Below are 126,087 nucleotides of genomic sequence, written 5' to 3' on the forward strand. Positions count from 1 at the left end.
AAGCCTGGACCTGTGAAAAACTTGAGTTGGCACAAAAATAACTAATATTTATACAGTGCTCACAATGTGTCAAGCACTCTTTTGAGTATTCTGACAATATAAGCTGATCTAGTATCATGACCACACTGTGAAATAGGTATTATTATGATTTTCATTTCATAGAAGAGGAAACTGAGACACAGAGAGACCAATAATGTGCTCTAGGTTCACAGTTAGTGGGAATCTAATCTCTTTAAATACCGTGTTTCAGCCCTTTGGAAATCAAGCTACCAGATTAGAGCTACTAGTGTGATTTGCTTTTCTCAGGTAATGTGACTTTGCACATGGCGCATACACACTCACTCGAACGCACATACCTCATACGCCTGCTCAGAGGTGATATTCGTTATCTGTCCCCCTCCCACTGATGTCCATTCTGTCTCTCAGTGCTCAGTGCCTTACTGGTTGTGAACATCACCCTGTCCCTATCCAGTTTAGATGAAATCACACAATGTGATCCCAATCGAACACATTCATAACGTCAGAAGCTGTAAATCAAGAAGCTAAGCTGGTGTTCCACTGCTTTTGGGGGGAATGTTTCTGGCTGCAGAGTGCTTTATTCTTCCCCCCTTTTGTTCAGGCCAGCACTCAAAAAAAAAAAAGAGAGCCAAGAGCCTACCACCTGGTGTAGCCCAAGTTGCCTACAGCCTCCTCAGTCTCTGAAGCCACCGTTGACAGTATTAAGTCAGATTCCAATGTCCTTCAGCTCACTCTGAGCCCCAGCAGGTGACACAGAGCCTTAACTCCGTGGATTAGGGGTTGTCCAGGGGTAAGCATGCATGCACACGGACCACCTGCATCCCCGACACACCATATGCTGCCCACTCTCACTGCAGGGAGCCCTGAAATGCCAAGGAGCAGTGTCTGAATCAAAGTGGAACATGATACTGCCCCCCAGAGCCATTTTCAATACTGCAGGGGTCATAGGCCTGTCTGTAGCCCAGTGTTTGTAGAGATTTAGGTGAGCAATTCTTTCTGATTTTCCCAACATCACAGCCTTTCTCCTGAACTCTGGCCGGAGTCCACGAGGCTGGGCTGCAACAGGCTTAGGTGGCAGGATCCAGCCTGTTCCATCATCTCTATTTCCTTCGAACACCCAAGGCTTGGTGCCTCCTTCCAGCGCTTGAGTTCTCTCCCTGTAGTCTACTCCAACCCTCCCTCCCTCCCCACAGTTCACCAAATGTGCTGCTCTGACTCCCTGTTCAGACTGTTGCTCCTTTCTGGACTGGCTCTGTGTTTCCAGAGTGCATCTGTAGTTCATTGGTTTCTATATATATGCCCCTGGGTAACCTCCAGTTCAGATTTAGTTGTGTGTTTTATAATTTTTCTAGTCATAGGGCTGCAGCTCAGGCAGGCCTCTGGGCTGTGTGGATCCATGGGGCTATGCTGTTCCTTAGCCTTCCCTTCAGCATGCATTTACTGAGCACCTAAAATTAGCCACACATAGAGAAGGCACCAGAGCCAATACACAGATAAAGCACACTTGTTCTCTGCCCTCGAAATCTTAGCTTCTCCTGCAGAGACAAAGTTGTTGCAATACAGCATAATACACATTGCATCTTAGGAAGACAACGAAGCACCTACACCGGGGGGGGGGGGGGCATTTGAACTAGGTCTTGAGAAACAAATAGGAGTGCGTTAGTTCCCCAGGGCTGCATACAAAGTACTGCAAACTGTGTGACTTAAACAACAGAAATTTCCGTTCTGGAGGCCAGAAGTACAAAATCAAGGTGTCAGCAGTGTTGGTTTCTTCAGAGGGTTATGAGAGTAAATCAGTCCAGGCCTTGCTCCCAGCTTCTGGTGGTTTGCTGGCTGGTTTTTGCATTCTGTGGCTTGTAGAAGCATCGCCTTGATCTCTGCCTCCGTGTTCACATTTTCCCTGTGTGGTCTGTGTCCCAATTTCCCCTTTTGATAAGGACACTAGTCATATTGGATTAGGAGCTCACTCTCCTCCAGTGTGACCTCATCTTAACTAATTACATTGTAATGACCCTGTAAGGTCACATTCAGAGATACTGGGGACTGGGACTGCAATATATGAATTTGAGGGTCAAGGGAACACAATTCAGCCCATTAAAAGGAGTTTACTAACAGAAAAAGGGAAGAAGGCATTCTGATTCTAAACAGAAGAGCACGTGAGAACACAAGAGGGGTGGACAAGTGGACATAGTTGGGGAAAGGCAAATGGCCAGCAGGGAAGTGGGTGCTGGGGTGGGGTGGATGTGGGATGGAGATGGTAGGCTCCACTCTGATTACAAAAGACTTTTCCCATCAGACTCTGGGTATGAAAACTTCACTGGGACAGAGAGAAACTCACCTCTCAGCCCACTCTAGGGGTAGAGGCAGGAGACAGGAGGATCTGAGAACAGGACATTTCTTTCTCTCTTTCTTTTTTTAAAAATTGACCTTAGAGAGAGGAAGGGAGGGATGAAGAGAGAAAGGACAAGAAGGAGAAAGATACATATATAGAGAAACATCAGTGCGAGAAAGAAACATTGATCAGCTGCCTCCTGCACGTGCCCCAACAGGGAATTGAACCCGAAACCTAGGTATGTGCCCTGACCAGGAATCGAACCTGCCAACTTCTGGTGTACAGGATGATGCTCCCACCAACCGAGCCACACCAGCCAGGGCAGAGAGGACATTTCAAAGAGTCTGGTCAACACCCCTCCCCACCTGGTGTTGAAAGTATAGAGGTCAAGAGGGCTCCACCCTGTACCCTTGGGCAAGTCACTTAAACTCTTCAGGCCTAGTTTCTTCCCCTAGAAATTGACCATGAAACCACCTGGCACAGCACAAACATTCAACACAAGGTGCTAGTAGTATTCCTCTGATAAGCCAGCCCAGGGAACTTTGATTTAGAAAAAAAAAGTAAAAAAGTTGCATTCAAACCATAGTGAAGGATATCTGACTCCAAGTTAGGATTCATAGTGAGCTGATGGAGGAAAGATTAACAGTAGAACATATCTATTTAAGTATCCATTTCCTTTTAAATGCTCACTCTAAAAGAAATACCTACTTTACTAATTCAGGTCATTTGAGGGTAGCAATTTGAACACTGAGTTATACATTTTGTAATAGGAAGGAGATCTGTAAGAACTGGTTCACCATGGGCCTTGGTCCCCCACAGTAGATGATTCAGATCCATGGTGGGCACGTGACTGTCCCTCAGGTGAGAGGCAGCTGGTGCTGGGCAGGAACCAAGGGACATCACCGGCCAGCCTTGGGGCAGAGCTCCCCACTCCTCCTGCTGGAATGCCACAAGGGTCACTGGCAGGATAAGCCACAGAGCCTGGAATTATTTTACCATCTCATTTCAACCTGATAACAGGCAATGAGCAGGGGCTTGCCGGTGTGTATGTGGAGAGAGAGAGAGAACATAAAAGTAACACAGGGCACAAGGCTGAGTGTGGAGTGAGAGGCAGAGGAGCCCCAGGCAGTGTGCAGCTCAGAGACCCAGAGACAGAGAGAGACAGTGACAGAGAGACAGAGAGACAAAAATCCAGAGCAGAGACAAGTCCTGGCTTAGATTAGAGGGTATATCACAGGCTATAATTCTCAAACATATACTATATAATAGAAACAAAAGCATAATTACTATAAAGGGAATTATGAATAACCTTACATTTGTACAGGACCAAGAGTATCACAAAGTCCTTCCCAAATACTGGCCCATGAGATGGAAAACTAATGACTTATTCTGTCCCTGGTACTTGAAGACATGTGACCTTGGTTAAAAGTCATCTAGGTTCTCTCTGCCTCAGTTTCTCTTTAGAATGGGGCAGGTTTTGTGTGCCTGGCTACCGCTCTCGAGGGGTGATGGTGAGGCTTCCCATCCATCTCTTTGCTTGTATCTTGATGCTGTATACTCCAGTTTAAGAACTGAATTTGGCTTTTTTTCTGCTCCCACAGAGATTTTAATATATTGTTTTAATTAATTGAGAGCATTTGAAATTCAAGAACTGCTACATATAAATCTGGACATTGGATTTCTTTTGAAAAATGGGCAGAATGGGCAATGCTGGGCCTCTGTCCCACTGTGGCAGCTTCGCCTCACGCTGGTGCCAGCGATGCCCTTTAGCTCACTACAGTCCCCACCACTCCCCATTGTCTCCTTGACATTCATTGATGTTTTTCTTTTTCTGTTTTTTTTTAAAATCCTCACTCGAGGATATTTTTTCCATTGCTTTTCAGAGAGAGTGGAAGGGAGAGAGGGAAAGAGAGAGGGAAATATCGATGTGAGAGAGACACATCAATTGGTTGCTTCCCACACAAGGGCCCGGGATCAAGCCTGCAATCGAGGTACCTGCCCTTGGCCGGAATTGAACTCAGGACCCTTCAGTCCTCGGGTGACACTCTGACCACTGAGCAAAAACAGTTAGGGCCAAGAGAGCTCTTTAGAGTTTTGAAGTTTTTCATTTTCTTAAGACTTGGAATATGCAAATGAACCTAAGGCAATCCTAAAACTTAAAAATACTCTGCAGGTACCTAGGGAAAAGGAGAAGCAGTTTGATAGATGCTAAAAGCTTGTTTGCTTCAAAATAATATTTTGAGGTTTCAACTGGATTTACATCTGTCTTTGAATTTTTAATTAAGCAATTTGATCAAACGCATCAGATATTTAGCACTGCCTGTGAGCTAGAAATCAGAAAAGAATATAAGACAAGGGAGACAGTCTACTGGTTGAGAAAATGGGCTTTTGGAATAAAGCAGATCTGGGCTTGAGTCTTGTCTCCCATTTGCTGCCAGTGAACTCTGTGCCTCAGTCTCCCTAACTATCAAATGAGAGTACTAATCTATCTACCCCATAGAGACCTGTGAAGGTTAAACAACATTCTCTATGTAAAACATGCATAAGAGTAAACATGATAAATGTTATTTATCATTATTAGCTACTTTCTGAAGCAAAGCAAATAATGCACGCACACTAAACAAATTTTAGATCATTTGAGTCATTGCTTACAGAAAATTCATGAAAATTTGTCCAAACTTATTTTAAAAGGATCCCAGGGGCCCTTTTTCCCCCTTAGTAGAGAGAAGACTGTTGAGCTCCCTAATACTGAAGGTGACATCTGAGTAAAGACCTGAAGGCAGTGGGGATGTGAGTCCCATGACTCTCCTGGGAAGAGCATTTCAAGCAGAGGGAACAGCCAGTGCAAAATTCTGAGATGACAGCTAGACTGTGCCTGAGGTTCAGCCAAGAGGTCCATGTGGCTGGAGGGAACTAAGCAGGGCAGATGAGGTCAGAGATATAAGGGGGTAGAGGTAGGTCTTATAGGATCTGGTAGGTCATTGTGAGGAGACTGGATTTTGCTAAATGGTTTGGGAAGCTGTTAAGGAGACTTGAGCCACGGAGTGACATGGCCTGGTTTCTGTATGAAAAGGATCCCCTGGCTACTGCATTAGGCATGGAGTGGAGGTGGGCAAGGCAGAAGAAGTGGGGACACCGCCACTGGGGGGCTGCTGCAGTATCCCCAGCTGACAACAATGTTTAGATCGGGGCAGTCACAGTGGGCATGGAGCATGGTCAGCACCAGCTATATTTTGAATCCTGTACTGACAGGACTTGGTAATTAGAGTCAAGGATAACTCTCAGTCTTTTTGTCCTAAAGGAGGAAACTTCCTTTAACTAAGAAGAGGAAGGTGTAGAGGAAGGCAGGGTGGGGAAGGAATGGGAGGTGTTCATGTTGGGACCCCTTAAGTATGAAATAGCTCTTAAGCATCCAAATGAAAATATTGAAGTGGAAGTGAGAAGAGTCTGGAGTTACCTAGCAGTCTGGGCTACAAATATAAATTTAGGAGTCATTGGGCTATCGTTGGTGTTTCAAACTATAAGACGGGATGAAATCACTGAGAAAGTGAGGAGAGAAAGAAACAGGAGCTAAGAGGACAGAACTTGGAGGCATTCCATGTTCAGTGGTCAGAGAGGTAACAAGAAACAGCCAAGGAGCCTGAGAAGGAGCAGCCGATGAAGGACAGGGAAAACCAGGAGAGTCTGGAAACCAGGTGATGGCATGTGAGCAGGGCTTTGATGGTTGAACAGGAGTTTGTTAGGTAAGTGGTCCTCCAAGTGTGATTGCAGACGAGCAGCAGCAGTATCGGCATCTGGAAATTTGTTGGGAATGTGCAGAACCTCGGGCCCCACCCCTGGCCTACTGGATCAGAAACTCTGATGATGGGGCCCTCCAGGAGATTCTGATGCACCCTCAAGTGTGAGAACCACTATCCTAGGCAGAAAATTGCCTGCAGGACATTAAAATGAGGACTGAGAAGAAAAAAACCCCACAATTTTCTCTACTGGAAGAGAACACTTTTAAAGACCCACTTAGTACTCAAAGCAAATTTGTAGCCCATGGGTACCTATAAACCCCTCCCCAACATCATACCACCTTCATGGCCCGCATCCCAATTTAGAAAGCTTCCGTTAATTTCTCATGGCTCTCTGGAGAGGAGGAATGCCCCCAATTCACTGGACAGAGGGAAGGCTGAGCACCAGGCATGCCAGACATTCCACTGCTAAAACGGGGGTGGGGGTGAGGGTGGGGGTGGAGGTGGGGGGTGGCATTTCAAGGTTAGCATTACTGGGCCACGAATGCTGTAACTCATGAGATGTGAAGCTTATTCCGCCCTCCAGTTTCCAAAATTCCCTCTAGATTTTCCCAGGAGGATTCCACCGTCTCCATTCTGGAGAGAAGAAGTTAAAATTAAGGCCAGCCCCGCAGGACTGGCATGCCAGATGCAGGGAGGCTGTCCCCAGAAATAAGCTGGCTCCCACGGCGGATGGGCGGGGCGAGGGCCCCTGTCCCCACCAAGCCGAGTGGCTCCTGGAAGGCCGGCCCCTCCAAGGGTTTGCAAGGGGTCTGGTCCCCAGCTTTAAAACGCTGCGCGGAGGCGCTGCATCCCGACCTCTCCTTTCCCCACCCCTCCTGGCCAGCCTTTCAAAAAAAAAAAAAAAAAAGTGTGCAGTTGTCTTCTCCCCGCCCAGCCCCATCCTTGCCCAGGACCAGCTGGGCGGCGGGCCAGCCCCCTTAGGGACGCGGTCAGACCCGCGGCTGCAGCAGAGCCCGCGGCGCTCTCCATTTGGGTACCTTCAGCTTTGCGCCCAGCCCCGGAGCCGCTTTGCAAAGTTGAGCCGCTTTAAGTGCACGGTTTGCCTCTCGACTCCTCGCTCCCCGGGTCCCCGGCGCCCCTGCCTCCAACGCTCCCTTCCATCGGGAGAAGCCCGCGCCAGCCGGCTGGCAGCTTGCACCCCTTTCCAGCCCTCCGCAACCATGCTGCTGTGGGGCATCCTCCTGGCGGTGCAAGGTAAGGCCTGGACCCGGGTGTGTGTTTGTGGGGACCCTGTGCCTCTCCTGCAGCTCCGGTGGCCAGGGCGCCTTCCCTGGCTGAGCCATCCGAGGGCGCCTCCGCACCCCAAGCCAAGCCTGGGGTGGCGATGGGGTGCGCGGCCGGATAGTGCAATGGAAGCGCCGGCGGGGGGAGGGGGCTGTAACGCACCCCTCGGCTGCGGGTCCTGCACGCCTTCCCCGCGCTGTCGCCAGGTAGCGTCCCCGGGGCGCCCTGAGTTGGTGCAAACGCTCCCTGTCCCGAGCCCGAACTGAAACTCGCTTTGTGCCCGCAGCCCTGCAGCCTGGCCGTGCCTTGGACCTGCCCGCTGGGTCCTGCGCCTTTGAAGAGAACACCTGCGGGTTTGACTCTGTGTTTGCGTTCAGGCCGTGGATTTTAAACGAGGAAGGTAAGGAGGCTCCGTGCACTGGGGCTCGAGGTGAACTTCCCTGCTGCTTGGCACTTTCACGTGGGAAATGCGATCTTGGAGTTAAATCCCTTTGGGAGGAAAAGTGTGCGTCATGGGTCCTCCTTCCTAACCTCAGCTCTGCTGCAGGGATGGCCAAGGAGGAGATGGGGGTGGGGCGAAAGGGGTGCCATGCTGATGACTGTCTCCCACCGTCCCTGTGCCCCTGGCAGGTCATCATCCTCTCTGGTCCTCAGTAGACACCTCTGTGAGCTGGGAAAGTTGGATGAGGCATTCCCTTCCCAGCCTGTGGGAGTGGTTCCACAATTCTGTGCCGGGACCTCAGTGTTTTGTTGCATGACGTCATGGCCACACTGCTGTTGTTATTTATAATCCAGCACTTGGCAAAAGAGGAAACCAAGTCCATGACCTTGTGCCTGAGGTCGCCCAGCTGCTGGGTGTTGGTTATGGTCTCACCACTACATACCATTTGGGTTCTAGTGACAAAGTTTAAATATGGGGTCTTCAGATGTCTCTTCTTACCCTCATTTAGTAAAAATAAGTAGCTCTCCAGTTCCCAACAGCAGGCACTGGGTGTCCCTTCTCCTTCCCTCTCTCGCTCACTTGTGTCACCCCTTTCAGCAGACTGATGCCCCAGGCCATTTAGACCAGGAAAGAGCTTCCTTGAAAAAATACTGCAGCATAAAGGAGACCAGCAAACCACCTTCCCCTTTTCAATTGACCTCAGGCCTGGAATTATCCAAGCTGGCTCCCTGGAGAAGGGTGGAGCCCAGACGCCCCGGTTAGGATGTAGGAACTGTCATCATAAGTTACTCTGCCCAGGCTTCTGTTTGGGGCTTTGTGTACATTGGCTTCTCTGACCCTCACAGGTGGGTGAAGTCAGCCCCATTTTTCAAAGGAGGGAATCTCAGTCTTCGAATATCAAAATGGATTGTCCATGTCACATGGCATCTTTGAGTGACCAGCTCCGAGCTGTCTAGTTAGGAGAAGAAAGAGGAGGGAACTCGCTCAGTAGTAGTCTGGAACTAGGGTAAAAGAGTCACTTGCATGACCCTGAGAATGAAAACCTTAAATATTGTGCCCCAGATACCTCTCTAGTCCTGGCCCTGAGGAAAGGAGAGGAGCATCACCCCTTAATCCAGGAGCCCCAGTCCCTGAGCCCCCCGCCCAGCCTGCTGCCGCCTGGGTCACTCAGCTGCCTCCCCGACCACAGGAAGCGCTCTCCGCTGAGCTGGCACCTCCGCACAGCGGCAGTTAAACGGTGCCCCTTCAGGGAAAACAGGAAGGTGCTTAGAGGAAAAGGTGATTATGGTTTAATAGTATAATGAAGGCACTGTTGCTTTCCCATTTCCTTTCTTTCTAACTTCCAACGGCCACTGCTTTCTGGCTCAGGACTAGGACTACTGGTTTGGCTGGGGGAAGTGAATTCGTTCCCCTGCGAGCACTCCAGGCAGAGCGGGCAGGTTAGGCTTCAGCCGTTACAGATCGAGCTTTTCAAAGGCCAGAACTTGGACATAACAGTCCACTCCAGAGGGGCCTCGAGCTCATTGTGTGCCAGCGGCTGTGGTTGCCTGCGGAGAAGCTATCGCTAAGAATTTCTGTTCTGAACCTATTTCTAGGCTGGTAAATAAAAGATAATAAAATTGTCCTGGGCTGAAACTTGGCAAGCTGTTCCCAAGTTTCTCTGCATATTTTTTTCATCTTGCGGCAAAAACCCTTTGAAACTGGTTCCATCTACCTCCGTGCGTTGTATCCACCATAGGAAGTTGTAGGTTTCAGTGACTTCTGCCCGCAGTGTTTGGAACACATGTGTCCTTGGTCAGGAGATTAATTTACAGTGGCGAGAACAATACTAAAGCCCAGTGAAGGAAGTAATTAGAATTTCATCACAGGAGATTCAAATCTGGGGTAATTGTCTTAAAATATCTCCCCAGCTGCCCAAAATTATATTTGAGGTCCAACCCTTCAGTTTATTTCAAGTATTAGTTCCCTAAGTGTCTCTCGTTACAATTCCAATGTCTCCAGTTCCTGGCCATTTTGAAACATGCTTGATCTCCATTGGGCACAGAATGGGTGAGTTTGGGCAGAGCAATATGTTAGCTTGGGTTGTGTATCACAGGGACAGGGTGTGACGCCAGTGCAGGTGACCAGCCCCTGCAATCTAGCCTCCTCTACTTTCTAGTTTTGCCAATGGTGATCTTGTTTTTCATATTTTCCTCTGTTTTTGTGTAGAATTTTTTTGTCTTCCCTAACTTGTCAAGGCAAGTGAGATTATGTCAGACTCAAATTTGAACTCGCTTCTACACTTCAGTTTTGAATTAAATCCAGGACAGAAGAGATCTGTTTTATCCCATAAAAATCTTTTTTATTCATTCACTCCTTTGAACACTGGTCCTCCGCTGAAATCCAGACTATTGGTTCCATTTCCCTACTAGCAGCTGTGGGGACAGAAGGCAGTTGGACTGAGGATTCTTAGAGAACAGAAAGTTGGCCTTGCATCTGAAGAGTCTCAATTCAAATTAGTAATCAGGTGGATGTTGGCTTCACTCGGATTTTTGGATATTTTGGTTTAGTACCTTTAACCTAACTCCCTCAGAGGAACTGGGGAGGGGGGGTAAACTCCAAATCCAGGTACTGCTCTTTAACTGGAAGTTTCAAACACTCAGCCATGCAGTAGGGGAAGGCAGATACTGACATGTGTCAGGTTAAAAGAAGGTAAGAGATTAAATTCAAAGCACTTTTTGTAGGGTAAGCATTTTTTTTCTATAGCAGTGGGGGTCAGGGTTTAAGAAATTGCCTAATACATGAAGAGTTTGGGTGGTATTTGTACCCCAGAGCAAGTGCTGGTATCTGAGGCAGGACCTGGCTAGAGGTTTGGCATAACCAAGGGGCAGGGGTGGGGCCATGGTAGAGTGTGCCGAAATCACATTATAAGCACATATATGTGCCTCTTTCAGACCTCCTTTCTTCACCCAAACCCCTTCCTTCTTTCTCTCTTTTTTTAACTTTATCTTTATTGTTGAAAGCATTACAGATGTCCCCTTTTTCCCCATTGACCCCTTCTACCCTGCACCCACTCCCCGCCCCAGGCCTTCACCACTCTATTGTCTATGTCCCTGAGTTGTGCATATGTGCATATAAATTCTTTGGTTAATCTCTCCCCACCCACCCACCCCCACCTTCCCTCCGAGATTGGTCAGTCTGTTCCATGCTTCTATGTCACTGAATCTATTTTGTTCATCAGTTTATTATGTTCTTTAGATTCCACATATAAGTGAGATCATGTGATGTTTGTCTTTCTCTGCCTGGCTTATTTCACTTAGCATAATATTCTCCAGGTCCATCCATGCTGTCCCAAAGGGTACGAGATCTTTCTTCTTTACAGCTGCATAGGGACATTTACACTCTTCCTTCTTTTTTAAGGTCTCTTTCAGTCACTTGGCCATCTGAGTTTCAGTTCTGCACTCAGTCATGTGCCAGTTATTATAAATAGTGATAAATCCCGCCTGATATTTCTTGAGGCTCAACTAGAGCCAAAAGTCTGGCAAGGGTCCCAAGGGGCCTTCCTGGGACAGGAGGAGCAGTCCTCCTTTCCTGTAGATTACAGCTCTTTTCTTGGCCCTGGGGTTCCCACTCAACATCCCACCCTAAAATCAGGGGTTCATAAGGCAATTCCCATACCCTGGGCCTGCTTGAGCCTGCATGTCCTCTGCTTGTGGCTCTCCTGGTGCCCTCTAAGCAGAAATACAACCCCCACGTTGTATAGAGGCTGGAGAGCAGCTCAAATAGGGAGTGTTCCTTGGTTGTTTCTTGGAGAGACAGTCAATGCCAGGAGTTGATAAATTATTCCTGCAGCAGTATCATGTGGCATTTCCCGGGCCGCCCTGGCTACTGCTGCCGTCAGGTTGAATGTGATTGTCATGTGCTGTGCCTGAGCACAGCACTGATTCTGCTCTGTACTTCACAGGTAATTCCTGTTCATGAGAAACAACTGAAGTCTAGTAGTTAGTACAAACTCTAAGCTAGACAGCTTGGATTAGAATACATGCTGTGTGGCCTTGGGCAAGTTCTGTATCCTCTCTGTGTCTCAGTTTCCTCGGCTGTAAATGAAGATTATAAAAGTACCTATCTCATAAGATTGTTGTAAAGATTGAATACATTAATACATGTAACAAGAATGAGCACTTTAGACATGTAACCTGATATTATCCTTGCTCTCACTATTACTAGATTTCTATTTTACCAATCATGATTTCTTCTAGTTCAAACAGCTTTCCAACACAGCTTCTGGGGAGCTGAGAGTCTCATTTTCTTTTGATTGTAGATTTGCCATTTGCTCTTCATTCCAAATAGAGGAAGAACATTCTTTTTTGTATTATTTGCCTCTATTTTTAGCACCCACGAGCCTCTCAGGCCATCTAACTTTGGTGCGGCCTGAGGTAAAGTAACAAGGTACAGAGGTAAAGTAACAAGACCAAGTTCACATTTGGCTTATAGTTTCCCTCAATGACTTACACTTTTTCTCTATCAATTCTTGGTTTGGGTCAGGAGTGCTTTGCACCCTGTCCCCTCACTCTCCCACACTCGCCTGCTCTTCCCTACATATCCATCCACAGAGCTGATGCCTCAGCATCAATCAGGCTCCATGACTGATGGTGCTGGTGCCTTCTATGAGGTGCCTAGCCAAACTCGTCTCTCATCTCCTAAGCTCTTGGGTAGGTCCCTAACCATTGGCATCCCTTCCAGTCAGTCTAGGCTCTTGAGTTCTCTGCCTGACCCTCCGCTTGGGATTTAACCTGCCTGGACTGGTCATACCTGCCTGATCCTCCCTGCCTTGACTGACTTCTCCGGATGTAGGCTCAGTTGACCTTGTCTGGCCAAATTCCCTCCTATCAAGGCCAACACCCAGTCTGGGTTCCTCCATTCTCAAATTAGAGGTACTCAATGGGAAGCCCAGCTCCTCACCTCATCTCCAACAAGGTGTTTGGGGGGTTTCTAGGATGTTTCCTTTCTCATAATTGCAGAAGTCAGCTGTGGTCACAACGTATGGGAAAGAAAAAGTAATTTCTTGTCATGGGACTTTCTGCCTTCATTGCCATCTTTAATCTCTTAGCCTACAGTTGCCATGTTTTGTGAGTTGCACCTTGGGATACAACATTCATAAAAGATCCCGGTTCTTAAAATAGCAGAATCTCTTTGGTAGGTCACTCCAGAGTAGCCCTACTTTTCTTACTAAACAGTATTTAATTTTTAAGAATTTAAGTGAAACCCATTTGTTTCATAGAGGTGATGTGTATCTCAATAAATAGGGCCAGCAGGTAGGTGAACATCTTTTGGGCATTGAGGCTGGTCAGCTTTGATTTTCATATCTGCCAATTATCCCACTGCAGAAAGAAGGTAGTGCTTAACACAGAAAAACACATTACTAGTGATAAGTGAGAAAGTTATTTAAGGGCAAGAAACTTTCACAGCATATCAGAAATTTCCATTATATCCATTAGGCCATACCCAATTAAGCAAAGCATAATGTCATACCTGATGTCAGCAAAGCATTCCTGACCAAAACTAAAAATTTATAAATAAATTCTTGTACCTATGCATTAGTAGACCAGTGGTTCTTAACCTTGAATGGACATTAAAAATGCCTAAAAGTTTCTTTAAAATTAGTCATGTCCAGGCTCTACCCCAAGAGATTCTGATTTATTTGGCCTGAAATGGGGCCAGACTTGGCATTGTTCGCAAAAAAACAACAACAAACACTACAAATAAACTCTCTAGGTTTTTCCAATGTGCAGCCAGGGTTGAGGACAGTGCCTTAGATGACTTCCACCTCCCCAACCCCTCCAGAAGTAAGAAAGAGTAGTAAGAAAGAAGTAACAAAGAAATTGTTAAGAATCCCTTGATGATTATCAGTTGTTCACAGGATAAAGCTCAAAATGCCGAGCTTGGCACTCAAGACCCTGAGTTTCCCAGGTAAATGATTTGCCCCAAATTATATTTCTACTCTGCCCTCTCATTAATTCCTAATGTGCTATTCATTCAACACACCCTTGACTTTATGTGCCCAGACCGGGAATCGAACTGTGACCGCCTGGTCCCTAGGTCAATGCTCAACCACTGAGCAACACTGGCCAGCCCTCTTCACTTTCTTCATCTCACTTCCAACCTTGTAAATCTTGTTGGCATCTCCTTATCGGAGTCCTCACCCCTTCACCTCATCAGAGAGTTACATCTTTCTGAACAGGGATCACATCCTCCCCACTACACCTGACAGATAATATGTGGTATCGACAAACACTGAATTCAATCAATCTCTAAAGCTCTTGAAAAGCCTTGACATTATTCCCTGCAGTGAAAGAGGTTTTGTTTAACAATCCTTCCTAACAAAGGACTTCAAAGAGTTTGGAGGCTTATGTTGTAATTGCCAAATATAACGGTGAGGCAGTATTTCAGCTTGCCTCACCAATATGTGGTCTGTGTCATCGCTGACATAGCACGGACACACAGCCCTTGGGTTATTTAGCTGTCAAGGCTGCCTGAGTCCCTTGATCTTCTGCCATCCCAAACAATCACAAAGCCACCTCGAGAGTGACACTGCTTGATCAGAAAAGCATTTTTGGCAAAAGATTATCAGACTTTGAACTAGCTTTTGAGAGCTGTTGTTTCCAAGAACTCAAGTATGAAACATCAATAGTACCCACCTTGATGGGTAAAAGTGAGTAGAGACATTTGTTCCTAAAAGAATCTCTTGCACACTGATATGACTAATGGAGAAACCAATGGATTAGGTTTATGATTGAGCGAGATCTGCCAGAAGAATTGCTTTCTCTACTTTGTGAAAAAGTTATTTGTGTTTTTGGGGATTCTGAGGCTAAGAATAAGATGATAAAATGAAACAAAGTGGTACTAAACCATAACTTCATGGTTTCCTGAATGAATCATGTTTTATAGAAAGAGCTTCTGCTATCATTTGATCAAAAAACATTTGAGTGCTTGCTAACCATCAGGCCCTATATTAGTAGTTGAAGTGCATAGAGAACAGGAAGTACATACATGGTCATGGTCCCTGCCCTTGGTGGCACCAGAAGACCAACAGGAGGAGACACAAATCTGTAATTATGGTAGGAGCTCATGGAACTGTATACTACTCATAGACCTTCCCTGCAAACAGCATGAGTTGGCTGTTTCAGCAGAGGAGTTTATAGGAAGGGTATCAGTTAGCTTTCAGAATCAACAAGAAGTCTAGAGAGCTATATAATGGGTAATAATAAAGAGATGCAAAGTGTGGACAAGATCCTACTAGAACAATTTGTGTGACTTTGCCGTGGACATTTGTCACTGCACGGCCGGACCTGCCCGTTCATTATCCTGCAGACAATGAGTAGTATGTGGCCTGCTATCCAGTTCAGCAGCTGCAAGGAGGGTCGATGTGAGGGGGATAAGGTTGGCACTGGGGAGGCTGGTTGGCAGCCCATCCGGTGGTCCAGCTGAGAGATGATGCAGGTTTGAAACAGGGTGGGTGAAACAGTAGGGATGAAGGGAAGAAGTAAATGAAATACCCAAAGGAGACTCAGTTGGCAGGACTTGACGACTGATTGGGTGGGAGCAAGGAGTCAGTGAGTGGAGAGTGACTCCCAAATTTTTAGTCTGGGTACCTATTTGTTTAGTGGCACCAACAGTTGAGAAAATTTCAAATTTTTAATTTTATTTCCGTTATAGGAGCAGTTCCCAACGAGAAGTGTGAAGTGAAACCTAATGAAATAGTTGCACAATAGCTCTCTATGCGGCCAGGGTCGGTGATTCAGAGGCAGCGTTATAGGGCGCCTGCCGCGTGCATTTCTTATCATCATGTCTCACCTTCGCAGGGATCCTGGGGGTGGTTAGCCTCAGCCTTTTACAGAGGAGAAAGGACCAGACACGGAGACATGAAGATAACATGCTCGAGGCAACACACAGTCAGGGTTTCCACCCATGCCCACCTGGCTCCAAAGACTTGAACTTCACTTGGCCGTAGGCTCCCTCCCCTCAGCGAGTAGGACGGCCCCTTTGCACTTCCAGAGGTCAACACCAAGACAGACAGACCTGCAGGATTTATGCTTCTCTAGAGTTAGTGGGAACCCTCTGCCAAATATGCGATGTCCCAACATTCCAGCTCCCTCCCTGAGCTCTAGGCCTCGGCTGCAACCAGTGCGCCTGCCACGTGGTGCTGGGCCTTTGGAATCAAGCTGGCGTCAGGCACAGGCAGGGAAACGTAATTTCACTTATTTTTTCCATAACAGATTAAAGTTTACTCTTGGAAACATTTGAAGGATTCTCTTCTTAGCACTCAGCATAATTTTGGCAGAGAACTTCAGGGAAAATTTACAGTTTGACTTAGAATACTTTGGCAGCCCTAAGGAATACTCCTAAACTTCGAGTTCATCCGTTCCTACTGTGAACGCTTTGAAAGGGTGCTGAGATAAATGGGTTTGTTGCAAGCTGGTTGCCCTACTAGACAAGCATTGTGGTCCTTATTTATTGTTACTCTTAACAGAATGGCAATATTGCTATACAGCAAAGAGATATATAACTTAGCTTGATGCTGGGAGGAATTTCCATTCCTTATTTGAAAAACTTTTGCCTCACTGCCAAGGAGACTGAAGTGTTATTTGGGGCCATGCTTATAACGAAGATGACTTTAATATGCTTCAGCTTCGCCGCGAAGCTGCCTTCTTTGCTTACCAATATTTTATGACTAAGATTATTTAGTTTGAAATCGTAACTTAGAACGGTTCCTTTTCTAAGCTTCTACAGATTTCTTCTAGTTGATGACTTTATTAAAAATGGGTAATAGACTGTTGGAGAATTTTCATGTTTAAGTCTGTATTGATCCTGCATTAGCCAATTTAAAAATATAAGCTTTTTGGAAACTCTGGTTTTCCATTACAGATTTTGAAAATCCGGAATTAGCCTCTGAATCATATTGTTGTTTCTGGAAACTTTTTCCCTTTTCTTCAGATCCTGATGAGGAAAATGTGAGTTGAACTTGGGTATCCTTTTGCTGTTTTTTTTTTTTTAAAGAATCAACACAGAAGAGCAGATCCTTTTGAACTCATGTTTGATACTTAGGAATAACTGAAAAAATAAAATATACCCGAGATTGCATAGTATTAGCCCTACAGATTTCCATCTTTGTTGTCAACATAAATACTCAACAAACTACCTACACATGGTCCTCTATTAAATATTGTCTAATAAAAAAGAACTGATGTCAGAGATGACACATCTAAAGATGCAGAGTATTGGCAAGAGGCACAATTCATTTTTAATCTTGGGCTTGTGGGCTGGGACTTATTTGCTTTCCATACACATATGCTTTAAAGAGTGTTGAATTCAAAAGGAAATGCTGTTAAATGTAGAACATTAAAATCTCAAGTTTTTAGATAAGCCCCCATTTAAAGAACATATCAATAATTACCAACAATGTCATGTTCAAGTTCGATCCAAGTGGCCTTCCAGTCTGTCAAATAGGCTATTTAGCAACTTTTGAGAGAGGATGAGGGTGGCCTTTTGTGTAACAATTGTAACAGCTGAATTGCTGAGAAAGTTTCTCTGTCCCTCAGCATATCCCTCAGGCCTCTTGCCTCTCCACAATTCAGCTACTCACAACAAAAACTGCTGGAAGATGTGAAGGGTGCAAAATGGTTTATATTTTTAATTAACTCCATTTCTTTCTCATTTTGATTATCAGAAAGCCATTCATAATTTTTTCTCTACATTCCTGTCATAAAATAAGTTTGGAGACATTTATGAGTGATCTCTTGCTGAGCATAATATTAGCCTAGTAGTCTAAGAATTCTTAGAAAATGTAATGGGTCTTGGAAAAATAGATAATATTCACCATCCAAATGGGCAGTGAGTCACAGTCATGCACCAAAGACTCTGCATTTGAGACTCGTGATTTAAGAACTTTATTTTTGGAAATGTTTGATAAAGGAGAAAAGGCTGAAGAGAGAACTGCAGGGAGTCAGTTTCAATCTCCTTTTAGTCCCGATCACTAGCAACCAGCGGCATTACAGAATGGCATGCCATCCAGGCACCCCCAGCGGGGAGCTGAGGCTGATGCCTGGCATGTTTTATTTAAGTATTTCGAGAATAGACACATAGATGATCATTTTTATGTTTATCCTTTGTTGTTGTTGTTGTTTTAAAAGAATCAAGATCTCATTTCAGATCTTGATTTTAAAGAGCTCATTTGAAAGATCTCATTTCAGAGTTGCTAAACAAACTCAAAGACCACAGTGGCATTTGCAAGCATTTATTGAGCGCTGGGTGATTATGTTGGCACTGAGCCAGAAAACCTAGCAGAAAAAGGAACAGTAACAATTATTTTATGTAACATTTATTAAGCAATTAGTATATACTGAGTACTGTGCTAGATGCCTTGCATGTATAATCTCACTGGATTCTTACAGTGACCCAATGGGGAAGACACTCATTACAGATGAAGAAACTGAGGTTTAGAGATTTTTTTTTAACATTCCCAAAATAATGGAGCAAGTAATTAATGGAGCCTGGATTTTAACCTACAGTTGTCTCCAAAGACTAAGAAAATAACCATTGTGTGATTTTACCTCTTTTTTCCTACTCTCCCTTAACGCAGGGTCTCAAAGCATCTTTGTGATAGAAATAATAACAGCAGCTATAACCCTAGCTAAATCGTAGGGAGAGACTTCTCTCATCTGTACCCTGTTCTGTGTGTCTGATGTTATTAACTAATTTAACCCTCCCAACAGCCTAATGAGTTGGGTCCCCTTTTCACCCTCATTTGGGGGTTAAGGAAGGTGGGGCATAGAGTTAGGTCACAGGGACACTCGGTGGCAGGACTGTATTTAACGACAGGCTTTCTGTGAGCATGTGCAGCAGTGCTGCTCCTAGGCCCGGAGCCCCCTCCCTTCCCTGACCCTGACCCTGACCCTCACCGAGCTGACTCTCTCACCCTTCCAGCCGCAGCCGAAACCTTCCCTCCTTCCCTCAACAGTCTGCCCTCCTCATGGTCATTACCACTTCGATTTTAATTCTCTCCAGAGCACATTAGCTCTCTGGTATTTTTCTTTTTTATTTAATTGTGTGTTTATTGTCTGTCAACTCTGTTAAACTGTGAGCTTTATGAGAGCAAGGGACCTGTCTCACTCGTGTCCCTGTGGGTTCTCCCATGTCCAGCACAGTGTCTGCCACCTGAAAGACACTCGATACGTGTTTAAAGAACAGATGAATAAATCTTACTCGCTGTGGTGATGCTCCCCTCAAAATGTCTGAGGCCAACACGTTGTCAGGGTTTGTTAAATGAAAACAAATACCAGAGGAGCTTGAGCGTGGCAGAGAGGACCTGTGTACACGGTGCGTTTCCCCCAGGGTGTGTCGGGGCGGAAGCATCAGGTAAGAAGGTGAATTTTTCAGTCGTGCTTTTGTCCTGCTGTTTCGGTGCCGCCAGTTGCTCTGTGCGCTGGGCTGAGCGAGAGTTCGGCTGGGAGAGCAGAGGCCTGTGCCCGGGCGCAGGATAGGGTTTCCTTCTTCTGGCAAATGCAGACAGCCGTGCCTGCAGCAAAGAAAAGATATCTCACCTTCAGAACCTAAATTCTAAGACACTTCCCAACACTGAATAAGAAAGTGTGTGTGTGTGTACATGCGTGTGTGTGCTGTGTGTGTGAAGGGTAAATTTGTGGTCAGAGAGCATTTTTTCAGAAAACTCGCTAGCTCCTCCCAGCCCCGATGGTGTGTGAATTATTCAAACAATCGTCTTAATTTTCTTCTCTCTGCCTAAGATAAGCCAAGCTGATTCCTGAAATCCATCACAGTCATCAAACCCCGGGTCACGTGGAAAACATTCTCCCTCAGATCACATGAAAACAGTCTGCCTTGTTATCACAGATTTTTAAGATCCCAATGACACAGAGCTCACTGTGGAGCCCTTGAAGCAGTTTGAAAAGAAATTGTCAAATAATAGACATCTGGCCATATTCCTCATGCATTCTTGTAAAAATGCTCTCAGCGTGTTGCATTTCTGCACCCCTGGCTCTATGGAGGTATTGATACCAGTGTCATGACTGAGATTGTAGATCTGTGTTTCCCAGGCCTACTTAGAACCACAACTCCTATTCACTGCCCTTGGTCACGGGCCCCGGCATGCTTTATATACTTTGCCTTTTTCATCTACCAGCCACCCTCCAAAGTGGGTGACATTCGCTCGAGTTCACAAATGAGAAAATGAAAGTCACTGGTGGTTAAGTGGTCTGCCTGATGTCACACAGCTAGAAGTGGCCAAGCTGGGGCTTGAAGGCTTGTCATGGTATCTATCCTGCCTCATCTCTCCCAAAGCACTGTCATTATTTTGGAACCTCTCTTAAGACACTTATCATTCTTTCATTTTATTGGCCTTATTTAAGAACATATCTTTTCCCTCCTGTTATGCTATTATGATTCTAGAAGTTAGCATCCATATCTCTTCCTTCTCTTAATCCCTTATATACCATAGTGAAATGCCTGCTCATAATAAACCAGGGCTGGGACTGGGGTGGGGCAAGAGAGGCACTCATCTCTGGTGGAAAATTTAAGGGGGCACCAAAAAAACACACAAACCCTTAGTAACCAAGATACATAATATTTTAATGCACTGTTTAAAAATGTAAAACTAATGCAAATATTCCATGATGTCAGAATATCAAAATTTTAAATAAAGACAGGCTCCACCCTGCCCTTGGCCTCCCTGGCCTAGTCCTCACCCTGTAAGAGACTTAGAGGATGTTGAATGAATAAGCTGTAGAATTGGTGTTTGGCCCAACATGAGCTAAATGTGTCATTAGTGATCCAGTGAGATGTTACCCTTCAGACCTCACTGATGCATCAGGTGGGCTAATGCTCTTGGCCTGTTTTTTTGCTGTCAATCTGTCCATGACGATGTTGACTCAGCTGTACTGGTCACTCCCACCCAAGGCTAAACAGGCCACCAGAGTCCAGCTTCCCTACCTGCCTTAGCAGCAGTCTACCCAATAGGGAGCAATTTCTTAGCAGAAGTTCATCTCCAAATTGGAAAGTGCTCTTTAGTTGTCTAAGATTCTGAAGTTCCTGGAACTGCTCTTTCATTTTGTTATTTTTCCTGTCTTTATTCTTGTTATTTTAAGAAATCAGAATAGTTGTTTAGAAGGAGAGAACTGTGAGATATTTATATATGTATCTCAATCTCTCCCCCATTGATATATATCAGTCTCCACCCCTCCACCAGGGCTAGCTAGATAACAAGCTCAGTAAATATTTGTGAATATATTAATTGGATTGTAGGAGATGGACTGTAGGAACAAGAATAGTTGATTTTTGAGCATATTAAATTTTATCTGAAGTCACCATTATGTTTTATAGCCAATAAAAAGCTTTACAGCAAACAAAAAGATCAGAGGGTTTAATTTAAGTTAAGCTTTACTTAAATCAAGCCTATTTTTTCCATGCTGCTTTTGCTGTTTGTATATGGAACACTAAAGAGAGCCAGATGAGGAATCTGTAAGTGGAATGTTATTGCACCATTGTTCATGGTAACAAGACAGACATCTGGGGTCTAAGTGTACATTGGGCATAATCTACCTAGACAGGCCCAATCTAAAAAGATTTAGCAGCTTTCAGTACTACCAGATTAGTCATTCATTCACCAGATATCTACTGAGGATCTACATATGCTGGGTGCTAGGCATTCAACAGTGAATGAAATAATAGTCCATCTCACGTGGAGCATGTGGGTGGGAGGAGTTTAAGACAAATGATGCAGCAAACAACAGCATGGCGTGACAGGGGGTGTAAGTTTTATGGAGAGAGATGGAACAGGTTGGGGGGCTGTTTGGGCTCAGGCGGGCAGGAAAAGAATGTTCGGAGAGGGAACGTTTGACCAGAGGCTGGTATGAGAGAGACAGTGAGTGTGGCACGTGGTGTGTTTGAGCAATGGCAGGGAAGTCAGTGTGGTTGTGGCTGAGGCTGAGTGAGAGAGGGTGACAGTGAGAGGAGATGAAGTCACATAGGAGTCTGGGGCCAGACTGTGTTAGCCTAGTGCAGACCATGGAAAGCACCTCAGACATTTTTCTGAGAGAGATAGGAAACCTCTGGCAGTTTTGAGCACAGGATATGACTTCTGTTTTGTAAAGGTCACTCTGACTTCTACGTGTAGAAGGACTAGTGTCTTCTGGGAACCCAGAAGACATGCATAGCCCTGCCCTCGAGGAGCTTAACATTTGGTAGGAAATGTTGGCAGTTGTCACAAACAGAGAAATACAGTCAAATTCAGGTACATTATGATTAAAATGAAAAGAGGGCGATGGGAGAGGAAGCAGGCTGGGACTGCCTGCTGCCGTTAATGGTTGGAGAGCTCTGGAGAGTTGGCATTGAACTGAGAATACAGCAAAGAAGAAAAGCAGCCATTCAGCAGTGAGAGGGTGTGGAGAGTATACCAGGTGATGGTCAGCAGTGCAAAGGCCCTGAGGTAGGGCTGAACTGCATGTGATGGAGAAGCAACAAGAAGGCCAGTATGGCCGGAGCACAGTAAGCTGAGGAGACAGGCTGAGAGGTAGTCAGGGCCAGATCTTGAGGAGAAGTTCAGGACATGGTGAGGACTTTGGATTTTAACCTAGTTAAAATGGACAGCCATTGAAGGGATTAAGTATGAATTCTATTTCAAAAGATCACCCTGCTGCTTGTGGAAAATAAATTTGAATACAATTCCTGTGTGGTATTTCTTTTCAGACCTGACATATGAAAATGTACTTCAAAAAGACATACTAATAAATACGTCATTAACAAAATTAAGAATAGAAGAGTAAGTGAGAATAGAAGTTAGGAAACAAGCCTTTGCAGTAATGTAGGCAAGAGATCATTGTGGTTTTGATTCTGGTCAAGGTTGTGGACTGTAGAATGCATTTGAGATAGGTTCTGGAGGTAAGCCAACAGGATCTACTGATGCAATGGGTGTGGGGAGTAAGGAGAAGCAAGAATGGTTTCTAGGCAATTGGCTCGAGCAACTGGGTGGATAGTGGATGGGAGAGGAACAGAGGAGGGGGAGCCATTGTCGGGCGGGGAAACACAGAGCTCTGATTTGACGTGTTACATGGGAGGCCCTTGGTAGAGCTTTAAATGCAAATGTTCAGTAGAATGACATGATATGGGGGTCTGGAGTTCAGAGAAGATGTCTGGAGGTGAGAGAGAAATCTGGGGATTATCAGCAGGCAACTAGTATTTAACGCCCAAGACTGGGTGATCAGCTTGGGAGACAGTATAGATAAAGAAGAGAAAGAGGGTAGAGGAGATGCACCTCTGGCCTGGGGTATTCCGGGAATTGGAGCGGGGAGAGAGGACTGACATGAGATGGCCAGGTAGGCAGAAGGCAAGTCAAGACGGAGGGATGCCTGGGAAGCCAAAAGAACAGAGTGTTTTCAGATGGGAGTGTCCATCTGTGTTGAACACAGCTGAGAAATAAGATAAAGATAATGAGAAACCATTGGATTTGGCAACGTGAAGGTTTTGGGTGTTGGCAAGAGAACAGCAGTTCTGGGCAGTTTTCCCTTTGGCCAAGGGAGGCGAGTTTCATGACCTCTCCATAAAGTCATTTGTCAATGTTTATCTCTGAGAGCACAAAGTAATATACCAATGTTCTTCCACTGCTGAGCAGAAAGAAAATGCTTGCATTCCCCGGCATAGAATTAACCAGTTTTTGGTATTGTCTGTTTCATTAAAAAAAACACCAGAGTCCAATTTCTTTACTTGTGCTTACTGCTTTTTTTGTTTTGTTTATTACTTTGAAATGTTTGAAATCATAGACTGGTTGAAATGGAGGGATGTTGGTCATCTTTACAATCTCTTCATTTCTATAGATGAAGAAACAAAAGCCTGGAAAAGTAGTTATAGAGGCAGGCTAGAATGCAGGAATCTCTTAATAATATAATATTTAGGGTTTACTACTGTTTCCCTCATCCCAAAATGTACCAAACTGAATAAGAAGTGCGGTCCCAGGTGGCTTGAAGTAAACGTGGTCTACCTTCCAGATTGCTTCTGATCTGAGACTATGCCCGTAAAAAGGAATCAGCTTTACTGATTAGGTAATTTTTTAGTCTGGTACAGAAGACACTATTGATAAAGGTCTGAAAACCACCAACATCCCTCACTGATGGCACACATGCTGCTCTTTCCTGCTTGCTCAGACACAGCCTCCAGCATATTCCCAGGCAGCTACCGACAATCAATTCCTGTGGTTGTGCAATGAAACCTATTTGTCTTAAGGTTTTAGAAAGAAGATGCCCATGCCCCTAGCCTCAGCAAGCTTAGAGATACAGGGCAAAAACTGTGCTTAGAGCAAAAAAGTCATAGATTCAGAGGGCTTTGATCTGACAAGACATTCAGGTGGTCCTAGGGGTTAGTCGTTGGCTGTTACAGTCTTTACATGAGTTTATTATCTAAAGGCAGGACCTTTCAGTTTGGAAAGTGATACAAGTGGCAAAGTCAAATGGGAGATGCAGCTCTTTTAGATAACTTAAGAAAATGATGTTGTTTATGAGGAAATCACCTCTTAGGCTCTCTTTGTGGCTCTAATAGACATGCCCGGCTGTGTGGCTCCCCGGTATGGTGTCACCATGGCAACAGCTCCTCACTAAGAAGCTGGATCCGAGAACTGGATCCCAACTCATAACCATGCATGGCCCCGTTTGGGGTCTGGATGTGCTGAACCATGTGGTCTAACACAGGGCATTTATCCTGTTTTATTTTCGGCATCTGTTAAATGAGGACAGTTCCAATCAAGAATGCTGTGAGCTCACGTGAGCTGATTGAGTGGATGCACATTATAAAGTGGGAAGCACTGTGCAATTGGGAGCTGCAATAGGACTTACAAAGCGAATCCAGAGCTGAGTTAAGCTTGACAGTTTGACATCTTAAAAGTGCGAGAGGCTAAACGTAAGGAAAATATTTGTTTGACTTGTGAATGAGGCAAAGGGCTGTTTTATGACTATTCAGGGCACACAGGCTACTTCTTAAAAGGCACAATAATGACCCTGCATCTAGGGCAGCCTGTATTCCGAGGCACCGCCTGGAGCTTGGGATCAAGCGAAACAGCATTTATTGTGTGTCTCTTCTGGGGAGGTGGGAAGCTTTGGACTGGGTAGGATTTGGATGGAGACAGGGATCTTTCCCTCAAACGATTACAAGTCAATAGGGAAAAGGGGGCAAATGTCCAAATCCCAGAACAGAATGTGATGTGTGTAGCAGGAGAGATACAGAGGCCTCAGTGTCCAAAGAGAGGAGATTTATTAGGGAAGGAAGGGCGGGAGAAGAGGTTTCTTAAAGAGGTAGAATTTACAGTTTGCTGCAGTCCTTAAGGCAGAGAGGGCCAGAGAGAAATATTCAAGCGTCTCTCTCCACCCAACTCTCCAAATCCCTTTCTCTGGCACCTCCCACTGCCTGAACCCCACCTTAGGACACGCAGCCCCCTGCAGCACAGAGCAGGGAGGGGGGAGGGCAAAGCATAGGGCTGAGCCAAAGAGGCCCTGGGCCAGCCCTGGGGCTCTATCCTCTCTACTTACAAGTAATTGTGGAGGGGTCAGTGGCACCAGGATGCCTTCTGGAGACATCTATGGACAGAATGGATAGGATTTGGGACCTGCTTGGAAGGGGCAGGGCATGATGGAAGGACTGTGTGTGAGAGGGAGAGGGGCACGCTTAAGGAAACCCAGGATGCAGCCTTTGGTTAAGAGCCCCCTGAATATTATCTTTGTTTTTCACACATGTTTCATCCATCTCACTGTGACATTTCATTTCCATGCACACTGGAAAAATCTTTATTCTTGTTGTTTCTGTGGAGGGTGTTTTTTTTTTTTTCTGTTACTATAGCTGTTATTTTACTGGTCAAGTTAAAGATGCATACAATTACTGAATTGTACCCACAGGCACTTTTTGTTGTTAATCCTTACCAGAGGGTATTTTTCCCATTGATTTTTTTAGAGAGAATGGAAGAGAGAGGGAGAGAGTAACATTGTTGTGAGAGAGACACATTGATCGGTTGCCTCCCGCACCGGGAGTCGAACTGCAACCGAGGTATTTGCCTTTGAGCGGAAATCGAACCCAAGACCCTTTGGGGTATGGGCCCATGCTTTAACCACTGAGCCAAACTGGCCAGGGCGCCACAGGCATTTTTAATGTGATTTTTCAGTTATAGCACATCTTTCTTGTGCAGCTATTATCCCAGCCTGCGACCTGGCCTAATGCTTGCTGACATAGCCTCAGGATCCTCAGCACTCTTGCGGATCAGATAGCCAGGGCTTGTCTTGTAAACATTTCATAGACATGGGGTCAGAAACAAATTGTGAATTTATATGACCTCTGGCAGTTTGTTTAGAATAGGGTACCTGACCAGTTTTAAATTAAAAACTGCTTTGTTTCCTATTGGTTAGCAGTGGCTGAAGTAAATCCAAAGTTTTGATTCCAGGGAGAAACTGAGGGTTTCCAGCTCCTGAGATGGGGGACTTTTGGATGATCTTGAGCGTTTAGCGCTAGCCCTGAGCCACACTACAGCACCTGGACGGGAACTGTTTTGCTTTCTGGAACTCCTTGTTCCTGTAGGGTTACAGGCAAAGTTGGAGAATTTCAGCCAGAATCATTTATTCTTTTGGTTGTTCTCCCCTCGTTTCCTAGGACATCATTTTCATGTCAGCATGATCTTGGCTAAAGAAGTATTTATTCCTTTTAACATTTTACTCGACTAAGAATAACAGTCTGAATGTGCTTTTTCGAAGCCCTGTCTGAGACCGCTGAGATATCCCTCACAGGGGGAGTTGGTTTCAAAAGGGACAAGCTGAACTTTAGAAATAGTATGGGGTCAGTGAAGGCCGAGGGTAGGCCATCTTTTCCTTGTGCGTTCTTAGAAAAGAGCATGCTATTTGGGAAGATCCACCAATACTCAGATCCTTCCTTGTCCTGTGACCCCTTAATTGCTTGAGGTTCCTGAGAAGCAGGCATGCACAGAGTGGACATGGGCCTTGCTGCCCCTTGGGAGGAGAGAAAGCGAAAACTAGCCTCATCCTATGGAAGCGTGGGGCTGGACCTTTACCATGACAGGCATGTGGAAGAGAGAAAAGAAAGAATAAGCCTGTATGGGCTTATGGACTTTGAAAAGCTCCACTGTTTAAAAATAAAACAGCCTAGTCATTATCATCAATTTGAGGAATTGCCCTCTTTTTTTGGAGAGTGGTTTCTTTCTCTTATTTTTAATTAATCCTTTGGAATAAGTAAGGTAAGAGGTAGGAAGGTTGAGCTTCAGATAAGAAAACCCACATATTGCTAGTGTAGTATATGTAGCTGTAAGTGTTGAGCGATATCCAGGACTCTGTGTCTCAAAGGACAGAGCTGAGTATATAGTAGATATCCAGTGACTTTCTGCTGATTGAATATTTGATTCATTTGAGAGACAAGAAGATTTCATAGCAATATATTTTATGAACTTGAGTAAATTATGTTGAAACTGTAGGCCATTCCTTGACCTTCTTTGTAAGCATTTATTTGCCATAGATTCTTGACTAATATATTTACTATCATATCCCATTTGTTATTTTCCTATTTTAACACAATATATTCTTTTGCTATTTCTATACTCAGTTGCACTCCCCACTTTTAGGTATATATAATGCCAATAAAAAATATTTCAATAAATAGTGTTGCTATTTGCAAGGTGTATAAAAATCATAACCAATTAAATATTTGAATATCAGTGGTCATTTCTATTAACTTCTTAATGCCAAATATCCCATGTCTAGAATGCTATAAAACTGTAGGAAATAAAAAAGGACCTAGTGGAATCCTTCAATAAAGAGTAACTTTCAGGTCAGAAGGAGATCACTGGTGTACCTGAGTGGAAGGGCCTTATTGGCACCGGTTTTGATAGAGTTAACTTGGGTTTTGTTGGGTTAGTAGTGTGTGTTCTACCATACACTCTGAGCCATTTTTTCTTGTAAAGGAGACCAACTGTGAGATGAAGGAAGACTTGAAAGGAGTACTTGATTTACCTAACATGTCATAGTTTCTTTTCATGAACCAGAAAATTGCCTGATTAAAGCCATGCTACCTCCCAAGTTTCAAGAATTAAGAGGTTACTCTATTTTTCTTTCCATTCACATAGAATTAGTTAGCAAAGGAACCTAATGTGAGTCATAAGTCTAGGGGGGTTGATGAAAATGTTCTTTTTATGATCCTCAAATTTCATAAGATCAAAATACCTGCCTGTTTGATTCTTCCCAGCTGAATTGTCATATACCATGCCTACCTCCCAGGATTATTATGAGATGGAGACAGTGGAAATAGAAAATGTTTTATAAACCTTAATGTTCTATACACACTTAAAGGATTATTATTTTTATGATAATAAAATAATAAGGAAAGAATTTGCAGCATACAGCCTTTGGGTAATTTTTTGCTTTAGCTCTGGTTGAAAGAATTTTCACTTGGAGAGTGACTCATGGGGAGAGACTCAAGAGTCAGCAATTGTAGAAAGAAAGCAAAGTGATGATATTAAAGAAACTAGTAACTTGAGGAGTAGAGGGGGAGCACCTGGGCTTGGATAGGTTGGTTATAAAGAGATGAACAAAGAAGCTGAAGGAAGGGACCAGAATGAGGTCAACATTTTACTTTAATTTACCAAAAAGTTCCTGGGAATACATTACAAAGTGAAGGAGGTACTTTAGGAGGCTGAATTTAAAAATATAAATGTGGAACATTTAAAAGAGCCCTCATTTTAGCTATTTTAGGAACTCCTCAGTTTGTAAAAATTGACTGTCCATTAAGTAGGTGCCATCAATGTTATGATTAATAATAATTTAAGAGTCACTTATTATTAGGAATTATTATTATTATTATTATTTAGTGTTTTGGAAACTTTGGGAGGGTGCAAGTTGCTAACCTCACCTAGTTTATCTTGCTTTTAATTCTCTTATAAAGAACAAGGTATCAAGTTTTCCTGCCCAGCAGCACATCTCTACTTAAAACCTAGGCTCAAAGAAATGTGGTTCATAATTATACTGGTCCCACCATTGTGTGACTTGTCTGCATAGAGCCCAGGTTCCCAAGGAGGAAACGTCAGATTCTAGCTGAGGCATCCTTTCCTCAACGTGAATATTTAATAAGAATATTTAATAAGCCATCTCGAATTCTAGTCCCTTCCAAAGTAAATTATAAATTCTCTTAATTTTAGAAGTATGATACTGCATGTGGTAGAATAACAGTAGTAGCTTCATACCCATCAAACATTTTCTATATACCAACCTCACTTAATCCTCAAAACAAATGTATGAGCTAGATATTGGTACTATTATTATTCGTACTTTACAGATGTGGATATTGAGGCACAGTGAAAAAGTTTAGTAACTTGCCCAAGTTTTACTCAGCTGGATTTGAATCTGGACAATCTGGGGGCTTAACCACTAGACTGTGTTCTCTTTCTAAGCTATTGCCTTCCAAAACTTTTGAAATAGCAGAAGATTAATAGATATTATCACAATCTCTGCCCTATTAAAGAAAAATTTGAGATAAAGGAGATATCAAAAATTAAAGTCAAGAGAGGCACATTTGAAGAGGAAAGATGAAAATATATTTTTATTACTTTTGTTTAAGATGCGACAGAGATTTGTGTAAGGAAATGAAAATAGGCGGCAAAGAGCAAAACTCTCATTTCCATGCTTAAGTATCTACAAATATGTGGTTTAAAAGGGAGAAGGCTTTCACTTCTGACTCGCCAAGTTTGTTTTAATTTGTAGTACTTGTACATCTTGTACCTGAAGAGTACTGAATATTTGTAATAAAGTGTCCAAGATGGTGTAAAACCAAAATAAAACCAAGAGCTGGTATAAGGGCTGATTCATCCCAAAGGGAAGGCTCCCATCCAGGCAACAGAAACGTCTCCAAATGTCAGTATGGTCTCTGCAGCTCAGATACCTCCCCTGGAGCTGCTGAGGGATTCTTCAACTCTGGCCTTTGGCCAAGGCCATTGAAGAGACAAGCTAGGGACAACCACTACTCCTCAGTGATTTATAGATGGTGTGCACAGCTTTTGAATAACGTGAGTTATATACAGGGTCCTGTCAGCTTTTGAATCATGGTCAAGTATAGGTCCTTTATACAGAGTATCCCAAAAAAATGTTTACACACTTTGAATAATTATCAAGGCAGTGTATATTAAAATATGTTTTATTTTAAAAATGTAATAGAATCTACAGACATTGTGTGTGTACATTTTTGGGGGGCGCCCTGTATTTCTGGTATAATCCATGAATCTCATCTCACCAAGACAGTGCTGGGAGTGCAGCGGTTCAAATCTCTCTCCTGGCCTGGCCATGGTCCCCTTCTTGCGTCATTCCAATCCTATTCGTGTCTTATCCATGTTGTTTGCTTCTGCATCTCACATTGCTCTGCTTAGTGCCTGTTGTTAGTTCAACATGTAAACAGCCAAGGAGAACTGTCTGCAGCTGCTCGAAGCTCAGTCCTTAAACTCTCAGGGTCATGGGCCCTTTGAGATTGTGATGAAAGCCATGGATGCTCTCCTAGCAAAATATTCAAACACATATGGTTTGTGTGCAATGCCATGAACCTCTGAAACCAGCCCTGGTCCCAGGGTAAGAACTCTGGCCCTGAGAGCTTCAAATGAAAGGATATTGTTTGGGATCTAGGCTCCTTCCAACTCACTTTGCCATCCCCAGTTGTGGCCCTTACCCCATGTTCTCAGATAGTGGACAATACTCTAGCCATTATAAGTGCATTTCAGGCAGGAAAAGACTATTTTTAAGGGTGTCTCCCAAAAGTTGCACATAAAACTTATGCTGATGTGCCCCTGGCCAGGGCACTGCCCACAGGTCTGGCGTTTGGCAGGAGGGGGAACCCAGCTGCCCCATAGACTGTCTTCCTGGCACCTTTGAGTGTCTCCATTTCCCCATGAGTATCTGTGTGCCTCAAGGGAGAAACATCAAACAGCAAATAAAAGTCATCATGGCAGGTCAAGAGAGAAATCCCCCCCAAAATGGAAAAACTTTATATTTCCTTGTTTTAATAGCCCCTTTTTGCTGGTTTTTCAACAAGAGGCTCTGCATTTTCATTTTTCACCAAGCCCCACAAATTATGTAGTCAGTCCTGCTATATCCCACTGGCCAGCCACAGAGAGAGACTGATAAATACAGCCTTTATCCTGGGTGGCTGTGCTCAGCCCCAAACCAGGAGATCTGTTACCGTGCAAGATGGAGACGGTGGATATTGGGGTTGATAACTAGCAGTTTCTGCCATATAAGGTAACACTTTAAAAATCACCAGGGATTATGCATTATTGAATGTGTTTACAACTTTTAGCTCATTTAATCCTAAAAGCAATAGCACTATTAGCCCCAGTTGAGATAAAACAGCAGCATACAGAGACGAAGTCACTTGCTCCAGAACACACACCTCGCCAGTGATGAAGCCAGGATTCAAACCTGGACAGCCTGGATTTGGAGTCCAGGATCCCCGCAGGGCACCACCTTTGCAGCTCAGCCCGCAAAAGCCTCCATCTGTGGCTCTAGTTCTTCAAGACAGTGTCTTAAAAAGTGAGGTCACGGGATCACCTGTATCAGAATGGCTGCAATATTTGTATACAATCCAGCCTCCTAGGCTCTAAGCCAGACTACTGAATCTGAATATCTGAGGGTGGATCACAAGAATCTTCATTTTAAACAAATTCCTCCGGGTGATCTTAGGAACCTTAAAAAATGTTGCTCCAAAGTTTTAAGTACAATAAACTTCCTGGGATGAGTCTTGTGTGGGAAGCTGTGGGGAAGCAGACACTCATGTTAATACGCTGGTGGCAGGAGAGAAACAGGCCCCACCCCAGTGCAGGGAACCTGCAGTATCATATTAGCACGGCTACAGGTGCGTTGGCCCCGTGATGCAGCAGCCCCACTGCCGGAAATTTCCCTACAAATAGACCTACACATGTATGAAATGGAACATGTAAAGATCTTTCATGGTTGGGTTGTTGATAACAGCAAAATATTGGAAGCAGCCCAGGCGCCCAGCCTTGGGGAGCTGGCCGAGGCCATCCACCCAGTGGCCTATTGTGCTGTGTCCAGATCGAGGAGATCACTAAGTCCTGTTGTAGGGGACTCTCCAGGACATGCTGGGAAGCGAAGAAAGCAAGGCACTAACAGTGTGCATACCTAACTGTGCACAGTGCAGACAAGAGGATCCCCTCTCACCAGAACCACATGCTCCCCAAGATGACTCTCTTTATGGACTCTGACCCACAGGGCTGTCACGGAGGGTGGGGGAGAGGAGTCAGCTCTGGCTCCTCTTAGGAAGCCCTAGGTTGTTGAAGGCTCCCCGTCTTTAGAATTAATGGAGGCCCTTGGGCGCTTTGCCCTAGGCCGTGGGTTCTGTTCACCAATTCCATGGCAAAGAAAAGCATCCGTTGCATCTTTGGAACCAGTAAACCCAGTCCTTGCGTGTGGAATGGTTCTGAGATTGCATTAACTTTCCCAACATTTCCAATTGGAAAGGCTGCCGCCTCAGGCCTGGGCTGGATTTGGGGGGACAAACTATGTAAGCGCTTCTGGATGACTTGCTCTCTCTCCAGCTCTGTGCCATGCCACTCTGCTCGAGTTTGGATCTCTCACTCCTGGAAGGGTGTTTTCTTTTGTGCCTAAGAGAATGTTTACACCCTTGAGTGGACACATGAGAGAGTTTCAATAACAGATTGTTCTCTAAAAATAGTCCCTTCAGCGTTTCCCATTAAACTAGGTGTCAAGGCTCAGAGTGAACAGAATGGTTTGTTGGAACAAAAGCAGCCCGAGCATTCCCTTGGAGATTGTCATATATGGCTGTGAAACCCAAGCAGGCAGACCTTGGGATTCTTCTGAATTAGAGGAGAGAAGCCCAAATGGCTGGTTGATTTCTTTCTTTACTTAAAAAATAAGAATTAAAAAGTACTCTGGCATCAGGACATTGATTAAAAAGTAGATGATCTGTTCGAACAATAAAAATGTTGCCACCTCCTGTGTTTTGTCCTGGAATAATTTATTCTGGGTTCTGTCCTGGTCGGCAGTGGTTGCAGAATTAGGGTGGTAGGGCTTGAAGCTGCATCCCCGTGGCCTTTTCTGTGAGATCGAAGGAGTATAAATTGACCATGTCGAAGAATGAAGGGATAGCTGATGGACTGTAGAGGTAAAGCCCTCCTTCTCTAGCCCTCAGGCCTCACTTTGGCCCTTTAATTGCTCTAATTTCATAGATGATTCTCATAACAAAGGCGCGAGGTGATACCCAGGGCCAGTGTGGACCAGTGATGTCCCATAGAACTTCCTGTGATGATGGAAGTGTTGTGCACCTGTGCTGTCCAATAGCCACTGGTCAACTGTAGCTATTGAGCAGTTGAAATGTAGCCAGTGTGACTGAGGAACTAAACTTGTAATTGTACTCATTTTAACTAATTTAAATTTAAATAGCCACATTTAAAAGGCTGGCAGCTGCCGTTTGGACAGCACAGCTCCCCATGCCTGGAACGGAAGTCAGGAATCATGATTTGCAAACTCTGCCGTGTCAGATGACAGTGACGGTGATGTCACATTAGCGCTGTATGCATTAAATGTCCATCTTATAGAATAACTGTAACTGATCCTTGCCTCCCCTTTGGATGTTCTGAGAGATGTGGGCCATCCAGACTTCCTTATTGGGTTCCATGAACCAGAGATGCCAATGCTAAGCTATTTTCTGACTGTCTATTTGCAGGAACCACACCAGGAATTCAGCCCCTAGAGAGGCAGGTGGTGTGAAAGCACTGCCCCAAAACAGGAGATGTGAAATCACAACTCAGCACTGTGGATGAAAAGGGGCCACATACTAAACCTCACAAGCTCAGGGAGGCCTGCATGGCCACCCCTACAAACTCAGAGACTTAGAGTAAACACATAGATGGTCTGAACATAAAAATTCCTTACTAAAAAAGCAGGGCAAGGTGGGTAGTCTGGTCCTAGGCCTGTAGCTTCCTTTACAAAGGTCAATCTTTACCTTCAATGAACCTGCCTGTTGTCTTTTTGTATCTAAGATAACATGCCTTTGGAATGTCAGGAATCTCCTTTTGCAGACCCCGGGACACAGCTCCCCCAGAGCATGGAGACCACAGAGCCCCTGCTTGTTATTTTGTTCCCATTTCTATGTGCTGTAAAGGTCAGTTGTTAACTATCCTGCACCCACCAATGTAAAAGGAGTGTGTGTCTCTCCATTTTACTCTTGATCCAGTCTCAGAGATTTCCCCCCTTTGCTTTCTCCCGCCTCTCTAATCTACCACCAGTGAGCTTTGTGATACCCCCCCTTACATCTCCTTTCTTGATTCTAATGTATAAAATAAGCTGTAAACTGCCCTTTTCCGGAGCAATTTTTCAATCTGTTGATATTTTGCTTCCTGGCAATTGTCATTAGTTTGGCTCAAATAAAGTCATAAAAATGCTCTACAGGTTTAGAAATTTCTTACTTCTACAGGGCCTGATATTCACAAGTAAGAAAACTTTGTGTGTGTGTGTTTTGGAGTCAATTAATTTCAGGGACTTTACCCACATAAAACCCAATTGCTTATCATTTTTTTACCAGAAAATAAAAAATACTTAATAGTTGTAGTGCACAGTTTGTGGGATTGTGACAATTATGGGCTAATTTATTGTTACAAAACAGTTTTGAATTCAGTACAGATACCTAAGGTAGCTTTGTAAAAGCAAACACCATTCAATCTGTGATTTTCACTAACCCCAAATCAGTCTGATAGCTCTCTGCTACCCATTTCTCCTCTTCAGAGTGTTCATGGTTCACCTTAGTCCCTTCATTGCTATTTTTCAAATCACCCCCTCCTAATATTTTTGATGTTGTTGATTAAGAAACATTGAGCCTCCTGTCATGCACCCACTACCCTGCCACAAAAATTCTCATCCCAAGCCCTCACACACTCACATCTCTAGGTCCAGGACAGACAGCTCCAGAATTTTTAAGAGACGTGGTCAGTCCTTTTTTCCTTAGGAAATATATCTTCTTAGGCTGGAGAGGTTGCATGGCCCAGAACAAACCCAGCTTGCTTCAGGCCCCCAGACCCAGTTGACCTTTATTCCTAAGACTGTCCATCTGGGAACCCAAGACTTCCAGGGAGCCGTCTTCCAGGATTAGTCTTTACTCCAGCCTCCACTTAGCTGGTGTGCTTTGAAGGAGAAGGCATAGAAAGGTGACTGTTGATCCGCTCACCCTCCATTGTTTGCAAAACTCCTGAAAGAGTGGATTCTCTTGGCATAGACTGTTATGTGCAACTCATGGGTCTAAGAGATTTTGTGATGCTGGGGCACAGAAGCTCTCCAAAGGACTTATTCAAGGAACAAATTTATAACACATTACAAGTTGCTATAAGAATCACGTTAACTCCTCTCCTCTCCTATTGAGTGAGCCACCCAGCAGAAGACCATGAATATGAACAGCCCTACAATTTCAGATCTTATTGTTTTGTTGATGAGCACACATGGTCCTTGAGCATACAGTGTGGGTGGTCTGCTGGAGGGTTATGAATCAAAGCCAAGTGGTTTTGTTCTCTGGTCAGCCTCCGCATGCTATTCATGACCACTTGACTAATCGCTCCTAAACTGAACTTTTAATGGCCACTTCTCGGTTTTTGACAGGAAAATGGCCACTTGTTTATTCTACGTGTCATAGTACATCTGCCCTTTACAAGCCAGAGTCCCAGCATGGACACGGGAATGGGCTCTGGGGAGAGACTCAGAGGACCTCCCCGGGACCCACAGCCCTGTGTGACCTTGGCAGGTGTGCCTTCAACCTACCACCAACACTAGCAAAACACACCTGCCCTTATCTGGCCGAGGGGGAAACGTGTGCAGCTGCAGGAGATTAAAACCAATGGAAGTTTGCCTGCACACAGAGCTGCTTGGTGGTTAGATGTTATGTAACTACAAGTGTTATTGCTAAACATTATTCTTATTTACTTTGTATATGTTGAAACATTTAAAATTTAGCATCCATTTTGTAGGACAGAGTATTTCCCAAGTTTTCTGTTTTTTATTTACTCTGCTATTGATTATGTTAAGTGACCAAAACATTCATAGTTTTATGACAATTTAAGTAATGCAGATGTGTATAAATTACCAATTAAGCCTTCTTCACCTTCTTATTCCATCCTTCAAAGTAACCGGTGTTATCAATGTGGGGCACTGCACGTACCTTTCCACCATTCACATAGGCGTGCAGAAACATAAATGATTTTTATAGTTTACAAAAAGCATGGATATGTCTTCCACGTGCTGTGGCTGCACACACACACACAGGCACCCTTACACATATGTACTCAAACATATGACCCATTTTCAAGTCATTCCTTTTAAGAGTTGTCTACCAGCCAGTATTCTGGACCATAGTCTATTTAATCATTTTCCCATTGCTGGCTACTGTTTTTAAGAAATAATGACAAAAGCACAGGTTGTTGCTTGGCTTTATGATTTTCTTTTTCATGTGGTTAATCTTGACCTTCACTGTCTTTTTGTTGTTGTTGTTAATCCTCACCAAGGATATTTTTCCATTAATTTTTTTTAGAGACACTGGAAGGGAGGGAGGGCAGGGGAGAGAGGGAGAGAGAGAAATATCAGTGTGAGAGAGACACATCGATCTGGTTGCTTCCTGCATGCTCCCCAACCGGGGTCAGGGATCGAACCCTCAACCCAGGTACGTGCCCCTGACTGGAAATCGAACCTGCAACCCTTAGGTATGTAGGCTGATGCTCCAACTGCTGGGCCACACCAGCCAGGGCTTCACTGTTTTTTAAGTGCTTCTCAGGTTAGTTATCCTTCACATGTCAGGTGATTTTTTTAAATATATACTTTTAAATATGTATTTTTTTTCATCTGAACCCCTTTGTTAAGAAAACAGGAAGAGAAAAGTGCCGTGCATGATGGTGGTAGGGCTTGCAGGGGTGGTTGGTTTGGTTGTGTGAGCATTTGGGAGTATTGTTTGTTTACATGGTCAGTTTCCTAGGTTTCTGAGTGTCACTGCCAATCTGTGTGACTTGGCAGTCAACAGCTCTTCCTAAACTATCTTGTGGCCAAATGCAAACTGAACATCGAGGAATGGAAAATATTGCAAAGTTTCTAACAGTAAGGAAAGTTTTAATTCCAAGACAGGTCTAGTTCCTATTTTGTGAAAAATAGTGTGAAAACACTTAATTTTTAAAAGTTCTCTTAAGTATTTACACTGCACACAAGGAATGAGAATTTTTTTTCTTTGGTATTAAATGAGGAGATTTGGGGTTACTGGCTTGATTAGGTACCCCATGCTGGGCCTGCCTTTTACATGGTGCTTCTGCACTATGTTAGCTCCCTGAGCTGGGCCTCCTTAGGTATGTTTGTATTACGGCCAGCCGAAAGTAGGTACTCGGTAAATGTTTGTTGAGCCAAATGGATTTACATAGGGCTGAAAAGTACCATTTTCTAAAAGAGTTTTGCTGAAGAGGGACTACTGGATATTTGTTTGATGTAAAGAAGAGGGCTTGGGGACACAGAGTAGAGGAAGGACAGTCCAGGCACAAGATTGAATTTGGGAGTAGGAGGAGACCAGGAAATGAGGTAATGTGGTTTGCTCTAGTGATAGATGCTAAATCAGATCTTAAGGATGTTTATCTTGGGCTTGAGAGCAATGGAAAGCCACAGAACCTTTCTGGAGAGGGGAAGGAATGGCCAAATCAGTGAGTGGGGAAGCTGACTCAGATGTTTTATGTGTCATTGTGATTGATGTCCTGGGAGGGACTGTCCTCTCCTGCCCCTTGCATGGGATGATTTTGTTATACCTTATTTTTCCAGTTTATTCTGCCAGGTTTCTGTGCATCAAAGACTATTCAGAACAATAGAAACTAACCTCCAATTTTTCATATTGGGAGTTTGACTGTAGTATGGTTTTTGTGTGTGCACACTCACACCACACATTTTCACACATCAATCAACAAAAACATAATTGGGAAACAAGGCAAAAACTCTTCAAAAACAATGAAACTTCCTTACTCATCCTCAGTCCTCCTGAGTTCCTTGGTGGCCTCCAAGACTTCAGCCAGTCTCCCAAAGGCTTTAGAAGCTTGTTGATAGACTCAGAAATTGGAGGTCCCATAATCCTCACTTGAGCTAGCCCCAAGCCCAATCCATTGCGAGAAACAAGCGTCAAAAGGTCATCTTTTTTTGCAGGTTTTTAGAGGGCAGCCCTTCCTCCCAGGAATATCTAAGTCAGTTGACTAACTAAAATTGATTCATGTAACTTGCCTATTGCCGATGATACCTGTACTGGATGTTCTTACCTGTGATAATTGTATTTTCCAAGCAAAATAAAAGCTATCCTGCCTGGAAATACCAGCCTGTCCCAGCTCTGGTGAGGTCCATGAGATGGATGTGGTTTAGGTCTAATTGGCGGGGAAAATGCAAAGAGATGGATAAGTGGTTATAAGACTTTTCATCTTGCTTCGTAATACAGACCATAAAATGTTAAGCTGTTACATGGAGTAATAATAGCAACTCCAAATGATCACTGCAAAGCTCAAATAAGGTAGTGTGGATAGCAACTCTATATAAACTGCAGAAGTAAGAGTTATTTGCTCCAGAAAGCAAAATTTATTAGGTAAAAATTCCTTTAAAAAGCTGTCTTCAACAGCCTAGCCTCAATCTATTGTAATTTTTCCATGGAAGTTGGTCTGTAATTCACATATTAGAAAAGTTGATGAAAAGTATGTTTTTTTCATCTAATGTCACTGGATTTTTTATGCTTTTGCTTCAGTTGATTCTGAATTGAAGTGTTATATTTTAACTTCAAAAAACATCAAGGTATATATTTTTCTTTATATATAACCTCTGCCTTTTAATCTAAGAATTCAAATTGGTGGCCGAGCTTCTCTTTATCTGAAAGGCAAATCAACAACTCTTGCAGCCTCCCATCTAAAAAGCACAACAAGTGGTTTAAGCCCAGGTGTGGGTCTGTCTCTGGCATGATTAGTGTAGGAGAGCTGGATAGAAAACTGTGCCAATCGGGGAAGTTACTTTTCTTTGAAGAGAGGCAATTCCCTGTTCTTTCAGACCTGCAAGCTTAAAAAGCAATTTCCTCTACTTGGTTCACTCTTGGCACTTAATACAGCACCACCTGCAAACTGGAACTTTCTAATAAATTGGAATGTTTAAAAATGTACCATAGGATTATTCTAGGAGACACTGTCATCAGTGAAATTTCAAAACATGTTTATGTTAGCTTGTAGCATCTCCCACCAAAGATTGAATTAATAAAATAAGAAACAGTCCTGGCCAGGTGGCTCAGTTGGTTGGAGTGTCATCCTGTGCACCAAAAGGTTGTGGGTTCAATTCCAAGTCAGGGCACATACCTAGGTTGCAGGTTCAGTTCCTGGTTGGAGCAGGTACAGGAGGCAACCAATCGATGTTTCTCTCTCACATCAGTGTTTCTTTCTCTCTCTTCCTCTCTGACTAAAAGTCAATAAACACATCCTCCAATGAGGATAAATAGAAACATAGGGCATTTTATCTTATGAGTGAAATCAGAATACAGTCAACATGACAAAGCTTTGAAAACTGTTGACGTGAGCAGTGTCTGTGACTGCCTTTTCCCAAGAATGAGAGCAATTTTCAGATATGAATGGGTGGTTTGTCCACTATTGCCCTCCCCCCTTTATGTTCATGCTGTACCATTGATGATTTAGCAGTAAAGAATATAATTCAATATTTTCATCTTCAAATGTATAAGAGATTCTCTAATTTCAGTTTTACACAGTTATATTTGTTTTGGACTGAAATTTTGGGAAATAATTCACATTTCAGTATTTTGGTTGGTGTGTTTTCTTCTTCTTTTTTTCTATAACCAAAGCAATAAAGAGCTCCATAGTTCAATGCAATTTTTCATGCATGGATATAATATGTCTCCTAAGCCAAAGCTAAGTCCTTTCTGATCCATCACTGATGACAGGCTATTCTATTAAAGAGCAACAACAATCACCAGGCCAGAAGGGAGCTGTAACTGAAGATGAGAATGATATTTCTCACTGACAGAAGCCAGCGAGTTCCAGGTCAGGCCTTGCATTCCGCTTCCCTGGCTTCATCCCTCTGTCGCTCCTTACTCATGATTTCTTCTTTCTTATGCCCCTCGTCACAAGCCAAAGCCTGGCCTCTCGTGGGCCTGAGAAAACATCTGGGACAACTGCCCAGTAGTCACTCAAGTTCATAGATATTAATGTGGATTCAATTGTTAAGGAGATTCTTTAACCAGACACAATGAAAACGTGGAAGTTGCACAGAGAAACATCTTGCTTCCATTCCAGTAATGATGAACATGTTCTGACATTGACACTAATTAGCCGAGAGACTTAAGAAGAGCTGAAAAGTGGTTCGACCCAATGACTTCTCAAGCCTTTTCTAATGTTAATATTTTGTGATCTCAAAGGAACCCAGCTAGGTATCACCTAAGTTTCCTCTAATGTGTCAAACGCTCCTTGGCTTCAAAATAGCAACTGGAACCTTCTTCCCTTCTGGCATGCTCTCAACTTACATACTATGGGGCTGGTTTTTGTGAGGTGGGGGACTTACAATCCCTAAATCTCTTATCCAGGTCCTTCATGTCCCCCCACTGCCAGATCTGACATCCCACCACCTACTTGCCACCTTCTTATGTTACATCTTGGCCATAGTCTTTGAAAAGTTACCACCCAGATGGTTCTTTGTCATGGTGACCTGACTTAAGGTCACCAGACAAGAAGTAAATAATGCCATGAATATCTGGTTTGTTTATAGCTATATCTCCAGAGCCTTAGAACAGTGCCTGGGTACAGAGAAAAAGCTTAATAAATATTGCTGAACTCAGAGCTGGCACCACATCATCACATCTTGGACTCCTCACAGCCACAATCACACATTGGATAGGTGTCCCCAGGCACTCTCTTCTCCATTACCACCCCACCCCATCCCCAACCATTACTCACAAGTTGTTGTTTTTTCTTATGCCTGTTTCCTTTCATAAGTTAATCTATAAACAGTTCCTATTTGCTTAATTAATAATCTAAATGTCATGTTTTTATTTAGTGAATAAGCCATTTGGAATGAGTTTGGTTTTCCAGTTATTCTTATGATTCACTGATACCATAAGGCAAATGCAGCCAAGGAAATTTGAGATAAATGATGTCGCTTATCTCTGAACCCAAGAAACTCTTGGCTCTACCAGTGAGGAGTCAACTGAAGCAAACTTTGCTCCACTATTAATAGTACTTAGTCAGAGGGAAATAAAGGCTGGCAGCAGATGCCTTCATGAGAGTCACACACAGGGATTTTTATTATCAGGAACTACATCTGAAGTTGTCATGGGAAAAATAAACTTATTTTAATGTAGGACCTTATTACATATAGTATATACATAATTCACTATATCTCATTTCCTCTCATTTACAAATATAAGTACTTAAAGGGACAATATGAAATCAAAGGTGACCATTAACACATTAAACTGCACTTCAGGGTCCATTATCATTCACAGCAGTGTTGGTCCTGAGATGAACCTCTGTTCCAAAATTAGGAAGGATAAGCCTTTTGGAAAACAAATTATCTGAAGTTTTGGAGGACAGTACTCTCCCACTCTCACCTCCCACCACCATCACCAAATAACCTATTACCGAGGGGCCTGGACATCATCCCTAGGGCTTTAAGTCAAACACTCCAGTGGAATATTTCACCGGCTCCCATAGGCTCCAGGGACCAAGTTCATTCCATCAGGGGTGGTATCAAGTGGGAAGTCTGGGTCTTAAAGGATAGAAATCTTTTGTTAGGGTCTTAGCTATGTGGGAACACCTCTTGCCCAGGGAGCTATCCAAGGTGCTGTCTGAAACTCCATCACCCAGTAGATCTGAATCTTTTGTCCCAGTGTTGACATATATTTCTGCCTATTTTGAGCCTCACCCGTCTGCATTTGTCTAATCCTGAAGCCATCTGTTTTTCACAATTTGGGTTCCTCTTGACCACTGTTTACTTTCAAATTTTGAGATGTTTGGTGACACATTTGTAGATTGCCCTCAACTAACCCTTTGCCTGCATCTTGTCTTGACTCTGCCTAGTCTTATTTAACTCTTGTCCTCGCTTACCCTGTCCCACATCTGGGCTTTGCATATCTATAGCACATGTCAGCAAAGTGATAGATATCAGAAGTTAATCAACAAGAGCAATTAAACCTCAAGATATATATGATTTTATTTTGTATTAATATAAATTGCCTCTTCTATACTGTTAAAAAAATTGTTCTCTAATGAGAAAACTTCTAATTATACAGAGACTAGAAAGACAAATAGAAAAATAATTTTAATCTATTATCTTTGTTAAATATATTCAACTAATGTTGGCAAGATCAATATTATTATTGGAACATACATTTGTTATACAGACTTTAGTCACATTCACATTCTTTACCTGAAATAAAGCATTCGTGTTGTCTGTAGTAGTAGATAATCATTTTGGCAATTGATGCTAAAATGTGTTTTTCTAGATACTTTTTTTTTTTTTTAAAGAATTGGAACACTCCAAATTTCCATATGGTATCAAAACTTGCCTGGAAGTTAATATCTTTTTAATGCAATCATAATAGTTTATGTTTCTGCAAAAGTGCTTTTATATGTTTTCATAAAAATTATCATCTCATCTGATTTCAACCCCAATGTGTATGTTGTCTCTATAAGGAAAAGTAAATCCATATTAAAATACTGTGGATACACATCAGGTGTTGTGCAATTGATTGTGTAACAGGTGCTCTCTGTTTTTTTAGCTTCCACAATAATCACACTGTCTTGAGAAAGAAAAACAAACAAACCTCCAAACACACCACCCTCTGCCTCTAGCTATGAAGAGATTGCCTGCCTTGAGTCTCACCAGTGGTGTCTGTATTGTTATGCAAGGCACAGCTACTGACTGTATGGAACCATCCCATTCCTCTTCCCAGTCCCTCATATGACCAATGAGCCACATCCCTAAGACATTTCTCAAGTTTAGGGATGTGGATCATTGCCATTAACAATTTTTTTTTTTTTTTTTTTTTTTTTATGTCTGCAAAGGCCTAAGAAACACTTCAGGGATTGAGTTCTTGACCTTGGCTGCTGGCCAGCTCCTAACATAGAGGCACCATGTTCTTACTGGCCTCAGCAGAGCCTTGACTCAATTTAGACGTCTGTATAAAAAGAAATGGAGTGGTCAGCTAATCCATTAGCAGCAGAATGCATCCTTCCAACAAAAATTTGTAAGGGGTAATGGCAAATAATACAGATAAAAGGAGAGGGAGTCCCACAGAATGGAAGTCTGGGAACCTGGATCCCCATTACCCTCCCATCTCCTGAGGCACTTCAGGGCCCCACAGAGCTCTGTTTGTTCAATGTCTTTATTTTACAGGTGGAGAAACTGAGGCTTGGTGAAGTTAACTCACTGTTCAAGGCCACACAGCTAAGTAGGGGCAAAGTTGAAGCGAGACATTGGTCTTCTGACCACCTTCTGTCCAGTTCACAACATCTGCCTTCTCTCTTTCCTTTTCCCTGTTTCCTCACAATTGTAGCTATTACAATTAACGGTGGTAAGCATGTGTCCTGCTAAAAATGACCTTTTCCCTAACCTCAATTTGCCTTATGTTCACATAAATATAAATGTTTTGAAAACTCATCAAGTTCTGCATTTTGAAAAAAAGCATAAATTGAAGGACAAATGATGAACTGAGGGGGAGGGACTAATATTGGGTTAATGTCCTTACTACATAAATAATTTCTGTAAATCAACAGTGAGAAACTAACAACCAAATAGAAAAATGGGCCAAGCACAACACCCAAGTAAATACCAATGGCTTTTAAACACATAAAAACATGTTGGACTTTACTCATAGTAAAAGCATTTCAAATTACAACTACAGTGACATACCATAGTTTTATCAACTGAAAAAAAATATCAAAAAGTTCGGTAACATGCCTTAGATTGGTGAGGATGGAAAAAAGACTCTCATATATTGCTTCTGGAAGCATTCACTGTTACAACCTCAAGAAGGAAAATTTAGCAATATTTAACCAAAGTATGAATGCATTTTCCCTTTTATTCTGCAGCTCCCTTTCTAGGGGCTTTCTCCCATGGCTAAACTCAGAAATGTGTACTTAGTGATAGGTATGAGGAGAGTTACTGTGGTATTACTTTAATAGCTAAAAATCAGAGGAAATTGTAATATACATCACTGGGGCATTGATTAATTAAATTGTGATATATCTATACAATAGAAAGCTATGCAACAGCTTCAAATAAGAGGTAGCTTTAGATAGATGATACATAGATAGATCATATAACAATCTCCAAGTTATATTAAGTGAAAAAACTCATGATACATGGTAGTATATTGTATGTTAACAATTTGTATAGAAACTGAAAGACTGTGTCTAGATATATGTTTGTATGTGTTAGTATATGAATACAGTATCTCTGGAGGGTTATCTAAGAAACCCAGGGTGAGAGAGCTACTTACCTTCACTGTCTTATATCTTTCAATTATGCACCATTCTGTATCATCTATTCAAAAAAATAACAATAATAAAGAAAGAAATATTGAGTCCACATGGAGAGTGTGGCCCCTCTGGCCCTGAGAGACATCACTTGTACCTTTCTTGGCCACTCCTTTCCCTGCTTTGACTTGGCCACCTGCTGTGCTGGAATAAGACCAGTATGCACAGAGCCTTCAGGGAGACGTAATCACAGAGGGTTCAAAAGGGGAGGTGGAAAAACTGGGGTGGGGGGAGAACCACATCTCAGCCCATTTTATCCAGGAGGCCCCACAGTGACCCTCAAAGTTATTAGTTTCTTTTCAGAAAAAAGAATTATCCTGGAGCCTCTGGTTACCAGATAAAATATAGGAAGCCCAGTTTAATTTGCATTTCAGATAAACAGCATATTTACTATAAGTATATCCTATGCAATATTTAGGACATACTTAAGTATTTTTTATTGCTGAATCTGGCCATCTGAGTGGGATCCAAGTGCAGCTGCTTAGCAGGCGGCATGTATTCTCGGAGCCTGGCTTCCCAATCTGTGAGACGAAGGAGAATGACCCTCCAGCTTTGTGGTGGGGCTGCTCCGAGGCTTAGTGTGCCCACTGCTTCTTGAACAGTAAGTGCTCCAAGGTTGTAAGGAATGAACACAGCTGCTCAGTGTTATTGTGATCAAAACCCTAGTCTCGTGACAAACAACTCATTGAAACCCACTGCGTTGTTTTCTACCAATTTTGCTGTGATTTTTTACAAGCCCTCTGCACATAGTCATGCACTTGTTTTCATATTTAAGGTGGATTTCTAAAGTATATTAACAGGGACTTTCTTGTCAGTTTTTATTATTCTTGGACTTAAATTTGTTACCTTTGTTTTAATCCATCTTTACCTTAGGTGAATGAATGGCAAGGTACAGTGCTTAATTCAGTTAGTCTATATTTATTGAACACCTAGTATGTACCCAGGCATTGGTGATAAATGGGGGAGTCAAATAGACACAGATCCTGCCATCACAGAGTGCAGGCCTGGCTGAGGCTCAGCAGTTATAGAACCGAAGCAAACTAAACAGATATGAGAGCTTCTCAAGCCTGACTTGACTTTGCAACCACCTGGGGGAGATTCTATAAGTTCTATTGTTAGAAGGGTGACCAACCAACCTAGTTTGCCCAGGATGGAGCGGTTTCCTAGGACATGGACTGATGTCTGGGCTATACTGATGACCAACACCTCCTTTGGTGATTCTAATGGGCATCTAAGGTTGACAACTGCTGGATCAGGAATGTAGAGCATGTTGCCTCTTGAACTCAATGAAGACTACTTGGCAAATGAGGACTTCTCAGCCAGTGTGAATATGGTTACCTATATAGACATGTAGAGAGTGAATTCATTTACCAGACCAAAGACGCAGTTAGTCAGGTAAAACACATGGAAGGAGCAGGAGTCCAGCTTGGAGTGTGCAGGGCAGGGAATGGCTCTGGTTTGTATAACAGACTGCTGTACCAGAGAGCCCCAAGGCTACGAAAGTCAGGGGTTTCCAAACCATCCCCGGGACCACACGATAAGCTTTAGGGGACCCTGTAAAGGAGGCTGATTGAGAGAGAACAGACTTAGAAGGCAAAATTGCCCTGGACAAGAAATGACTGTATAAAACTATTTAGAGAACTTGGCAATCATCGCCACTCTTTTTTGCTACTAATAGATGAGCTTCTGTGTTCAATTGTGTTTGAAAAACAAAATGTCTTGAAGCCACGAATCTAGATCAGATCACTCATTTTACAGATATTATGAGGTTTATTTTCATTTAAACTCATCTTCCAAGTATTATGCTCACACCATTGTAAGTTATATCTTCTCTGTAAGGCACCAAATTGAAATGTGTGCACCTCTATAGCTATATTTTCTTTTTAAGTCGAGTATTCTTGCTACTACTTGCTTTTATACTTTATAATAAGCATAAAGTGCAAAATTTGAAATGAGAAAGTACAAACAAAAGTAAATATATATCCATTTACATATAAAAGTATATATTTAAAATATTTTTAAATGTAGATTTATTTACCTATTTCATGGTGAAATTTTCATAGGCACTCTTATTTTATTTTGGTTTGAATGGAGCTGAAGTGCGCATAACTCTTTTTGTTTGACAAAATTGCCTTGCATAATGCATGAGAAAGAATCTTCAGTTGTGCTCTCAGCGGTAGTACTAGCAAAATTGGTACTACAGAGAGTTAGAGTCTCTTGCAAGTCAGAATAAGAAGATTGCCTTGTAAATCAGCACCTGTTCCATGGAAGAAGAATACTTTGTTCCTTCCAGGTACACCCAGGGAACCTGAACAGTGAATTCAGTCACCCACGGTACCCCAATGTCACACCCTCCACATTTCTTTCATCTTAAATAGGACATTTCTAAGTTTCCAAGGAAGATCTTCCCCACCTGGCAAGTCGTGTAGTGAAAACAGGTTCCAAGAACTGATCTGTGATCAAAACAAACACTATCAGGTAACCAAAGCCTTTTCTTGTATTTTCATACTTCTTTTTAAAATACTATGGAAGGTGAAGTGGCAGGAAGAGAGGAAGAGCAAATATGAAATGGATTGACTCCACTGCCAGAAGCCATAGGCAGGGGTCTGCAGGAGGTGAGCAGGGCCGCTGTGGGCGTCAGTCATTCATAGTCTCCAGGGCTCAGAGCCAATTCAACGGCATGAAACACACACAAAGTGAAGTTCCCTTTCCAAACGTCCCATGCCTTCCATGGTGGGTTCATCCCTGGTTTTCTGTTGGGAGTTGCTAAGGTAAACTTCTCTTCCAAAACCACCACTGAGGCCAGCAGGGTTTGGAGCTACACCCTTCCCAGTCCCTATGAAAAAGGGTGGAACTAACATCTGCGGCAGTGGTTTCAAATGTTGGCAGATTGTTTACACTGGAGGTTGCTTCCTGGCTTTGTTTTACTTTTGCCATGCTTAAGGCTTGATAATCTTCTAAGATTCCTTTTGCAGTGTTAGGCATGAAATAAGAATAATTTCCCTGTTGTCAGGGGGGAGCCGAGTGGCATTCGAGCCGACTCCACAATGCTGACCTCATCACTTCTCCATGTACTGCTGATCTCTGCACTTTGGAGCTCCTGGAAATTTGAGGCTGAAAAAACTATAGCTCTCTTTAATCTAGAAATGTCACACACTGAAACATTTTCTGAATGCTTCCCACAAACTCTGCATTCCAGAAAGGCAAAGAACATTGCATTTTAACAATCCTTTGTGTATCCTGACATAATGGGAATTTGTGTTTCCGTTTTAACAATGGGAGAATATGTGAAAATATTAAGCGTGGTGTGAGTTACCAGTGGAGTTACAGCTCTCATTAAATATATTTTCTAAATTGAGAGTATATTGAATAATTGTATGAAATTCAAAGATAACTCTTACAGTAAAAGAATTTTAATATATCTTTTATAGCAAACATAAGATAAATCTATCTTCAGGAAGGAATCTACTCATTTGTTTTAAAAATGTAGAGCACCCTACCAGGAGGCAGGTAGATGTGGTCTGTGCCCTTACATGCTTAAAACCTAAGGAGAAATACATCATGTATCCTGCCTGGAAAAAGCAGTATCTGAACAGGACCACCACGTATAGTTGTCTAAGTTTTGCACTGCATAACTGTACTTAGTGGCTCTGTTAAGCTAAGACCTTAATGAAGTGTAGGAGTGAGCTAGGAAAGGAGGCAGGAGATAATGGTGGAACATATGAAGGAAAGGAGATGAAAGATTATGCTAGATCAAAGAAATAGCATGTGAGATGGCCTGGAAACAAGAGAGGATGTGGTGCCTTCGTTTAGAGGAACTAAAATTCTGTGGCTGCTGATTAGACTGCGAAGAGGGTGTGGTGGTTAAAAATGAGGGCCAGAACACCAGAGCCTTGTATTTCAAGGACAGTGGGGATCCCCTCAGTGGGGACCTCACATGTTTTAGGGAGGACGTGATAGGATCAGTTTGGTATGGTAGAACTAACTCTCTGGGTACAGTGTGGAGACCAGATTAGGGTGGGGCAAGACTTAAGCAGGAAGACCTGTTGTGAGGCTATTACAATAATCCAGACAAAAGATGGTGCCCTAAACTGGAGCAGTGGAGGGAACTTGGTGAAATGGCTGGCTTTGAAAGAAATTTAGGACATTAAAAGTATCAAGATTGGTAGAATTTTGGAGAAGGAGGGAGATGGAGGAATCGATGAAGTTGGTGAGATTCCTTGAGTAGCCATTAGATACTTGGGGTCTCCATTCACTCAGATTTGGAACACAGAGGAAGAGCAGACTCTGGGGGACAGAGAATGAGTTTAAGTGTCTATGGCATGTCTAGGTGGAGATGCCCAACAGGAAGAGAGATGTATGGGTCTGGGAGTTAATAAGGCATCAGGCCTGTGATTCAGACCTGGGTATCACCTATATGAAAATGAAGATGCAAGTCTTAGACCCCTAAGAGAATCTGTAGCAGAAAACACTGAATAACAGTGGTTTAAACTGGGAAATGTTTTTTTCTCTTTTGTAATGAAAAGTGCAGAGGTTGGAAATCCAGATTGGCCAGAAAACTTCACCATATGAGCAGGAGCCCATGTCCTTCAGTGTTTCGGCTCTGCCGACAATGATGACTTCCAATTCTCAGGGTCACCTGCTAGGGTGACCAGCTATGTCAGTTTGCTGGGGCTGAGGTGTTTCCCACAACATGAGATTTTCCACTTCAAAACCAAAACATCCCAGACTAACTAGGAGGAATTGGTTACCTTGTTACCTCCCAGTTGTAAGATGTCCACTGCAACTGCAGCCCATTGCAGCCACACCTCAGGTGGGAAGAAAGGGACAGGACAAGGGCCAAAGGGGCATCCCCGCTGAGTCTGGCCGTCTGTAAAGAGCTTTCCTGGAAGCCCCATCCAACAACTTTCTCTTACACCTCTACCTGAAACTTAGCCATCGGCCACTTCTACATGCGAGGGTGGCGTGACAATGGCAATATCTTGGCTGGGTACATCACTAACCCCAATCAAATTATGGGGCAGGGAGAGGAGGAGAGAATGGATATTGGGTAGGCAATCAGCAGTTCTGCCCCCGTGAGAAACCCAACCCAGACCTAGTAAAATACAAACACTGAAGAGACAAAGTAAAAATTTCACAGAGAGGACTGACAAGTAGCAGGTGCAAGGTCGGAGCAAAACCATGAGAGTGGGTGATCAGTACCCAGAAGAGGAACTCATTTTAGATCAAGGGGGAGTCAGAGAGGTTAGTGCTGCTTGGGTGTGATTTTGTAGACAAGGGCCACCTCTAAGGTGGAAAGTGCCACAAACTTTCTGTGTAAATTTCCCTCATCCCCCAAAGGCCAGACACCTCAGATGTGGGAGAAGGTCCCGAGCCAAGTAGAGGAAGGAGTCGGACCCTATCTGCCTGCATGACCTTCTCCCAGGACCAGCGCAGTGCTAGTTGATGGTGACACTGTTCAGTGAGTCTGCTGTGGGCCCCACAGTTTTCTTCAGCTTTAATCCTAAGTGACACTAGAGGAAAAAACCTCATCGGGCACTATTAAACGCCACTGCCCCTTCCAGCCTCAACATGTATCTTCAGAAGTTCTGCAGTTACAGGAAAAGCCCTGGCTCCGTTGGTGAGAGGAGCAAAGTCTTGCCTATACATGAATATGTGGCAACTGAATCCATTCCCACCTGTGCTGGGATGGCACCGAAACTCACACGTGGCCCTCTTATGCTGCTCTTTAAATGCAGGCTTTTCTTTCTCCTTAAGCAAAGCTGTATTTGAAGTGCTCCTCCAAACGAGAACCTCTTTGCTAAACTAGGGAAGGTTTCATTCTGGGAGGGCTTTCTTACTGCTTGGGACAAAGATAGGCCTGCAAATGCCAGTACTTCTCAATTAGAGATCATTTCGCCCACCACATTTCAGAAGTGGGACTCGACTGTATAGAGCACTGCAAATGAACCATCCCAGGGACATTGATTTCTGGGCAGTTTAGATTTAAGCTCGTAGCTCTTAAATCTCATCAGCTCCTTAGTCATGGAAGCTATCCAGAAGTCGACTTTCATGTGGTTTTATTGTATGGGAATGGGAAATTCCTTGAACTTGTGTCATTACTGAGGACTTCATATGCAAAGAAAGGGAGGAAAAGTAGCCATTTCCATCAAAAACATTTATTGAAAAGATTTGTGCCTTTAAAAACCCTGTAGAGAAATCCTTTCTAATCCAGTGGGGAGACTGGGAGGCTGGTGGATTTACTTATGTTGAATAGTATGAAGCACCCTGTTGTTTGACAGCTAGAGGTCCAAATCCAGCATAGAAACTACTCATAAGATGCACGGCAGTGCCTTCTGCCTGATGCACATGAGTAAATATTTATGAAGACCCCGGGCTGGAACTCTGGGCTGTGCCTTGCATATTAGGCTGATGCTCACGGGTCTCTGGGCTGCCACTGTTGCCCCCATGCTGAGTGGCTCTATAACCTTTCCATTCCATATTGCTCCACTCCCCAGAAATATCTACAGGGGACAACGCCTGGGGTCCCCTGAGCCCAAGACTGGGGTGGGCCCACTGTCACTAAACAAAGTGCAGGTGCAAATATGTTATTCTACATCCACTGATTCTAACCATGGATTTGTTAACATCCTTTTGGGGATAGAGATGTGTGTACCGCTGTAGAACAATTATAAGACATACCCTAATATTAGACAACTTGATATGTTTAAACACCTTTCAGATCTTTCAGATTTGAGGCAGTGTGGTAGAAAAGTTAATCAGTTGCTGTGTTATCAACAGGAAAGATACCTGTAGAACAGCCTGCATGAGCTTCCACATAGAAACATGCATCCATCCCATCAGCTTCCCAGTGTAAGCACAGAGATCACTTTGCTTTCCTGCTATAGGAAGGTGAAAACAATTGTGAGAAGACAAATTAATAAAGAGGCAGACACGGAAGTATTTGGAGGTACAGGGGAAATGCATAGACTTGGAGATGTTGGTTTACTAGCTGTGACCTTGGATTTCTGAGTTTACCTTTGAGAGTCTCTGTTTCCTCCCTTGTAACATGGTAATTCCCACCTGATAGGATCATGTTCATTTTAAGGGAGAAGAACCTATGCGAAAAATCTGGTGCCTACAGTACAATGAATGTTCACTCCTTTTGAGTCTTTGTTTCTTAACAGATGATTTGAGATGAATTCTTAGAGTCTATGTTCATTTCCATATGATTAAAATTATATTCATATAGAGATTTATTAAACAAACTACAGAGGATAATAGTGAAGTTGGAAAGTTCAAACAGAAGGTGAGAATACTTTATTCATGTCATAGAAATTTGTGATTTTTCTTAGATAATTTCAGAACAGAGTATTCTTCTGCCAGAGGTAATCAGTAGATTTCTAAATAATCATGAATCTTACTGATTGAGAAAAAAAATCAGACCTTAACAATCCCAAGTATTTAATAACACTTTTGGCACCTGAGGAATGCTACATCATATATTCTCTAATAACACAATCAACTGTTTTTTGAGACTCTCTATGCCCATTACATTTCTACACATATTTAGAAATTTGACTTTTTAATGCAAAAAAAAACAAGATTTCTTCCAAACATAAGCTGATGGCTCATACATAATTGACGATGCAGTTCCATGGAGGCATCCTCTCTCCACGACAGGCATCTGGTTCTTTGCAAAAATAACCTTTATGAACATTTGCTAGATACTTTGCATGCATTATTGTCCAGGCTGATTTGATCAAATGATTGATCCCAGAAATGATTGTCATAGCTGAGAACACAGTTGGACAATGGGATGGAACAGCCTAAGAGGCACTGAGACCTAGAAAAAGATGTGCCCATAACAGTAAAGGAGGCACTCAGGAGAATGGAGATTCTACACAGGAGGCAGAAGTTGGATTCAGAAGGGCAGGGCAATGGGCGGCAGGAAGAACAGCACAGCAGTTAGTATCGGGAAGACCCAACTTGAGATGAGATAGGCTAACTGTCAGGAAGAGCATGTTGATCAGATATCTGGAAAAATAAGAGCAAACATTTATTAAGAGCTTACCCTGCATCCTTGGGCACTTTGCCAAATGCTTTCCTTACTTTTTCTTGTTTGGTCATTTTTAAAACCCTGCAGCATGGGTATTTAGCATCCCCATCTCACCAATGAAAAAAGTGGGTCTCAGATAGTATAAGTAATCTGCCCAAAGTGACATGATTTGCAAATGGTGTGAGTGGGACTTGAATGAACACCTGGCTGGCGTGATACACACACTTGTAACTGCCCCACTGTACTGCGGCCACAGGCAGGACCCAGTCCAGAGAGGCAGGCAGTAGGCACTCAGGAAATCTGTAAGAAGGACCTCGCCTGGGTTCAGAGGATCAACTTCAGCCCTGGGAAGGAAGCTGGAAAAAAAAAATGCAGTGTCTTTGTCTTAGACTTGCAAGGCACTAAACTCTAAACAAAATAGAGACATGGGCATCATTATGAGACCTGGGTTTTGAGGTTTCAGTCAGAATCACACCAAGGGTAAAAATGCTGAATTCCACCTTCGATGGTGATTAATCCTGGGTGAAAGCCAGGGCTTATCTGTGAGGAAGCGAGCTGCTGGGGGGGCAGCCAGGAAGAGCCCAGCCCCGAAAAGAATAAGGGTGTAGATTTCAACATCAAAGGGTCAGTGAGGGTGAAATGGATGAAGGCTGTTCTCACATCAGCGTTGAAAATGTGCTACTGATCTGAACAAATACCAGCTCTGAATCATACTGGGGGAAAAGGGAAGAAGGCAACATAAATTTTTTACTATCTCCGGGACAACTAAAGGATTCCTCCACCTGATGGTGAGAAATAATGAACAATTTACATTACAATACTAAAGCACTTACATTCACTTAGTGGCTGCTTATGTGAAAATTTTTTTCCTATGTGTATGTATACAGGACAGTGGTCAGATTGTTTTCAGTTGTGTTTTTCTTAGTACACTGAGTGACTTCCTGAATATTGAATGTAGATGTAACAGGACCCCACTGATTTATTAGTCCTCTTTTGCAGATAAGCAATAATGACACAGCGTATACATGAATAAAGTTTTAAACCAAGGTTATACTTTGCAAATCCTGGGTGGGGTCCACTGCCCCGCACAGTGACGCCAATACGATCATCACACCGGAAGGACAGGACCTTCATGAGCAAACAGAATTGCAGGGATACCAAGAGGTCCCCCTGACTCATGCCCTGACCTCACTGCCCCAGCGATGGCCTGGGATGCAGACCTATCATGCTGCGCCTGGCCTACTGGGAGTCATTAATACATCGAGCTCTAGCTGTGCAGATGTGTCCAGCAATTAAGCAGTGACCTCAAAACTCCGTTCTTTATGTCTTCCTTCACTGAAACAGAAAAGCTTTATCGTTTTCTGATGCCTGCATGTGACTAGAAGACATGTTGGGACCCTGCAGCCCATGGAGCCTGACCTTTTTTGGCAGGATGGTTTAATGGATTTGATTGCTGACTTACTTTAAAAATATATCTGTGTGGAAGTTTATGGCTCTTTTCTGAACCCTTATAAAGATTTTATCTTTTTCAATAAATGTCTCTTAAATCAGTCCAAGTTGCCTGAGCAGCAGTATCTGAAGAAGATCCTTTCCTCCAGCTGTCGCTGTGTCTCCAGCACCGTGGCTGCTGAATCTCCCCAGACCCTCAGGCAAACGAGCCATAGTGAACAACCCAATCCAAGGGTGATTTCTGCTATTCTTTTTCTTTCTTATTTGTTTGTGTTTGCTTTAACATCTCTGAACCACTGTTTTCTGTGCTTATCGGTTTCAAAAGAGGTGGAAAGTGAGTGGTGCCGGCAGGAATGGTGGATTAAGTACTTAAAATTCTGTCCCCATAAAAGCAATGAAAACACTGGCAACAATCATCAAAATCAGCTTTTTAAGAACTTGAAATTAACAAAAGACTTGCAACATTTGGGAGAATTTATTCAAGAAAAAGACTGACTAGCATTAAGAACAGTGAGCTTTGTGTTATTTTAACGTACCCTGTTCCCATCCAGATCTTTAAATTCATATGGAAATTCAAGGAACCCACATAATCAAAACAATCTTGAAAAAGACAATGATGTTGGAGAGCTCACACTTTCCAATTTTAAAACTTAACTACAAAGCTGTGGTAAGCAAGACTGTGTGATACTGGTATAAAGACAGACATGGAAAAATAGAATAGAATTGAGAGTTCAAAAATAAACTCGTATCTTTGCTCAATTGATTTTAAACAACGGTACCAAGAGAATTTAATGGGCAAAAATTTACTCAAAATAAGTCGAAGACCTAAATATAAGAGCTAAATCTATAAAACTCTAAGAAGAAAGCATAGGTATAAACCTTCATGACCTTAAATTAGGTAATGATTTCTTAGCTCTCAAACCAAAAGCACACATAATAAATTAAAAAAAAGGCAATTAGACTTCATCAAAATTTTAAACTTTTGTAATTTAAAGGACACGCCATCAAGAAAATGACAAGACAACTAACAAAATAGGAAAAAAATAATTGCAAACCGTGTATCTATTAAGATCTAGTGTCCAGAATATGTAGAATTTCTTATAACTCAACAATAAAAAGAGAAGTAACTTGATTCTAAAATGGGCAAAGGACTTAGACATTTCTTCAAAGAAGATGTACAAATAGCCTATAAGCACATGAAAAAATGCCATACACCATTAGTCATTAAAGAAATGGAAATTAAAAGCACAATTAGATACCACTTCACATCTACTAGGATGGCTTTAATTTTAAAAAGATGGACAATAACATCTTTTTGATGTTATTGTGAATGTGTGGAGAAATAGGAACTCTCATATTTATGGCCTAGCGGACATGTAAGTGTGTTGCCACTTTAGAAAACAGTTATGCAGCTCCTCAAAAAGTTAAATAGGGTTACCATATGACCTAACATTTCTACTCTTAGACATATATCTGAGAGAACCGAAACTTATGCTTGAATAAAACACTTTTACACAAATGTTTATAGTAACATTATTCACAATAACCAAAGATGAAAATAACCCAAATGTCCACCAACTGATGAGTGGATAACTAAAAATAATATCCATAAAATGTAATATTATTGAGCCTCAAAAAAGAATGAAATTCTGATACTTTCTACAACACAATGAACCTTGGAAGCATAATGCTAAGTGAAAGGAGCCAGCCACAAAAGGCCACATCTTATATGATTCCATTCATATGAAATTTTCAGAATATGCAAATCCATATAGACAGAAAGTATATTTGTGGTTTCCAGAGGCTAGCTGGAAGGAAAAATGAATGCCCGATAGTGGGTATAGGATTTCCTTTTGGGATGATGAAGGATTCTAGAAACAGATGGTTGCACAACTTTGTAACTGTACTAGAAACCTGAATTGTACTAAAAGGGTGATTTTTATTGTATGCAAATTATGTCCAAAATTAACTTCCAGGTGTCATTCTCATTAGGATGGAATAAATGAAATATTTCACATAGCAAGAAAACCTCATTAACTCACCCACTCTGTGGTAAAATGATTCTTATTAAGCAAGTAAGAAGAAACAACTCACCAAAAATGTTATTGATTTGTTCTAGAATAGTAGTTTTATTAGTGACAGTCCAAGGTCAGGCACCATCCCTGATATCAATATCTTCTTCTTTCTTCATTTTCTAAAACTTCTTTAAAATATGCCATGTTCCTTCTGGTTCAATTTAACTCTAATATGACTACAAAATATACTCTGACACTGAAGCCACAAGCAAGGGTTACAAAGAGTTTCAACTCAACTGCCAACTCAGATTGATTCGTAGTGGCTACATAGATCACTGTGTTTAGAAAGATCCTGAGGCTATATCCAGACTGGGCAGAGAAAGAAATGTAGTGATTAATAAAATGTCTTGAACTTGGCAGTAGTAGAAGTGGGTACCATTTGGGCTAGTTATTTTATCAAGGAAAATGTGCTTTTCTGCCCAGTAGATGCAAAATCAGGTGGGTAGATAAATCTTTGGATGGATCATAATGCAGCTAATAGGCACCTTCACACAGCATGAATGAAAAATGAATTTGAGGCCTGTAATTTACATGCAAAAATCCCAAAATTTTGAAATAGGCAACATTTATGACTGAGGTGTCAAAATCACTCAATAAATAGCACAAACTTTCATACTGTATAATATCAAGGTATTTTAAATAACACATTTTATGCAGTGTATGCTCTCAAAGGTTCTTAACATGAGAACATTATCATATCCTTTTAATAAAACCTGATACAGTGAGAGAGAATGTCAAGAGAGATTTTTTATGACATTCACTGAAAAATCGAGATAATCACCAGTAGAAGGACTCTGTAAGCCTGCTCTAACACATTAACTTGAGTTTTTTCTCCCAGTAGAACGGTCTCCTCCCTCCTTTACTTGCTACAGAAGGCTGTTCTTTCTTTGATGGATAAGAGGTGTCTAGAGAATGAATCCTATTTCTCTGTCACATATGGTAAAACAGTGGTTCCCAAATTGTGGTCCCAGACCAGCAGCATCGGCATCACCTTCTCAGAAATGCAGTCTGTTGGAAATGCAGCATTACCCAGACCTACTGGGTCAGACCCTCTAGGAGTGTGCCCAGCAATGTGTTTGAACAAGCTGTCCAGGTGACTCTGGGCCCAAGTTTGGGAGCCACTGCTCTGAGTTGTTCCCTATAGGGTGGGGAGGGTAAGAGAGTAAGAGAACACGAGGGGTTGGGGAAGTGCCCTAGGGAGAAGTGGGCCTGGATGGCAGCAAAGTTGGCATGTGAGGGAGCCTCTGTAGGACCCAGCAGGGACTTTCTTCATTTATTTCCTCTTTTATACCCCATGTAGCAACTCTCTACTTACTTAGAAAAGGTTTGAGGCGCTTCCAGGATCTCCCCCAATTCTCATCCCCACCCACCACCAGACTGCTTAGAATCCCTTCTTTGGGTATAGTAGCAGAGAGTAGGGAAAGGGGGATGGCACATATACATCCCCTCATGTCACCATGAAGCATTATTTTAATTCAAAAAAGGATCGGCATCAAGAGCCCCAGTTTAGTATGTCAAAACCCAACAAGCCCCATAGCCAGTAAATGCGTGTGAAGACATAGAACAGTACCTGGCTCGTAGTGACTGTTTACTGAATGTAGGAGGTAATGGTATTGGTGAATTACTACAGGGGCCAGATTTCTCCACAGAGGGTGCCTGGGTTGGTGTCTAAAAGTAGTTGCTATTTACACCCAGTGGGTGGTTGTTAGTTAAGAAGACTGCCAGCTGGAGGTAGATCTTGATCTTAGAAACTTTCATAGGCAAGCGAGGCTCCCTGAAGACAATGCCCTCACTGTGTCCCAACTGTGAGGATGGTCATTAGCTGAGGGGCTGCTGGCTTGTCGGTACTCGCCATGGAGACAAGGATTCTGGCTGGGATCAGCATTTGGGGCAACGCGGCACGTGGGAGGAGGGACTGAAGAACATCGAGCAAAGCAATGAGACATTTCAGGGCCTTTGTAGGAAGAGTTTATTGTTAGGGAGCCCAAAATGCAAGGGGCAGAGTGGATGGTCACATGACAGAAGACAGCAAGTTTAGATGCTGGCCACCAAATGTGGAACCTCTAAGCAAGCTTGAGAGTCTGTAGGCCAGAAAGGCAGTGGGCCCCTGAGACCCAAAGGCAGGTCAGATCACTGCTATAGGAGGCTGGTGACCAGAGTTGGACTTGGAAGTTTTGAATTAGGGGTCTTGGTTCCAATCTTTTTTTTTTTTTCCATAGAAATGCTGTTCTAGCAGAGCACCTTTTGTCAATATTAGGAAGATAGAAGGAGAGAGGGCAGGAGGAGGGAAGAGGAATGGAGAGAGGAAAAGGAAAGGTGAAGGGTGAGGCGCAAGAAGGAGGAAAGGACAGGAGAAGACACAGAAGAGGAGACAGGGAAAGAGGAGGAAGGAGGGAGTGAGGAAGGAGTAGAAGGGAAGGAGGAGAAGGAGGTGATTGCTAGTCCCAGAGTGCCCACTGCTTTCCAAGTCCTGTCCTGTATGCTTACATGTGCTTCTCATTTAGTTTCCAGAACTATGAGATGGGGTCATGGAAGAGTCTGGAGACTCTTAAGGAGAGTCTTATTTCTAATGAAAAAATTAGGTTACAATGAACTTTTTCTGCCCAGGCCCTAAGATTTGAGGGAGTCAAATCAATTTAATCTACTATAATGATACACATTAAGTGCAGATTGAATCATTAGGTATGAGGGGAAATTATGGAAGGAGAAGGTAGAGTCTACTCCAGTCTTGGATATTTCCCTTGCTCATGCTGTTCCTCCAGATGCTGGGTTCTCAAATTCATGTACCTATGGGGACCAGGAAGATTACTGAAGACTGTGAAGTGGGCCTGGTATAAATGATAACAGGAAAGAGATGCTTGACTTAATGTCAGGAAGTAATAGGGAGTAGTAGGGATTATGACAAAATGGAGCCTACGTGCCACCTTCTGGAGAGGTGGCACTACTCAGCTCCAGCCTGTTGCTGTCATGTGCCATGTGTAAGTGGCCTCAGTGTTGCTGAACTTTCTAATTTTTCACAGGAAGGCAGAGATCTAGCCATCAGGCAACATTCAGGGGGCTAATAAAATGCATCTGCAGGCTGTATCTGCCCTCAGATAGACTGGACCACAGTTGTATATTTTCCTGAGTGGCCAACAGAAGCTTGATCCCTTCCCTGTGTTCCTTTCTCTTTCCAGGCCATTACATTTATGTGGACACCTCCTTTGCCAAGCAGGGGGATAAAGCCCTGCTGTTAAGTTCTGACTTACAAGCTGAGGAATGGAGCTGCCTCCGACTGGTCTACCAGATAGCCATGTCTTCAGGTTCTCCATCAGATCCCAGCCAGCTGAACCTCTACGTGAGATTTGAAGATGAAAGCTTTGATCGCTTGCTTTGGTCAGCTAATGAACCTTCGGACAGCTGGCTCATAGCCAGCCTGGATTTGCAAAACAGTTCCAAGAAATTCAAGGCAGGTGGAATAGAGGAGGGAGGTGCTGAGCTTTACTGTGGCTTCATGCTATTCTGAAGTCTTCTGAAGTTAGGTATCTCCTATGTTGGGATGCGATGTTTTTATAGAAGGTGAATCAGAGAAGAATATTAGAAATGGAAATTAATATTTTGTTTATTCCTTAAAAGAGCTTCTTTCCAGATTTCTTTTCTATCTATTTAAATGGGACTTTAGTACAAATCTAAATGGAGCTTAAACCAACCTCTTCAATGGAAATTTATTTTCTATTGGGCTGTAAGGGAGCGTTCTCATTTCTTATAATTTTGTTTCATTCTTCTAAGTTGAGTGTGGTATATGTTTATGTTTTCTTCCTAATGGTTTGTTTTCTACAAATTTTAAACAAAACATTAACCATAATAAAAGGAAAATACTTTGAAAGAGAAAAACTACTTAAAAGACACATTCTGGTTCCTTTTCAAAGATGGAAGTTGTTCCATCAGAACAACTTGGAAAAGGAAGGTAGAGAATGTAAGATGAAGTTGCATGTGCATTGAAGTAGGGAAGGGGGTGGGATCTTGATTCACTTGGCCATAAAGAGTGTTATTCAGTGAGAATATGTCATAGGGGATACAAAGGAGGCCTCATGAAAATGTCCTCCATTCCTAATCCCCCTTTCAACTTCCTATCCCATTCTACTTCTTCAAAAAAGTTTGAAGTACTATACTCTCCTCTACCTCCTGTCTGCTTGTAGTCCCTCCCCATCAATCAGTAGGGTGGGTCAATGGAAGGAGCATTGAGGGTCTCAGTTCCTTATTTCACAACATCCACCCAACAGTATATCACGCCATAAACCTACCAACATTGTTGCAAAATGCTAGGCTAAAATCACCTAAGGGAAAGAAAATACTTTCAGAAACAGGACCAAATATGAACCATAATAGTGCTTGAGATCAGCCTCATAAATCATCATGCTTCTAGCTGTTCTTTGTGTGAAATTTTCCAGCAATATAGGAACTGCAAGTTAATTTGTCTAAGCCTCCACCATCTCATGTGGAGATCTTCCATCACTGGGCAGATTATGCTTCCTTCCTCCTTCCATAATTGTTTTCCCCTGTGAAGCATCTGCCCTCTGTTCCTGGTCATTCTCAGAATGGATTTCTCCAGAGACACAAGCTGTCCTCTCTATCCACAGCCGGTTGTGTTACCACAAGCATTGGAGAAGGCAGTGCTTGGGGTAACAGTGGAAGACAGCTGACTCTGAGCTTTTATTGAACATCTTGCTCCCCTCAAAGTTCTGAGTATATATGTACACACACACACACACACACATTGTTTTAATAAAGTCCATCATGAAACTGGTATCTAATATCAATGAGCTGAGATAAGTGATCTTGTTTTGCCTTGACTTGCTGAACAGCTTTCAACTAATAGCTGAAATACTGAACCAAGGAAACAAGGTGTTTTGAAGTCTAACTCCCTTTTCCCTCATATGTTGTGCAGATTTTAATAGAAGGTGTGCTGGGACAGGGAAACACAGCCAGCATTGCACTCTTTGAAATCAAGATGACAACCGGCTACTGTATTGGTAAGTGGGTTTCATTTTCATTGCATCAGAACGTGAATCTTTTCCTAAAATCCCCTGTTGCCAGAGGGAATTGAATCCATTCTAAAGGCACTGAATTATTAATAGTAGTTAAAATTCTTCGCTAGGTTCACTGGAATGGCGTATTTTGTTTCTCTGTCTCTAGCATAGGAAGGCTCATTAGAGTTTGCCTGGACTGGCAGGATTAATGAAAGACAAGCAGATGCAGCAAATGTAACCTGAGTTGCTGCCTTAACCTCAACACATTCTAATGAAAATGATTTCCAGTTTGCTGCAAACTCAGCTTTTGTTGTGTTTCCCAGGAAAGCAGGCATCGTATTACGCTTTCCCTCACTTTACTCTGCTGCTCTCCTGCACCCCATTGCCTCTGTGTTGTCACTTCCACTCCACTTGAGCTGGGATGTCTGGGAGCCTCTTATGTGCCAGCTTCTGAGAGGGTATAAAGAGAAGACATAGTCCACGTCCTGTGGTCGCTCACCTTCTACTTGTCTGCCCCTGAAGCTGTTTCTACTTATGATAAATACTGCCTGAGAAGGGCAAGCTATTCTGTGGAGGTGCAGAGGGGAGGAGAGGAAGTAAGTCAGAGAGGACTGAATTCAGGAGACACATTTGAGCTGGGGTTTCAAAAAGGAGTAGAATTTAGTCAGGTGAAGGTGCTGGATAGGAAGACTCCAGTGGGGAGAGAGCACAGGGCCTGCTCAGGCAAAGGCAAGAAACTAAGTAGGGTGTTTGCCGTGAGAATCAGGACTGCTAGGGGAGTTGGTTGCAGAAGAGTCTGGATCCAGGCTGTGGAGCTTGGATCAATGGGAGGTGCTAAATCTCAGTCTGCAGGGGCGGGCCTTGAAAATGTGGTTTTCAGATGATGACTCTGGCTGCCACGTGGAAAATTGAGTTAGAAACAAGGAAAATAGGGGAGAGGTAGGAAAACCCATAGAAAGTGATTATGACCATACAGAGGGGACAGAATGAAGGGTCTCACATTGGGATTGGCATTTGAATAAAAAAAAGTGGTAGATTTGATCGACTTTTCAGCACTGACAGTACTTGGAGGTTGATTGGCTGTGGAGAGGAAGAGAAAGGAGAGCCAAAGACCATTCTGAACACAAAAGAGCCTTTGCTAATTCCTTGAGTCCTGCTTCTCTGTTTTGACCTTCCAATGATGATGCTAATGCAAGTAAGGAAAACAGACTGAGAATGTGACCATTTTCTGAAGATACAGTGAGTCTAGACCCAAGTCTCCTTCCTTGAACCTCCCTGTAGCTCCCATGCGGTGACTGCATGGGTCTTAGACAACCTGCTGGCTAGCCAGACACTCCTGGGAGAGCACCACCTGCCTGGTCAGTCAACTCACTGAGCCGCACAGCCTCTGTTTCATCACCTATAAAATGGGGATAAAAGTTTCATAGAATTATTGTGGGGACTAATGAGATCCTGGATATGAAGGTGATTCATATGGTGCTGGACACCCAAGAAATGTTCATTTCCTTTCTTCAAGTCACTTGATGGCTTCTGGTTTGTTTGAAACACAAAAGGAGAGCCAATACTTTTATCTTGTCAAACTTATGCTCATATTCTCACCTCTCCTTTCTTTCTGTGCACGCTCTTTGCTTCTCACAGTTCCTCATCTGGAAAATGAGATTAATAATAGTACCTACCTACTTATTGAATCCTCATGTTTTGAGGATTCAATAAGTTAATTCATATAAAGCACTCAGAATAGTGCCCGGCACATGGAGGAATATTTTGCTTTTTATTTTACTTTGCATCAGTCTTTGGCACTGAATTGTTGAGCACTGGTTAGCAGATGCTGCCATGGAAAAGTTGCTAATGACAATCCTAAAATTTTTCAATGCTTGCTAATGTAAAAACACACTGATAATTCTATCAGTCAAGGTCATGGCTGGAAAGTGGAAACAGAGGGTCCATTCAACCTGAGTAATTTCAGGAAAGTTCAGCAAGGAGCTATAAAGGCGTGAGTGGGTAAAGGAAACTGGCAAGGCAGGGTGCAGTAATCCAAGACTAGTAACAGTGATGACTCGTGAGCAGTTACCATCTTTATCTGAAGGGGTACCAAACCTGGAGGCACTAGCTCTGTGGCAAGACCTACTTGACAAGAGCAGAGCCCCCAGGAGATGGACACAGCCAAGCCATGGAGACCTGACAGACAGGGGGGCACTGGAGGAATAAACGGCCCCAACCTCCTTCTCCCTCCGCCTTCCATTGGCCGAATGCAACAGGAAGCCAGAGGGCAGGGGAGCCCATGGATACAGTCTATACTGGTCAACTCTGGAGGACAGAACAGGGTGACAAAAAGGGGGGTGGAGATCTGAAGGGACCAGTGGGAGATGATTGGCACAATCACACTTCATATTTTTAATTGATGATTACGGGATCAGTGGAAGCACTGGCTTGTGAGTTTCCTGTTCCTACTGAAGGAGTCTGTTGAAGGGGAGCAATTTATCCATGCAAACATGTCAATGCCACTAAAAGAGGGAGAGGGGATCTTTTTATCTTGTGTCTCTTTTCTACTCAGTAGCTTCAGAAGGACCCAGAGCCTAGGATATGCCTACCCTGCCTATTCTATCTAAATGGGTTCTTGTTTACAAGAAAAGCGGGGGATTTTAGCACCAAGGTGACCCTTAGCTCTGGGTATTTTGTCCATCATCAGGAGAAAGGTAGATGGAAGAATGGGCTACCAGGTAGAAGGACAGGTGAACAATAAAATTTCTGGAGCTAAGAGCATTGCCCTGAACAGTGCTTTGAAACAGGATGGCTGAAAAGATTGGCCGGCTTGTACCAAGCCCCAGCCATGTGCGTGGCACCGTGCTGGGAGCTGTCCCCACTTCTAACAGCCCATGAGGTGGGAACGTTGCCCCCTTTCACATATGAAGAAATGGAGACTAAGAGAGGCAGTGAGCACCTCTGCGCGCAAGAGGGCTTGTAGGCAGAAGCACCGCAGTCCCGAGAGGCAATGATGAATTCCAGTCTCGGCTCATCACAGCAGCCCTCTCTCTCTTCCTGGCAGATATTGTCCAGCAGTCCCGGGACAAAGGGTCCAGGGGACAAAGGGACTGAGAAACAAATTTTGATATCTGAGAGCAAACTGCGGCGAGTATGGGTGTACCCAGGTGTGGCTACATCTCCATGAGGTGTGTTTTTCTTTCTCTCCTGCCAGAATGTGACTTTGAAGAAAATCACCTCTGTGGCTTTGTGAACCGCTGGAACCCCAACGTGAACTGGTTTGTTGGAGGAGGAACTAGTCGGAATTCCCACTCTGTTCTCCCGCAGGATCACACCTTCAAGAACGAACTGGGTGAGCCGGGCACACATGGACTCCTTTCCCCAGGATAGCTGTTTCTGCCGTCTCTTCCCACCCCTTGCGTTGACCTGACTGTGGCTCTGTCAACAGAGAAGGGAGGACAGAGGAGGGGAGGGGGGTCTGGGAAACCTGGTGGAAGAGTAGGGAAGCACAAGCCATCAGATCAAGACACACTGCGGACAAGAGCTCTGTAGCTAAGAGGAAGGCTGCCTCCTTAAAGGCTTTTCTTCACCTGTGACCTCGTCTTGCTATTTTCACATTTCCACTTTATGCTTTAGGTTCTTATATATTTGTTGTTCAGTATTTCTTATTTCTAAAGACCAGGCTGGAATAATCTTAGGTTACTTATCACTCAAAATAGATCATCAAATGATGGGAGCAAGTCCTTAAGAACCTTTCAAGGGGCGGTGAGATGAGCTAAGAAAAACCCAAGATTAATCCAGAATGTGGTGTGCAGCAGGGCCCCCTAGTGGGCACGTGGACTGCTTCTCTTCTGGGAAAATTCAACCTTGAGGAGAAAGCTTCCCCTGAAGGGGGACAACGGCAAGATAGAGCAAGAGAACAAAATGATGCCCCAGAAACGATTTCTTTAGATATGTCTAGGATCATTTACATAAGGGGTTAAGATTAGAGAAAGACAAAATATTTTCACTTCCTTCTTTTAAAAGTAAGGCAGGTTTAGTTAGCACTTTGGGAAATGACAAAAGATTGGGGTTTCCATATGTATAATCTGTATCTTGGCCCTAAAGACACACAGCACATCTCCACTGTGGTCATTGTAGGACCCACACTATAAATGAGTGTTGTGTGTAGAGTGAATGATGACCAATTGTGATAGATTAATCCATGGATCTGCATGAGTATTTTAAAAGACAATTGGGTTAACTTAAAACAATAAAATGTCACCACTTTGTGACATCGTTGTTTAAATGAATAAAGCAACTAGCAATCTCTTGGCATTTCAAAAAAGAAACTTTTTCTTCGTTTATGGGAGTAAGCTAATGTTGAGATTGTTTTTCTGCTATATTTAGAATCTAGTACAAGGAGTACAGAAAATCTGGAAAGACTGATGTATTAAAATTGCAATAATTCTTGGTGTCCTTATCTCAGAGGTACAAACTTAAGTATAGGGAAGTTTTCAAGAGCTTTTTCCAATCACTTAAAAATGAGTTCCAAGATCAGCTCCTCTGAGTAGCCAGCATCATGATCTAATGATTATTTATTCATTGCACCCTTTGTCATCCTCATTGGAGGTGAGGGCCAAATGGTTGGGAGCACACATATTTTTGGAGAGAGGAAACAGACCGGTAGACTAGTGTCAAATCATTATCTGACCATGTTAGCTGGAGTAATCCATCCTTCAAAGAGTGCATCACCCTCATCCTTGCTCACTCTCACTTGTGACCACAGACATTTTGACCATACTTGTGTCAACAAGAGATAGAGGAAGGGGAGCTGTGACGCTTGTGCTCCAGACTCAGGTATCAGAGTGCTGCATTACTTCAGGCATTATTAATTTTGTATTCCCTTAACTCCTCAGGGTCTTCATTGGCCTGTTTGCAAATGATAAATTTGAATTCCATGATCTCAAAGACGTCTTTGAGGTCTAACAGCTTACTGTTCTCTCTTTACCTAATGCTATACATCGAAATATCCAAATTCATCACCTGTTGAGATCTATTTTAAAATAGTTTGGGTCCCTCCTGAGTATTTATAAGCACACTGCATTTGGCATTAGAAAAAAGAAAAAAGGAGATCTAAAGGGCCTAAGGGGTAAGAAAAATAGGACATTTCTAATATCTAACCAGAGATTTTTTTAATATCTATATTGGTCATCCCTGGGGAACACTAAGACTGGGTGACAGAACCCTGTGACCCCTGCCATAGGCACTTGCCTCTCTCCCTCTCCCTCTTCCTCTCCCTCTCTCCATCCCATCTTCCCCTCTCCATTTTCTTATCTTTTATCTTCTTTCTTGGCTATTCTAAAACACCTTCCCAAGGCAGGCAACTTTTCCCCCTAGCATTGCTCAGTCCCTTGATATCAATACTGAGGCTTAAAGAAGTAGCTGATCCTGGGCCTGAAGGGAAGAAATCTATAGAGAACTTTTACCTCCCTTCCAGCAATCCACCAGATTATAGTCAGTCCAATCAGGGCCTGAACACCAGAATGAGGCTTCTTCATTCATCATTCATTCATTCATTCATTCATTCATTCAATAAACACATAATAAGCACTTTTTATATGTCAGGCATTCTTGCATATCCTGGTGATGCAAAATCAGTCACTGACCTCAAAGAGATCACAGCAACCAACTTTTCCAAAATGCTGTTTTCTATACCAGTTATTGAGAAGAATAATCTTTATATGAGGGAAGAGGGGCTAGATATGGTCAGATAAACTGGGGAACACGAAGCTAAAGAAAAGAAACAGGTTTCTTTATTTTAGGACTTCTTAGTGCTTTAATACAGTTCTGTATTAATATATATTATGGCATTTCTCAAATTGTTCAAATATCAAAATTCTATGTAAATATGCACAGTGACACATGACTAACACAGGTATGAAATAAATGACATGGGGCCAGAAAAGTGAAAGGCTGCCTTGAATTGGGGGTTCAGGGAAGGCTTTCTAGAGGAAGTGACATCAGAACTGGAACTTGCCAGGTGAATAAGTTGTGTAGGTGTGCAAAGGTGTGTAGGCGTGAGAGTGAATGTTTGATTAGATGGTTGGAGAGGGCTTGAGAATGGTGGGATGTATGATGATGGCCGAGTAGCCCCGAGATCTGAGGTTATGTTCCTGCCAGTAACAATCAGGACGCTTGGATGCCTGTCGCTTCTTCCAACTCTTCTCTGCTATTTCACTCCAGTTTCTCTTCAGCTCTTGGACTAATGTTTTGCCCAAGCATTAGCCAAACAGCCCTCTCATTCCCACCCAATGCACACACATATGTGTGCACACACGCACCCACTCTCACACACATTCACACTCCTCACACCTGGACTCCTAGGTAAAACTTTTCCCTATATACAATGGGACTAAAACAGATGAGTCCTGAAGATTTTTAAATATCTTATTTAAAAAACACTCTGCCCCTATGACTCAAAGGTCTGAAGAGGATTACTCTTGGGGGGAAAAAAGAAAAAAACAACCTCCAAAGCTCTAAATAAGAGAGAGGCTGCCTTCCTTATTACATTTGCCTTCTACTGGGTATATTGATTTTCCCTGAGCTCTATCAATTTGGGTGGCAAAGTAAAGATTAAATGGTCCAGATGTCTGCCCACGGCAGCAAATTTTGCTCTATATAAATTCATCTCATGTTCATTTGTATACTGGGAGCAGTTTTTACTTTTGCTCTCAGGTAAAAATTGCAGAAGCAAACAGCGTGGGGCCAGGGAAGCCGTGTGCCTGCTCAGAAACCTGAGGGCTTCAGAGGGGCTGAAGGACGTCCTCCCAGGAGGGCTCTGGCCTTCATGTTGTAGAGAAGGGAATAGTTCATGTAATATCTGAAAAATATGTGGATACGAATTTTCCTTTATTCGGCTGTGTGTTTATAACAGTTAGCTCCAAACAGTGAGTCAGATTTTTCAGATGAGCACGGTGTCTCCAAATTCTTGTCTAGTGATGAAAATGGTTAAAGTGTGCAGTAAGAACTGTGGCCGGACACATTTGGGATACTGGATAGGGTGGAATATTGTTTGCTTTTCCTTACTCAATTCTGATTCATCCCATATGGATCTTTTTCTTTTTTAATATTTTATGAAATGAAGTAAAATCTTTCAGGAGGTAACCTACTGACAGCTCAAATCATTACTGTTTTCTACCTGTCTTAGCAGAAAGAAGATGATTGCTGGAAAAATAATGAGAGAAATCCATTTCTTTGCTGATTTTTTAAATCAAATCTGCTTGTGATGCCACTCTAGAGGGAGCTGACTAAGGTTTTAAAACCTAAAAGAGGGTCAGAATTATTATATTCCATCGAAGACCCTGAGACGGATGGATCATCCTCCCATAACTCATGACACTCTTTTCTCATTTCAGTTCAGACTGAGCTCAAGCATCATCTTAACAGCACCTATTCATTCACTCTCTGCATTGATCCCTTGGGTTCATTGCAGAATATTTTCCTTCATATTTTCTTCCCATTGCCTTTGTGCAAACTCTGCTGGATCTCCTTTCCCTATCCTTGGATCACTTACCATTTTCCCATATTAACAGCTTCCTTTTAAAGAATTAAGTTCAGTCAAGTCAAAATTCAAAAATCTCACCAAAGTCCAATCTTCCCCCGGCCGGAGCACAGTAGAGCAATAGAAAGAGCTTTTGTGCTTTATTTCTTCATACTTCTCCCCTTTGCCCTTTCCCCATGCTGCTCCTGGCTCCTCCAGGGTTGGGGGGAGGCAATGATGAGGGTAGAAAAGAAAGGGAAAGGAATAAGACAAAAAGTTTTATATGACCAGAGCTGTTTAATCTGGAGTTGGTGCCCTTTGTACTGCAGGAGGCCAAAGGCTGGCCGTTTCTCTCACGGCCAATGGAGAATCCCACTCCACTCTTCCCAGACAGGGGGACGCACTCCCTGGGAACACCCTTTAGCACCTATAAGTAACGGTACACCTGGCCAGCCCTTTCTGTCGGAGGTGCCACCCTGCATGCAATCCTTTTGAGAAGAGATCTTCAAGGCCCTCTAGCCCAGCTGCCATCTGAGTTGCCCACTTAGGCTAAGGGAAATCTCAAATCTTTGCCCCATCAAACTCCAGAAGTACAGCTCACTGGCAACAAACTCCTCTCTGTCCACTCTGCACCCCTACAGGTCCCTCCTACCTCTTGCCTTTAGATCTAGGAAGTCAAGAGTCAGAGACTAGCCTTGGTACCCCGCAAAATCCAGTTATCACTCATCAAGTTCTCCCGGTAACCCTGGCCACCCTCCTCTCACAGCTCAAGGCAATCGCAGAGCTCGGAATTTCTGCAACCGGGGGTGGGGAGGAGGTTAGATGGAGTTTCCCTCTTCCACCCTGTCTGCAAGTGGTTCCCTTACGTCTCCTCCCTTGGATCAGGGTAAGAACAGGGAAGCATTCCCTCCCCTTCCCTTGAGGGGTCAAAAGGAAACACATGGCAGGTCAGCTCCATGACAACTCTCTTCAAAGAAACCCTGTCTCCAATCTCTGATCCCTCTCTAGCCTTGTCATATATACAGGCTGGAGGGGAGAGGTGGGCTAAATCTGGTGGAGCTGGCTTAGCTCCCAGGTCTGCCACAACGTAGCATATTCTACACCATGGCCTGCCCTGCTCTTTAAAAAATAGAACTACTTATCACCCATTGAGGTCTTAGCAGAGACTAGGAGAAGTTCCACTTCATGTTCATTTACACTTATGCCATCCCTACAAGCTGTATAAAAAGACTAGAATCTGGCTGGATTATACTAAAACTCACCTAAACCCGTAGAACTAAAGGTTCATGAAGAAAACTGTCGGCTTCATAGGCTAGGAGAGCAGGCGTGATAACTAGCTATCTCCGGGTGCTGCCTCCTCGTAATGGCAGCAGACCAGGGATGTTTCCAGCTGGCACACGTTTCTGCAGACCAGACACCCCCCTTCCCCGAGACGGCCCGTCCAGACAGCCATGGCACGGCTGCGCGCGTCACAGCGAGAGCGCAAATGCGGCCAGCGGGGCGGAATCACAGCTGAGTCAGAGGGCGCCTTGGGCCTGGCAGCCAAGCCGAGGGCAATCTTTGTGGAATGCTGGTTAGCCAGACTGTTTGAAAATAAAAGTTCAGGGACTTCCCTCAAAGTCCTTTTCCTAATTCAAGGGGAAACGGTGAACTAGCAGGGGCCTCTGGTTCCGCATGGACAGTGGAGCTAGTTCAGGGGCTGCTGCAAGAAAGGGAGGTCATCTTCACAAGCAAGTGTACACGTGCGGTCACTGCAGGCGCAACCCCAGAGGGGCCTCGGCTTTGGGTGGCATCATTGCCAGTTTTGATCTTTCAACAGAATTGGAAATTGTTGGGGAGGGTTTCCCCTTGAAACTGCAGGCTTTTAGTGTATAATCCAGAATGAGGGGGAAATAGACTGGCTGTCAGTCTGAATATGGCAAAGCAGCTCAGACTTTAAAGAGTGGCAATAAACTTCGTAATTGTTAATCTTATGAGGAACCCATTGTCCCCCTCAAAGACTCATTTCCAGTTAAAAATGTAATACTTCCAAATCTTTGTGGCCTACAGGATCCCCGATGATTTGGCTGATTATAGGATCCCGTCCACATAGGGTCCATCTATACCTAGTTTCACCCTACTCTAACGTAAATGATCTGATCAAAATGGACTCTCCCAGAAACTCTGGAGGCTCTAGAACCAGATAGGAGGGTTGGCCTTATTGAACTGGGCTGGAAAATTCTCATAATACCAGACACTAGACATAATTTTCTAAGAACTCCAGGCTGCCTTCTTCATTCCCCTTGGAAAGGTACACAAAATGGTTCCTGCAGCCACCCAGTCATTTGCTCAGAGCTGATTGTACCCAGCAATGACTCAGCCTGGACAGACACCTGGTGATTTCTGAATCATCCCCACCCCTTCAACTGAAATGATAAACTTATGATGAGCTACTTTTTGTTTTCCAGTGAAAAACTTAGTCTTACTCAGATGATCAGTGAATAGTACCCAACATTGGCAACAAACGAATGATGGGGCCGGGGGCCAGGGGGTATGTGGTCTAGTCTAGTGGTTCCATATGAGACTTGTCAGCAGGCCTGTTCTTATCCCCAGAAGCCTCTCTGACTCACTTTGGGCAGGTCACATTGTGCTCGCTGGATGTTTTTTTGGATCAGAAATGTAACTGTGGCTCACTTGGCATAGTGTCTTGTGCATGTGTTGTTAATGAGGGCCCTGAACTGCAAATTCAGGGATTAAAATGTTGTTCACATAGCAGGTGAGTAACCATCCTTTAAAGAAGATGGTCAGACTCTCTGTCCATTGTGAGGAAGATAATGCATAATGCGTCAGGGTCTGGGACATTTCTCTAAGCACAGTTATTGTGTACTCTGGGAGTAGAATGAATAATTTCAAGTGTACTTGTGAGGTCTCCCTCAGATTCACTGAGAGTCTCAGAGAGTCTTTGGAGGTGTTCCTCTCCTTGGATAGAATGACTTCCATCTTCCTGGCTGTGTCAGTTTGGGTCCTCCAAGAAGCAGACACTAAGGTGGGGTGAGGTGTGAAAGAGATTAACTGGGGGAAACGGCTGTGAGGGATGAAGGGGGGAGCTGGAGTAGCTGGGCCAGGTCAGTGTATCCATTAGGCATAGTAGTCACAGTGCCCAGGAGCAATGACAGTTTTAGGGATCCCTGAGGATGTTTATATTTTATTTATTTTAAAAACAAAAGCAAAATGAACATAATAATAACAAATGTAAGTCCAGTCTAGATTATCCATCTTTATACCAATGAAATTATAAAATATAATTTTTAACATACAGGGTGTCTCCCCAAAATGTATACACATTTGAATGATTACAAATCAGTGTTTATTAACATAGAGTTCATTTTCAAAATTTAAAAGAATCTACAGAAATGAATAATTTTTTTGGTAACACCTGTTTTCAAACTGATGACTCTTTTGGTCTAGGCACTGCTGAAAACCCAAGCAGTGGAATTGCAAACATCAAGAATCATTGGTGTGCCTTCAATTCGTCAACTGTTGCCAGTTTTGTACCGTAAACTTTATCTTTTATGTATCCCCATAAAAAGAAGTCTAGTGGCACTTTAGGATAAAGTTTCTTTGTTCAAAGCTTAGTCTGGCTTCACCATTATTTGAAATCAGTTAAACCTGAAAAGGAGTGGAAATTAAGTGAGTTATCAGCTTAATTTTATCAGCTTAAATGTTATCAGTATACATTTGGGGGGGACACCCTATACTCTATGGAGAAAGGTGCTCATGGCGGTGACAGTGTCTAGGTTCCACACAAGTCACAGTGCAGCCTTGGGTGGAAAAGCCTTCAGCACAGGCTGGAAGGCTGACGCCTGTGAAAGAGAGGGGCCAGGCTGATGAGGAGCTGCTGAAAGGCACTATGTCAGACAGACTGGCCCTGCTCGGGTGCCCCTGCTAAGCTTGGTGACTGGCTGAGAATAGCCCAGTTGATGTGGCCGCGGAACAAACATTATCGTGGATCCACACGTGAGACAGCTAGAGGGTGTCAGTCTGCTGTGGTCCATGCAGCAAGTTCACTTGAAGGAAATGTCAGCAGCCCCCCCCATGGATCCTCCAATGAGGTATCAAGTAAACAAAGTATTATAGCTCTTCTACCTGGACCCCCAGTGGCATATTTTGGAAAGAGATCGTTTCATTGGTAAGACATCATTACAAAGGCATTAAAAACTTCCCCTCTGGAGAATGGCTGGTTGCCAGAGAGAAGGGGGATTGAAGGACTGGGTGAAAGATGGGAAGGCGTGTGTGGGGGATGGGTGAAAAAGGTGAAGGGATTAAGAAGTATGAATTGTAGTTACAGAATAGTCATGGGGATATAAAGTACAGCCTAGGGAATATAGTCAATAATATTCTAACAGCTATGTATGGTGGCAGATGGGTACGAGATTTATCAAGGTGATCACTTAGTAAGCTGCATGATGTCCAATCACTGGGTTATACACTTGAAACAAATATAATATTGTATGTACTGTAATTGAAAAATAAAAAAGTATTTAAAATAAAAAAGTAATATAATAAATTTTTTTAAAAACCCTTCCCCTCTGCCTCCGACACTCACGTGAGTTCTCAGTGGACAAAGGCGTGTTGCAGAGGCCAGCTGCTCACATGCATTCTCTATTAGGAAAGTGTTCTGGTCGAGGTTGGCTGGTCACCAGCAGTGTTTAAAGGTCACTGGACCTTCCTTGCATAATAGAGGTTCTTTTAGTCCATTCAGCCTAACATTCTGATTCTTCCATTAAAATCCCTCCCCAGAAGTGGCAAGTTGGGTTTCCAGCCTACAGACATGTTTATCTGACACACACAAAGTTTAAAAAATTACAGTGAAGGCTATTATGGATTGAATTGTATCTCCTCAAAATTCATATGTTGAAGTTCTAACCCCCGGCACTTCAGAAGGTGACCTTATTTGGAAACAGAGTCATTGCAGATATAATTAGTTAAGATGAGGTCATACTGAACTTGGGTGGGCCCAAAACTCAGTATGACTGGTGTCCTTATAAAAGGGGGAAATTTGGAGACAGAGAGAGACGTGCACAGAGGGAGAATGCAGTGTGAGTGCAATGGCTGGCTGATGCCAGCGAACCACCAGGACTAGGAGAGAGGCCTGGGGCATATTCTTCCTCACAGCCCTCAGAAGGAGGGCTTTAAAGAAGTTTTTTCTTTAAATATGCCTTTATTGATTTCAGAGAGAGGAAGGGAGAGGGAGAGAGAGAGATAGAAATATCAATGATAAGAGAGTCATTGATCAGCTGCCTCCTGCACACCCCCCACTGGGGATGGAGCCTGCTACCTGGGTATGTGCCCTGACCGGGAATCGAACCATGATCTCCTGGATCCTAGGACAATGCTCCCCCACTGAGCCACGCCAGCCGGGCAAGGATCCAACCCTTTTGATTCCTTGATCTTGAACTTTTAGCCTCTAGAACTGTGAGGCAATCAATTTCTGTCATTTAAGCCGCCTAGTTTGTGGTACTTTGTTGTAGCAACCCTAGCAAACTAATATGAGGACATCATGTAAAATGGATAGAGTTGCCATAAAAATCTGGATTCTGAGCTTCGGTGGGAAAAGCCTGCAGCAGGGGGCTGGATGTCAGGGCATCAGCTGGGAGTAGAGGGAAGGGCTCTCAGGACCGGAGGGAGAACACAGGCCGTGCGAGGGGCCACCGCTCTCACCACCAGCCGCTCGTGGCAGCAAGCGAATATGGTCCTAGGGCTATCAGATTTCTGAGTTTTCCAGGGAAGACTGATTTCTGTTCTTCATTGCTGGTGAAATATGATCTCAGATGTTGGCAACTAATCCACCACCCTTGTTTTTCTCTTCCCGACGCCATCCACACCAATCATGTACCTGATCTAGCTGACTCCTCCGAGCGTCTGAGTCTGTGATCTCTATTATTCAGCTGCACGGCTTGGCAAGATGATCAGGGAAATTCTGTTTAAACAAGAAAGGTTATTCAGTGGGTCGGACAATTTGCTACCAGGAGAAAGTAAGCTTTGATTTGTCCATCTTTCTCCTCTGCCTTGTCGAGGTGGGGACCTTTCTGAGACCATATGAGTGCTTCAAATAACCATTGGTTGAAGGCCTACCGCGTCCTGGGCAGTGTGCTAGATGCAAAGCAAGTGCCAGTGTGTGAATGCATATATTCTTCCTAATATCCTTACCACTATTTTGCCAAGGATAAAAGGAATCATTATTAACAGGGCATAATGTAATAAACACAAAGGTATTAGGCTGTTGTTGTTCTGAGCCTGTAAACAGAAGGGCCATTCTCTTGAAGCTGCACTGCATAGCTTTCCTCAGTCACTGCAGCTTAAATACACTCAGACAAAATTGCTAAGAATAATAACTCCTCTTCAGAGACGATGGGGAAGGCATGGTGCTAGAATCATTAATAGCATTACTTTATTTCATTATAATTATGTTAGGCAATTACAGTGTGTCAGGCACACACTAAGCGCCTCATATACATCATCTCATTTCATACTCATATCAGCCCAATGAGAGAAGTATTTGGCTCTCATTCTAGAGATCAGGGAATTGAAGCCCAGAGAGATTCAATAACCTACTTAAGGTCACAGAGCTAGTAAGAGGTAGAGCAGGATCTGAACTCAGTTCTTGCAATGCCAAATCCAGGCTCTCCCATTCTGCCTCATTGTTTTTCAGTTTCACCAAAACACCTCCAATGGAAGTCAGCCTCTGAGTCCAGAGCCCACCAAGGCCTTCCCAAGAGTGGTATCATTCTTCCAAATCCTAAACCCCTCTGCAGGGTTGATTGACCTACATGTTCTATTAAAGAGGTACAACTTGTCAGTCAGTATGAATTCAAAGTCTTAGTTTCTCAAAAAATATACAGTGACATTTTGTATATATTGCACAGATGTATAGGAGGGCCCCCTCTATGCCTTTTTAAGAACAGCTTGTACACTTGGTATGTTCTTAGAAACCTTACAACTCAACGAAGGCTTGGAGGAGGGGGGCTTCGGGGGTAATATTCTGTTTCTTCCCACAGCTGTGTTCAGCTTGTGAAAACTCCAGCACTTTACAAATAGTACATCTACCTTTCTATATGGAGGTTAACTGCAGTCAAAAGTAAGGAAAAGAAAAAGAATGGTTCTTATTTTGTGTTTCGCAGAGCACAGTGAACTCCGTGCATTTATCTCCCAGGTGCAACATTCATCAGCCCAGGGCCAACCTTCTTTCAGCTGTAACTCACTGGCTTCCTCTCCACCACTCCCACTCTGGACAATTCTGAAGTAAATCCCAGAATCCCACCATTTCAGCTGACAGTCCCCAGCCCGTCTTATGCTGTGTTTTCCTTTCTCTGGTGTTCAGGCCACTACATGTACGTGGACTCGGTTTACATCAAGCACTTCCAGGAGGTGGCCCAGCTCATCTCCCCGATGACCACGGCCCCCATGTCTGGCTGCCTGTCATTTTATTACCAACTCCAGCAGGGGAATGACAATGTCTTCTCCCTTTTTACTCGGGATGTGACCGGCCTTTACGAGGAGATCTGGAAAACCACCAGCCCTGGGAACCCTGCCTGGAACCTTGCTGAAGTGGAGTTCAGTGCCCCGTACCCCATGGAGGTAGGTGGCCCAGGCGGGCCCTGCCCTGGCCACTCTGGGGCTGCTGCCCCCGCCAGGCATGGGGGGCAGGAGGTGCTACAGTCCCACACTCATTCTTTCTTCTCTGCTGTGTCTCACTCTTTTTTTTCCTTTTCCCTTCCTCAGCTTAGTACTCCCTTCTGTCTTCCTCCTTAATCACTTTCTTTTTCTAGCACGACTATTTTTTTCTAAGGATGACTATGGAAAAGCCAGTCAACCAACAAGATTTTTGTGGCTCACCCTCCCTTTGAAACTTGCACTGTGGTCATGGGAGGTCAAAAAAGACCAATGCCTTCTAAGTGAAAGTCACTCTTGAACTTTCGTTCCTGAGAGCAGTTAGGAAGGGTCATTATAAGGAAGGTTATTTCCATTCCCAGTCGAGGGCACGTATCTCGGTTGCAGGCTCGATCCCTGGCACCAGTTGGGGCATGTACGGGAGGCAACTAATCAATGTGTCTCTCTCACATCAATGTTTCTCTCTCTAAAAATAATCAATGGAAAAAAATATCCTCGGGAGAGGATTAACAACAACAACAACAAAAATACCAAAAACTTTTTATAGTTACATGAGTGAAACTTTTTATAGTTACACGACTGATAAATGTCTGATGCAGGAGAATTACAAAATTCAGGAAAGCAAAAGAGGCTAAAACAGCCTGGCCAACCATGCAAAGATGAGAACAGCTAACATTTTGGTGTTTATCCTTGAAAGACCTTTTTTCTAAGCACATATATTAATACATATACATCTATGTGCATATTCTATTACTTACAACAGTTCAACAAAGTAGGTAAAAATATTCCCATGTTACAGATGAGAAAGGTGAAATGGAGTCTAAGGAGTTTGACATTTCTCATCTAGGCGAGTGCACACACAGCGGTGAGTGCAGAGCACTTAGAAAAGTCCCTGAACTAAAATCTGACCAAAAGCTGAAGGAGGAGACCCAGCTGTGTCTGAGGACCCCAAAAGACCTCTCAAATCAGCGGGGGCAACAGTGTGGTCACAGATTTGGAGCTATAAGCAGAGTCTTAGTTACCAGAGGTTATTACTGTCTCCTACTTTTTACATTGTGCTTTTTTACAATATCTTACCCTGTTCTCTTTAAAATACAAAAGGAGTGGATTATCCGCTGGATGCTTTTTAGTGGTGCCATCTGCTCTCCTGATGTGGAGCTTCAGAGAGGGTTGGGGTTGGGTCTTGGTTTCTGTCGTGTCCTATCTACTGATAGCCTGTCACTCCTCTGAACCTCTTCAGATCCCCCTAGGACCCCCATACAGCCCAGAAAGAGCACAGTGCCATTCACAGTATGTGTGCTATTTCCCATCCCAAAGGCTGACCAGGCCTCAGTTTGCTCTTGCAGCCCAGAGGAATGTGTTCTGTGAGTGGGTTACAAGGAGAAAGAGAAATATACACACTGCTTCAGAAATAGTCTTTCCTTTTATTAAAAGGCAAATGAGTCTCTCTCTCTCTCTCTCTCTCTCTCTCTCTCTCTCTCTCTCTCTCTCTCTCTCGCACACACACACACACACACACACACACACAGCATTTTCTTTGTGAACGCCTTCCCTCCAACCATAAACTCCTCCTTGGGCAACATTAATATGGGTGAGACGTGGCCAATTTTTTTTAAACATCAAAGCTGAAAAGTTACAATTCTGGGCATTACTAAACCTCAATGTGTATCCATTTGATTCACACATGTGTGATTTGCTCTAATAGTCTGAACTCATTATGCTGGCATTATTTGCTCTCCGTAATTGCCAGGAAAAGAAACGTATCTTGCAGAAATCAGTGAATTTAATGTCACTGTATTCTCCAATGAACTTTCAAAAGGAAAACAAGCATTTAAGACCCTCTTTCTGAGCAAGAGAGCAGCACGCAAGCTGTGATGAGCATATTAGCATAGTCTGCTCCGAAATAATCTTTCTTCTTTGGCCTGCTCAGTAAGATGGGCTCTGTCACTCACTTCCTTTATCGGCTTTCACGGACCAGGGTTAAGTGTGTAAACTTCATCTGCCCCTTCTCACTGGTCCACACCTGTTCCCTTTGTTCTCAGCTCGTCTCATCTTGCCACAGACCCACTTCCAGGGCCCCTCGTGGATTTTGCCAAGACCTGGTAGGATTATTGTTGTTAAGCTGAAGGACACCTTAGGAACCATTTTGCCCAAACTCTTTTTTTCCCCCTTCAAAAATGGAGAAACTGAGACCCAGAGGAGAGAAGGGGCCTCTACCCGAGTTAACTGGCGCATGAAAAAGGGCAAAGGCCTTAAAGGGGCTTAGTTCCCTATGAAGCGCAGGGGAGAACCTGACCTGCTTACTGCAAGTAGCCTGTTGTTTCTTTCATTGAAGCTCATAATGCAAATTGTCAGTTCTGTAGCTCTATCAGAAAGTGGCACAGGTACTTAAGCTGACACTCAAGGGAGGGGGGAAAGTTCACCAATAAAATGCAATTTAGGGCTTAGTATTTACTCTTCCGAAAAGAGACTGTGGGTTGAGGAGGAAGCTGCCCACGCTCCTCTCTTTAGAACATGAATCTTCAAGTACCTATAACTTGGCATTTCCTGGCTTACTGACACATCATTTTAAATCATGCTTAAGAGCACTTAAGCCTAACAGAAAATATGTAAACCTGTAGCACACTCTGCCGTTTTCCTCTGCAGCTCATTTTCGAAGTTGCTTTCAATGGTCCCAAAGGCGGACACGTGGCCCTGGATGACATTTCTTTCTCTCCTGTTCACTGCCAAAATCAGACAGGTAAGCACCCTTTTTCCCTTCTCCCACGTATTGGAAGTTTCCTTCTCAATAGATGCCGATGGTTAGGACTTGCCTTATTTCTTTCTAATTGCCTTACCTTTTCTATTCTCTCATCCTTAAAAATTATTTAACTGGATCATCATTTTTCTGGTATATTACTCTTTTTTTCTTCTCACAGAGTGATTCTAATTTTTCTGACACCACAGGCCCTTCTCAGGGGTTAGGGAGCTTTCATCTTCCCTACCTGTTAGGAAATGAAAATTAAATAATGCTCATTCTTTCCCCATCTTTCTCTTTAATGATATCATGGGTTCCTAGATAGGTGGATGGGTAGGTAGAAAAAAAAAAAATCTCAAAATCTAATGAGTAGAATTATGAAAACTCTTTACAATTTTATGTATCCAAGACCTATAAATGTCCTCATATTTAAAGATATTAGTATTTGGTACCTATCCCTATGATATTTTTTCTCTAAATATTATGTACTCAGTTTAAATTCTCTTCTAAGTGAACCCTCAAGTTACTTTATCATGGCTAATTTTGTAATTTCCATAAACTTGGTGCTTGGAAAAGAGAGAAACATACTAATTTGCTGAAGCCAAATATTAGTTTTACTAATTCTAATTTTTAAATAAAAGCTAGTGAAATTAAAAGAACCAGACTGAATTTACATATTTTCATTAAAATTATTTAATCCAAACTATAATCAAAGACTAAAAGACTCTCTTAATTCGGCAGAACACAAAAACCAAAATTGTTTTACTTCTCTAAATCTGATTGCCCCCTTATTCTGTCTCCAGTTAATATCTCAGTGATGCTCATAATAGTTTCACAACCTCATTATCATTATTTTTAGAAAGTTTTTCTTTGTCACTAGGCGTTTACATTGAACATTTATATTTCCAAATGACACGTGTGGGAGAAGAGGTGTTTTATTCAATATCTGTGCTGGGTAGAGATGGGGTGAAGAGGCAGCTGGGAGGTCACAGAATCTACTGAGCCACCTTCGAAGTATTATCTAGAAATACTCTCCCTTTTAAAAAGATACAGAATATTTGTGCTTTTTCCTACTGACTGGCGAAAAGAAAAGAAAGAATCCAGCAATATTAGGACCATTTATTAAAAGGGCTGGTAGCCCCTTGGTCTGTAAATTCTAGCCCATGTAAAGACCCTTCCTCCACAAGGGCCACCAGAGATTCACTTTTTAATATAGTTAGGTCAACTAAGACTCCAAATTGATCTTCAGAACTTCCCAACATACCAACTTTGCTTTAAAATGATTAAAACATGTGATCATCGTGTTATGCTCGAGAGCCAGAACTTTGGATTCACAACCCTATGTTGTCACTTATAAGCTGTGTGACCTTGGGCTTGTTAATTAACCTCTCTGCGACTCTTTCCCCATTTATGCAAGGATGGAAGAATCTGTTCCATAGTGTTGTCGGGAAGATGGATGAGTTAATGTCTATGAAGCCCTTAGCAGACTGTGGCACACAGAAAATGCTTGGTCATGAAACTTAATGTTATTTACTTGATTTTCAAAACACTCCCATCCATTCCCTGGAGAACAGGGGCTCAGACTGAAACTGAAGAGAACCAGCAAAGTACACTGCCCTGATGAATGTGGAAGCTGGAGCCTGCTTTGTGCTTTCATTAAGCAGCTGTGAGACAGATTCTGAGGCTTAGAAGCTGAGCCCTTTAGTTTTCATATTTCATCTTATATTTCACCAATAGTTTATGCCCTTCTGCTTCCTAACAGGTGCCAACATTTTTTTCTTTATCTTGGTTAGCTCCAGACTTGTTGTCTCTGCTTCTCCCAGCTGGGTTTAGCATCTCCCCTCACCTCCCTAGTAGGCCAAGACAGGAATTATTTCAACACATGAAGCATCTGGTTCCCACCATCTGGTTGGGCTTAGAGTTAATCCAGTTTCCTCGACCTGGGACCCATCACAGAGTCACCTGGTTTAAACACCAATGTCATGCCCCTCGCTCTCCAAGTATCTGCCCCGGATGCTCCAGAGGATAGTGAAGCCTCCCCACTCCCCCCACCTTGAGTTTCAGCACTTCCCTTTCTGAGCCTTTTCCACCCACAACTTCCTCCCTTCTGCCATTAGATCTAGTGTCTAGATCATAGGAATAAGCTCTCCTTTTAGGCTGTAAATCCTTGGATGCCTAATAGGCGATTCTGTTCACTTATAGGAATCTGCCTTAATGCTCAATCCCAAACATAAAGGTTCACTGCTCTGCCCTGTGCAGCCCCAACCTCCTTTCTGAGGTCGGGTACACCCCAGACCCAGGCCAGGGACTGGGAGGAGCCTGACACTCATGAATATACTCTCAATGGATGTCTACCTGGGCCTAAATCTCAATATTGATCAATCTTGTTATTTACCAGTAACAACACTACCCAGACCTCTTGTTCAATTGGAAACTTGGCTCCAATTGCTGCCTTGGTTACAGCTGAAGTTGCCACAGCCTTCCTTAGCTCTGAGGCCCTCAAGCGTCTCCCCAGCCTGGTCACTGGCCCAGCTTCTGCTCTGTCATGATTCCTTGGTCTGGTGCCAAGTCCCAATCACTCTCCTCCCCAAGCCAGCTTTGAACTGTCTCCGCCTGCTTTCAGGCTGGAATAAAACTGCTGTAGAAATTCAGCAGCCTAAACAATACATGGTACCCAAAATCCCTCCAGCACCACAGGGGCTGATGAGCCTTTTAGATCTCTAGGGCTGATACTGAGCTTGTCTCCATGAACTCCAAGGAGCAGGGCAAAAGACGAGAAACGCTCCCACGGATTCTTCTCGAGCTGCAGTAACCTCCATCTAATTAGATCATCTTCAAAGGCTCTCATTTCTAAAAAGTTCAAATGTCAGAAAGCAAGAGATTAGCTAGATCTTACATTATAATGCTTATTGGTACCTTGTTAGGGACTTTGTTTTCTGATCAGATGAAAATAACATACAAACAGTAATTCCAAGAAGGGAGAAAATGAAAAGTCATATTTTCCCTGACCACTCCCTTCCCTTGAACTCAAACTTCAATTCCACCTCTTTTTGTATTTTTATATCATTTCAAACTCAGACAGAATTTACAAGAATGCTGTCCCATACACTCTTTACTCAGATCTACAAATTGTTAACATTTTGCCACATTTGTTTTATCAACCATTTAAGAGTAGGTTCTGGACATTATGCCCTTTTACCCCTAAATACTTTGATGTGTGTTTTCTAAAACCCAACACATTCTCCAACATAATTATTAAGTTCAGGAAATTTATCACTGATAGAATATTATCAACTAAACCATAGCCCATATACTAATTTTCCATTGGCCCCAATACTGTCATTTATAGCTGTTGGTTTTCCTGGACCGAGGTTGAATCTTGGATCCCTGTTGCATTGGATTGTCCTGCCTCTTTTGGCCCCTTAATCTGGGCCAGTCTCTCCACCCACTTGAATGTTTTCTTGCTTTGAAAATTGATAAATTGAGAGTATAGTGAATCTTTGTCCCTAAACAGCTCCCCGTTTCATCAGATCACAGTTCCCAGAACTTGAATGTTCCTCTAGGAATGGTTTTCCAGGTATTCAGAACAGTGCCCCTCTCTCTTGTCCTAAAAGATTAGACCAGTAGACATCATCACGTAGAACAGGATCCCACTCAGCTACACGGAATGTGTCCCAGACTCTGGTTCACATGCCCTCTGGGCTCAGAGTGCAATCTGAGTTAGTGAGGTTTGCAATCACTGTTGCTAAGCCCAAGTTATTCTTAAAAGAACAGAAATATTTTACATTCCATACCTTCTGGCAATCTAGGATGAGATGGCATTTTTAAACCAAGGTAAATGATCCTGGAACTCAGCAAAAGCCTGAAAAATGACAGTATGGGTGACAGAATTGGTCTGTCTTTTTGAACAGCATGATTTATACTAAGTAATGATTTCCTTCCAGTGAATCAGCTCCTCCTACGAATGTCAATTATGAATAGATGGTAGCTGTGCTTCTGACACAGAGATTGAACAAAGGAAAATTATTTCTGGAAAATATTATTTCTGAAATATCTGTCTTAAAGAGAAATTAAGAATTTCCTAAAATCCCTACCTTTTCTCTCTCTTTCTTTTTAATTTTGTACAAATGAATTTTGAATTGTGAAGAAGTAGACGAATAAGTGCTCACACTCTTTACAGCACGAAAGGAAATTTCTTTTGAAGTCTGGCATTTCTTCATTTCTGTAGAGAGTGTGAAAGGAGCTCCTTCCTTCCACCCCTTTAGGGAGGAAAACAACAATTTTCCTGTCACGCTGGCACGTTGGTTTGATGCTAACCTGTCAGCATGCCATTAGGGTAAAAATATTTTGACGTGTTTTGTCGCTCCGGTCTCCCCTGGCACAAATGTGTACGTATTTGTCAATCAGTTGCTGTAGTCCTTTGAGAGCCTTGGGTTGAGTGCACTTTAACTTTGGTTCTCTTTTGCTCAGAGCTTCCTTTCAGTGCCTTAGGAGCCAGCTGCAATTTTGAGGAGGATCTCTGCAACTTCTACCAAGATAAAGAAGGTCCAGGCTGGACCCGAGTGAAAGTAAAACCAAACATGTATCGGGCGGGCGACCACACTTCGGGCTTAGGTAAACCGGGCATCTGTCCATATGGGGACTTTGGGGGGAGGGGGGATGGAGGCGGTGGGAGATGGGGGGTAGTGTTCATGCCCCATTCTCCATTCTTATTCCACACCTACCAAAACACCAACTTAAAAAAAAAAAAAAAAGGCAGCTTTAAAGAAGCAAAGACAATTGGTAATCTTGTATTTGAGCATTTTTTTAAACCTGGAATTTAAGTTGTTGGGCTAGCAAAAGTATTTGCCAATTAATTAATAGCCGAAACTTTGGAAACTCTCTTGCTCTTCACTTTAAATGGAGAAGTACCGCCTGGCTGGGTGTGGCTCAGTGGTTGAGCATCGACCTAGGATCCAGGAGATCCAGGTTCGATTCCCAGTCGGGGCACATGCCCAGGTTGTGAGCTCCTCCCCATTCCAGGGCCTGCAGGAAGCAGTCAGTCAATGACTCTCATCATTGATGTTTCAACTCTCTCTCTCCCTTTCCCTTCCTCTCTCTGAAATCAATAAAGATATATTTAAAACATAAATAAATAAATGGAGAAGTACCCTTAAAAAGCTTTTAGAGTCCAATTATAAGAAATATTCAGAATAGACAAATTTATAGACAAAAAGATTAGTGGTTGCCATGGGCTGGGAGGGGAAACAGGGAGTTACTGTTTCATGGGTGTAGAATTTCCTTTGGGGGTGATCATGTTCTGGGACTGAATGGCGGTGGCTGTACAGAATAGTGATGTGCTAGGTGCCACTGAATCGTACACTTGAAAATGATCGAAATGGTAAATTTTATGCTATGGGTATTTTACTGCGAGAAAATATATATTGTGGAGAATAAAAGCTATTGGAAATGTTGGTGGGCAGCTGATGGATATATCTAGGAGGAACTCTCAGAAACCAGTCTGAGCTCCCTGCGTAAAGACCACATATCGCTTTAATGGCTCCCTTGTGAAGCTCACTCCAGTAGACACTGGTGGAAAGGGCTGGTTCTCAAGGGGTTAGTGTCTCATTTACTTATTCAGCAATGACCTGTACACTGGGCACCAGGGTGAATTTACCAGAAAGCTTAAGTTTCAGGACCTCTCCCTTGCATGGGCCCTAGGGAAAGCCCTGAAAGGGCCCTTGCAATATTATACTTGCAATGTTGTGTCTTTTCTTAGAGGTTGCTTAACTTGTAGAAACACAGGCTCTACAAAAACCTATTCTAACCTTGGCCAGACTAACTCCTGGGGGATTACAATAGTGAGCAAGTCAGGTATGAAGCTTGGCCTCTCTGGCTGACAGTCATTTCAATGGGCAGGAGAAACATTAGACAAATATATACACAAATAACTCATAATTACAACCTGTGGTAAGTGCAGTAAAAGAAATGAAGCATGAGCTCTGAGAGAGAATAAAGGAAAGAGCCTAATATTGGTTGGGGCTTCGGGGAATCCCCCTCCGAGGGAAGTGGGAATCAGCCGGGAGAGTGGGAGCCATCCAGGAGAGGGAACAGCATCTGTGAGGACTTCAAGTTGGGAAAGGGCTGGGCGCTCCGAGGAATTGGAAGGTTAGTGTGGCTGCACCATGGGGAGGAGAAAGGAGGAAAATGAAGCTAGAGAGGGAGATGGGTGACGGGTGTAGCAAGCCAGAGTGAGTGTTTGGGATTTTTTATGAAGCAAGTGAGAAGCCATTGAAAGGTGTTAAGTAGAGAAGAGAGTGATTCAATGTAGGTTTCGAAAAGATTGCTGGCTATTGTATGGTGACCTGGATTAGTCTGCTTGGGCTGCCGTTACAAAATACCGCAGGCTGGGTGAGTTAAACAACAGAAACTTATTTTCTCACAGTTCTAGAGACTAGAAGTCCAAGGTCAAGGCACTGTCGGGGTTGGTTTCTTGTGAGACCTCCTTTCAAGGCATGTAGATTGCATCTTCTCCATGTGTCCTCACACGGCCTTTCCTCCAGGTGTACACGTGGAGAGAGATCTCTGGTGTCTCTTCCTCTTCTCGTGACATCAGTCCTATAGGCTTAAGGCCCCACCGTTATAACCTCACTTAATCTTAATTATCCCCTTAAAGGTGCTATCTCCAAATGCAGCCACACTGGGAGTTAGGGCTTCAACACATGCATATGCAATTCAGTTTGTAATACCACTCCTGTGAAATAGCCATAGAACTATTTGACAAATAAGTTAAATAATTGGGTAAAACTAAACTATATAGCAAAGACTAAGCACCCCAAAAAATCTAAAGGGGGAGGGAAAAGGAAAAGAAAAGGAAAAGAAAAAATGTAAAGTACAGCAGGTCCTCAAATAATGTCATTTTATTCAACATCGTTTTGTTATAACGTTGATGAGATGCTGTAGGAACCTACTCTTGTTCACACCAATTAACCTATGGTAAAATTGGCTTCACTATATGTCTTTTCACTTAAGTCACAGAACCTATTGATGACTTTAAGTGAGGACTTTATTTATTTTTTTCTGCCCAGGCTTTCCAAGGTACATAGACCTGTTTTAAGTTTACTATAGAGGTGGTGGAGCAGGTGGGAGGGAGGTTCTTTATTTTATTTTAATGTTATTTACAAGGAATAGGGGAAGAATACAGATCTTCAGCACTTGGGAAGGTCCATCTGATTAAAAACCTGCTCTTCAGCGGTAGGTTTAACATATGACCAGGAAAGCACTAGGCTCTGCCCAGACACACAAACCCTCCCTCCCCCCAGGACTGCCAGGCCAGCCTGTAATCTCTTCATCGCCGCTGGTCCCTGCAGAGAGAAGGGAACATGTGCTCTGGGCTTTATATTCACTGTGACTCAGTACTGGGTGCTCACTCTAAGTCAGCTGGTTCCCCCATGCTCATGAAAATTATAAATCCTAATTGATGACCAGAACCTGGGCATATGCAGTCGGAAATCTATACTTGTTTATGTTTACTTAGAATTGGAGACGGCTTATTGGCAATATAATATGAGGGTGGTCTATCATTAAACTGCAGCTATTAGAAAATGCTTTACCACTTAAAGCCTGTGGAAATAGTCTTTTGACAAATTCCACTCCTTTAACCAAATTTTCCCACTTGGTCATCTGGGCTAGATTATTTAAACTTTTCACGGCTGATACACAGACTGCTTTGTCCTGTTCACAGGGTATTACTTGCTGGCCAACACAAAGTTTACATCCCAGGCTGGCTACATTGGAAGGCTCTACGGTCCCTCCCTGCCAGGAAACTTGCAGTATTGTCTACGTTTTTATTACGCCATCTATGGGTTTTTAAAAATGAGTGACACCCTAGCCGTTTATATCTTTGAAGAGAACCACGTGGTTCAAGAGAAGATGTGGTCTGTGCTGGAGTCCCCAAGGGGTGTTTGGATGCAAGCGGAAATAGCCTTTAAGAAGCCCATGCCTACCAAGGTACAGTGGAACCAGCACAGCCCTTTGTTCATTTGCAGTTGCTGGACTGGATTAGTGCATTTCTGTTTAATTATTTTCAACTGGTGATGTGCTATTTTTCTTCTGTTCAAGCTGCCAGCCCCACACCCACATGCCACCCCAGCCATGCCCAATTATGTCCTTCAGTTCTTTCCATTTTTCTGTGTCTCAGAATCATGGCCACCGAGGGAGTTTGCTTGTTGTTTATTTATTAGATTCCTTGAGAGTACTCAAAAGACAGGGAATATGTTAGCAGTCAAGTTTAACAGCTAAGCTTTAGTTTGAAGCCACAATTCATACACACACACACACACACACACACACAAGACTTGCACCAGATTAACACAATCAGGGATGTACCAGAAATTAAGGAAATTTTTGTTGTACTCACACTTTGCTTTGCCAATGTTTTAAAAAGGGGTTATAATAAGCATTTCATTCATTCACTTGGCTTTCACATATTTATTCATTCATCCATTTGTTTATTTATTCCTTGATTCAACCAGCGTTTATTAGGTATGTGCTCAGTGCAGGGGACACAGAGATGCATGAAGCTCAGATTCACCCTTAAGGAGATCACAGGTGACGGGAAATTCTGATACAGATACGTAAGGAACTAACATACGCTCTCACTATCTCAGAGAAGGGGAGCCTAGAAAAACAGAGGGGCAGTTCTACCAATCGGACACACAAAAATAGTGACAAATAGAGGCCCCGCTGTGCTGGAACTTGGAGGGCTAAGGGTCAGACCATGCTGGACTCTAACTCCTGCCCCCACCCACCCCACTCAGCCCTTTCCCCCCACATCCTCTACTCACAAACCCATGGGTTGCTTAGGAATCGGCCTGCTTCTTTAGAGCGAGTCCCTGCTCTTACCTGACTCCCATGGCATGGGAGCAAGCTCTCCAGCAAATAAGGGTGCCTCAGAGAATTTTCCCCTGTCTTCTTAGGCTGACCCCCATCTCTCCCAGCAACTACACACTTCCTCCCCAATCGCTTAAGGAAAAATGGATGGGGACCCGGTGGGGGCAGAGAAGTTCTCATACCCTCGGGAGGAGCTCCCCAATGCCTACCAAGAGATGGGACACTGCAAAACTCTGGATGTGTGTCTGAAGGTAGCCCCCGGTTCCACAGGTCCCTGCTAAAGAGAACCAGCTCCTCAGAGAGGGAGAGACCATGCGAGGTCCACCGTAGAGGCCTGCATTAAGTGAGGCAGGAACTAAGGTTCACGGAGGGTAACAATACAAATAGAAAGCATACAGACAGTATTCCCGAGAAGGGATGAAATGAAAAGGTAGGCTTTCCCTGACCACCCCCTACCCTTCAACTCAAACTTCGATTCCACTTCTTTTTCTGGTGATGGTTTTCTGGTGATGTCCTCTATATTTCTAAATATTGTATTTCCACCTCCATTCCTGATTCATTAACCTGAACAGCATTTGCTGACTCCCTGCTATGAAAGATAAGGAACTTGGCTTATTTATGCCATTTCTTCTCCTTTTCTCCCTCCTCACAATTTTTAGTTATATTTCTATTTTTCACTTTTCTCTCAATTTCCTTTATAGTTTTAATGCACTCAATCATCTATTTTTGGGCCCATACATTTATGTAGTGTCGCTTAACACCCACTGTGTAAGATGAGTAAATTTCCGCCCTGACTTTTCCCTTTATCTCTTTGGCCCCCTCTGTGTTTCTCAGAGTCTCTCAGCTATACAGTTGCTTTTGCAACTTCTAACATTTGTATTCCCACAGTGGCATCTCTGGCTTACCTGATGGCTGGATTCCCCTTGGCATTTGGAAGATGGCCTTTGGGGGGGGAGGAACCCCTCACATTATTGGGTTTTTAACATCTGCAATTAGCTGGAGGAGGGGGGAGGGAGAGAAAGAGAATATGAATGACAGAGAGACTAAGGAATTTTTTTTCTAGGTCCTGATCCTCATAAGGTTTCATAGGCAACATTTCTTTGGTACATGGATATTTCTGCACCTGGATTTTTGTTGTGAAGTATTCTGTAAACTAAAAATCAAGTCAGAGTTAAATCTTTATTTTAATAGTACTAGGATTTCTTAATGAAATGGCAGCTTTTACACAATCCTGAACAGCCCAAAATAATTTTTTTAATGTTTTAGAAACATTTGGATAGGGCCGGAATCATAAAATGGTTTTCTTGATCTGTTTTTCGTCAGCACATTACTAAATAGAGCTAATCAAGAGCCACCTTGAGACTTTAGTACACCACAGAGGGTAAAGCGGAGAGGCAACAATTCACTCCAAAATGCTTTTCCTTAAAAGCCGAATGTCAGGAGCGACTAGAGAGTCATTATCATAAATTCCCTAATGATGGAGCACAAACACCGGCCTTCCGGTGATTAAAGCCTTAGTTTAACATTAAGCTTTGTCACTGCCGCGCATATCTTAGGTCCTGCAATATCTCCAGGCCCGAAGATAGTTTTCCCTTTAACAGAGGTCTCTAAGTGGTCTGTTCATTAGAAGCACTGAGAGGAACTCAATATTTTGTTCATTAAGTATTTCCTTCGGAAAAAAATGCTAAGTGGCCCATAAATGACAGAATGACCAGGCATTCTGTTTCATCCAGGTCTGGCTTAATGATCAGCTCAGCAGTCATAAAATCTTCCTGGTAAACTCTTCTAAGTCTACATCTTCACTCTCTTATAGGACTAAAAAACAAACGGACTTCAAAAGTCATTTATGGATTTGGAGAAAACCCCCACCTGGCCAATCTGAAAAAAATTTAAATATATATTTTTTCCCACTGGGCAAGAACCTTTTGTCAGCACTTCTCAGGGTATGTCCCATGGGGTACAAATTTCTTGAGTTGGTCCATTGAAAAAGGGTTCTGTAGTCAAATAAGTTAGGGAAATTTTGTATACTAGGTCTCTGTCCCTACACACACACACACACACACACACACACACACACACACACGGAGATTCACAATATGCAGAGTAACATATTAGAAACTCAGGTAAGTGCCTCATTAAAGAACCCTGTTTAAGGTGGCAATTCCCTCAAAGTACCTGACGCAGAACCCTTCTCTTTAGCATCATTCTACTAGCAGAGTGTGCAATGCAGTATATTGAAGTTGTCCATTTACCTGCCTATCTATATGAATCAGACTCTAAGCTTCTGGAGATCAGATATCCATGTCTTATGTATTTTTTATTTCTAATGCGAACACAATTTTTGGAACAGCATGGGTACTCAGTAAATAAGAAAGAGAACTGAACTGTAAAATATGTGTTCTCATGGCAAGGAAGAATACCATAAATCCATCAAAGGAAGAAGGAAGATGAAACGTTTCTGCCTTTGGGGCATATAAAACATAATCCCTATAGCCCAACACCTGAGCAGTTTGTTCTGTAAGCTATTTCAGTGTGAATGCTTAAAAGCAAGAATATCCTGCTGGTGTGGATATAAAGACACACATAGATAGCTACATGCCAAGTCTGGTTTGGGGCTCTTTATATTTATCAAAATTAAAAACTGACTCCTCCCTTTGGAAAAACCTCCCATCCTCAGATCACGCCATTTTTCTATACCCAAAGGCGAATGTGAGGTCTTCCCAGCCCTCCTAATTTTCCTGGTCCCTTCCCTATCCCCTGCACAGCTTTTCCAGCCTCCGTCCTGCGCTTGTGGTCAGTGGTGCACTCGCTTCCACATGGCACTCTCCCCACCCCAGGCCCTCTGGCTTCTCCCACCTTGGCCCCTTAACCCTGGCAGCCCTCCCCACCCCCACCCCACCCCCTTCTTGGCACAGCTGGAGAAAGTGAGGCTAATGAGTCTCCTCTGTCCCCTTTCTGATGCTGGGAAAGACTTTTTATTTATCCCACCTCATCTCTAGTTGACTTCCATTCGCTTTCCCACCCAGATGTTCAGATCCATTTCATCCACAAGTTTCCGGCCTGACTGTCCCTGTCTCATCCTTAGGAGGTGCCCTCATGGGCTCATCTCCCAAATGGATGGTGGTATTGAGCACAAGCTCCTGCAGTGCTGGTCCTCCCTGAATCCTCACCTGCTTCTCTTCATCACCAGACGAATCTGACAAAACCAGCCGATGCATCTGTACCTTTGACCTCACCCCCTTCCTCCCCTGGGACCTTATCTCGTGAATCACCCCCTCTCTGTAAATCTGCCGTCTCCACTGCACACGGCCAGCATATCGGTCACACAAATGAACAACAAGCCTTCCTTTCACCTTCGTACCCATTTCAGCTGCCACCCTGTTCCATTCCTGTTGTCTTCAAACTTCTTGAAAACTACATCTTCATTTACTATTTATGCTCCAGTGCAGGTTCTCATCCCTCAAATCCTTGCCTTCTGCCTTGGCCTTCCTCCCGCAGAGGGCTTGTCCCATTGATCTTGCTGCAGGACTTGTCACGCCTGAAACAATGCCAACTTTCTCTCGAAGTCCATCTCCAGTGCCCCTTCCTCCGAACCCGTTATCAGTCATTAGCTTGTGTTGTACTCGCTCGAATGAGATTTGTATCGTTAGGGATCCTACGCCTGGAACTGGAGGACTTGGCTTCAAGTCTGACTCTGGCATTAACTATGTAGATCAGAATGTCATGTCAACTCTCTCTGAAATAAGGATTGTTTTTAGAGAACTGCTAAGTCTCTTCTACCCACTATTTTATTTTTAGGCATCTTAACATCAAGAACTGACTTTTAACATTGTGCAGCACAGTCCTTGGGGATAGCTTTCTCTGTTTCTTTATTTCCTCTTACAGTCATCTCCTTTTAGCAAAAAAAGAAAAAAAAATCAATGAAATGTAAGGCTTTGATTTGGATTTCTGCTTCAAAATTTTTCCTTTTAACTTTACCCTTTAATAATGAAAATTTGACTAGATGTAAAATATCTAGGGTTCTGAAATTTTTAATGGCAGTACTTAGAAGTTCATCAAATAGAAGAGCAGGCCTTGTTAGTTTCTGGAGAAACATATAAATAGGTGGCTATTTAATAACAAGATGCCTGGCTATAAAAGGATTAAGGAACCAGAAAACCAGTGTGTAGACAAGATACAGAAGAGGAGATAAATTTCCTATCACATTTCTTGATGCCTGGGGACACTGGGCAAGAGTTGTTCCAGGATACTATGTCCCAGCACAACTAAAGCAGGGCAACGGAGCACAAAGTAGAAATAGCAAGGTCACTAATTACTGACAAGATAATTAGTACATATAGAACCGATTAGGATGGTTCCATACACAAAGCATGGACAATTATACTGTGAAGTGGAATAGGTTTTAATGTGAAAATGAATGGAGGGGCTGAGTATGGAAAAGGAACCTACCTGCTCATGAGTTTTTCAAGCTACACTCAGTGTCCGTTGTCAGTCCAGGAATGCTAGTTTACATATGAATAAGGCAGGACCGAGATACTCTGGGCTTCTTTCTTTTTCATTTCCTTCCAGGTATTTGTTGAGGGCTTCTGTGTTTCCCATGTCAGCTTATGGGAAAATGATTGGAAAGACTGATTAGCACAACTGGTAGTTGCTAACACAGTGTAGTGTTTATGTCACCACATCCTTTCATGACTTTCCCAAGGAATTAATTTCATGGAATATTGCTGATTACCACATTTGTCCTCCCAGTGCCATGGAAATATCTGAAAAGACAGAATAGGCATTCTTTCCCCACAGTTTTATTAATGAGCTTAATTAAGCCAACAGTTATTCCAAAGATTGTTTAAAACCTGAAAACACTGCCTTTCACCACAGTTTTAAACTTCTGATCTTGTTATTTCACAGCCTTAAAATGGCTGCGACTTTAGGAATTCTTTTCCCAAGTTTTTTGGATGAGGCAATGTTAGTTTTTGATATTCACATTGAGATTCTTCAGGGATCTTTTGGTTTTCTGAACTCAGACACTAGGTAAGTATTTCTGAGCTCATAGACCAGGTAACTATAAGTTCAAATCACTTACTGGGAACTTGGCAATTCACACATTAATAAAGACTCTCTACTTTCACCCGGGGAAGAATACCTTCTTTCCTTTTGCGTAGATATCCCAATCTTTTTCTCCTTTTCTTGTAGGACTTTCTCTGGCTATTTTCTGCTCTATCTTTTCAGTATCTACCTCTAGTAGAAGTTCTCACTCTAGATGGTCCACAAGCCACCTCTCTATGGCATCTCCCACCATGCCACTGATGGGCCGTGAGCTTCTATTTTCTGTTCATTGTCAGATTACATGTGTATTTATACAATGCTCAAGGATGCATTACTCTTTGTGGCCTGCCTGTTTCATCTCAGTCTTCAAACTATAAGATACTTGGTTTTTCTGTCATCGGTGGGGAGCCCATTTGTGTCCCCACCTGTTACCAGTGGAAGTGGAGTTCTTGGGGTGCCATAGGGAAAAGAATTTCCTGAGGCTCCCATGGGAGCATGAGTTATTGTGGAAAGCTTCATTGATGATGTAGAATTAAGGGGGTTCCTTCCAAGGTCCCATCTCCCCCTGTCTCACCCTGGAAAATGTCCAGTCTTGTCTTCAGCAGGGCTAGGATTAAGGCCACTGCCCAGAATCTCCACTCCATATTAAAAACACAGTCCAGTCCAGCATCAGGATTTGAGGGGACTCTTTCCTATGGGCTTAAATTTTCAGTGTGGAGTGGGAGTTAAGGTCATCAGCTAAGGGAGAGAAGGACATCACTGAGGTGAGGGAACACCTGCTACGGAGAGGAGAGGTTACTGACCGAGATGAGAAGTCTACATTGTTTTTTAAATCTTTTGGTCACTGTAAAGGGAGGAGAGATTCCAGAAGAGAGATCAGAATCAGTCATTTTCTAGAGTGAGGAATGAAGAAAAGGCCCTGTGATACAAGCTCAAAGTGACATGACAGCCAGCTGCAGACCCAGGCATGAAATGTACAGTATATTTCATTATTGGCCAGTCCTGAAATTCAGCCATGATCTATGCAAGATTTAGGTCCTGGTGCCGGGGGACCAAAACTCTTTATAAACATACATAAGGCAAAATGACTGGAAGCTAGTTGTAAACACAAGTCAAAGACATGTTTGGGTCACTGCTATTAACTGGGGAGTTTCAAGCATTTCAGAATCATATTTTAAAATACCTAAAGTAAAAGGAGAAAATAAGCAGGTTAGTAAAATGAAATATGCTGTATATTTCATGCCTGGGTCTGCTGCTGGCTGTCATGTGACCTTGAGCTTGCATCACAGGGGCCTTTTCTTCATTCCTCATTCTAGAAAATGACTGATTCTGATACCTCTTCTGGAATCTCTCCTCCCTTTACAGTGATCAAAAGATTTTTAAAATAATGTAGATTTCTTAAATAATGAGTTGAGAGATCTGGATATTAACCAGCAAAATAGCAATGATATCTTTGGCTGTATATCTGCAAGTCTACCATAGTGTGTCCTCTGCTCCAGATTGGAAGGCTCCTGTGAGCAGAAAGATGTATGTTGGGAGAAGCTGGAATCTGCTCAGTCTTTGTTGCTTGTCAAAGCCAAAAGTTGAATTAAATCAGATGAGACTTTAAAAACCCCACAAAAAAACGGATGGGTCATTTAAGAAAAAAAAGTGTTGGTCAGCTAAAGACATTTAAAAACACATGTCATTCTGCCTTTTGTGGGTTCTGAAGACTAAATATAGTATCTGCAGGAGGCATGCTATTACAATTCAGCAACAATTTCCCCAAAATGGCTGTGATTCTAAAAATACTAAAGTCTCATACTCATTTACTAGATAAAGCTCCGCTCACCCTGTCTTTAAGGATTTGTGAAAATTTTGTCCTTTTAGCCAAGTGTCTTAATATTTGAATTTTTGTTTTGCTTTGAGTTTTTGTATTTTTAACATTCTATTACAACTTATCATCAAATAGTTAGATGAAAGCAATTGCATTATATAGTATATCCTGCAATTGTGTCAATAGCATCTTTATGAAAAGCTCTGGAATTTCACTGACTGGATTATAGTCATTTTGCAAAGAATTATTCCATCTACTCTGTAGTTGCCAGATCCAAATTTATCTGTGCAAGTGATTTCAAAGGATTTTAACCTCATCAGATGAAAAGTTAAATTTAACCCAGAATCAACCCTCTGGTAAACTGTTGAGATCCACCACTTATAATAAGAGCCCAACTAGGTTCGTTTTGTGAACATGGGTAATTTATGGTACTGTTGGCATAGGACTGAAATGTTCCTATGTGAAGACAGAAGGCCATTTCTGGAAACTATCATTCACGTGCTAATCATAGGCCTAACTGGGGCTATTTAGTTGGTAAAGTAGGTGGTAGACTAACCCAACAACCTGGCCAACCATGTCTGTCCAGCAGGCCATGGAAACTGCTTTAAAAGACAATGACAGAAAAAAAAAAAAAAAGCCCAGTTAATATAGCTAGTGTTTAGTTCTTCAATACAGACAATCCTTTTTAACTGCACAACAAAGGCTTGTGGTTGTATAGTCCACAGCTCCCTGCAAAGCTTGATTCCCTCCCTCCCTCCCTCCCTCCCTCCCTCCCTCCCTCCCTCCCTCCCTCCCTCCCTCCCTCCCTCCCTCCCTCCCTCCCTCCCTCAGCATAATCCTGCTCATTGTGTTGGGTATCTTTGAACTATGAGACTTCATAAAGTTAAAATCAGTAACCCTAATCCTTTTAAAAATTCAGTCTGACTTGGTTTGGGAAAATAAGTTTCTGACATATCTGTTTCTCTACTTTTTCTTTCCTAGGTGCTTTAACCAGGAAATTGTGTGCATGTTTACTGCTCTAGGGGTAGTCCAGGCCCTGAGTAGCAGTCTTGTGGCTGGGTCTCTATACAGACCCTGTCTCCACCCCACTGCTTCCCTGCACTTCAAAGAAGCTTTAGAAAAGAGTTAGAATGATATACTCTGAGGAAACTTTGCTCGGTTACTCTTTTAGGATTTTGTTGTTTTGAAGGAAACAGATAATTCTTTTTCAAAAGGGAGAAAGATGAAAACGAAGAAGAGATTCTGTTGCCCTTGGACAAGGCGCAGGGTTCTGAGGCAGGAAATTGGCCCAGTAAAGCCTGATAGCCTCGGGGACCATGACGCTCTCCGAGCGCTCGGGCATCTGCATTGGCTGTGTCACTCCTTTGACTTCTGTTTCCAGGGCTTGAGGATCTTTCCCTCCTCATTCGAACCACCACCCACTGACATGCAGGGGAGAAAGCCAGCTCAGCCTAGTCTGCTTTTAAACCAGAAACAACTATCCCGTTCTGACCTAGGAGAATATATAGGTTGGAATTGACAGTGAATCAGAAAACGAGGTGACAGATCTGAAAGTGCCCAGCATGGAGAGGACACAGTATAGGCATTTAGAAAGAGGGGGTTATAACCTGCACAGCAGTTTTCTACCTCTCTTGACCAGTGATTCTCAGCCAGAGGAGATTTTGTTCCCACCCCTAAGGGGCATTTGGCAATGTCTGGAGACATTTTTGATTGTCATGACTTGGGGGTGATTTTAGTATCTAGCAATAGGAGTATCAGCTTGCTAAGTTACAAACTACCCTAAAATAACCTCTCCATCTGAAGTAGCCCTCACAGTGTAAGATGGTGGCACAAAAACAGGGACTGACACCATCAGCATTATTAATAGCAGGGCGGAAAATCCACTGTGTTAAACCAAACAGAGAGACCAGGGTTGCTCCTGAACATTCTGCAGTGCAAAGGGGGATCCCCTACAACAAAGAATTATCTAGACCAAAATATCAAACGTGCTGAGACTGGAACCCCACTGTAGATAAATGAGTATGTACAACGTCTACTTTCAGAATACTAAAAAGTAAGTTAAGTAATATTGTTGATTCTTACTTGACTATATTTAAAAGTGTTTGCAAATATGTTTCTGTAACTCTCCATTCGTTGCCTATTTCCAAAGTTAGTCTAGGTAAGATTCCTCAACAGTGAATATTCTCTACCAAACACAAATGTTAAAGTATCACCAGTGCCTAGAAACTGGAACCTTTAGTACACTGAAACAAATTGATTTGCACAAATCTAATTTGCCCCTGACTTTCAAGAGATTTGCATAAAATCAGGAACACCTATCTACGGGAGATCATTTTCCTTTGTCCCTCATCTTCTCCCCCCTCAAATTGATCTTAATATACACTCAAGTTGCCTAGCAGTGTTCCCCAAGTCTTTAGAAACATCTCACTTGCTTTGAAATACTGCCTCAAAGGAAATAAACACTCATTTTTTAAAAGACCTATAAATAGACAAGAAGTTGATTCCTCAAGAATTTAGACTATGGCCAATTCCATTCTTGTCACATTCTTAACTGGACCCAGAGGCAGAGTTCTTAAAAACAGACCAAGATGTTTGCCTTTCCCTTTGTCCTGGGTCAACTAGGCCCCATCGTCAGCTTGCTGTGTCACCAACTACCCTCAAATAACCTCTCTACCTCCAGTAGCCCTCGCAATGGAAGATGGAGGCACTGTCAGCAATATTAATAGCAGGGTGGAAAATCCAATGTGTTAAACCAAACAAGCCGCTGTGTTTCTTCTGTGTGTTGGAATGCTAACAGACAGCCGCCAAACAGATTTGAGGTTTGAGGCCATAGTTTGAATGGAGCCCTTCTTTGGCTGACTGCGGATCTTTTATCAGAGAGAACTACATGGGGTATGGCTAGTAATCTACATGTGGAAAGAGTTCTAAGAGCAACCTAGAGGCCACTGGTTGTCCAGAACATCTTTAGCGTTTCACTCAACTCACTGTGGCAGATCACAGATTGTTTGGAATGTCCAAAAGGAGCCAGGAAGCTCTATCCAATGGAACTTTCTACAGAGAGGAAATGTTATGTATCTGTTGTGGCCAATTCAGTTGGCCACTAGTGCTATGTGGCTATTGAGCACTTGACATGTGACTAGTGTGACTGAAGAAATGCATTTTTAATTTTACTTAGTTCTAGTGACTATCACAATAAACAATGTCAATCTAGGACACACGAACTCATTATTCCACATATTGATTATAGATATCCTGATTCCTTTTTCTATTTAAGAAATTATAAATATAACAATTATAGAATGTTTAGAAAACAAGGGGAAATTCTGTTTACCACCCTTAATTTCATGAGCCTAACATAATTGTTATGAATTCAGCCAATTTTCAAGGGTTTTTTTCTTGTATTTTTAGATGAGTAAGATATTTCATCTTTATTTATTATAACCAGCTTTTTCACTTAACATTATGAAAGGAATATATTTCTGTATTACTAAGTAATATTCACAAGCTATCAGAGCTAATGATTGCCTATTTCTTAGATTGTGGCAGCACCGCTTATTTCCTCTGTTTTTGAAATCTTTGGAGTATTTCATTTGTTTGGTTTTATGGTCATTGTAAAATAAAGCTGTAGTAAACATTATGAAAGCATGTTAATATTTCTTCCCTTTAGAACACATTTATACACCAAACGATGGACTCTTATCCAGGTAATGACGAACCATTTCACTATCACAGATGTAAATTGCAGAAGTACTTCCTACTAGTGTTCTGAAAAATAGACTTTAAAGCCTCCAAAAGGATAGAAAGCAAAGACTTTTTTCTCTGTTGCATAATTAACTGAATTAATTATGAGATGATTAGTATTCCTTCCCATATAACAATAAAAACTCCTAATAAGATAAAACTGCATTTAGGGTTGATGACACAGACCTTTGCTTTGCAAATAAGTTCCCAGGCATAAATCCTGCAAGTAAAATATTTCACATGTTCAGATAATTTGCAGACTCTCTAGAATCTCTAAAGATGAGAAAATTAACAGGGTTAAACTTTTTATTTTTATTTTGTTGCCTATAAAGTTGTGTAGTTACATATTGTCAGATCTCCAAATCACTTTTTTATAATTTAAAGCAATATAAATGTAATCCAAGTAAACTTTAACACATCTTACCATTAATAATTATGCTGAAGATCTTGGCTTAAGACATTTTATATTTTGCATACTGGAAAACTGAAATGTGCGCTTTTATTCATTTCTTTTTAAATAAATTCTATATTCTGATGGCTCTAATCATCAAAGAACAAAGGGATTCTACTGATAACACAGATGAATTTAATATATAACACACTGAATATTATAACCCCCAAAAATCAAATGTTCTCATTATTTAAAATTTTGGTTTCAGATTCTGTTATATCTCCCTTTGTCTTTATTTGAGTTCAGATTTGTATTGAGAGATTGAATGTGGATTGAATTATACAGTAGATTATACATGCAAAGCAGCTTTGTAAACCACAAAGTAAGTGGAAATCTAAATGTTTTGAAAAATGCTCTTTGCTCATCCTATATATGAAAAGTAGACTTTAAAATTTGCCTAATGGAAACAAATCCAAGATTTTTTCTCTCTTGGAGAATGAATTGAATAATTTATGGTATAGATTTGTTTTTCCTTCACATAAACAGTAAAAAATGTTTGGTATGATAAAATAGCTGCATTTAGGGCTTTTATTAGTGATACCATTCCAGGGACATAGATTTATTTATTTATTTATTTATTTATTTATTTATTTATTTATTTATTTTTGAAATGGAGCATAAGTCCTCCGATGGCAAATCCCTGGGACTTTGTTCACAATATGAATGAAGCACAGTGCCAGAAAGTCACTTCTAAAAAATCAGTAGTGTTTGTATAGGAAATGTTTGCAAAAAGGCTTGGAATACCATCTCTGTATGCACGTTGTGGATTATCTGAGGAAGATATTTAAAACTCGATGGGGTTTCCTTTGCCACTCAGTTAACCTCTTGCTTTCCCTTCTTAATTCTATAAAGAACACAAAGTAGCCCAACTGGGGTTCGATTCCCGGTCAGGGCACATGCCCAGGTTGAGGACTCAATCCCCAGTCAAGGGTGTGCAAGAGGCAGCCGATCAGTGACTCTCTCATCATTTATGTTTCTTTCTCTCTCCCTCTCCTTTTCTCTCTCTGAAATCAATAAAGATTTTTTTTTTTAAAAAAGAACACAAAGTAATTTAGCATTAGTGTACACAATATATCATTATGAGTTTCACTCTATTTTAAAAAATAATAGAAGTAACTCAAGGTCATATATAAATGGTTCACTATTACTCATGTCACTGTGGTTTGTTGTTCATATGGACAAAGAAGGGTTGTCTGTCATTTGTTTATGCACACCTGTTGTGCTAAGTAAACCCAAGGTTGTAAGTTTTTCCCATTTTTAATTAACAGAATTCATAGTTTTATTTTTCTGAATTGCAGGTGGTTTTCATGAGCCTATGCAAAAGTTTTTGGGACTGTGGACTTGTAGCCCTGGATGATATTACAATAGAATTGGGAAGCTGCTGGTCTCCAGGTAAGGTGGCCATCATTTCAGCTCTCTTTGTCTCCCTGGCTGTGTATGATATCCCTCATTTCTCTAAGAAAATATGACATACATTTAATCTGCACTAGTCTATCCTTGCTTTTCTTGCCCAAAGTGCCTTTCTACAGAGCCATGGACCTTAGAAAAGAAGACTCAAAAGCAGTGTGTGACTTGACCCCTGTACCCTTATCTGTAAGAGAGGTAGTAACACCTGCCTGAATGTTGGGGGTAATACAAAGAAATTCTCTAGCATAGGACCTGGCACAAAACAGTGCTTTAAAAATAAATACCTCCTATTATAGTTACTATTAATATTTTTATGTCATTGTCTTACACAAATGCAAGTTTTCAAGCAACATTGATGAAATGTTATTACACAGGATACTAAACATATACAAGGTAGGGAAAAAGTAGATTTACACTTATTCATGTGGAAAGTAATACAATACTTAATAAATAATAATACAAGAATAAACTCTGTGTTTCACATATGCACAACTTGCTCCTAACTTTGCCCCACCCTATAATTTTAAAATAATAAAATAAATATTTTCTAAGTAAATTAAATGACAGCAGAACAAGCATTGATGACGCTTGTTCAAGCATCATGAAAATAAAGCAAAATAAAGATGGTGGCTGTGTGTTGGGCATTATGTGTAATGAGAAAAAGAATGGATATCTCAACCCAGATCATTGGTCTGTACGTACTAACTACCACCTCATCCTAAATCAAGGGGTATCCATTTCTTTAACAAACAGGCAAATTGTGGCAGCAGTCTGGCACTGGAGGATAATCTCCATGTTTATTTAATTAATTAAAAGACAATTAGTTTTTAGTCCCTTGACTTGCAGGGCACTGCAAAGACAAGAGAAAGAACAAAATAAAACTCTACACTCATGGTGTAGGAAAGGGAATGAGGCTTCATTAGCTTGTACTGTATGTAAACAAAAATAAAGCAAAATAATTATCATGCAGGAGATAAGAAATACAGCCTACTTATTAGAGAAATTTGCTAAGAATCTGAATGTAGAAGGTACAACCAAGTTCAGCCAAAGGAGAAGCCCCCAGTAAGTTGGGAGGTGGCACCATTCTAATAATAATCATTATTAAAGTTATTGAAGATAGCGTCCAAAGACATAAAGTTTGTTTTTAGAAATGGAAAATAAGGCTTCCAGTAGCAAAACGCCAAATTTTAATATTAATGTAGCTAGTATTTATTGAGAACCTCATGTTCTAAAAACTTTTCATACGTCATCTCATTTAATCCTCACAACCCCATGAGGTGGATAATTAATATACCCACATTACAGGTAAGAACGCTGATGCACAGGAAAATTGAGTCATCTGCTCGGCACAAATTAAGCTATGCCTCTAGGAGCACATTTAGCGCTCTCCCGTCCCTCCCCTCCTCCAAAGCAACCATAGGTAGCTCCTGCATTATGCATGTTATTATTTTCCACATTTCCACAGGGGCAATATACCTCCAGTTTTCAGAGTTTTGTAAACTTATTCACATGAATAAATTCACAAGGCAGAGAGAGTTCCTTTCTCAACGTAGCCCAACAGTTTTTGAGCAAGGTTTCTTTCGTTCTCTGCCTGTAATGGCAGGCCCCAGGGTGGAGCCCAGGCTCTCGCTGGAGGCAACAGGTGGTGGGCTCAGTGCGGGTGGCGGGCACCCTGCTCATCTGCAGGGCCTGTGGCCCACGACACGCAGACGTGCAGAGTGGGCTCTCGAGAGCCACGGAATACATATGCATGAGACGTGCCTCAGTAGTTGCAACACCTGCCATTTCCTTGCAGAGAAGCTTCCAGCTCTACCTGGAGAGTGTACTTTTGAACAAGATGAATGTGCGTTTACTCAGGAGAGAAGAAACCGGAGCAGCTGGCACAGGAGGAGGGGAGAAACTCCCACCTCCTACACAGGACCCAAGGGAGATCACACTACTGGGGTAGGTGAGTTACGCACACGGTGCTGCTTCCTAGGGAAGCCCAAGGAGCCTTCTAGGGAGAGTCACTGCATCTTGACATGTGCAAATATGTGTCTCGTGTCTAGAATGTACTACAAATGTAATTCTACACGCATGGGATAGATAATTCCATATGTGCATTTAAAATTCTTGTTTCCATTTATTACATTGTTTATGTATCTTGCTGCAAAGAGAAGTTAAATGGGCTTACAAAGATATACACATGAAGATAATTTAATTAGAAGTAGGTTAAAAAGGGAGAGTGACAGCAGTAAAAAAAAAAAATTAAAAAAAAATGGTGATGTAAACTGGAGCCAGGACTGAGCCAAGTATAGAAAATGCACTGGCAGACAGAGGAGGAGACCTGCATATTTGACTCCACCCTTTCTAGCAGCTGAACCAAAGATGGGAAGCTCACCTGTTTGTACCCTTAATGATGTCGATCCTTAGCAATTTGTTGAGATGCTTTATTTTCCAACATATAGTCAATTTAGGTAAATGTTCTATGTGTATTAGAAAATAATGTATATTTTTTTGTTGTTGTTGGATGAGTGGTCTATATATTTGTTGACTGAATCTAGCTCCTAATCATGTTCATATTTTCTATACTTTTACTCATTTTTTTTTTAAATGTTCAGTTGAGAGGTAGGTTAGTTTCCCACTATGATTGTGAATTCATTTGTTTCCCCTTTTAGTTCCATCAATTCTTACTTGTATATTCTATTTTGGAGCTATGTTATTAGGCATATGCAAATTTATACTCCTTATAGCTGCCTGGTGAATAAGCCATTTTATTATTATGAAAATATTCCCTTATCTCTAGTCATGCTTCTTATTTTAAAGTCTACTTTGCCCGATATTAGCATTGTTTCGCCAGCTCTGTGTTACTAGTGTTTATGTTTCTTTCCCCATCCTTTAACTTTCAAGCTTTCTGTATACTTTCTTTTTAGTACTGCTCTTGTATGTGGCAATGGTTAAGTTTTATATTTTGTGTATATTTATATTTTTATATTTTGTGATCATTTATAGTAATGATCTTTTGGATCATTAATATTTAATGTAATTACTGATACATTTGGACTTATATTTACTTTCTTATTATTCTAATTTCTCCTCTATTAGCCTGTTTATTTTTTACAGTATTTTACTAGTCTTATTCTTTTAAAGGTTATGATACTATTTGTCTTGCATTTTATTTCTACATATTTTAAACCCCAGAAGATACTACTGGGTTGATATTCTTTTATATTTATTCACATATTTCCCCCATTTACACTAGTCTTTATTTCATTCTCCATTTCCATCTTTCTCTCTTGAATTATTTTCTTCTGTAGGAAATGTTTTTCTTCTGCCAGAAGTATTTTCTTCTGCATTTAGTTTTTTGTTTTTGTGTTGATTTTGTTTTTTGGTGTAAATCTGCTAATGATGAATTCCCGCAGTTTTCATTTGTCTGGGAATGTATTTATCTTTCCTCTACATTTGAAGGGTATTTTGGGAGAGAACAGAATTCTAACTTGACCATTAATTGTTTTAATTAGACATTTAAAGATGTCATTCAGTTGTCTTCTGGCTTCTCTCATTTCTGTTGAGTCAGTTGTCAGTCATATAATTGTCCCTTTAAAACTGTACTTTTATTCTCCGGATGTTTTCAATATTTTTTCTTTATGTTTGTTTGATCTTTAGCATTTTAGAATGATATGCATGTGTGCACTCTTCTTTGTAGTTATTCTGTTTGGGGTTCATTAAACTTACCTAATCTTTAGGTTGAGGTCTTTCATTCGTTTTCAAAAATCATTGACTTTTATCTTGCCAAATGCTCTCCTACCCCATTCTAGCTCCTTTTTTCCTGAAATTTCAATTACCCATCCATTAAAAGTTCTCACCTTATAGTATATATCCTTCTGTTACAAATATTATCTTTTTTGTTCTCTATTCTTTATTTTGGATATTTTCTATTGACCTACTTTTATAGTTTGAAAATCTTTTTAACTGTGTCCTGTATGTTATAAACTCATTGATTTATTTTTTTAATTTTAGTAATTCTACTTTCCAGTCGTAGAATTCCCATTTGTTAATTTTTTAAATACTAATTTTATTCCTATAGAAACATATGCTATACAATTCACTATTTTCAAGTGTACAAGTCAGTGGTGTTTAGTATATTCACAAACTGGTGCAGCCATCACCATCTAAGTCCAGGACTTTTTAAAAATCCTCACCCAAGGATTTGTTTTTTATTGATTTTTTAGATAAAGAGGAAGGAAGAGACAGAAAAAGAGAGAAACAGCCCAGCTAGTGTGGCTCAGCGGTTGAGCATCAATCTAGGATCCAGGAGATCCAGGTCTGATGCCCAGTCAGGGCACAGGCCAGGTTGTGGGCTCGATCCCCAGTCGGGGCCGTGCAGGAGGCAACCCATCAATGACTCTCTCATCACTGATGTTTCTCTCTCCCTCTCCCTTCCTCTCTCTCGGAAATCAATAAAGACATATTTTTAAAAAGAAAGAAAGAAAAAGAGAGAAACATCACTTGGTTGCCTCCTGTATGTGCCCTGACTAGGGATGGAACCCACAACCTAGGTATGTGCCCTGACCAGGAATTGAACCCAAAACCTTTTGATGTAAAGGATGGTGCTCCAACCGAGCCACCTGGCCAGGGTTGTAATTCCAGAACAAGCAGTAGGAGGAGGAGAGTATTAAAACTTACATTTATACTGCCTTTGGCTGTAAACTGCCTGAGAGACTATGTAATTTTTCTCCTTTCTCTTCGTAACTCTCAATTTTGAGTAATAAATACTAGGAGCAACTATCATAGTAATACAGTACTGCGTATGTCTTTATATTTAATTATCATGGAAACCACTTGGCAATCACCTCATATTATTTTTGAAAATTGATTTATATGGTAAATGTAATGTTGCTTAGATGAATGTCACTGGAATTTCTCCTCAACAGGGAATATAGTCTAAAATAACAAGAAAATTTTAAATGACTCAACAAATTACTGACAGTTCATAGATTTATAGACAGGATCTTATGAATCAGCTAAGGCGTATACACATTTTAAGTATTAAAACAATGAAACTCATTCAAGAGAGTTTTAAGTATTCTCTGCATGGATCCTGGGATAGCAACAGCAAACCTGTCTGTGATTAGATTACAATTTAAACAATAATGAAATTATATCCAAAAAAAGGTATCTATTGCCTGCTTTGTTGATTTAGTGCTATTTTTGCATTTAGCCCTAAACCATCTTTTCTATGTCTCTTTTTCAAATACAGGCAGTAAAATAATGGCAGGATACAAAAATGGCAGAACTTCCTATGCTATACATTCCTAAAGTAATAGGTTCAAACTCTGGACCAGTAGCATAGTATCTTTCTCCTTGATGACCAGAAGGTATTTGTTTGGTGTTTGTGATAACAGAATCCTTTTGGAATGCAATACATTCTGGGACTTTCCAAGGATATACTTGTACCTGTAGACTGCATTTCACCTTTCCATTCCGCATCCTTTAAGCCTATCAGTTTGTACTTGGAAAACATACACAAGAAGAAAATAGAAAGAGGAGAAGCATTCGAAGCTGCTTTACAGACAATTGCATTAGGTTGTCAGTAAATATAGGCCCATTAAATAAAAAGAGAAGCTCAGAAGAGCCACCATTTAGATATGACAGTTAATTGTGTGTCTATCAAAGTCAAAACATCATCATATGTAGCAATTCCAAGAGAACTATAGTTTCCCACTGACTAACTGGAGCTGCAGTAAACCTTTCCGAATCCTAAGGTGTAGCATGGTGTCGTCTAGTGGAAAGACCAAGGAATAAAGAGTGAGCTGACTCTGCCACTTGCTGCCTGCATAACCTGGGGTATGGTCACATAACTTCTGGGCTTTGCTTTCCTAATATGTAAAATAAAGATAACAATGGATGTCCTGCTAATCTCTTAGGGTTGCTATGATGATTAACTGAGACTATGTTTGTGAAAAGGCTTGATCCTACAAGAGCTCCATTGAAATGAATGGTATTACTATTTTTACAATTAGTAAGTCTTTTATAAACTCTCATGTTCATCTCTGGGATAATTTCTTGGACTCATTGTTCTGTGTCATTTGTGCTTTTATAAATAGAAAATCAAGGCCTATGACTACACGTAAAATGACTTAGTAGTTTGGTAGACCTTAAATTAAAATTTTCCGAACTGCCACAGGGTAATTCAAGTAGTAGGTGGATAAATATTTTTTTAATTTGATAGTAATAGCCATGTAAAAGAAAAATATATAATCAGTACATCAAAACCATTATTTCATCATTTATAGTTGTTTTTTGTTTTCATGCTAATAACGTCCGTATTCGAAAAAATGTATTTAAGTAATAAAAATGGACTCTATATAAAAAAATTTGTTGAATGAATAATAGTATAGGTAGTTTGATGATGGACAAAAATAATATTATGAAGACAGTATTTGTGTAACTAAACTTCGGGAAACATTTCCAATGTTTCAGTCAGTCATCCAGTAAAACAAGTCATTCTAGTAGAACAGCAACAAAGACCTCAAAAAAAATAAAAATTCTAGCCCCATCATTTGGCTCCTTTAGTAAAATAATAAAGACATTTGTGAGACGGATCTCAATTTGCATCAAGATGGGATGGACTCCATAAGATTTGTCTATCCAGTTCCTACCACTGTCTGCTTGAGTAGCTCTATCATGGCAGAATCGGTAAGTTGCTATTTCTTTACAATACATAGACAAGTCTTAACACATTTCCCAGGGTTTTATTGGCTACTGCAACTTTATTAACATTTATTTGATGTCATGCTGTCACAATTTTTTTTAAACAATTGCTTCAGTGGCCCTGGAGTTTACAAAAACTTTGTGGCCAAGAGATAGTAGAACACATAAATCAACAGATAACTCTCCACGTCAGTAAGAAAATGACTTCTATGTAACATTTCCTAGCTCACTGAGTTCACCAGTAAATAGATTAAAAGTCGAGTCCTCCCTTTCTCTTCCCTGCGACTACATCCTAGAGAAACAGCAATTCATCATTTTCTTAACAATTTCCAGAGAAAGAGACACCATCAGTTTCTTTTCTGGCACTGTTTAGTGTTTCAATACTTGCCCCGTATTTCTGGCAATTAAATTCTCTTCCAACATGCTACTAAGTAAAGGTAGACGTCATTTCTAAGAACGCTCTCTTCTTATGTGATAGAAATATTAATGTTACATTAAAATGCCAAATGACATTTCATTATAAAATTGTGCTGTCAGACTAAAGAAAATCAAAACTATATATTTATTGTGTTAGTTGTACAGCTGAAATGTAATATCAGTCTAATTCAAGTCCTTATCTTTTAAGAGTTTTTGTAGCTGGTAGACCTGTAACGATGCTACCCAGTTAATCTGTAACCATGTAATTAGCTCCAGATTATCAAAATCTCCAGTGTCCTTCAATCTTTCAAAGATTTATCACACTAGTTTCTGATGATGTCAGATCCTACTTACACAGAGAAGGCTTCTATGACAAGCTTTTTAAAAAAATTGTGGTAAACGATACATAATATAAAATTTACCATTTTGATTATTTTAAAGTGTATTATAGTTTAGTGGCATTAAATCCATACCCATTGTTGTACTTTAGACTTTACCTGCAGCCGCTATACTATACCTGCAGAACTTCTCCATTTTCCCAAACTGAAGCTTTTCATTTATGACAAGCTTTAAAAGTCATTTAAAACGTATGGTGAGCCCCGCCAGCATGGCTCAGTGGCTGAGCATCGACCTAGGATCCAGGAGATCGCGGTTCGATTCCTAGTCAGGGCACATGCCCGGGCTGCGGGCTCGATCCCCAGTCGGAGGCGTGCAGGAGGCAGCCGATCAATGACTCTCTCAGCATTGATGTTTCTCTCTCTCTCCCTCTCCCTTCTTCTCTCTGAAATCAATAAAGACATATTTTAAAAATTCATTAATTAAAACGTATGGTAAAAAGCAATTTTAGAGATATATTTAGCTGTTGTTCTTCCCCCAAATGTCTTTTTCCCCCGGCTGTTTAGAATCGTTTTCCAACTTAATGAGTGCAGCTAGCTGTTCATTCCACATGGCCTTGCACAGGCCACCGGGCTCCTTCCCAGCCCTGGAGAAAGGGGCTGCAAGACTGGCGGAACAGCTGCTTCACTGCTCCAAATGTTGCGTATGGTGTATGTCTCAACACATCACAGTTGCTGGGCAAAGAACAGATGGGACCCTGATCTCCCAATAGACCCATTGGAGGCCCCGCCTTGAATGTTAAACAATGACCCACAGAAAGAAAGTGGTTTGTTTTCTCCAGTTAATAATCTCCTCCACAGACTGGAACCCTTCACATGCAGGAACACGTGAGCTGGTCTGAGGTTTCCACGCTGGGGCTCCCTGGCTTCCACCCAGAGCTTTTGTTTGCTGAGACAGGCAGCATTTGGAGTAGTAATGTGGCAGAGTTTGTCAACACACAGAGTTTTTCTCTGCTTTCCAAACACATGTGAGGCAGACTAGCTCTCCATGAAGCTCTGATCTTTTCTGGGGAAAGGAAATGTCACGTGCAAGTCAAAAAGAAAATCGTATTTGGACTCTAGAGGAATAATTGCTTTGTGTAACAGAGGGACAAATTCTAATCAGCTGACAAATATGTTACAATTATTTATAGGTATAAATGTTGGTCTAAATCAGTATTGCCTTATGTGCTTAAAATAGAAACTGTATCCCTGAAGGATTTTTGGAAAGGCCAACATTATTCAAGAAAAGTAGGCTGGTGTCAGTGCCCTGGAGAAGCAATTGTATTCACATCCCCCTGCATATTACACCTCTCCCAAGCACAGCACAGTGACACAGATCAAACAGCTTAGGAGATTCCTTTCATATTTCATGGTACTAAACACAAAGACCTCTGGAACTGGATACCTTAGGTAATGGCTTCAGCCAGATTCCCGAGACCCAGAGGGCATGCAGTGAACACATTACCAAAGTAATGCTTCGTGCATTTGGGGCTAACGTGATCAGAGCATTGTGCTCATGAAAGAAAGAACTGTATTGGATAACCCTAGAGGTGATTAGGGCTTTTCCTCTCTGTCCTAAGACCTCAGACCAGTTCTGGCTGGGACTCAGGTTGTTATCACTAGATGAAAGACACTGAGTCATCTCTCATTCCTGATGGATCCATTGCTTTCTTTGCATTGTGAAAAAAGCCTTTATGTTTCAGGCCCCAGTAGTCTCTACTTTCCATTTTCTCAGTGACAACATCTTTTGGGGGAACCTTCCCCTCCCCTCCCCCAATTGAGAGTTTCATTTTTAGCCAAGGTTCTTTATTTAGGATGTCCAAAGCCAGGCATAAAAATTATTTTTCTTTGATTTTCTTCTTATTTCCTTAAGAAGTATTTTTTTGAGGAAATGTTTTTTAGGTTAAACGTGCATTAAGATATGGTTCCAATCCACTGTGTCACTAAGTTATGTATAGAATAGAATGGGACATCCTTGTACATAGTTAGGTGATAAACCATGGTCATTTCATGCTTTGACCTTATTTTCCATGGAATTAAATTAAATATACTCTTTTTTTAGGGTTATGTATATCTGTATTTGCTTATATCTAGCCTAGCTTAAGTTAGAAAATCTTAAAGAAAAGAACAATAAAAGCTTCTTTCATTACTGAAAGTGCAAACACCCCAGTGCTTCTCATGTAGCAATTTTCTTGCCTGTGAAAGAATGAAAGCAATGAAGTTAAAGAATTATCTTACGTGTGTTTGGTTTAAAAAAGATACATGATATGGTATGGAACTAGTTTGAGAACATTTGCATTAATATGATTTTAATTTATCAGAACTTAGATTTGTGCTAGTTTTGCCTTGGAGCAAAATGCGCACCTAGTCAAGTGCATGTCCCATTGCCAAGGCTCTCACACAGCTGGAGTGACCTTGGTAGAGCCAAGTACTCTGCAGATCGTCAAAGTGGTTTGTGGCTTAGAGCCGTGGAAGAAAATGCGTTCATTTGTTCATTCAAATACTTTTTTAGTATCTGCTATGTTTCAGGCACTGTTCTAGGGGGCATAGCAGTGAAGTAAACCAGGAAATATTTCTGCCTTTGTGTATTCTAGAGGAGGAAAACAGACATAAAAACATTAAAAAAATTTAAAAAATTTATACAGTATGCTAAGAGACAATTAAATGCTATGGAAAGTAATAAATTTGGGTATAGGGAATGAGGGGTGCCAGAGGAGGGGAACTGTAATTTGAAATAGTGTAGTCAGAATAGGCCTAGTCAGAAAGACTTGAGGTGAGAGAGTGAGAACTGAGATTATAGGGGGGAAAAGCCATTCCAGGCAGAGGGATTAGCACAAGCAAAGGCCCTGAGGTGGTAGCATACCTACCATATTCCAGGCCAGTGTGACCGGGCAGCACAGAGTGAGTCAGGAGAGAGATAGCAGGAGAGGAAGGCAGTGGGCAGCAGAGGTCTGAGAATGGGCAGGAGATGATAGTATAGGGCCCTAACGGTAACTGTCAGGCCTTCAGCTTTCACTCTGAGTGAAATGCTAAGGCAATGGGAGGTTCTGAACAGACGAGTGGTAAGATACAGCTTTTGTGTAGGAGGTTCACCATGGATACCATGTGGAGGTTAGATTGTGGAGACCGAGGGTAGAAGCAGGCAGGCTAGTTGGGAACTGTTGCATTCATCCAAGTGGGAAATGATGGTGGCTTAGAGCAGGAGATAGCACTGGAAGCGGGGAGAAGGTAACTGACTGGAGTCTAGGCGTATTCTGAAGGGAGAGCCAAGAGGAACTCCGACAGCCTGGATGTGGAGAGTGAGGGGAGGGGAGGGGTGGTGCGTGACTCCCAGGTTTGGGCCTGACCAACTGGAAAGGCTGGAGTAGATTTTAAGGTAAAGCTATTAGGAGTTTAGTTTTGAACTTGTTCAGTTTGAGATGTCTATTTGACAATAAGTGGAGATGTCCAGCAGGCAGTTTGAATAAACAAGTTTGGATTTCAGCATAGAAGTTGGAAATTTAAATGTGAGAAATGACAACATATGTAGCATTTAAAGCCGTGGAACATGATGTGATCAAAGGAGTGAGTGAGAATAGAGAACCTTGGAGCACCACCAGGTTAATAGGTCAGAGAAGAAAGGTTAACTAGCAAAGGAGTAGCCAGTGAAATGGGAGGAAAACCAGGAGAGTACAGTGTCCTGCAAACCAAGATAAGAACGTACTTCTAGGAGGCAGCAGTAATCTACTATGACCAATGTTACTGGTGGCACAAGAACGGCAAGGACTGAAAATTGACCATTAGTTTTAATAATGAGGATGTGATCGGTGAGCACTCCAGAAACATGGACGGTATTTTTCCTAATATTTTAAAGCAGATCATAGGGAAGACCGGTGGCAATGAAAGCCACATCTCAGACTCTAATGGTCCAGTTTTGCAGGTGGTAACTTTACTGGGGGAAGATGTTGCACAGTGCACACAATTTTATAAGACCTAATTTGGCAGGACTCTGTCTCCTACCCTTTTAATAGCCAATAGGACTTCTCAGGTCTGTGTTTGTGGAAATGATGAATATAGGTTCAGAGAGCATAATTCATTAGACCTGATCACAGAGAAAACAAATATTAGAGTGAAGATTTGAACCCAGATCTACCTGACTACAAAATCGATGCTCTCTCCCCTAAACCAGTGTCTGGAAGCTCCAGAATATTTCCCATGAATTATTAGAATTCCAATATATTAATCACTCCATCAGTGGTATTATACTAGTATATTAATTACCTCCTGTATATTAAACTGAGTTATAAGTTATTAAATGAAAAAAAATATTTTGATCATCTAAATTTTGTAGCATATTTATTGTCCTTGGATTATACATATTCTCCAAAATGATAATATCCTTTATCATTACTGTAGTCAAGTCATCCATTTACTCTAATTTGTTCCCAGGAACATTATACAAAAGAGAAAGAAGAGACTATAACTTGTGCCCTTTTTAACAATACCTGACTTTGCATTGCTCTCAAGGCTACTACATGTACATCGAGGCGTCCCACATGGTGTATGGACAAAAGGCACACCTCCGGTCCGGGCCTCTGCGAGGAGTCATTGGAAAACACTGCTTGACCTTTTTCTACCACATGTACGGAGCAGGGACTGGCCTGCTGAGTGTGTATTTGAAAAAAGAAGGCGACAGCGGAGACTTCCTCCTGTGGAGGAGAAGAGGCGAGCAGAGCATCTCCTGGCTCCGGGCGCTGATCCAGTACAGCTGCGAGCAGCAGCACCAGGTGAGCCGGGCGACGGGAGACGCGGGCGACAGAAAACACTCCTGTGGGCGTCTGGTCTTTCTAGTTCTTGCTACCAAAGAGAATGTTCTGTTCTCTTTCAGGGTCAGAGATAAAGGCAGTGCTTGTTTAAGAGTAAACATAATTAGTCTATATTGATTAAATCTAAGCAGTGAATGGGAAATTAGGCGGGAGAGATGGCTTTGGGTATTTACGCATAAAGTGATTTTTGCAGCTCAACGATGAAAGTGTGTCTATTTTTGTCTTGGTACATTATGAATGTCAAGTACATTCTATATGTTCTGCAAATCTATGAAACAGAGTCTCCCTTTCTTCTAAACATGCTATTACCTAATTAGTTGCTGCAGCTGCATCGTTCGCTCTTTACCCACATACAAGGGCTTGTGCTGTGAGCCTACATTTACCAGAACATATGGTCCAAAGTAGATTTTTAAGCCTCTGTCCACATTGATGCGGAAGAAACTGAGTCTTGATCCTAAGTCCTGAGTCTTTCCCTGGGTCTTCTCATGTGCTGCAGAAGACCTTTATCCTATAGGGGGGACCCCAATTAGAAGGGAGTCTGAGTAGTGATAGGAATGAGCCTTTTACATTCCAGTAGATGAGGCTGAGCAGCCAATCTAGTCTAGAGATTAGCAGGGGCCTCCTGGCAGGCACTGACTTCACCTGACCCCATGAGCCAAGGCTTCGGAAAGCTCTAGGGATATAACCTTCTGATCCTTGACTGTTCCTGAACTTGCTCTGAGCAGCTCTCAGGTGTGGCCTTCAACTAAAAGCCCAGCCTCCTTGTGATCCTTGCTTCTGGCTGATAAACCTCCTGGACCTGGGCCATCCAGGGTGCAGCACTGCCAAAGAGCCAGGGACAGAGGGAAGATGTGCCCTTATCCAGGGATGCCCATTATCTCAGGATGGACAAAACTGTCTAGAAATTTAGTAAGCAATAACGGATTGCCCCAAAGATTATTTTTATAGCAATTTAATGTCTATTTACAGAAAGAAAGTGGATCACTCAGGAACTTACTAATATAACTGATCATTATTCAGAGGTGATAAATTAATTTTCTTAGGTTATTAGGATACCAAACCCTATTCAGATGTTTTGAAAGTGTGGTCTTGAGACCAGCAGCAACACCTGAAGTGCAAATTCACCTAGAATGAAATTCACCTGCAATGCACATTCTCAGGGCCCCCTTCAGAACTACTGACCAGGAACTCTGGGGGTGGGGCCCAGAAATGTGTATCTTAACAAACCCTCCTGGTGATTCTGATTTGTGCTGAAAATGGACAATCTCTGTTCTAGACTAAATGAACCTGAGTCTCTCGGGTGGAGCCTGAGTATTGATGTTTTCTAAAACCCCCAAATGATATTGATGCACAGCAGTTCTAGGATTTGAGTTCTGGGGAATGGGTGACTTCTCAGCATCTAAGCCCAGGGGCTCAGGCACAGGGCCTTACATCTACTAGACTTGCTGGGTGGCTGATTCTTTGAAATGTTTTTTGAACACAGGGTAGTGAGGCATTTGGGGTTGGCACCTTGGGGTGTTCAAGTTCAAAGGGCACAGAATGGCCTGAGAGATTTATAGCCCACAATTTGGAAGGAAGACTCCAGACCATTCTCTTTGGCTTAAAATGAAACAGATATGAATCTGCCATGAGGAATTTTCTTCTGGCTTTAGTGATTCCCTGGGGTTTCCCAAAAGACTATGTGGAGACTTTAATTTCCTCAAAACATCATAGTACCTAATAAAACACAGACACACCCACTTGCATATAGCTTGGCCATCTTCTACGTGCCAGGTACTTACAGTGCTAAGAGCTGTACATAAGTTCTTCCAATTGATCTTATAGCTCCTCTTTACAGGTGGGGGAAACTAGATGTCCAGCTGGTGAGTGGCAGAGTGAGAATTTAATCCCAGATCTGACTGCTTCCAAAGTTTGTATCTCTAAGCCACTTTCTACACTCCCTCTCACCCTAGAGGTTCCAAAATATACTCACTCCCCTGGATGTCACAAGCACTGGGTGACCTTGGAGAAACTTCTTCCTCTCTGAGATTGTTTATATATTTTCAAAATGGGGTAATAATTCCTGCCACAATGACATCACCAGAGTTAGAGCGAGGGTCAAATAAGATTAGTATGTGAAAGGGTTTTAAAAACTTTCAAGTATCAAAATATTAAAACATATTATTGTTTCTAAAACTATATTCCCTCCCAAACCTCTCTGGTCTCTAATTCATGTCACCATGATAGACCTGGTATTCTCAATAGCTACACCAGGCATCCAGACAGAGCTCCTGCAGGACAAAGCCAGAATAGCTCATTTTAATAAGCACTTATTGATCACTTAGTAATATGGTAAATGTGTACATCATCAGTGGGGGTAAGCAGATGGGGATGATTTTTAGAATGCTATAGTACTGCTGTGATTTGAGACTCATCGTATAAGGAAAATATATGGTGGCCTCCAATGACATTCCAATTATCACATTGTAATTGTGATAATTGTAATAAATCTTTCCTAAGGGATTTATTAAAGTGTTAAGCAGAATCTGACTTTGCTATTGATCAAAAACACAAAATGGTTTTGTTTCCTGTGGATACTTTGCTTACCTTTCCTCCTCTGCTCTCAGGTGTTTTCCTCTCTGGTGTCTTATATTTTAATACCAGTGAAAAAGTGTTAAACAGATTCTCAGCTCACTAAAATATGTACATCATTCATGTGTGTTATACTGCCTAATATTTACTAGGAATTATTATGTGCCAGGTACTTGGCTAAGACCAGGTCTCCAAATTTTCTTGTTCATGGTACCCTTTGTCTCAGTAAATTTTTTTCTGGTGCCCCTAGGCCAAAAGAAAGACCTAATAGTTCCATTTATTAAGTAGTTGGGTTCAAACAACTTAACATGTCTTTATGTCCTAATGACTTAGTAGACATTTCAAAAAATAATACTTAAATTGAAAGAAAAAATAATATTTTTGTCTTTTTCTTAAATAACCATAATTATTTACTAATAGGATGTATATCTATAACACAAGGGGGAAATCATAACTATTAAATAGTTATTACCAAGTATTAAGGAACTTTGAAGAAATTTTTATGAAGTCAAGTGTTTTAGCCCAACCACAGACTGTTAAGAGTATAATTCCATCAAGTAATTTGTCTATTACATTCTACATTACAGACTTGATGGTCAAAAACCAGGCTTTATTATTTTTCAGAAAACCAAAATGCTTATTAACTACACTCACATATCCTCCTATCTAGATGTTTTAGGACATTTTTTTAAACTCTTCTTGACAATGATTTGAATCTTTGTTTAGAGTTGTGTCCCTAGAAGTTTTATTAATGTTATTTTGCCACATTTCCGTTATTAAAGCTTCTTTGAGTCATTAATTTCAAGATTGTTTCATATGCTTATTAATTATCCAATTTATATGCCTTGATTTACTTTTAATCATAAACTAGTCCAATGGGGAGTCATTTGCTCATTAAATGAGTAGAGAAACTGTGTCTTCTGGATACTTTTTATTACCCACAGTCTCCCTGGAGTATTCAGAGGTTTATTAACCATTGTTAGGCCACCTTAGAGATTGAAATGCAATTGATTTACCCCAGAACCTGAATACTTGATTAGTTATTTTCCTCTCAGGATCTAAAGTCATAAAACTGGTTTCCTCTGCTTCCTGGGCTTCCTTGGATATCATGGTATTTAACATGATAAGTGAAACAACATTGTCTTTTTGGTAAATTTAATTATGCTTTGCTATTCTTACATGGGGCTCATCAATCATATTAAAATCTTCCACCTAGCCCCAGTAGCAAAGGTAGATTTATGGAGAGCCTAAGGAAGCGTAAGCTTTCACAGGCCCTGGGTGCTAGGAGCAGAGTGTGCTAGGTAGGGAGGGGAAACTAGGTCATCACTAGGAGGCTTTGCAAGGTGCGAATTTCTAGGAAATTGCCTAAAGAGATTCCAGAAGAAAAAGACCTGAATCTCCAGTAATTTGTTGTGAATTTCTTTAAATTCCAAATAAGTATTCTCTTTTGTACCTAAATTTGAATTTGTGATTTTGTGTTCTTTTCCTTAAAGGGAGCCCTAAGAACAATCTAAGCTTCTAGAGCCATACAACCTGGATCTATCCCTGACCAGTCTTGTTCTATCAGGATGACTCTATTTCTAAATTCAGACTTTATTATTTTTCAGATAATTTTTGAAGCCATTCGGGGAGTGTCAATAAGAAGTGATATTGCCATTGATGATGTTAAATTTCAAGCAGGACCCTGTGCAGGTAACAGTATTTTTCCCAATTATATAAACTTGATTGAAAAGGGATTTTGCTATAGTATCAAATCATAAGAATGCAAATTAAGTATTTTTCTACCAAAAAAAAAATAGAGAAAATAATGACTGTCTATTTGTTTCCTGACAGAAATGGAAGATGTAACTCAGCAATCATCAGGAGATTCTGAGGATTTAAATGAAATTGAGTATTAAGAAATGAGCTGAATTGGATTAACTAAACAAAAGCATTACCTCTTCAATGGAAATGAAACCAAAATTAATGAATACTGGACAGTCTTAACTATTCCATAAGTTATAAAATGACATCAGAGCACTCTTCTTCATTACTTTTGCAAAAAATACTGACTCAGGGCTTTTTTTTTTTTTTTTTCCATATGACAACTGTTACTAGAAGTACAGGCTGCTGGTTTTGCATAGATCATCTTAATTTTGGTACCAATTAAAAATATAAATGTACTATATTGTAGTCATTTTTAAAGTACACAAATAAAGGGCACAAGCAAAATGAAATGTGCTCACTTAAATCTGCATTCAGTGAATGTACTGGGAGGAGAATAAGTCTGTGGGTTTCCAGTTGAATTTCAAATATAGTAAATATTTTTAAAGAAATAATGTGGGGTGTCAGTAATATCTGCAAGATGGATGCAGTTTTATGGTAACAAGTTAGTCTAAGAATATAGTCTTATTTTCTATGTTTTATTCATAGAAATGGAGTATTGATTTTTAAATATTTTTACTACATGTGATAACAAAGGATCTTTCATGAGTGTCCCAGGGTAAGTCAGTATTAATTAATGCTGTGTTACAAGGCAGTGCTACCTTCTTTTTTTCCCTCCTTTGAACTACTCTTGAAACTCACTATGAACACATGGATAGAAATTGCACCTTTTTTGGTAAAGCAAGCTTGAAAATAATTATGTACACATGACCCCAAATTTTTTAAATGTGTTAAGCAGTTTTACTGATTTTTATAACAAATGTTTTAGTAAGGTTTTGAGTAATATAAATTCCAGCAGATATAATAAACTACTGCTTTTCATTTATATGTTTAGAAAATTATATATACATGTTTATATACCTAAACAGCTGTTATGAAATTATAAGATTACCTAATAAAAGGTATTTTGAAAATCTTTTCACTGGAAATTAACTCATTTCTACATTATTTTTGTTGTCAGAATACCTTTACTACTTAACTGCAGATTCTAATTTGAATCTCTACTATGCTACAATTAACTGCTTCTTAAGCTTTTTACTAGTATCATAAACACTGCATACATTGACGGAATAATTAATTTTAAAGAGTGTTTTATTTCACATAAACGATCTCAATTTCCCCCCAAATTTTATCTCTGTAGAATGTAAACTGTCTGAGGATAAGGATTCTGGCTTGTTTTACCTCTGTAGTCTCAGTACCTAGAAGAATGTCTAGTATGTAGTAGGTGCTCAACAGATAAATACTTGCATGGATGGATGGATGGATAGACGGATGCATGAATTAATTAATTAATTAATCAATTAAACCCTTTCAACATCCTCCCAGATGGAGATATTAGTATCCCTTTTCAAAGATAAGGAAACCAAGGCTCAGAAAAGTGAAAAGTAACTGAAAATTCCATAGCCATTAAGTGAAGGAACTCAGACTCAGGTGTCTCTGACCCCAAAGTCCATACCTCTTACTGCTTGTGTGGCCAGAAACCCATTGTTCTGATGGGAGTTGGATTTCTCAATAAAGAATGTCAAAGCCCATAAATTAATCTGTAAAAAGCATTGTATCTCCCTTCACACCAAATTACTTAGAAAACAAAAAATACTCAACTATACAAAATAAACATCCTGAGGTTTATGGAGAAAATAAAATAAACTTTTATGGTAAAGCAAAATTTTGTAAGTCAAATCCTTTCTATTCATGATGATTAATTATCATAGCAGGGAAATTCCTAAATAAAGTTGAATCATGGGGGAAGGAAGATTTCAAGATGTTGACCAATTCAACAGCATACTAGACAGTATAATTTCCTCAAAGTATAATTCCTGTCCAGAGCTTAGTTGTATCTGCTGAATAAAGAAATGGAGATTGTGCCTCTGGGACCTAGTGTCTAGTGCATAGTAAGGGTTTTATAATATGTGGTGAATGAATGAAGTCATTCGCCAGTCTCCTTGCTTATTATGGATTACATAAATCCATAGTAATAATATAGCTAACATTTATTGAATACTTACTATTTTCAGACATTGTTCAAAGAGCGTTACATGAATTCGCTCATGTTGTCACCCTGATACTGACCCATGAAGTAGATGTAGTGATAGTTCCATTATAAACAGGGAAAGTGATTCTGTTAAAGAGCAGCAGCTGGTGTACTGCCTAGTTTTGAACCTGGGTTCGTTTCACTGCCACATTCATGTTCTAATCCTTATAAGACTCACTTCTGAACCTAACTCTCCTGACAATGCCATCCACAATACTAATTTAAACTCTAGCCAAGGGTTCCAAGTTTCTTCACTCAAGAGAATTTATTGGCTACCAAAATTGCCCCAAAGGTTACAAAACCAGAAATACTACTTGGGACACCAGCTTTGAGACTTGTGGGGTTGGCAGGGAGTTGGGAACTAGTTACTGACTTAGGGCAGGAAGGAAGGAGGTAATTATTACCAGTTCTTGCTCAGAAACAACCTGAAGTTCCTATAAGAGAAGGGAGGTAGGTGAGCAGATTCACTTGCCCTCCCTCATGTATGCTCCTTTTGCAGGACTTGCTTTTTGGATGCTCCTCTTTCTTTTCCAGGTTGCCTTTGGCATTTATTTTAACTAGATTTCACCTGGGTGGAAATATGGAAGGACAGTAAGCACAGTATAGTTTTCTCAGGTGTAGAACTGTCCTAGGGGGAAGGCATACTAAATAACAGGCACTGCTTAACATTTAAACACACTGTTTGCATTAATTCCAGTTATCCCCTAAACATACAAAAGTGTTTCAGATAGAAACTACTTTTTCACACAGTTGCCTCCTCTCCTATACTTTGCTGTCTGGGTTGGAGATTATTTATGCATAGAAGGGAGTGAAAAAGAGGAGACTGATGAAATAGTGGCTGTGACTCAAGGTCTGGTTTAATATGGAAGGAGAAAAGGCTCACCAAGGACTTGAGAAATCTATGCCCCAGGTATTATACCAAGCAGAGAGGCTGCAGAGATGCTCACATATTAGTGAGCAATACACAGAGCTGAACCTGTCAGCACAATTCAGGGTGCTATGAGAGGGCCTAGGCGAAGCATCTGACCAGGGAGGGCAGGGCAACCAACAGAGACCTACTAACATGGACTCTGACTTATTCCCAGATGGGGACATGTTTTCCTATGCGATTTAACTAGAACTGGGGGAAAAAATAAGAATTTTCATAACTGATCATTCTAATGTGGCGGCATTTTCATCATGTAGATTACTACAAAGAGGTGATACAGCACAGTAATTGAGCTCACTGTTTCCGAATTCAGGCTATTTCAGTTTAAATGCCAACTTTGTCACTCACTGCAGGCTTTGTGACTGAAGGCAAGTCACCTACACCCTCTCTGACTTCTATTTCTAGTCTGCAAAATGGGGCAAATACTTGACTCTACTTCTTTAGGTTGCTGTAAAGATTAAACGCAAATAATACATGCAAGCACTTAGTGTCGGACACACAAGAGCCATTCAAGTTTACTTTATAAGGTTTGAGTGAAAATACTGGATAAATCGCAGTTATTTTTATGTATTTTTTCTCTACAAAGAAATTGTGAGTTTATAGTGCCATCTTAAGGATAAAGCAACCATATAATCTTACCCTTTTATCAAGTTTTTCTTATTACTAACAATATAAAGCTCATTTTAACCAGCACCTGGGCAATGCCTTCCCCTTTGCTCTTCCTAGTCCAGCCACTACTAATGGTTTTTCCGTGCTACTTAGCCTGCCTGTATATATAACCCCAGCAAAATTTATCATGCTAAACCTCACTTCTTGTTTTCATGTCCATCTCCTGAAGAATGGTCACTTAGTCAGTGGTTGTACTCCCACTGCCTACCATACTCAACAAATCTGGATTAAATAAACAAAAAAAAATAAAAGCATTTAGTTTAGTGCAAATATGTATGCAGATTTTTAAAAAATCACAAGGGATATAGTTCTTTTTGGTCCATCAAAATTTCATGGTCTGAAAATCCACACACTAAAACTTTAACATGAAAATATGTCCCTGGGCAGTGATACACATGGGGTACCTGGTAAAACTAAATATAAACCTCCTTTAGAGGCCATGCACCCAATGCAGGCTGGACAAGTTTCCCACATATAAAACTGCATGGAAGTAGGACTCACAATACAAAATTACAAAACATTTAGTAAAACAAACCACTAGAAGCAAAAATCAGCTGTCAACAAACAACAGAATTAGATACCCAAGACTTCAATAGGGTGGAATTTTTGATAGACACCTTAATTATTTTTAAAAATGATTAGAGACCCTCCCCAAAAAAAGATTGAAAACATAACAAAAGGCAATGCTCTACGAAAAACAAGCAGGTAGATTTTAAAAGGAACCAACTAGAACTTCTAACATGAAAAATAGGCATTAAAATAAAATAAAAATCAGTGGAAAGGGCAAATATTTAATTAGATACATCTAATTGAAGAAAGGTGGTGAGCTAGAATATAAGATAATAAACCAGAATGCAATAGAGAGATTTAAAAAGTGAAAAATATAAAGGAGACAATGAATGAGATGACTTAGTATATTAAAATAAGAGCTCCAGAAAGAGAATGGGGAAGAGGGTATATTCAAAAGGAGAATATTTGAGACTGTTTCAGAATTGGACATGCCTAAAAATGCTCAAAATCAGGAAGCCCAACAAATTCTGAGCAATATAAATAAAAATAAATCCATACCTAGATACATCATTATGAAATTATGGAATGCCAACAGCAAAGAAATTAAATGTAACTAGAATGAAAAGACGGATGAACTACAGAGAAATGAAAATTTAAACAAAATCAAACTTCTCAGTCTTGAGGAAAGTATGAAGACAATGGAAGATATTAGCACGTTGAGAGAAAATAATGTCAACTGGGAATTTTATCATTCAAAAGGAAAAAATAATAACATTTTCAGATAAACAAGGAAGAAATCATGTTTTTTTTCATATGTGTCTATATGTCTATATGCATACACATTTATATCTATCAATGATAGTAAAATGAATATATACATATTCATGAATCAATGATAGTAAATGACTATATATGATACTAAAAGTACCATGTTTAAAAATTCACTATATACATAGTCATGTGTAATTTGTCTTTTTGCTCAAAATTATGTTTTTGAGATTCAGCCATGCTGAATTTCCAGCTGTAGTTCACTTCTCTATGGTATGGTATTCCATTACGTGACTATCCTGTAATTTATTAATCCATTCTAGCACTGATGAACACTCGGTTGTTTCTAGTGTGTTGCTATTGTGAACAGTGCTGCTAAAATATTCTCATACAAGGAAGTACCCAGGTACCCGTGTAAAATACCTCCTTTTGGTTATATATCTAACATAAGAGTTGCAGGTTCATCTAATATATGTATACTTAACTCAGTGATGATAAGCTGCTTCCCAACTGGCTACACTAGTCTACACTCTCCTTACCAGTATAGATGAGTGCCAAAACTTGCTAGTGTCAGACTTCAATTTTTTCCAATCTGATATGATTGGAATTGTATGAAATTGTATTTCATTGAGGTTTTAATTTGCATTTTTCTAATCATGAATTAAATTGACCATCTTATCACATGTCCTATGACCATGCTTCGCCTTTTTTGCAAAATGCCTATATTGTCCTTTTTTTTTAATTGAACTATGTATCATTTTCTTGCTCTGTTTTTGTTGTTGTTTTTTTAAGAGTTTAAAGTTAGTTTATTAGTGAAGCAGTGAGACAGACAGGGGGGCTACTCCATAGAGACAGAGCAGCCCCTCCCTAGTGGGATTTACTTCTTCTGTTGAGGTTCATTTAGTCCAATGGCGGGGCATTCAAAAAGGGGGAGGAATCAGGATTTTTCTGGGAAAGGGGTGGAGGCTTCTTGGAAGAGCCCCTCAGCCATTTTAGGTCCTTATACGGTTTTTCCGTTTCCGATTATGGTGCCTTCATTTAGTATGCTAATATATTACAATGAGGCTAGGAGTTACTTCAAGGTGAAATTAGTTGCCACGTTGGATGGAGCTGGTTTTCTGCAGGTTCTGAGCCATAAATCCATCGGGAGGTTGGTCTTACTATCGCCTTGATGTCCTTGTAGCCCTGCCCATCACAGCCCTTTGGTGCACACCCTATCTCACTGCCCCCTCAGAGATTTTGTTCCTCCTTATTCTCAAGGGGTTGTTCGGGCTGACAGTATGTATCATTTTTCTGTATTTTCATAGGAATTCTCTAGTATTCCAGATATCATGCTTCTGTTTGTTTTAAATGTTGCAAATACCTTTTTTTAGCTTGTGACTTCCCCCCTCATGAAAGACCTTAGTTTTTAATACATGTGATGAGTAATCTCTTAACTTTATTTATGGTTTATGTATATTTTGTCCTATATAAGAAACTCTTCCTTACCTTGTGTTTTGAAAGATATTCCCATATGATTTCTTCTAAAAAATTAAACTTTTGCCTACCACCCTTAAGCTTTTGACTCATCTAGACTTATATTCAGTAAAATTGCTAAATTTTCTATTACTTCTTGGGATAGACTCTATATTTACATTCATTTCCTATTATGGCTGTAACAAACTACTAGTCTCTTTGTGGCACAAACAACACGTTTATTATCTTACACTCTGGAAGTCAGAATTCTGAAAATGGATCTCATGGGGCTAAAATTTGATGTGCTCCTTCAAGGGAAGCTCTGGGAAAATACATTTCTTGCCATTTCCAGCATTTATTTATTTTTTATTTTTTTTAGAGAGAGGAAGAGGGGGAGAGAGAAAAAGAGAGAGAGAGGGAGGAAGAGAAACATCAGTTGCCTCCCCCCACACCCCAACCAGAGATCAAACCCACAGCCTAGGTATGTGTCCTAACTGGGAATCGAACTTGAAACCCTTAAGTGCGTGGGACAATGCTCCAACCAACTGGGCACCTGGCCAGCGCAGCTATTTTCAGCTTTTAGAGGCTTCCCACATTCCTTGGCTCATGGCTGCCTTCCAACTGTGTCATCACTCACATCTGCTTTTGCGGTCACATTTCCTGTGATTTTGACTCTCCTGACTCCCTCTTATTGCGATTATATTGGGCCCACCTGGATGATCCAGGATAATCACCCCATCTTAAAATCCTTAACTTAATCACACCTGCAAATCCCCTTTTGCTATGTAAAGTAACCTATTCATAAGTGCCAGGGACTGGGATGCCGGCATCCTTAGGGAGCCGTTATTCTGCCTACCATAATTTTCTTTTACTATTAGGTCAGATTTCTTAATAAGCCTAGTTTTGGTTTTTCCTTTTCAACTTTTCTATCTGCCCTGTTTTCTTAACTTATTTGGCAGACTAAAATATCCAATATACTGCTCAATAGGAGTAGTGATAGTATCATGCTTGACATCTTCCAGAATTTAAGAGAATATTTCTAAATTTCATCAGTGAATATGAGTTTGCTGGAGATTTTTGGAGTTGCTTTTTATTAGTTAAAGGAAATTTTCTTTTAGTTGTACTTTCTAGAAATTTTAACCATGAATGTGTGATGAAAATAATGGAACATTTTTTTCTGCCTCAATCTTTCTGTAATCTTTTAATATGAAGAATCACAGTAATTGATTTAATTTGCTAGTATTTAATCAACCTTGAATTCCTGTAATAAACCCAATTAGGTCATGAAGTATTTACTGTTTTGAACATTGATATTTGTATATATGTTATTGTATAAGATAGGAGCTTTTCATTTCCTTTAATTTCCTTAGAAATTAGGGGATTTAGACACAATTAAACTGGTAAGAGGAGCTGGGAAGGCTTCCTTCTTTTTCTATACTCTAAAAGAGAGCAGGATTGGAGCAGTGGTTCTCAACTGGGACAATTTTACCCCTTAGGGGACATTTATGGTTGTCAAAACTGGAGAGGTGCTACTGGTATCTAGCGGGTAGAAGACAAGGATGCTGCTGACCATCCTACAATGTGCAGAATAGCTGCCTCTTCTTCCCCCAACAAAGAATTTTATCTTACCCAGAATGTCAATAGTACTAAAGTTGTGATTTCTTCTCTTATTCTGAATAAATAATCATTATCTTAATTTTGTATTTTTTCAGAGAGGGTTTCACAACTAATATGAGTTTCAGGCCCCACAGAACCTGGATCTGGTGGGGAAATGTGGGCACTGAGCGGGGGTGGGGGGTGGGGGGGGTGGGGGTGAAAGAGAGGGAGAGACAGGGAGAGAGAATAGCCATTGAGACAAAACCAGTGTTAGCAAGAGGGGAGAAAAACAGAGAAATTTTGTTTTGACATACTTTCAAGTAATCACAGTTACTAAGAAATTGGCCACAAGCAATAACACCAAGAAACCGAAGGAAAGTAATTAGTTGATATATGGTCTAGCAATTCTAATTCTTGGTATCTATTCTAGAGACATGCTAGCACATATACATCAAGACATGTCTGAGGAGATTTCCTGAAGCAATGTTAGGAAAAATGAAAAATTGGAAGCAATCTATATGTCAAATCTGTAGAGTAATGAATAAAATATGATATATTCATACAAAAACCCTATAAAAGTTCAAAGGAAACCAGTTTTATGTGAGTCAACATGGATATATCTCAAAATTATATTTTTGAATGAAAAGCCAAGTTGTATAACTACTCATCATATTTTTATATTAATACTGTATACATGTAATATGTTATGTGTTTATGTAGTACATTTATGTGATGTATTCAGACTCAAAATATTACTACGTATCTTTTCCAGTTCAAATGCCTATAAAATATTAAAATGGCCATAAAGGACATTACAATACATACTGAACAAGTATGTAGGAGTAATGAACTAGGGAATAAGGAGTGCAAGAACAAGACTGAGAAAAAATGTCAAATGCACACTAATTTTATGAATGGTTATTAGTTTCAGTTTTGTGCTTTTTGGATTTTCAAACTTCCTAAAATAACAAGATACAATTTAATTATTAAAAAAGTTTTGCCTGTCTGGCCTGGCTCAGTGGCTGAGCATCAACCTATGATCCAGGAGATCATGGTTCAATTCCCAGTCAGGGCACATGCTGGGGCGGTGGGCCAAATACCCAGCAGGGGGGTGCAGGAGGCAGCT

The 126,087-nt window shown here is 41.6% G+C and overlaps 1 protein-coding gene across 1 annotated transcript; it reads left to right on the forward strand.

The window, feature by feature from the left end:
• The first annotated feature begins 7,273 nt into the window (after window positions 1-7,273).
• On the forward strand, window positions 7,274-117,487 carry MAMDC2 (MAM domain containing 2). The gene is made up of 14 exons (XM_016214236.2): window positions 7,274-7,344; window positions 7,661-7,774; window positions 59,165-59,436; window positions 60,916-61,000; window positions 64,194-64,331; window positions 75,862-76,118; window positions 78,798-78,891; window positions 83,359-83,502; window positions 86,612-86,877; window positions 100,109-100,202; window positions 102,013-102,165; window positions 112,211-112,470; window positions 116,688-116,772; window positions 116,914-117,487. The coding sequence occupies exons 1-14, from the start codon at window positions 7,311-7,313 to the stop codon at window positions 116,976-116,978; spliced, it is 2,061 nt and encodes a 686-aa protein (XP_016069722.2). The 5' UTR covers window positions 7,274-7,310; the 3' UTR covers window positions 116,979-117,487.
• Window positions 117,488-126,087: the final 8,600 nt, after the last annotated feature.

The sequence above is a fragment of the Miniopterus natalensis genome, chromosome 12 (genome assembly GCF_054644295.1).
Source record: "Miniopterus natalensis isolate mMinNat1 chromosome 12, mMinNat1.hap1, whole genome shotgun sequence".
NCBI lineage: Eukaryota > Metazoa > Chordata > Mammalia > Chiroptera > Miniopteridae > Miniopterus > Miniopterus natalensis.

Excerpts from the sequence above, each read along its gene's own strand:
- MAMDC2 (XM_016214236.2), top strand. The coding sequence starts at position 7,311 with ATGCTGCTGTGGGGCATCCTCCTGGCGGTGCAAG. Across the intron at positions 64,332-75,861 it reads CACCTTCAAGAACGAACTGG|GCCACTACATGTACGTGGAC; the intron begins GTGAGCCGGGCA and ends TCTGGTGTTCAG. Across the intron at positions 86,878-100,108 it reads AGAAGCCCATGCCTACCAAG|GTGGTTTTCATGAGCCTATG; the intron begins GTACAGTGGAAC and ends TCTGAATTGCAG.